General features: G+C 45.4%; 2 protein-coding genes across 2 annotated transcripts; one reads left to right on the plus strand and one right to left on the minus strand.

The window, feature by feature from the left end:
• Positions 1 to 27,780: 27,780 nt before the first annotated feature.
• Positions 27,781 to 36,601, plus strand: APCDD1L (APC down-regulated 1 like). The gene is made up of 5 exons (XM_055543322.1): positions 27,781 to 27,824; positions 28,227 to 28,396; positions 28,919 to 29,057; positions 31,384 to 31,936; positions 35,539 to 36,601. The coding sequence occupies exons 1-5, from the start codon at positions 27,781 to 27,783 to the stop codon at positions 36,301 to 36,303; spliced, it is 1,671 nt and encodes a 556-aa protein (XP_055399297.1). The 3' UTR covers positions 36,304 to 36,601.
• A 16,586-nt stretch (positions 36,602 to 53,187) lies between these two features.
• On the minus strand, positions 53,188 to 100,273 carry VAPB (VAMP associated protein B and C). The gene is made up of 6 exons (XM_055544615.1): positions 100,061 to 100,273; positions 75,430 to 75,582; positions 62,435 to 62,538; positions 58,723 to 58,803; positions 56,723 to 56,899; positions 53,188 to 54,391 (listed from the first exon to the last, which is right to left on the minus strand). Exons 1-6 carry the CDS (start codon positions 100,116 to 100,118, stop codon positions 54,233 to 54,235), a joined length of 732 nt encoding a protein of 243 aa, XP_055400590.1. The 5' UTR covers positions 100,119 to 100,273; the 3' UTR covers positions 53,188 to 54,232.
• Between the last annotated feature and the right edge of the window lie 24,410 nt (positions 100,274 to 124,683).

Raw genomic sequence — 124,683 nt, forward strand, 5'->3', positions numbered from 1 at the left:
AAAGGTCTAGAAAGACAGGCAGATTGATAGTAATGGTCTGCTGGGAAAGGAAGGAGGTTGAAGGCTGATTAAAGGGAATTCTGCTGCCCTGCCTTATTTCTTCGTAATGCCAATACACTAACAGGGGGTAGATAGAGTCCTGCCTCCACCAGCCCCTCAGGCAGGGGCCCCTGTTATGGGTTGAAACATGCGCCCCACCCTACCCCCAAAATTCGTATGATGAAGTCCTAACCCCCAGAACTCCGTAATGTGCCCTTCTTTTTGGAAAGGGTCTTTACAGAGTGATGGCATTAAAGTGGGGTCATGGGAAGGGGGACTGTAATTCAAAATGACTGACGTCCTCATTAAGAGGGGAACCAATGTGAGGACAAGGGGAGGGAGTCGTCTGCAAGCCCAGGAGAGAAGCCTCAGAGGGAACCCCCCCTGCCACACCTCCACCTGGGACAGCTGGTCTCCAGAGGGAGGGAGAATCCATTTCTGTTGTTTAAGCCCCCAGTATGGGGGGCTGGGTGATGCTACCCTGGGACCTAATAGAGTGAGGCATGGGAGTGGGCGGGGGTCCAGCATCCTCCTCCATGAAGTGGGGCATCAAGATTGCCCCAAGTTGGACAACAGGCCCAGCCCCCACCCAAGCAGCTCTCACGCCGGCGCCCCCTCCCCAGTCCCTGTCTGCAGTCTGCACAGGAAGCCAGGAAATTTTGGAGGGATTGGGACCATCGCATCTCACCCACCTGGCCCCACACGGTAACCACGTTCCCCTATTCTGTCCTCGAAAGGCCCACTGAGACCTTAGCACTGCTGGCCAGGCGTCCCACGTCCCCACCAAGATCCTATGACCCCCCTCAGCTGGGTCCCCACACGGGCCCCTCCTCTTCTCCAGGGCATCCAGGCCTCCGTGGGGCTTCTCGTAGGCGTGCCCTGCCCTACGCCCTGCCTCCCCCTCCTCCCCCTCCTCCTCCTGCCTCCCCCTCTCCCCCTGCCTGCTTCCTGGCCCCCTGCCGGCCCACCCAGCCTCCCTCACTCTGACACCCCTCCCTTCTCTCTGGATATCCCTCTTCAGTCATTTCACAGGCTTCTATCCCTCAAACCAGTGCTGGCCAATGGAAATTAGATGCTGGCCACATATGTAATTTTTGGCTGCCACATATTGCACGTGAATCCTAGTTCCTTGACCAGGGGTGGAACCCATGTCCCCTGAAGTGGAAGTGGAGTCTTAACCACTGGACTGCCAGGGAAGTCCCCATATGTGTAATTTTAAATTTTCTAGTAGCCACACTTTTAAAAGGAAAAAAGAATAAAATGAAATTGTATAATTATATAGTTTGATTCAGTGACTCGATGGACATGAGTATGAACAAGCTCCAGGAGTTGGTTATGGACAGAGAAGCCTGGCTTGTTGCAGTCCATGGCGTCACAAAGAATTGGACACAACTGAACTGAACTCATAGTTTGATTCATATTTAAAGACATTCTTACTTAACCCAAGATGTCCAAAATACTATCATTGCCACACACAACCAATATTTTAAAATTATTGAGAGTTGGCATTATTTTTAAAATAATGTGCGATAATATTCAAATTTTGGGGCATAAAATTTCCATCAGAAATCATCATATATTTAAGCTTTATAAAATTTATTGTTGAAAAGGAGAGGCACATGCTTACCCAAGTTGTTCCAAAGCTTAAAAGTGTTCTAATAACTGAACTGAATTTTAGTTTTGAAATATAAGCTACAATCATATTTCTCATAAAAGGGGCATTAGATAAAACTGGAGAAAATCTGAATAAAGTATGTATGGACTTTAGTTAATAATGATGCCCCAAGATTGATTATGTAATCGTAGTAAGTGTGGGCTTCCTAGGTGGCTCAGTGGTAAAGAATCCGCCTGGCAATGCAGGAGATGCAGGTTCGATCACTGAATGGGGAAGATCCCCTGGAGAAGAAAATGGCAACCCACTCCAGTGTTCTTGCCTAGGAAATCCCATGGACAGAGGAGCCTGGCGGCTACAGTCCATGGGGTCACAAAGGGCCGGACGTGACTTAGTGACTGCAGCACAATGAGAACACGCACTGCACTCACATAAAATGCTGTTAACAGCAGAATTGGGGCTAGTGTAGATGAGGACTCTGTACTTTCTTCCCAGCTTTTCTGCAATCTGAAACTCTCCCTATACTCTCTCCTGCAGCCTCGATCCCCAGAGGGGTCCCTGTGAGCAGGTCTGAGTTCAGACCTAGCAATGAAAGTGAAAGTTGCTCAGTCGTGTCTGACTCTTTGCGACCCCATGGACTGTACGGTCCATGGAATTCTCCAGGCCAGAATACTGGAGTGGGTATAGCCTTTCCCTTCACCAGGGGATCTTCCCAATCCAGGGACTGAACCCAGGTCTCCTGTGTTTCAGGTGGATTCTTTACGAGCTGAGTCACAAGGGAAGACCTTACACGCTTGCAAATTCACACAGTGACTTTTGTTTTTCGTATAGTTTGGCTTGCCTACCTTTTTTTGTTCCACTCAAAGTAGATCAGAATCTTATTAACATCTCCTCAGTGCCACTCATAAGAAGCCCTTTCCCCTTTCCCTAGCCCCTGATCGCAGACATAGCCTCACCCATCCCTGCCTGGTGCCAGGAAGACCCCCGAGGGGTCCCCTGCTCCCCCACCCCTCTCTCCACTGCGGGCCCATGCTCCCTCAGTTGCTTCTGCCTGAAGCACCTCCAGGGCTCCTTTGCCTCCAATATGGCCCCACCTGCCCAAACCAGCCTGCTCCACCCAGGCAGTCTCTGTGCCCTGTGGGCCCCACTCTCCCTGCAGGCAGAGCAGCAGCTGCAGCAGCTTTCTGTCCTCCCCTTGCCCATTTCCAGCTCAGCCCATCCTCAGGGCCTTTGCACATGCTGTTCCCTTAGCTTGCACTTTCTTTCCACATATCATTTCCCCAAACTCCCCTGGACCCCCAGCCAGGGAGCCCTCCTAGCTAGCTTTCCCCTTCACCCCCTCAAACCCATCCTCAGCATTTGTTGTGATATTTCATCCCTGAGATTATGTAAACACTATCTGTCCCCACTCACCCAGCACAGCACCCAGCATCCCACCCCCACCCTCCACTCTGGGGACCCACCTCCCTGCCCCACCGCACACTGTTGATTTATCTGGGATCTGGCTCCCAGGTGGGGCTGTGAACCCCTCCAGGGCACAATGGGTTTTATTCTTCTTCGAGTCTCTCCCACACCTGACCCAGTGTTTGGTGTAGATTATTGCTAAGTAAAAGCTGTAATTACATACACTAAAATTTCTTTTCAGGATTCAGAAAATCAACCTGAACTCATTAACCTCGGGGGTAGCAGGACTGAATAGAAATGCCCCCTTGCCCTCCTCTGCTCATAAAAATATTCATAAAGCATGAGCATGGCCGCAGCCCACCTCGTGGCAAGCCCTGTGCTCAGCTCTCCACCGCCCGAGCTCTGCGCTCTGTCCATGTCTACTAAAGGCCTGCTTCCTTATCTGCCTTCTTAGTGTGTCCTCGGGGGGCTCAGGACTTTCTCTTCTTATAAGGGGGCTAATCCCATCCTGGGGGCTCCACCCTCATGACCTCATCTAAAATGAATGTCCCCAAAGGTCCCCACCTCCAAATGCCATTGCACTGGGGGGCAGGGCTTCAGCTTATGTATTTGAGGCAGGCACAAACATTGTCATAGTACTGGGTGTGATAACAAAAAAAAAATTGACAGTAAATCAGTGTGTGATGTGCCAAGTGCTGGGAGAAACTAAGAGAAAGGAATTGGACGCAGAGGCTGGGTTTTGAAGGACTCGGAAATGGGAAGGATTTTAAATAGGTATTCGCTCACAAATATGTTTTTATGACATAATGTTTGATAATTATTAGTGCAAAAAATAAAAATAGAGCTTCCCTGGTGGCTCAGATGGTAAAGATTCTGCCTGCATGCACGAGATCCAGGTTTGATTCCTGGGTTGGGAAGATCTGCTGGAGAAGGGAATGGCAAGCCACTCCAGTATTCTTGCCTGGAGAATTCCATGGACAGAGGAGCTTTGTGGCCCACAGCCCATGGGGTCACAGATAGACACCTGTGAGCCCATCTCTTACACCAAGAACCAGAACTTTACTAGTATCTCTATCCTTGTATATTTCTTTCCTTCCTGAATTTTGTGTTTTCTGTCCCTTGCTTTTTTCAGGGTGTATGTACCCTGAATGTAAGTTTGTTACATGTGTTGCTTGTTCTTGAGCTGAATAAGTTATTACGTGCTGTGCATGGTCTTCTGCACTTTGGTCACTCCCCATTAGGTCTCTAAGTTGTGTGTGCATGCTGTTCTACGTGGCTGCCTGTCATGCTTTTTCACTGCTGTGTTATATTCCAATATGTAAAACAGTCTAGATTATCTTTCTCTTCTTCAGTCTATTACATCTGTTTTCAGTTTTAGGCTATTACAAGCAAGGCTCTTGTAGACATTCTTGTACTTGTCACGAGGTACACATGTGCAAGAGTTATAAAATCAGAGTCGTGATCTGTTAATGCATCAGGAAGCCACACTTGAGGACCCTGATCTGTGTGTTTTCTTAAAGGTTTTGTTTTGTTGCTGCTGTTTTTAGAGAAATACTGATTTTAATTCAACATAATAAAGCAAACTCTAGGCATCATTTTTCAACCTAAAAATTGACAAAACTTTTGAAACAAGGGAAAATTTCCTCCATACTTGATACATGGCTCCAGTTTACCAAAAGAAAAATGATGAAAATGCTAAAACATGAAAAGAGAATCCTAAGATTTTTTAAGTATATGAAAAAACTCCCACAAAACCTGTCAACATTGTTCTACAAAACAGCACCAGTAAGAAAGGCATGGCTGTCTCATGGTAAGAACCAATATTGTTTCCTAAACCCCCCGGTTCTGTAATTTGCATGTGTGAATGCTGCTTGCTGATGTAAAATGGATTTCTGACTGTGAGCACCAGTAAACATTTGTAAAGCCCACTGGTCTCACATTGCAAACTTTCATGATGCTCATGTATGGGAGTGGTTTTATACAACACCAGGGTTCCCACTAATTTTTACCTACACTTGCTATTTGTGGAATTCCTGATTTTTGCTCATCTCTTGAGCATAAAATGTTACCTCATTGGGCCTTAATTTCCATGGCCCTGACAGTTAACGGGCTGGAATATCTCTACCGAGCTTTATTTAACATTCTGTTTTCTCTTCTGTAAGATCCTGGCTTGTGTCTTGCACCTATTTGTCTATTGGGTTGTCTTTTCCTTAAGATCTGTGGGACTTCTTCATGTTCTGCACATCAGTCCTTTGCTGGTTCTCGGTGTGGCGGGTGTCCCCTCCTAGTTGGTGGTCTTCCTTTTCACTCCCTTATTTGAGTAACGGGAGTTCCTCACTTTAATGTATTTATTCGCTTGTCTTTCAGTGTAACACTTTTTGCATCTTGTTTGAGAAATCCTTCCCTACCCTGAAGTCATAAAGATATTCTTCCATATTTTCTTCTGAGAGTTTCAGTACTTTGCAGTTTTCATTTGGCCTTCCCTGGTGGCTCAATAGCAAAGAATCCACCTGCAGTGCAGGAGACATGGGTTCAGTCTCTGGTTTGGGAAGATCCCTTGGAGATGGAAATGGCAACCCACTCCAGTATTCTTGCCTGGAGAATCCCATGGGCAGAGGAGCCTGGTGGGCTACAATCTACGGGGTGGCAAAAGAGTCAGATGTGACTTAGCGACTATACAGTAACAACAATTTACATTTAAGTTTTTTATCCATTGTAAGTTGATTTGGGGGCTTGGTGTGAGGAAAGGGAAGAATTTCTTTTTATTTTCCATGTGGATAACCAAAGGCTATGTATTGAATAGCCTTCATCCTTGCTGATCAGCAGTCCTGTCCCTTATCAATCTTCTGAATTTCATGAGTCAGTATCTGAGGGATCTATTGTATTCTTTTGGTTAATTTGTTTATCTCTTCACAGAATGTTCAATGCTACAATTAGTCTAGTTTTCCATAAATCTTGGTCTCTAATACAACACACCCCCATTTCTTGTTTTTCTTCAATTTCTGACACCTTAGCTCTTTCATATAAATTTTATAACCATCTCGTCAATATCCTAAAATAATAAAATAATATAGAATCACCTATTGGGATTCTGATCTGAATCCATTGTATCTATGGATCAGTTTTCAGAGAACAGGCATCTCAATATTTCCTACCCATGAATATATATCATTTCTATCTTCTTTAATATCTATCAATGTGTTTTTATAATTTTCTCCAAATATGTCTTGCATATCTTTATGAGACATAGTCCTAGGTACCTTATACTTCTTATTACTATTATAAATGGTATCTGCCCCCTCCATCTCTTTCTTGCTGTTATAGAATACAATCAATTTTTTTACATTGATTTATTTTATCCAGCGATCTTGCTAAACACTCTTGCTGTTTCCCATCATTTTTCTGCAGATTTTGACTTCTATTCTAAGATAATCATATCATCCACAAATAGTGACCATGTTATTTCTTATTTAACCCTTAAATCTTTTATTTCTTTTTTTATCCTACTGCTAGGACCTTCAGTAAATGTTGAGAGTAAGTGACATCCACTGTGATGTCATCTCATTTCGGATCCCAGCTGGCCAGTATTTTACTATTCAGTTCAGTTCAGTTCAGTCGCTCAGTTGTGTCCGACTCTTTGCAACCCCATGGATTGCAGCACACCAGGCTTTCCTGTCCATCACCAACTCTCGGAGCTTGCTTACTATTAAGAGATATTGGGTAATGCCCTTAATCAGCATAAGGATACCTTTTGATAAGGATTTTTTTTTAATTGTGAAGGGGTGTGGAATTTTATCAAAAGTTTTCCTGCATCTGTAAAGAAAGCTGAGTCCCGAAGAGTTGATGCTTTTGAACTGTGGTTTTGGAGAAGACTCTTGAGAGTCCCTTGGACAGCAAGGAGATCCAACTAGTCCATCCTAAAGGAAATCAGTCCTGAATATTCATTGAAAGGACTGATGCTGAAGCTGAAACTCCAATACTTTGGCCACCTGATGCGAAGAACTGACTCATTTGAAAAGACCTGATGGTGGGAAAGATTGAAGGTGGGAGGAGAAGGGGATGACAGAGGATGAGATGGTTGGATGGCATCACCGATTCAATGGACATGAGTTTGAGTAAGTTCCAGGGGTTGGTGATGGACAGGGAGGCCTGGTGTGCTGCAGTCCATGGGGTCTTAAAGAGTTGGACATGACAGAGTGACTGAACTGAACTGACTTTCCTGCATCTATGAGTCATATCACGTGGTGTTTCTGATCATATAGGAACGTGGTGAATGACATTTATAGATTTTTCTAACATTAAACACATTGCGATCGACCCCAACATGGACACAATGCATGATCTTCTTATATACTATGTATTTCAGTTGCTCATTTTTAAAAAAATATTTATTTGTCTATTTTTCCGCCTCAGGTCTTAGTTGCGTGGGATCTTTTCTGGTGGCACGTGGGCTTGGTTGCCTCTGCAGCCTCTGGGATCTTAGTTCCCTGATCAGGGATTGAACCCACATCACCTGCATTGTACGACAGATTCTTAAGCACTGGGCCACCAGGGAAGTCCCTTGCTAATAGTTAATTTAGGACTTTTGCAACCAGGTCCATCAATGAGGTTGTCCTGTAACTTTCCTTTTTCACATCATTCTTAATTTCCCTTTCTCACACTTTCCTCAAAAGGTTTCAGGGTTTCTCTCTCCTGAGTGTCCTTTCCAAAACCGGGAGGAGAAGCAGGACCCCAGGAGAAGCAAGACCCCACATGTCTTCATGTGGACATCAGTTTTTGCAGACATTGGAACTGTAAGCTATGTGAACGTAGGAGACAGTCTCCTCCTTTTCTTTTCCTGGTCGGTCCTTTTACCCCCAACTACCTTCCATCCCTGCCTCTTGCTGTAAAGTGTTGCAGTGACCATGGGCACTCAGGCATCAGCTTAAGGAGAAAGTTGAGCTGGAGATTCTTTTACTTAGTGAGATGTGTCCATGTGTCTCAAAGCCACTCCCCTGTGTAGTCATAGCTGGCTGAGCATGTAGGGGGGCTGGCTTCCAAGAAGACGTGCCTCTCACTGGACTCCCTTCCCACTGTGAGGACATGAAGGCATGTGTAAATTTGTCCTCTAGCATCAGAAGTTCAAGGGTGGAGGAGAGACAAGGCGTGAGCCGCCCAGAGCTGGGGCGAGGCTAGGAAATGTTGCTTCACATCTCCTAGCCTGTAGGTGAAAGCAGCTTAACAGAGGTTAGGGTTTTCCAAAATTTGATGACAACCTGGAAAATATTTGCTATCATAAGGAGCTGTGAAGCTAAAAAGAAACATTTCTAAACTATCAATAGCCAAAAATACACTCAACCAACAAAAGCAAAAGAAAGACTGAAAGGCCTTTCCACTCTTCCCATAAAGAATGAAAATACAAAGTCTTTGTCATATAAAGAGGGAATCAAAGCCTGTACAACCCAGAAGATGCAGGAAGAAACTGCTGTAGAAGATTCAAGTCATTGATTAGTGAAAATAGTATGTTCTGGGTTTTATAATGTGTGTTCAGTTCAGTTCAGTTCAGTCACTCAGTCGTGTCCGACTCTTTGCGACCCCATGAATTGCAGCATGCCAGGCCTCCCTGTCCATCACCAACTCCCAGAGTTTACTCAAACTCATGTCCATCGAGTTGCTGATGCCATCCAGCCATCTCATCCTCTGTCATCCCCTTCTCCTTCTGCCCCCAATCCCTCCCAGCATCAGGGTCTTTTCCAATGAGTCAACTCTTCACATGAGGTGGCCAAAGTATTGGAGTTTCAGCTTTAGCATCAGTCCTTCCAATGAACACCCAAGGACTGATCTCCTTTAGAATGGACTGGTTGGATCTCCTTGCAGTCCAAGGGACTCTCAAGAGTCTTCTCCAACACCACAGTTCAAAAGCATCAATTCTTCAGCGCTCAGCTTTCTTCACAGTCCAACTCTCACATCCATACATGACCACTGGAAAAACCATAGCCTTGACTAGACGGACCTTTGTTGACAAAGTAATGTCTCTGCTTTTGAATATGCTATCTAGGTTGGTCATAACTTTCCTTCCAAGGAGTAAGCATCTTTTAATTTCATGGCTACAATCACCATCTGCAGTGACTTTGGAGCCCCCCAAAATAAAATCTGACACTGTTTACACTGTTTCCCCATCTATTTCCCATGAAGTGATGGGACCAGATGCCATAATCTTAGTTTAACATTTGTCAACTGTATAAAATTTGTAATCTCATATGATTTTTTTCTCATTTTCAATCAATATGTACTTTTATGCCAATTTTGAATTTTTGTATAAATTTGCAGCCCTTTTCTTTGGAGGGTCTTATAAATTGAATAAACTTCAGGCTCCACAAAACCTGGAACTGCCCTGTGTGCACAAAGGACCACAGAGGAGCTCGGGGCTGCCCTTTCCTCCTGCTCTTTGCAGGAGATTATGTAACATCAGAATGATCTGCTTCTTTAGCCTTTAGTGGAACTCTTTTGTACAAACACCCTAGCCTGGATCTTTTGTTTATTTGGGGGATGGTGGTAAATTACTGTTCAATTTCTCAGTTATAGAACTACCCCTGTATATATACCAGTATGTATAAATACTAGATCATGGACTTTTTTTAATGAGGTATAGATGATTTATATTGTTGTTGGATCAGAAGCTTCTTTTCAATATTGCTGCAGGATCTGTAGTTATGTCCCCTTTCCACTCCCAGTATTATTAATTTCCCTCTCATCTCTCCCCACCCAGCCACTATGCTGCTCTTTCTTTGTTTTTCTGATCAGTCTTACCAGAGATGATTCCCATTTATAAAGGATTTTAGAGAATGAACTTGAGCCTTGTTGATTGTCTTTCAAAGCTTTGTTTTCTACTTTATCAATGTCTGCTTTCTTTTTTATTATGATTATCTCTTTCCTTTATCTTTCTTTGGGCTTACCCTACTTTTCATGTTCTACCTTTTTCAGTTGGATAAGTATCTTTAACTTGCAGACTTTGTTCTTTTAAGTATAAGCCTATAAGCTTACTTTGAAGACTTGCTTTCTCCACATATGAAATGTGTTTTTATAGGGACTATTTTCTCTTTTTTCTCAGTTCTAAGCTCTATTTCTTTATTTTATCTGTATTTCTTAATTGATGTCTGACTGTTTTAAGTATTTTAAATTTACAAACACAGATTTTTTTAATTGTTTTTATTTCTGATTCTTATTTTATTTCGGTTATAGAAGTGTCACCTGTATGATACCAGTCCTTTGAATTTGTTGAGACATTCTGTGGCCTCGTATGGGTCAGCTTCTGTAAATGTTCCATGTGTGCTCAAAAAGAAAAAAAAGAAGGTGCATTCTCTAATTGTTTGGCACAGTAATAATGTGTATATACATTTAAACAATACATACACACGTGCACAGGTACATGTATATGTGTACTGTACACACATCTGTATAAAATGAATCATGTTTGTTGTGTCTTTTTAAGTCTTGTGTATCATTATATTACTACTCTTATCTGCCAGACCTATACACAATTCAAAGAGCTGTGCTAAAATCTTTCATTAAGATGACAGATTTTTCACTGTCTCCCTATATCGGTAGCAATTTTTGCTTTGTGGATTTTGATGCCATTTTATAGTCATATCTTCCTGGAAGATTGGATCTTTTATGGATTGATCACTATCCTTAATAATGCTTTTTCTAGTAATCCTATTTTATCTGATATCAGTTTCCTTTTATTTTGTATTTGGTAAGGACTTTCAATCCTGTTACTTTCAACCTTTCTGTGTCTTTACACGTCAAGTATATAAATAACATAAAGCAGGAGTTTTAAACATCCAATTTAATAGTGTCTGTTAACAGGTTAGTAAATGAGATTTGTTTTATCATGTTTAGTTTTCAAAATTGTGCTTTTTATTTTTATTTTTTCCTATTTTCTTGTTTTTTTTTTAAACAAGGGTTGTAGTTTTTTTTTTAATAAGGTTGGGTTCTATTTATACCATTTTTTCTTTCTTCAAATTTAGAAGTTATATAATACTATTTATTATTTTAGTGGCTACTTCTGAAATTATAGCATCTTAATATCTTAATCTTTTTCCTGATAGTACAAGGAATTTAGAACATTAACCTGATCATTTCTCCTCCAAATTACATGCTACTGTTTTCCAGTAATTTTGTTGATGTCCTTTTTTTAACCCTACAAAATTACAGATCATCAGTTTATTCAGTTTTTTTTTTTAGATTTACAACATTTTCAAGTTCTTTGTTCATTATATCTTCTTAAAAATCAGACCTTCCTTCATCATAAATTCCTTTGCATAGAAGATCGTTTCATACAGTCATAAACATTCTTAGTATTGTTTATCTGAAAGTGTCTTTGTTTCATCCTTAATCTTGAAAGGTTGTTTGGCAGGGTCCAAAAAAGATCTTCACAACCAAGATAATTACAATGGTGTGATCACTCACCTAGAGCCAGACATCCTGGAATGTGAAGCCAAGTGGGCCTTAGAAAGCATCACTACAAACAAAGCTAGTGGAGGTGATGGAATTCCAGTTGAGCTATTTCCAATCCTGGAAGATGATGCTGTGAAAGTGCTGCACTCAATATGCCAGCAAATTTGGAAAACTCAGCAGTGGCCACAGGACTGGAAAAGGTCAGTTTTCATTCCAATCCCAAAGAAAAGCAATGCCAAAGAATGCTCAAACTACCGCACAATTGCACTCATCTCACACACTAGTAAAGTAATGCTCAAAATTCTCCAAGCCAGGCTTCAGCAATACGTGAACCGTGAACTTCCTGATGTTCAAGCTGGTTTTAGAAAAGGCAGAGGAACCAGAGATCAAATTGCCAACATCCGCTTGATCATGGAAAAAGCAAGAGAGTTCCAGAAAAACATCTATTTCTGCTTTATTGACTATGCCAAAGCCTTTGACTGTGTGGATCACAATCAACTGTGGAAAATTCTGAAAGAGATGGGAATACCAGACCACCTGACCTGCCTCTTGAGAAACCTATATGCAGGTCAGGAAGCAACAGTTAGAACTGGACATGGAACAACAGACTGGTTCCAAATAGGAAAAGGCTGTATATTGTCACCTTGCTTATTTAACTTCTATGCAGAGTACATCATGAGAAATGATGGGCCGGAAGAAGCACAAGCTGGATTCAAGATTGCTGGGAGAAATATCAATAACCTCAGATATGCAGATGACACCACCCTTATGGCAGAAAGTGAAGAGGAACTAAAATCCTCTTGATGAAAGTGAAAGAGGAGAGTGAAAAGTTGGCTTAAAGCTCAACATTCAGAAAACTAAGATCATGGCATCTGGTCCCATCACTTCATGGGAAATAGATGGGGAAACAGTGGAAACAGTGTCAGATTTTATTTTTTGGGGCTCCAAAATCACTGCAGATGGTGATTGCAGCCATGAAATTAAAAGATGCTTACTCCTTGGAAGGAAAGTTATGACCAACCTAGATAGCATATTCAAAAGCAGAGACATTACTGTGCCAACAAAGGTCCGTCTAGTCAAGGCTATGGTTTTTCCATTGGTCATGTATGGATGTGAGAGTTGGACTGTGAAGAAAGCTGAGCGCTGAAGAATTGATGCTTTTGAACTGTGGTGTTGGAGAAGACTCTTGAGAGTCCCTTGGACTGCAAGGAGATCCAACCAGTCCATTCTAAAGGAGATCAGTCCTTGGGTGTTCATTGGAAGGACTGATGCTAAAGCTGAAACTCCAATACTTTGGCCACCTCATGTGAAGAGTTGACTCATTGGAAAAGACCCTGATGCTGGGAGGGATTGGGGGCAGAAGGAGAAGGGGATGACAGAGGATGAGATGGCTGGATGGCATCACTGACTCGATGGACAAGAGTTTGGGTGAACTCTGGGAGTTGGTGATGGACAGGGAAGCCTGGCATGCTGCAATTCATGGGGTCGCAAAGAGTCAGACACGACTGAGCAACTGAACTGAACTGAAACAAAAAAATCCAGATTGATGGCTCTTTTCTTCTTCTCTTCAGTGTTCTGCAGATTCAATTGTTGATTTATTTTTATTAATCCGGCTTAGTATTCACTGTCCTTCTGGGTACCAATGATTTGGTTCTTTTATCACTTCTAGAAAATATTGAGACATTTTTTCCTTCACCTATTGCTTGTTCTATAACTTTCTTTTCTCTCCTTCCAGGAGATATTATTTAGGCTTTCTCATTATAGCTGCTATGTCTATTAAAGCCTTTTAAAGTTTTTAGCCCACTCTCTTTCCTGAATTTTGGGTAATTTCTTTGCATCTATTTTCCAGTCCACTAATTCCTTTTCCAACAGCATCTAATCTACCCCATGATCTAAGTACTAAGTTTTTATACCAACAAGTACATTATTTTATTTCTTAAAGTTCCATTTGATTCTTTTTTGAATCCGTTCGGTCATTTCTATAGGTTCATGTCTGTTGTTCGTTTTTTTAATTCCATATTTTACTTCATTAAATATTTCATACATACTTTTATTATGTGATAGTAACTCCAATATCTGAAACTCTTGGTATGTTAGCCTTTTCTTTCTGCTAACTCTTACTCCATAGTGGGTTGTTTACTATGTATTTGGTGATCTTTAACTGGGACATCATGGAAAATTTTGGGACCTAAAATGATCATGCTTTCCACAGGAGAATATTCATATTTACTTCTCCTAAGTGTCAAGGGGCACCAGCAACCCTGTAAAGTCCTGGTTCCCTGCCCCTCAATGCTGACTTTGGCTTCTGCCCTCAGTAGAGTCTCCACAGGTCCCACTTCCGCTCATTCAGGGGACCAGAGAACTCAGAGGCTTCCCTGCAATTCAGGTGAGAAATGATGGCTTTACCCAGAGTGGTGGTAATAAAAATAATCATAAGGGTATGAATCCAAGTTAGTGGAGTAACTGCTTATTAACCTGTGCCCCTTTATTTAGCAGTATTTTATAATCACACACAAAAATATGTGTTTGGCCATAAGCTTTCATTAGCCTCTAATTTCTCTTCCATTGTTCATATGTTAGATTTGCAAAAAGTGAAAAGTCTGATAATATCCAGTGTGGTCAAATGTGTAAGGACATGGATACTTTCATATACCACTGATGGAAGGTAAATTGAAATGGCATTTTTAAAGGGCAATTTGGTCAAATCCCATCAACATGTTAAATGCACATACAAATTTCTTTGTTAGGAATTTCTCTAAAAGACATCCATAAAATTTATACCAAGATATATTAAAAGGATGTCCAACATGTTGTTGTATGTTTAAAAAAATTGACCACAATCTAAATAACTATCTGCAGAGGATTGGTTAACTAAATCAAGATTCATCTATATAATGGAAAACTGTTTTGTTTTTTCCACAAAGAGAGAAGGCTAAGATGGAAAGATAGCCCCAATAATCTAAGTGTAGAAAGCAAAATGCAGAACGATGTGTATAGGAAGATTGCATTCATAAAAAAAATTTAACAGCCAAATAAAAAAAACATTTACATTTATATGCAGAGATTGGCGTGAATGCATTTTCTGGGAGGATGCACAAGAAACCGTTAAAATGATTCACTTTGGAGGGAGCAACAAGGGCTTCAGGGTGGAAAGCAACTTTCGCTTTTCATTTTACATCTTTTTTATACATTTTGAAAATTCCGCTGCAAGCCACATATTGTTTTGTTTGAAGAGTTTAGCCTGTTTTTATTGGACTCTTCTTGATTAGGGCATCACTTTCCCTGGTTATTACCTCTTCTGTTTGTGCCATTTCATTATTTCCTCAGATTCTTCCTTCAAAGACTGCCTTCAAAGTCTCTCCAGTCCTAAAAGGCCAGCCTTCCTCAAAGATTTCCAAAATCCATTATTAATTTAAAAATATAGATTCCATATAATATACATAGTATGGTCCTATTTTTTTCATATATATATATATGAAAAATATGTATATATATGAAAACATATATATATATATATATATATATATATATATATAAATGTTTCCCTGATAGCTCAGTTGATAAAGAATCCACCTGCAATGCAGGAGACCCTGGTTCAATTCCTGAGTCAAGACAATCCGCTGGAGAAGGAATAGGCTACCCACTCCAGTATTCTTGGGCTTCCCTTGTGGCTCAGGTGGTAAAGAATCTGCCTGTAATTCAGGAGACCTGGGTTCGATCCCCAGATTGGGAAAATTCCCTGGAGAAGGGAAAGGATACCCACTCCAGTATTCTGGCCTGGAGAATTCCATGGACTGTATAGTCCATGGGGTCCCAAAGAGTTGGACACGATTTAGTGACTTTCATTTTCACTTCACTTTCATATATATATTTTGAATATGCATACATGTGTGTGAAAAGAAAAGTCTACGAAGATTTAGGACATGGAAGCAACCTAGATGTCCATCAGCAGATGAATGGATAAGAAAGCTATGGTACATATACACAATGGAGTATTACTCAGCCATTAAAAAGAATACATTTGAATCAGTTCTAATGAGGTGGATGAAACTGGAGCCTATTATACAGAGTGAAGTAAGCCAGAAAGAAAAACACCAATACAGTATACTAATGCATATATATGGAATTTAGAAAGATGGTAACAATAACCCTGTGTACGAGACAGCAAAATAGACACTGATGTATAGAACAGTCTAATGGACTCTGTGGGAGAGGGAAAGGGTGGAAAGATTTGGGAGAATGGCGTTGAAACATGTATAATATCATGTATGAAATGAGTCGCCAGTCCAGGTTCGATGCACGATACTAGATGCCTGGGGCTGGTGCACTGGGACGACCCAGAGGGATGGTATGGGGAGGGAGGCAGGAGGAGGGTTCAGGATGGGGAACACATGTATACCTGTGGCGGATTCATTTCGATATTTGGCAAAACCAATACAATATTGTAAAGTTTAAAAATAAAATAAAATTAAAAAAAAAAAGAAAAATGTATTGTGCGCCTGCCATGGGCCAGATATTGTGGTAGAGGATCAAAGGGGACCAGGGTCCCTGTGCTCAGCTCTCTTGACAACCCAGACTCTAGAATTCAGGGAGTCACCTGTGTACCAGCAGGGTAATGGCAGTGTGCTCTGTGTGAGGTGATGTGGGTGAGCTTGTACATCACCTTCATGCTTTTATGTATCTTCTGATTTATTTATCTATTTATTTTTTGCCCTGTGTATGGCATGGAAGAACTTATATAAAAATAATAATTAAGCCATAAAACGCAATCTATCTATCCCTTTGGTCTTGTCTCTCTTCTCCAAACCCCTACACTCGTCAGTGCAATCACTGAGACATTGATGCTAAAGCTTGTTTTGTATCTGGATATCAAATGTAAGTGGGTGTCTCGTGTTGTATCTGCCACCTTACTCACACACAACCTGCTCCCAGCGCTTCTCCATCTCCGGCAGGGATGGGTGGGGGTGGGGGCTCCTTGGCCCCTGCCTGCCCCTTCCAGCAGGGCGGCTTGCCCTGGGACTCTGCCTCTGGCTAACTTGACCTCTGTCCTCAGCCCATGTATGTGCTGTGGACAGGTGTGTGGCCAAGCCAGCTCCTCATGACTGGCTCTTCCTGGATGCCCTGTTGGCTCCTCAAATGACACACGCCCAAAATGGAACTCTCCCCAGGCCCCCTTCTCAGGAATGGACTCCCAGACCCCAGTTTCCCGGCTGAGAACCCACACAGACACACTCCCTCCTCCCTGTCTTCACCCCACATCTCAGCCACCCTGGCACCTCCTCCTGAGAACCCCTCTTCCCCAGCCTCACCTTCATGCTGGGATTTGAGGTGGTCTCCCACGGGTCACTGTGAGCCGCCCCACCACCACTGCATACACTCAACCATCCTGACCACAAGCCCACAGAGCCTTAGCTCTTCGGTCCCCAGCCGCTGTCACTGTGAGCCACCAAGAGCAGTTGGCCACATCTGATTCTCCTGTCCTATAATAGGGTCAACCTTTCTCTCCAAATCAACTAACTCATTTTCACTTATTTTAAAAATTAATCTATCCTTGTATGCTTTAGCCTTGTGCTAACAAAATTCCAGGCTGGATGTGTCAGTTATCGAGCTGAATCAAAATAAGACAGGTAGACTTCAAAGGTAAACTGTCCATCACCTACCCCTGTGCCACCCAGGTGGGCACAGTGCCCTTGGGAAAGCATGCCTTTCAGAATGCCCACTGGCTCTCCTCCTGCCCCCGCGAGGCTTCCTCACTCCCCCAGGGTGAGGGCGGGCAATCCTCCATGCAGCTCCTGCTGCTCCCTGCCTCTCCCTCTCCTGCCTGCTGGCTCCGGCTCAGCTCCGTGTGCTCTCTGCTGCTCTCTGCTTGGGGACTAATGACTTCCTGTTCAGCCGGCTTGCTTTTCACACCTCCCCACCCCTCCAGCCTCTGCCCAGGGCCCATTACGGCCCTCTCCACCCATCAAGCCGCTCCTGCTTCAAGACTCTCAAGGAGCACAGAGGCGGCAAGGCTCCTCTTGGCAGACCGGACCAGAACACCCACCTCTGTCTCCCGGGTGCAAAACATCAGGCCGTGTGCCCCCTTGTCAAAGCACCTTTGCTATCCCATGGCCGGGCACTTGGTAGGTGCAATGTGGAGCAGAGACCTGGGCCTGTGTGTGAACTTGGAAGGACCGTGGGGTTTGCATGGAACACAGTTGGTTTGGATTTGGGGCCTTTCCACCCACCGACTCGTGTGACAGAAGTTAGACACTCTCAGACACTCCTTTTTGGAACCTCTGTTTCCTCGTATGTGGAATGCGGGCAACCCCAAGACCTACCCCAAAGGCTTGCTGTGAGGACCCGACAGATAAGTAAACGTGGGTTCTGCAGTCTCTAGAGCTACAGGAAACCTGTGTCTTGTCAGTATGGTAACTAGGCGCCCAAAATTTAATCCACTGTGGTCACACAGTTAGCCTCACTGTGTCCCCTGAGTGAGCTGCGAGCTCCCTCCCCGGGATGCCTCCCTGGGATGCGAACCCTTGATCCAGGGTGGCAAGGGAAGGTGAGAATTACAAGCCTGTTTACTTAACATTTAGGAAGCCAGAGCATTTCCTGCGCCTTGCCTGCAACGCTTAAGCCAATATTTACATCCTTGGGATTCTATTTGTATGGTAATTTAAAAACAGGGTTCGGACTTACAGCTCACCTTTCTCCTGAAACTCCAAAAGCACATTAATTTTCTAGACAGTAAAATAATGCAGTAATTAAATATTACCATTTCTTTAAAAAAAATAAAATCTGGTAATGCCTAACAAAATGGGTTTTTCAAAACATGATGTAGGTTTCCCTACAAAACTACACTCCTGGGAAATTCCTGATTTTGAATGTATGGAAGAGACCATGAACTCCATCTCAACACAATGTAAGAAAAATTGACTTGTTAAATTGCAATAATTTTCTTGCATTTAAAATCTTCATGCTTCCCAGCGTGGCTGACCCAAAGGCCCTCCCATGTGCGTCTTTGGGGAAAGGCCGAGAGGAGCTGGGATGGTTTGTTTGTTTATGAAGCTTCCCGGACCCCTTTCTCACGGTTCCAAATTGGAGCGTTTGCTCTGCCTTGCAAACTTCTTCCAAAGGAGGCCAAGCTTGGTGACCCCGTGACCGTCGCCCTTGGGTCTCCAAATGCGTTCTTGGTAGGAGTGGAGCCCAAGATTCCCCCACGTGTAAGAAGGCATGGGCCCCGGAGCCGGCCTTCCAAGGGCTCCTCCACCAGCGCCAAGGTGGGCGGAGAGAGCCCCTGGCCCTCGGCTGAACGCCAAGGCTGGAGGAGACGGTGCTGGGTTTCAACCGAGGCCGCCCAACCGCCCCAACCAAAGTTCAAGAGGGCCCCCTTGTGGACACTTCCAAGAACAGCCCCGTACGTGGTGTACTTCCCCAACGCCGGGGGCTGCGACCCGGGACCCCCCCACACCTCCGGACCGCTCTCAGACCCAAAGGCACTCAAGAGGCGACCAACAGTCTCCAATCCTCTCTCCTCGAAACCTAAGTATTTCCGTGAAACAAGAGGACTCTTGGCCCCTCCAGGCAAGACCTGGTGGACAACCAAGCTTCCCAAGGTGCCTCCCCAAGGTCCCTTCTGAGCCTCTTTGCGGGAGTCTCCACGGCGAGGACACAACATCTTCTTTCTTACTGAACGTGTCAAAGCCTTGTGATTGCCTTGCCAAATTCCTGTCCTATAGAACAATGGAACCTTCAGTCTTCTGCCAGGAGAGCGAACAAGGATGCAATGCAACTGGAGACTTCTAGACACACGTTCTGTTTCGCAAACACGGACTTGTAACTACAGCCCTCAGGGCAGCACTAGAATGCTCGGTGGGACCCAGGCAGGTTCAGAAGCCAGCAGAGATCTCACACTCCAGCACAGCACCCCACCCCCACGCCACTTGTTACTCCCCTCAAAGCACAGGGCTGGTATCTGTGGAGAGTATCGACCAAATTTGTTATCTGCTGCATGCATGCCCAGTCATGTCCGACTCTATGTGACCCCATAGACTGTAGCCTGCCAGGCTCCTCTATCCCTGGGATTCTCCAGGCAAGATCACCGAATTGCCATTTCTTCCTCCAGGGGATCTTCCCAAGCCAGGGATGGGATTCACATCTCTTATGTCTCCTGCATTGGCAGGTGGGTTCTTTACCATTATCGGCACCTGGGAAGACCCTTATCTCCCCACTGCAGTCACCCAGCGGTGGCTGGGACAACCCCACCCCAGAGGCTCTGGGCCAAATGTCAGGCGTTCTCCTCCTGGGGTCGTCAGCCGCTCTTCCCTGAGAGAAGGCAGGTGCTGGTGAGGCTGAAGCAGGAAATTTGGTATAAATTATGAATATCTACAGGGCCAACGTGCAGATCTGGGAACACAGACACTCAAGTTGAGCTCAGGAGGACATGTGTCCAGGACACCAGAACATCTGGGTGAAAAGGGAAAAGCTCCCATGAATCACCCGGACGCCTCGGCTGCTTGGAAGCAGCTGGACCTTGGCTGGGAATTCCTAGTTTTCATCCGGGTGGAAGACCCGGCCAGAGAGAGGAGTGATTAGCATTATCATGGGGCTCAGGGAGTTTTGATGGGAACGGTTTTAGTACTGGAACATTCCTAAGCAAACAAACAAATTAAAAAAAAAAAAAAAAACCTGGCTGATGAGCCAGGCCTGGTGGGCCAGACTCTGTCTCCCAAATCCCCCCTTCCCTTCCCATCCCATAAGCCCTGCATTTTCTCTCCGCTTAGCAGGAAACGCTCAACACAGGCCTTGGGGAGAGATCTACGTGGTCAGCCAGTCCCCTCAACAACATGTTTTCAATTTTGGAAACACAAGCATAATAAAACAGTCGCCTTCTCCAAGCAGCACCTATAATGTCCACCTTTTCCACCAATCCCTTGGTCCAGCCCACGCTGGAACTTTCATGGAAAACAGGTGAGACAGTGACAAACCAAGCTACGTTCCTTCCACAGCTTTTCAACACACTGACATCTGAGTCTGAGGCCCTCCTGCATCTCAGAAGCTCAGAATCTGTTTTCCTAGGCACGCGGTCCCTCCAGAATTTCTGCTCCCTCAGGAGGGACCGTGTCCTGAGGGAGCAGAAAGTTGCTCGCTCAGGACAATTTTGAACTCTCCAAACTCACCATGCAAAGGCAGGCACACTTGTCAGTCCCGGGAAGCTGCAGGGCTGGGGAAGCAGAGTGCCCTTTTTCTAGAGCATGCCATTTCTGAGTTTCCCAAGAATACAAAGTCTGTCCTGTCCAATCCCTCCCCCGCAACGCCCCTTCCCTCTGGCCTTGAAGGCAAAGACCCTCGGATCAGATGGATAATGAGATTCAATTACAGCCAAATGAGGGCCATATGAGGGGTTTGAGGGCTGGCCGTCCACACCAGAGGGGGAAGTTTAGGCTCCTTAGAATTCAAAGTTTGTGTTCATATTTCTGTGACTTGCTGGTACCGTCACCGCATGTCAATCTGTGACCTTCTCAGGGGAGTTTAAACGGAAACCCTGCGTGGCTTTTGTGCCGTGGCCGCCTTGCAAAGCACGTCTTCTGCTGTAGCAACGCGGTGACGGCTGCCATCTCAACAGCCGGATTCCGAAGCTTGTTGGCCAAACGTCCCCTGTGTGCCGTTGCACACCAGCATTTCTCAGAGTGTAAAGGGCGGCCGCCTCTAATCAAGAGAGGTTATTTTGGGGTGGGGATTTTTATTGAAAACGTGTGTAAGCTTCCAAGTACAGACATTCTAGGTGCATTACCTCAAGCTCAGGATTTTGAAATAAACCAGAGGGTTTCAGATTTTTTTTTTAAGCAAGAGAACACTTTTTTCAAAGCAGATCTTAATTAGCCTCCCAGGACATAAACCAGAGCAAAGGGTGGGGGGCCTTCGTGGGCTGAAAAAGGCCGGGGTCCCACTTACTGGGTCTCCCCTTCTCTCCTGAAAAAACATCTCTGGTTTTTGGAAACCAGCTTGAAAACCTCTGATACAGTGAAATCTGATGCAGACATCTCTGTACTATCCAGTACAGAAGGGCCCCTGAACCCCTGAAATGTGACCCGTCTAAACTGAGCTGTGCTGGAATGTATATGCACACCCGACTTCGAAGACTTGTGTTTGAAAGAGCGTATAAAATATCTCACCGCTAGTTTTCGTATTTATACATGTTGAATTTATTACAGACACTATTGGGTCTGGATAAAATATTGTTAAAATTAATTGCACCTGCTACTGTTTGGCTTTTTATAATGTGTGACTCACAGTATGTGTCTATTGAGCAGTGCTGTGGAGCCAGGCTGGAGCCTGCCCTGGGATGAAGAACCATATCAGGGTCCTAGTTTTGCGGGGCAGGCCCCAAGGATCAAAAAGGCTTTAAAGCCAAGGAGCTAGCATCAGGTGCTTATGCCAGATTTGACCCATCCTCAAAACTCTCAGCAGGACTTGAGGCTAGACTTAAATCTCCCTTTGACTACTTCTCTTTCCTTTCTCCCTGCTTGGATAAACCAGGGTTCCCTTCCTGCTGGGAACTCCCTTACTTATTATCCTTCTACCCTCAGCCAGATTCTTAGAGATCCCAACAGCTGCAAGCCTTCTTTTTCTTCACTTCCATTTCAAGCCTGACCCTATTAGCCACACACATGATGGAAATCACCAGCCAATTTTTGGGAGGGGAAGCCCCAAGGGATGGGCGAAGTGTCAACAAGGAATTTATGGGCATTGATCTCATGGAGCATGAGTCATTCATTCATCCATTCAACTAAAAGCAGCGACCACGACTAGCATTTACTGAGTGCTAACTATGTGAAGGCATTGTCCTAAGTGGTGTCCATGTCTTGACACAACAGATCGTTAGCATCCACTGGACACTGTCCTAAGGGGCTGGGGAGTCGGCAGGGAACAAGAGAGATAAGGGCCTGTCCTCATGGAAAGGAGGGAGAAAGAAAAGAGGAAATAAAGGACGAAAAGAAAGAAAGAGGAGAGGGAGGGAGGGCAGGAGGAGAAAGAGAGAAAGAAAAGAGGGAGGGAGAAGGAAGGAAAAAGAAAAGAGAGACTTGGGGTGCCTAGAGTGATGCCTCACTAGCAGTGAGCACCCAGCACCCAGATCTTGGTTTCTAAATACCATTCTCCAATAAAAGGAACCAGGACACCTTGGAGAAATATGGACATAATAAGCCTAGAAGATCTAGTGCCAAAAAGTGAGGACATGCTAAAACAAATAAATAACAAATGCATTTAGAAAGGACCCAGGAAGTAAGTCGATAGTGCTCCTGAGGGCCACAGGGATAATTTGAGCTACAGACTAAATAATGATAGCAATGGATTGTAACCTGTAAAACAAATATCGCTGAGTTCACACTAATACAAATAATAATAAAATAAAGAGATAAGCAGGGAGAAGAGAGCATGCTTCTTTATAGCACAATCCCAGTTAATAGATTCAGAAAGAAGGGTGGAACTAGCAAATGACCATTTGGAAAACACCACAGTTATAACTTGTAAGTAAGAATCATCTCTGGTCATCAATAGATGCTAAAATTAGCAGGGGGAGTATAATGGCAAACAAGATATTTGCATGATCTCTAAGTATATCCCCATAAGATAATTATTAATTACAAAGAGGAAAATAGTCGTTTAGCAGATGCCTCCTTAAGTGAGTGGTCAAAGTTAATATCACCAGTGCTTCCTCAAGCAATGCACTGAGAAGGGCACAAAATCACTTCTTTGGGGTTTGGGCCCAAACCATGTAAACTGAATGTAATCATGAAGAAATATCCAAAAATCCTAAATTGAAGAACACACTTCAAAATAACTTGCCAGTACTCTTTAAAAGTGTCAAGTTTATGAAAAACAAAGACTCAAGAAGCATTTCTGATTGAAGGACTAAAAAGAGACATCACTGCGGACTGTGACTGCAGCCATGAAATTAAAAGACACTTGCTCCTTAGAAGACAAGCTATGACAAACCTAGACAGCATCTTAGAAAGCAGAGACATCACTTTGCTGACAAAGGTCCAAGTAGTCAAAGCTATGATTTTTCCCTGAGTCATGTACAGAAGTGAGATGTGAACCATAAAGAAAGTTGAGGGCTGAAGAATTGATGCTTTCAAACTGTGGTGCTGGAGAAGACTCTTGAGAGTCCCCTGGACAACAAGGAGATCAAACCAGTCAATCTTAAAGGAAATCAACTCTGCATATTCATTGGAGGGACTGAGGCTGAAGCCGAAGCTCCAATACTTTGGTCACCTGATGCGAAAAGATGACTCGTTAGAAAAGACCCTTATCCTGGGCAAGATTGAAGGCAAAAGGAGAAGGGGGTGATAGAGGATCAGATGGTTAGATAGCATCACTGACTCAATGGACATGAATCTGAGTAAATTCCAGGAGATAGTGAAGGACAGGGAAGCCTGCTGTGCTGCAGTCCGTGGGGTCGCAAAAAGTTGGACATGACTGAGCGACTGAACAACAACAAAAAGATGTAACAACTAAATGTGATGTCTGATCCTGCATTGGATTCTGAACCAGAAAGGAAACATTACTGGGACAACTGGTAATATCTGCATAGAATTTGTAGGTTAGGTCATAACATGGGATCAATGTTAATTTCTTGGTTTTGACCATTGTACTATGTCTGTGCAAGATGGTAACCTTTGGGGAAATCAGGGCTAGTAGAGCTCTTTCTACTGCTTCAGCAATATTTTTGTAAGGTATGAAATGATCTCAACTTGAAAAGTCAAAAAATAAAAGTAAATTAACAACAGTAAGCAGGTAAGTAATTGAGAGAGGTGATGAGTGCTGTACAGGTGAGAAGAGAGGTAGAAAAGAGCAAAAGGGAAGGTTTGATGTCAGCCTGCCAGGAATTCCAAATATGCTGAGGCCGCAGCAAGCAGAGAGCACCCAGCTCAAAACAGAGGGAGGGTGCTCTGGCCAAGAAATAGCTCTGCAATGGCCCCGAGGCAGGAGAGTCTTTGCTGCTCATCCCCAGGAACACACAGTGGAGAAGTATGGTGGGAGCTTATGGATGGCCTTGGAAGACAGCCAATTTTGAAGGGCCCTGGAGATCCTAAGGAAAAGCATGGAATGCTACTTCAAGTGTATTAGGAAGTTTTTGGCCATTGTGTAAATTTCCTTTGAGACACTTATGATTCTTTGAAATTACAGTCCGTAGTGGGTCTCCTTGATTAATGCCAGCCTCCCCGAGAGAACAGGAACTCTGGTCATCACGTGCTCCCTTACAAAGCATGTAACAGCCATGCAAAGTTCATGGTAGGGGAAGGGAGAGAGAAGAAAATAGACAAAGGTTATGGTCTTGGGAGGCCTGGGTGGCTTGGTATGGGCTGTGAATTGAATTATGTCCCTAAAAAGATGGTACCAGTAAATGTGACCTTATTTGGAAACAAGGTCTCTGCTGATGTAGATGCAGTCGTACTGGATAAGGGTGGACCCGAACCCAGTGACTGATGTCTTTATAAGAGAGGAGAGGGAGGTTTGGCTACAAAGACGTAGACACACAGAGAAAAGACAGCCATGTGAAGACAGGGAAAGAGTAAAATGATACACTTACAAGCCATGGATGCCCTGGGCCCCCAGAAGCTGGAAGAGGCAAGAAGGACCCTCTCTTGGAGCCTCCAGAGAGAGGCAGCCCTGCCCATACCTTGATTTCAGACTTCTGGTCTCCAGACTGTGAAAGAATAAAGTCCTGCCATTTTCAGTCCTGTAGTTTGCTGTCCTTGGTCATGAAGGCTCCAGAATGCACAGCCATGGGGGGAAGAGAGGCGATAAACTTGGCCTCTGCCATTCTGTGCACCCCTTCAGGCTACTGACCACATCTACATATTAAATAGTTGCTTATTAAATATCATTTAATTTTAAAAAAAATCCAATGCAGACCAAACCCCTTTTAAAACTCAGTCTTATCTTTGTGGGCTGTGAAACCTGATTTTGCTACAGTAACAGCCGCTGCTTTTTAACACCCTCTAAAATCGATGTATAACCACTGGAATAAGAAATACTCACCACTGCACCTAAAATCACCTGGCACACCTCCCAGAACCTCGGAACAAGCCAATTAGGATGGAAAAAAAAAGCGAGTGTTTTTCTTTTGCTTTTTGCCCCCAACAGAAAGATATCTGAAGACCTGATATTTCTCCATCTGCTCTGGCTACGAACCACACGCCTTCTCTCCCCCGCCCCCTCCCCTATTGATCCAGACCCACGCTTTTCATGATCTTTGAAGAAAACAGGACAGTGCACCTGGGTGTAAACCAGCTCCCAAGACTCCATTTTTCATCTGGAAAATGAAGATAATCACGTCCACCTAACAGAAGTGTTGTGAACAGCAGATAAGAAAAGGGCACATATTTTTTATTTTACGAAATACCCCCGAATAGGCCAGTCCACCGAGACAGAAAGCAGATTAGTGGCTGCAAGGGTTTGAGAGGAGAGAGGCGTGGAGAGTGACTGCTAATGTGTGCAGGGCTTCCTTTTGGGGTGAGGAAAAGATTCTGCAACTCGACAGAGCTGATGTTTGCATGACCTGGTGAACATCTTAAATGCCACTGAATTTTAATCGTATGCTTTAAAGTGGTTAAAATGGTAATGTTTATGTTAGGTGTATTTACTATTTTATTTGTTAATTGAATATGAAGCACCTGCCTGGGGTAGCCAACTCTCCATCCTCTGAACCTCAGTTTCCTTGTCTGCAAAATGGGGGCACAGACGGAACCTGGGCCATAGGAGGTCTTGCAGATGGTCCATAGGAATGGCTGGCACACGTAAGCACTCCATCAGGGTGCCGACCGGCTGCCTCCTGGGTGCTTATGGGGTGAGACCACCTCTTGAGACCACAAAGTACTGGTGCTCAAGACAGGCTCCGAAGTTGTCTTCTCCCCTAAGGCCCCAGGCAGGCTCCACATGATGTCTGCGGTGCAGCCCACTGCTGGCATTCTGACTCACAATCGTACAACGGGCTGGAGCACATCAGATCTGAAACCCCAGTAGTCTGGTCTGAGCAATTGGACGCTCCGGATTTCATTCTGCAGGTAATTTCAACGACACGATCTAATTTCAAATGTCCTGCTCTTATGAGTGCAAAAGCAGCATAATTTTTAATTAGTGGGTAAACAGTAAATAATGGATGGCGGCAAGTGGACACCACTGTTAATTAAAAATCCATGGTTGATAAAAATCAATTTGGCCCACGCATTTAACTCCGTCTATCAGGTCCCTGAGAAAAGTCATGCAAGCCAGCCCATGGCACCATCTGCTTTCCACTGTGGTTTCCTGAGCCCAGACTTTTCTAGGGGAGAAGAGAGGGAGAGAGAGAAAAGAAAATCTATAAGCAGCCTCCAAAGCTGGGACTGGAAGCATTTCACGAGTTCATTTCTCATCGGTTGGTTTCATTTTTTGTAACCTTGAAGTTGAAGCTCCAGCCAGGAGGCAGTATCACGCTCCACTCTGAGTTTTTTACCAAGAAGGGCTCCATTTTGTGTTTTGTGTGTACATGTTCTGAATACGGTGAGATTCCACCATGTCTCATCATCTCCTGAATTAATTAAATCCCAAATTTTCGCAGAAAAACAGGACAAACTAAAAGACACTTAGTGGGAAGATGGTATCTTGAGGATTCATGTCAAAATACAAAACGTTTTTGGTGTCCAAAAAAAAAAAACTAAAATTTTTTTTTTAAGTTAAAAAAAAAAAAATACCATGTTGTGAAAGCAACGTCTTCTTGGGAGCTCAAGAAGAAGGTGTGAAGCGTGGATACCCTGGCGTGTGTATTTCAGCTCCAGACTCCCAATCAGCCTTGTTGGGCGTTTGGCCCAACTCAGGCGCCTCAGCGTCCTGGCTCTGGTCTCCAAAAGACTAGATGTGCCCGAGTGAGCACAGACCTACTCTTTCAAGACTCTCCTTGCATGGAGTTACTCTGAGGAGTGGCCCTGACAGCCCTTGGGGCAATCCAAGTGCCCCCTGTCCCTGGGGACACCACAGCGCTGGTGCACCAGCTGTCTGTCTCCATCTGTCTTATTTGGCTGATTGAAGTCCATAAATCAGGTGTAGGACACAGCAGGAACATACAAGGATCCAGGGCTGCAGCAGCATTTTCACTCATTCATTCCTTCAACCCCTTCCCCTGCCTGTGATTCAAAAGGAGCCACAGTTAAGCTGACAGGCCAGAGCCCACGGCCTGGCTCCAAGCCTGGCTCCATCCCCTGGGGCAGGCCAGGCCCGGGGCCAGCTGAGCCCAGTTCACTGAGCCCTTGGCTCTGCCCGTCATGGGAAGTCGAGACGAACACCGTTCCCTAGGGTCATCGCGATGGTGAGCTAACGTGTAAAAATATTTATAAAATAACAGAATACAGATGTCCAGAGCCGGCACCCAGCTAACAGGGGCTGCTGTTGCCTCGTGTCGTCACCATCAGCGTCATTCCAGCTTTCTCAGCCAGTCCCACGGGAACCCAAGAGTCTCCCAGGGAGACCCCAGACCTCCAGGAAAGTGAGGAATCCATTCTGGCAGGCCAAGGGGGAGCAGAGAGCTTGGGGGCCCCAGAAGACTGCTGCGAAGGGGCAAGGAGGGGACCCCAAGCCTCCTGGCCAGAGCACCTTTCCTGAACCTGGTGTGGTGTAGGGGGAAACACCCTAGGAAGGCTGGCGATGGTGTGGGGCCAGCGGGTTGCAGCGGCTATAACATTTGGACCCTGTTTCACCACCAACCTTACAGCCTCCCGCATCTGGGCCACATCAAGCTCGCCTCTCTGAGTGGGGATGACAGTTTCCAGGGCAATTGCTGCTCTTTAGCAGATGAAGGCCCTGGTGCTCTCACCTCCGGGCCGCTCCTAGAAGTGAAGATCTGGCCAGGCCTGTCTGGTCTCCACCAGATGATCATATCTGGTAGGGGAGGGAGGGGTCCCTGGAGAGGGTGGGGGGCCCTCTTCCATGAGGCCTCTGAGTCCCCCACCCCCAATGCCCCTCTGTTGGCCTCGTGCTTCAGCCCGGGTCCTACCACACACATCCTGAGCATCACTGTGTACCCCAGTGCCTTCCTGGTCCACCCATGGGGGGATGGACAATGCCTGGGCCTGGCACCACCAAGAGACCACGAAGGGAGTGGCCTCGAGGGGCAGGTGCAGGTCTGGCTGCTCCAGGGGGCAGAGGTCAAGCTGAACCTGGGCTCGTAGGGGAGAGGATGGCAGTCCCACTGTCCAGCTCCTCTGTCTGGGTCCTGGCTGCCTCCTGCCTCTGGTGCAGGGCCTTTCCACAGCCGCCCAGTGGCACTTGGCCACAGGAGGAGGTGCAGGTGGGCGCAGACTCTTGCCTAGCTCTCTGCTGCCCCCTGAGCCAGGAGGGGGGTGCCAGTCAGCTAGAGAACTAGGGTGTACCCAGATCGCTGACCTGGGTCTGTCTGCTTTGCAGCCCGCACTGCAGAGGCAGCTGGGATGGCAGGGGCGGGCCATCTGCACTGGGAACCACGCTGCCAGCAGCCCCTGCCCAACAGAGCCCTGGTTACTGCGCTGCTGCCCCCACGCCTGGACGGGCCCTGGATCTCCACTGGGTAAGACCCGAGGGTCATACTGAGCACAGGCCCCTGGGCCGGGAGACCTCACCCTGAACCTCCGTGTTCACATCTGTGAAATGGGCACAATTCATCCGGTTGTCCAGAGGCTGCCCAGGCATGGGCTTGCTTGTCACCCTCCCCAGAGTGAGCCTAGGAGGCCAGAAGGAGCCATCCACCCAATTCTCCCTTTCGCCTGATAGTCTCACCTGACGTTTCCGAGGCCCAACTGCTGCTCTGAGGGGTGGGCTTAGCATTCTGCCCTCACTGGTGGGGCAGCCAGGAGAGTCCTCCCCACTAGGGTCAGAGAGAAGGCAGGCAGCGTTCTCACCCACCATCCCCTTGGGCCAGTCCCACTCTGGGGTCAAGGACTGGACTTTGCACGTCCTCCATGCACCTCCTGAGGTCAGGGGGAAATTCCACTGCCAAACATCTGCTAGCAGCTCCCTGGGGTGGGTGGGGACTTGAGATCTGCAAAGTTGCTCTGGATGCATTCCCAGGCTCTGCCCCCACCTTCCACAGGCCAGGTGGGATTCAGGCATCACTGGCCAGGGTCACTGTGAGACAGAACATGGGGAGGAAGGGGGCTGGCTGCAGGCTGTTCTTGCCCTGGGAAAATAGCATTCCAGATAGTTCTAGAAGCTTCTAGTATTTTCTTCCTAGAAAGTCCTCCATTGTACCCTTCAGATAGGGTCTGCTGCTTTCTGGGAGCAGCATAGGGAAGGACCCAGAGTCTGAGAACCACAAGGACATCTACCTTCCCTTGGGCAAATCTCCCCACACTGGGGTGTGAATCACTTCTCTCTGTGTTTAACTACCACCTGTACTGATTCTTACAGGTGGTAGTTCTTCTTACGATTCTTCTTAAGAAGAATCTTTACGATTTCCTTACGATTCTTCTTCAAACCAACTTGCTTTTGTTGGTGTAAATATATTCATGTATTTTGACAGTCTTATTGAGGGATAATTGGTACACTGTACACATTTACAGTACTGTGATTATGTTTCAAAGGAAGTGTCATATCACTATGGATATGGAGAGCTGAGCCACTTGCCATAAATAGGAGGTAACCCTAAAAAGAAAGTCTGAAAACGAAACAACATCATTAAGTTCTCACCCGAGTCTCTCACTGCCTGCCTAAGGCCCCGACTCTGTTTGCTTTGGGAGAAAGGGGACGTTGGTATTAAAGACATAGGATAGAAAGAAAAGGCTGGTGAGAACATGTTTCTCCTGCTCCAGCAGCCCCAGTATGAAAAATACTGAGAAAATAACAGTCCAGGTACTGTCTGTTTGTGGGGGGACTCATCCACCGTCCACCCCAACTGAGCCCCCACAGGAAAGTCCCAGATGCTCCCTGACCCCAGCCCAGGGTGTGACAGGGTCCAGGAGTCCTGTTTTCATCACTAGCAGAATAAGGCCTGAGGACCAGGGCTGGCTTTGTAAATAAAACTTTACTGGCACACAACCACTCCCATTACATACAGTACTGTCTCTGGCCACTTTGGCTCCAAGACCACAATCTTGAGTAACTGCAACAAAGATCACCTGGCCACAAAGACAAAATAGTTATAGTCTGACCCTCTCCATGAAAAGTGTGCTGACCCCCCCAGTTTAGATCAACAAGTCTGTCACAGACTTGGATGAAACCTGGTTTGGGGTGGGGGGTGCAGTGGTGGTCAGCTTGGCAAATGGGGAGACAATGTAAGTGCTCATCATTCATGAGTCACTCAGTGAGGACCAGGGTTGGGGGATCCAGTGTGTGCCTGGTCCTGGAGCAGGTACCAGGAATCCACTGGGGAGAGAACAGGCAGGACCCTGCCTCCTGGAGTTCAGAGCACAGGGTTCCCCACACAAAGCAAAGGAGCCCCCATTTCTTAAACACCTCCCAGGTGCCGTCACTGTGCTGGTTGCTTCCTGGGAGCCCGGCCTGTGGATCTGATGCCTGAGTCCAGAGGAAGAAGCTGGGCATCATCCCGGGTCACACTTCTCATGAAGGACTGAAATGGAATTTGAACCAGGGGCCTCTGGCTGCAAAGCCTGTGTGTTTCCTGGACCAATGGGGATCTCTGGGGGACCCAGGCCAGAAAGCGGGGAGATGTCGGCTGAAAAAGGTGCTTAGGACCGAATGGAAGGAAAGCTTCTGTTGAGACCATAAGGCAAGAGGGGAAGGCCCCCAGCATGCAGGGTGGAACTGAGGGCAGCTGGGGGAACTGAGCCTGCAGGCCTGAGAGGAAGGCTGAGGGAGGTGGAGCCCGGAGCCGCCCTGGGCTTCACCATGCACGAGCCCAGCTCACTGCCCTGCACCCTTCTCCCTCTGCCCCGCAGCTGCGAGGTGCGTCCGGGACCCGAGTTCCTCACCCGCTCCTATACTTTCTACCCCAACCGCCTGTTTCGCGCCTACCAGTTCTTCTACCGGGACCCCTCGTGCAGCGAGCCCACCCACTCGCTGCTCATCAAGGGCAGGGTACGCCTGCGCCGGGCCTCCTGGGTCACCCGCGGCGCCACGGAGGCCGACTACCATCTGCACAAGGTGGGCGTCGTCTTCCACAGCCGCCGCGCCCTGCTTGACGTGGCCAGGCGCCTGGACCACAGTAAGGCGGGCCGGGACTGCGCGCACCGCCTGCCCCCGGCGCGGGCCTGGCTGCCCGGGGCCCTGTACGAGCTGCTGGGCGCCGGGGCTGAGCGTGACTGCGCGGCCGCCCTGGGCTTCACCATGCACGAGCTCAGCCTGGTGCGCGTGCAGCGCCGCTTGCAGCCCGAGCCCCGGGCCGCGCCTCGCCTGGTGGAGGAGCTCTACCTGGGGGACATCCACACCGAGCGGGCCGAGCGGCGGCACTACCGGCCCACCGGCTACCAGCGTCCGCTGCAGAGCGCCCTGGTGAGTCTGGGGCCCAGGGACGGTGAGTTCTGAGAGCCTGTGGGGCCTCTCCCTGCCTGGAGCTCTCTTTCCCCGCGACTCCAACCCCACACTGGTCTGCCAGCCTCAGGACCTTTGCACATGCTCTTTCCTCTGCTTGAGGCCTTTCCTCAGGTCTGGAGAGGACTGGCTTTTTCCAGCAGGAACTCCTGGGTTGCCTTCTTGAGTCTGGCCCTCCTGGACTCTGGAGGGTTCTTTCCTGCCCCTGCTGGGATGGTGCAGGTCCCTGTCTCTCAGGTCTCTGCTCAGCTGTCCCCTCCCATCCCCACTCTGCACACACTCAGGGCTGCACTGTATTTGCAGTTGACTGCCTTGCCCCAGCAGCACTGGATCCTCTGCAAGGGGGAAGCCCCCTGTCCCTCTGTGTCCCCACCCAGAGCCCAGGGGCTGGCACACTTGCTGGGCCCATAAACGTTGCTGTATGAACTGGGGGGTTGGGGGGCACTGAAGCCACAGGGCTACAGGGCTTTGCTGCCCGCTCTCACAATTAGAATTTTTAATTCTTTTGAGTTTACATTGAGGTTAGTAAAAATGAAGTCAAGGTTAGGATGCTGGGTTAAGAATGTCTGTAAGAGATACCCAAGGGATATTTTTCAAAAGTGAAAATCGTTCAGGTATCCTTATCAGGTGTTCTTTGAACCCACAGGCAACCCTCACACATTCAGCGTGTATTGAGTGCCTGCTGTATACTAGACACTTAAGGAAGTAAATCAAATGAGGCTAAGCATCCACTGTGTATTGGGGGGCGGGGGGTGGCGGGAGGCAGGGGCACCCTCTGCTCTCTCTCCTTCTCCCTCTTCCCTCCTCCCAACTCAGGATCTGGGAGGAAGCACAATAAGAAGTTCTCGCAATCAGAAAATTAGCCCGAGTTCTTTTCATGACCTCGAAACAATTCTCTGTTTGCCAGCCAATGTTCCAGGCTGCTCTGATGTCCATCCTTCTCAGAGCGGAGCAAGTGCTGGTGGTGGGGTGGTTACTGGCACCCATCACCTCATTAGGAGGGCAGTCTGCTCAAGACACAGAGAGGAAGGACCCCAAGGTGCAGAGGATGACACAGTCCCTGGGGCCACACACTCTTGCCCTTCTGTTGCCTGACCACCCAGGGTACCCATGCAATCTGCAGCGTGATTGCTAAGCAGGACACACGTGCATGGGAGCCTGGGCCGGCAGGCCAGATGTGCAGACATTAAATTAAATATCTTCTCACCAACTGCCCCCCCTCCCCATAGAAAAAGAAAAAGGAAGATAATTTCAAAGATGGATACACTGCAGATAGACTCCCAAGTAACGAATTAGTCATTACCTTAAGCTCTCTGGGTCCCAAGCCTTGCCCACAACCCAAACCAGATGGTAAATATGAACATTTTTAGAAGTTAATTTAAAGCCAATTTGATCCCCAAATTCATTGCCTGGATATAGAGTCCTAATCGACCAAAATCATCTAAGCCTGGTGTCACCTCTAGGGGTTAATTAGAAACTGTTCTGTGTTGTTGGTATAACTTTATGTAACAGGCTTAAATCAGAAGGCGTTTGGCTTGCACACAAGTGTGAATTCTGCTGGCCAGGGTCTTGTGTATTAACACACGCAACTCCAGACCTGTGCACAGTGATGCCCGGGAAGGCTTTTTGAGGGAGATGGGTATTTCCTTCCACCCTCTTCCAGAGCACCAGAGAAGGAAATGCTTTCTCTCTCCCTCTCTCAGCTTCCAGTCGTGCTTGTTCTCCATTTGTTTCTGCCATTGCAGAAGACTGGTTGCCCCAGATCATCAGCCAGCCTCCCCAGATAGCCTGTATGCAGAAGATATCTTTTGAGGGAGAAAGGCAGCCCAGAGATTATTTTGATATAATACATTATGTCCTATCAATACACATTAGTGTAACAACAATTGGAATGTGGGTTAAAATGCCTAAATTAGAGGAGACTCTTATCAGCCAGCACTCCAATTACCAGCACTCCAGCTAACTACCCAGCTTTCTTGCTTCTTTGTTACAAACATTTCTGTAGCCATTTATTTAGCATTGCCAAGTGCCTTCAGGTCCTCTGGGTCAAAATCCCCCAAAACAAAAAGAATATCATTTTCTATATGATAGAAGTAGAATTCTGGGCAAGTGTAGGTTCATCATAGAAATAAATAAGAAGAGCTTATAATGTAGCAATCCAAAATAGAAAAAAAAAAAAAAGTTCTCACTCATCCAATATTTCCTTTCTAAATCAGAACTCCCAAATGCCCCTTGTTTGGCATGAGACTCACCCAGCGGCAATCTGTGGAAATATGTTTTTTTTTTGTTTGTTTTTTTTTTGGCAAGAAAAAAAAAATTGGATCTGTTTTCCCAGCTGGACCCTCAAGAAGCATTTCCCTTCCTGGCCCTGTTGTACGCCCTTGGCCCTGAGTCCCCTTCTGGAGCAGCTAAAGCTAGAGATGCTTGCTTTGACAAGAGGCTGTTCCAGGACATTTACCTTTCAGAATGATGCTCTCAACTAAATTCTGGGCAGCAGCTCCCTTTAAAAAAAAAAAGAAGTCAGTATCTTGTTTCTTCTTGGCCTGGACTGAGCTTTTTCACTCCAAAAGCAGACTGACTCCTCCCACGCAGTTTGGTTCAGCATCTGCTTCCTGTTGACGTGTTTTACTGTAAACCCAACTCATGAGAATTTATAAGGCAGAGGCAACTGTAAATAAGGCCAAAGCGAGAGGAAAACAAACCCACAGCCTCAGACAACTGAGGACCATGCCCTCACCTAACAGTGCAGCGGGGACTGGGTTTCCAGTTCTAAACAACACAGGAATGAACATCTTTGTGTCTCATCACTTCGCCAACTTTTCAGCCACACCTCAGCACAGACCCTCAACAAGCGGGTCTGGGAGCATGAGAATTTTAGTGGCTCTAAAGTAACAGCGCGTGGAATGCGCTCAGCACAGCTCTTGGCCCTTAGGAAGCACCTAACAAAGAATGAGTTGGGAGTGAAGGGAGTAACTACAGGCAAGAAGGATAGTAAATGTTAATGGTCAAATTTTAGGACCAAGCAGGCCAGGTATGGGAAAGGATACCTCCTTTCAAATCCCAGGATATAAGTTCCATCTCTCCTTCCTTCCTTCACCCAATACACTTGCTGTGAACAGAACCTTGCTCGGCTGGGGGTGGAACAGCCAGGGAGAGACGGTCTGGCTCTCTGGACCTCACTGTCCAATGAAGGGGTAGGGGCGGAGAGAAGAGGGAAGAGGGGATGGTGCATCTCTGAGGGCCACCATCCAAGGCGAGGTCAGAAGAGGTCTCTCTGAGGCCGGTCTCTGAGCTGAGACTTAGAGGTTGGGAAGAGGGCAGTCAGGCCACGTGTTGGGGCGGAGGGGAAGGTGGGATCCAGGTGAAAGCAGCAGCAGGTGCAAAGGCCTAGAGGATGGAGGAGCTGACAGAGGTTCAAGAAGAGTAAAGTGACCATGGGGCTGGAGGCAGGAATGAAGGAAGTGATGGGTGCGGGGGGTGGGTGGGATAACGAGCCAGCCCACTCCAGGCACACCCTGGCACCCCACCTCTGACGTCACCCCCTTCCCCTTTGTCTCTGCCAGCACCATGCCCACCCCTGTCCAGCCTGCAGCCTCATCGCCCGCTCTGACGAGCACCACCCACCCATGCTGCCCCCTCAGGCGGCCCTGCCTCTGCGCCTGGGTGGCCGCTGGGTCAGCCCCGGGTGCGAGGTACGCCCCGCCGTGCTCTTCCTCACCAGGCTCTTCACCTTCCATGGTCACAACCGATCCTGGGAAGGATATTACCACCACTTCTCAGACCCCACCTGCCGGCAGCCCACCTTCACTGTCTATGCGGCCGGCCGCTATACCAAGGGCACACCATCCGTCAAGGTTCGAGGTGGCACTGAGCTGGTGTTCCAGGTCACAAGGGCCCGCGTCACCCCCATGGACCGGGTCACCACGGCCATGCTCAACTTCTCTGAACCGAGCAGCTGCGGGGGCCCAGGAGCTTGGGCCCTGGGAGCTGAGCGTGACATCACTGCCACCAATGGGTGCCTGCCACTGGGCATCAGGCTGCCCCATGTGGAGTATGAGCTGTTCAGGATGGAGCGGGACCCCCTTGGGCAAAGCCTGCTCTTCATTGGACAAAGGCCCACTGACGGTTCGAGTCCCGACACTCCGGAGAAGCGGCCCACCTCCTATCAAGCACCCCTGGTGCTCTGTGACAGCGTGACCTGGGGCTTCTCCCCACAGCACAGGGCTCGGCTGCAGACGCCTGTCCGCGGTGGGACACCATGTCCCCACGTGGCCCCTCTCCCCGTCCTACTCCTGGTCCTCAGGCCAGCCTTCCTCCAGTGGTTGTGAAATAGGTATATACTTCCAGCTGGTGCCTCAGGACACTCGTCTGGCCTGTGGACTCCCTCCTGGCCATAGACTCCTACACCCATGGCTGTCCTGGACAGTGATACAGCCTGGCTGCGTCAGCTCAGCACCTGCAGGGTCTGCCCCACTGCCAGCAACTTAAGTCACGACCACAGACTCAGGCCTGGCAGCAAAGTCACCTGCTCCGAGTTTCTCCATGCTCACTCTGATTTTCCTGGGTAGTCCGAGGAGTGGACTACGCCCATCTCCCTGCCCGATGGCGCCTCAGTTCTCTCCTGGAGCCCCAGGATTCAGTGAACTGGGAACACGGTTCTCTGCGTGCATGCTGCCACAGTTCTCCTGAGTCTGTGGGTTGCTGTTTAAAGATTATTAATTTGCATTTAGCAATACCAACTCAAAACCAAGCCATGAATTAAAGATGCTGCTTCGGGCTTTCAGCACAGCTCAGCTCGCCGGCAGGGGCTCGTCTCTCTTTGGGGGCAACTCGGCTTTCTTGAGTTGTGACTGCTGGCGTTTGTCTGCACCCGCCTGTGCTTCTGCGAGTCAGGCCTCAAGCTGTCAACAGCATGTGCAGAGAAATTGAGCCCTCCTGGGCCAGGGAGCAAATCAAGGCGGCCCCATCTGAGCCTAGAAGCTCGGCCTCCCTTGCCCACCCCGTACGCCAGCGCGTGGAGCTAGTGGCCGGGGCCAGGTCTTTGGAGGAAAGCAGTGTTTCCAGCCTTTGGAAAGTAATTAATACTAATGACAGCGGTAACACTAACGTGCTCTGTAATTAGGCCTGCACTGGCATCCTCTGTTTTCAAGATTCCCTGTGCTTAGCTGACAAGGAGGGAGAGAAACCTCTGGTGCATCTCTGGGACCATCCGAGGGTCACTGGCCTGCCCAGCAGTGTCTGGAGGATGAGTTGGAGAGCCACGCCGTGCCCAGCCTGCCCGCTGCAGTGCTGCTGTGCCCATGCTCTCAGTTCAGAGGGAGCTGTCATCACGGTGGGGACAGGCTGTGCCTCTCCAGGGACCCTGCCTGTGTTCCCAGGGCCTCGTCTGTACACCGCGAAATTAACTGGCCTCCTGGTGGGCTCAAGGGTTTCCGGGATGCTGTGCTGATGAGTCACACCCTCCTTCCTCTGCCTGAATCCTAGAATCCTATCTATCTATGGCTCTTATCGCAGATCTTGAACAATTGTCTGTGAGGCTAATGATGCTTTCAGAGGGAGGCCCTTGTCCTCTGTTCAACAGTGTGGTGTTCAATCAGTCCGCTGAAATTGCTAACTTATCTACCCATTCTTCTTTATAAAAAAAAAAAACAAAAAACCACCAAGTTAATATTCTCTATAGGTCTCAGAGAGCTATGAGTGTTCCTGGCATATTTACCAAAGTACAAGAAATAATTAGATTATTTACAGTCTCAGACTGCATCACGGTGGGGGTTGTATGTGTCTATGTTCCTGGTGGGGATGAGGGTGGGTGGCGGGAACATGTCCACGGCTGAGCAAGTCTTGTATCCGAGGCTTGAGGCAGCCATACTGCCATTTATCATCAAATTTGAATCTTTTAATAAAATTAAACAGCCTGAAAAATGTTCCTGCTGGTTATTAAAGTGAACCAAGGGGATTATGGTTCTAAAGAAAGGAAGTGAAGTATCTTGTGGAGAACATGTGAAAGAGAATAAAACCAGTGGAGGTGAACCCTGGCTCTCTCTGTGTTGCTCCTTCAGTTCACACCACTGCCCTGTGCTAATTAAAGCTCTCCAGGGGCTTGCAGCACACACAGAATAAAATCCCAGGTCTGGACATACCACTGGCTGCCCTGGCTGCCCTGGGTGTGCTTCTGTCTCCTGACCACACCAAGCTGTTTCCTGCCCCAGGACCTTTGCACGTGTCATTGTTGCCGCCTGGTGCCTCCTCCCCCAGATCACAGAGATGTGACTCCTTTCATTCACATCTCAGACTGCGTGCCACCTCCTTGGGGAAGCCACATGAATATTCCACCCCCCATCCCCAAGGCAGCCTCCGTTTCCTGCTCTCCTCTCTATCCACCCCATCACTCTGCTTTATGTTCCTTATAATGCTTGCTGATCACTGTCAGATTTATCCATGTTTATTCTCTGCCTCGAGGGAAGGACTGAGTCAGTCACCGGGATCTTTTCCAACTGGTACAGCCATACCTGGTGCTCAGTAGCACCGGGATGAATATGGTTGGGTGAACCAAGGCTAGTGATCGCAGTTAACCTTCACCAGCAAAGAAGGCACTGCCACATGCCTGGTGAGGCAACCCATGAGGGGGGCACCCCACAGTGTAGGGTGGGACTTCTGCAACTAGCAGAGAGAATCCAGGCTTGGAGGAGAGAGGGATCAGCCCCAGGCCCCCACAGCTGAGCCCCAAGAGCCTGAGTGCAGAACTTCTGACTCAGGGCGTCCTACTGGGGCACTGGTTCCTGGCAGGGGTGGGAGTCATGACTGTGTTTGAAGAAAGCAGTTCAGGGCTGCTTTGGAGGACGTGACTGAGCCTCCCCTAATTAGGAAGCCTATGCTGAGGAAGAGAGAAGGTTCCTGGCCCCAGGGACGAGATGGAAGCATCCTCCCATCCTGGGCTTCCTGGTTCTGGAACATTCGATGTGTGTGTGCTAAGTTGCTTCAGTCGTGTCTGACACTTTGCGACCCTGGGGACCATAGCCCATCAGGCTCCTCTGTCCATGGGATTCTCCAGGCAAGAATACTGGAGTGGGTTGCCATGCTCTCCTCCAGGGGATCTTCCTGACCCAGGGATCCAATCCACATCTGCGTTGGCAGATGGGTTCTTTACCATTAGCATCACCTGGGAAGCCCACTCATTGCTGACAGAAAGTTCCAGGCTCTTTTCTCCAGGGCAAGAAGCCAAGCTTCCCAGACTCTGGGCTCCAGTGAGGGGTGGGTTTTGACCCAGAGGACTGAGGGGACTCTTCCAGGGCTGGGGACCCACCTTATCATTATGTCTGGACCTTCCACAGAGAACTCAAGATAGCTTTAATCAGAAGAGGGGAAAGTAAAGCCAACAGTTCTCATTCAAAACAAAACAAAATTAATGTTCTCCATTGTATGTTCAGTCACGTTTAAAAAAAAAAAACCTGTGCAGTTTATAATTTCATAGCACAGGCTCCCAGGAGGGTAAATGAGCTTTTTTCTTTTTTAATAAAAAGTTTAAATTGTCTACAGCTCTCAGAGGCCTATTAACTAACAGATGCTGATTATCAACAGAAGTTATTTCTTTGCTTTCTCTAAATGAATGTGCTCAGTCTCCCAGCGGTGCAGCTGGCCTGAGCCACGCAGCTCAAGGTGACGCAGTGGCTCTGGTCCCTGGGGCCCGTGACGCAGCCGGGAGCGGGGAGGGGCAGAGCCTCCGGCCGCAGGGAGGGACTAGCATCAGTGCCAGCCCGGCCTGGACTCCCTCCCAGCCATTAGTGGAGCCGGCTGGGGAGGGGCTGCTCTGCTCAAAGAGGGTCACCTGGGCAGCAGTGTGAGACCCCCAGTCTGTTCCTTAAGGCCTTAAGTGACAGACAGCCTTTGCCTTGTCACACATAACCACCATCACACGGACGTGAGCCCGGGAGTCAATTACCTGCCAATATTCCCTAGGACTCAACTTTTCAGATTTGAGGCTGGCCCTCCTGTGACCCCCGGATTCCCCTGAGACCCCTTTGGCCACCTCCATCCTCCATCAGCCCCAGCCAGCTGCCCCCCTGCTGTCCTGAATGTGGTCCCTCTCAGGTTCTTTGCCTCTGATCCCCCCTCTGCCTGAAGCATTCTGCTCACTTCACCCCACTGTGTCACTGCCCACCAGGACATCCTTTTTATCCCACCACAGCGATTTTCAGGATCTCAAATACCCTATTTGTTGGTTTCCTTCTCTCTTGTCAGCCTCTCTCCTCTAGGGGCTTCCCTGGTGGCTCAGATGGTAAGGAATCCACCTGCAATGCAGGAGACCCAGGTTCAATCCCTGGGTTGGGAAGAGCCCCTGAAGAAGGGAATGGCAACCCACTCCAGTGTTCTTGCCTGGAGAATTCCATGGACAGAGGAGCCTGGCGGGCTACAGTCCACAGGATCGCAAAGAGTTGGACACGGCTGAGTGACTGACACTACTACTCTCTCCTCTAGAGGATGAGTTCCTTGACAGCCGACCCTTGTCTGTCTGGTTCCCCACTGTCCCCCTGGGTGTGAAACAGAGCCTGGCACAGAGTAGGGGCTCAATAAACACTGGTTAAATGAAGAAATGCTCTGAGAACTGCCTGGAAGTGCTCTGCATTCAAGCATCAAGAATAACCACATTCCTTAAATACCAGCTTGGAATTTTGTTTTTTTTTTAATAAGATGAACAAAGCAGAACTCTGTGAACTTGAAGATACCTATTTTCTACTAGCCAGACTCTCTCTAGGAAGGACATTAGGTACAACTGCTGTCCCAGGAGAGGGGGTCACAGCACGCAACACAGGATCCCCTGAGAATCCACCTCAGGTTTCTCATACTTAAGAGAGGTCACGGAGCCTGAGGACACCCTCAGCCTCACACATGCACCTTAGACTTCATGTTCTTGCTGCTCCGGTTCCCCCACGAGCAAAATGAGCTGAAACCTGATAATAATTCCTGGAGCCACCCATCTGCAACAGGAAAGACCATAACTGGCAAGTGATTCAAGAGGAATCAACAACATAGTCTAAGAAGAATGGCTTTAAACTAGGAAACTTGGTGAGGTTGGGTCTTTTCTCAGTGATGTCACATTTATTTCCTAAAGGCTATTAATTAATAATGTACTACTCTTCCTCCTACATCTGGTATTTTTTTTAATACCTTAGGAGAAAATAAATTAAACAAAAAACTTAGGTGGTTTATTGCTTGTGTTAAAATCAGCCATGTCTGCTTAATAAGACCTATAAATATTGACTTAGCACCCACCATGAAGGTCTGCCAAGCTTCTGGCTAAAGTGGCCAGGTAGAACACATGCTTTTCCCTCTACTTTCTTCCGAAATCCCAGTAAATGTCAGGAAAAGAATAAAACAGCACAAAATCACACAGATAAAAAAGGGAAAGAGACAACAGCCAACAAGAGGAAAATTCTGGGATCTGGAACACGGATGGGCCCCTTTCTGTTGTAGGCTACGAGAAAGTCAAAGAAAAGAGCTGGCGGGTTGGCTGAGAGGTGGAGCTCAGAGGTGTGTCCACTGTGCCCTGAAGGCTAAGGAATTGGTGGGCCAAGGCAACTCAGAAGCAGGACAGCAGTAGGGCTGAAAACTGGAGGACCATTTTCAAGTCTATAAAAGGAGTTTTGCCCCCCAGGTCCTGTCCCTAACCCCTCTAACAACTAGCAGTTTAATCAGAGTATCTTTGGACGTGGAAACTATTTAGGGCAAGGACAAGGTATAAGCTAAAAATGAAGTGAAACATGAAACAGTGAAGCTGTACATTCTCTTCCTTGTTAAGGGATGATGGCCAGACTTCTGCTGCCAGGCAGGAGACTGTAAGATTCCTCTTTAGAGAATGAGCCCCAGCTAAACCAACTACAGGTACTGACGGCTAGAAATTGCGCAACGAGGTATCTGTTAGGTCCCTAATGAGTTAGCTTTCATTGAAACCCACTGTTCAACAAATCCCACCTTCACCCATGCACCTTGCCATCAGCTTTTTAGTGCTTCACTAAAAATACCTGCTTCCCTGGTGGCTCAGTGGTAAAGAATCCACCTGCCAATTCAGGAGACACGGGTTTGATCCCTTGGTAGGGAAGATCCCCTGAAGAAGGAAACGACAACTCACTTTGGTATTCTTGCCTGGGAAATCCCATGGACAAAGGAGTCTGGTGGGCTACAGTCCATGGGGTCACAAAAGAGTCAGACGTGACTTAGCAACTAAACAACAAAAATAAATACCTAAGGATGGTCAAGAATCACCAGGCATTTGAGAAAACCTCCAAAATGGTAGAGACACAAACCTAGTCCAAAGCAAGCAGTAGGTAGTAGATAATGCAGGGGATAGACCCATAACAAAGATTATACTTTCCTCAGTGAAAAGAATGTTAACCTTTTAAAGACCACCACCATTTTTTAGTCTCTCTTATAGAACAACAAAACAGAAGCTTCTAGAACAACAGCAAAAGAACTATAATATCCTCAATGAAAAGAAAGCAGCATATACATCTAGCAACAGCAGCTGGCCATAAACAAATAAGAATAACTGGAAAAGAAAGAAGTCTTGAAAATGATAAATACATTAACAGAAAAAAAAAATCAAAAGAACATTGGAGATTAAAGAATTTCCACAGAAGTAGAAAAAGGATCACACATTAAAACGGCCTCTGACCTCTTATGGGCAGCACTGGAAACTGGCAATCAGTGAACGATGCTTCAGAATCCTCTAAATGATTCCCAACCTTGATTACTATACCCACTACAACTATCAACCAAGTAGGAGGGCAGAATGGAGCACTTCCAGAAATGCGAAATTCTCAGAAAAATGATCTCACCCTTACTTCTCCATTAGAAATCTGCTAAAGGATACATGCTGCCACGTTCTTCAGCAGGTAGTAAAACAAGAAGGAGAAAGCAAGAGACCCAGAAAACAAGAAACCCACCCAGAAAAGAACAAAGGAAGCTCCCAAGATGAAAGGGAAGAAAGGGCCCTCCTGGGATGAGAGCTGGGCAGCAGGCCTAGAGATATCAGTCCAGAGAATAGCAAGGGATGCAGAGGTCCCAGGAGGGAGCTTTCTAATAAAACACACACACATAAAAATCACAGGCTACCCAATATGCGAAAGTACTAAAGAGAGTTATACTTCTGTCAGAGTTGGAGGCTGAATTCATTACAGATACATAGGAGACTAAGCAAACAAAACACTAAGATGCAGTTATTCTGGGGGAGGGGGGAAAGGTCCTGGATACATACACTCGTAGAACATACAAGGCAGAGCTGTGAAGGATATTTTCCTTGGAAGTGAAGCTATGACAAACCTAGACAGCATATTAAAAAGCAGAGACATCACTTTACCAACAAAGGTCTGTCTAATCAAAGCCATAGTTTCACCAGTAGTCATGTACAGATGTGAGAGCTGAACCATAAAGAAGGCTGAGCACTAGAGAATCGATGCTTTCGAATTGTGTTACTGGAGGAGACTCTTGAGAATCCCTTGGACAGCAAGGAGATCAAACTAGTCAATCCTAAAGGAAATCAACCCTGAATATTCCCTGGAAGGACTGATGCTGAAGCTGAAGCTCCAATACTTTGGCCACCTGATGCAAAGAGCTGACTCATTAAAAAAGACCCTGATGCTGGGAAAGATTGAGGGCAAGAGGAGAAGGGGGCAACAGAGGATAAGATAGTTAGATGGCATCGTTAACACAATGGACATGAGTTTGAGCACACTCCGGGAGATAGTGAAGGACAGGGAAGCCTGGTGTGCTGCAGTCCATGGGGTCACAACTTAGCAACTGAACAACAACCACCATGCATAAGGGTACTTGCATAGCCAGTATGATGGCATGACACGCAGAGAGGGACAGGAGAGGAGACTGTGCTGCAGACAGGGGTGGGGAGAAAGGTTATTGGAGCTAAACCCTTATCTTCCTTAGAAGGAAATCAAGAAATAGTATCTAGACATGAAAAATCAAGAAAAAAGCAGCACATGCACACTATTCAGAAATATAGAGGTTAATTACCAGAAGAAATTAGTGCTAAAAACAGCTGCCTCTAGGCAATGGAAGCCAGGAGTGATGAGGGTCTGCTGGTTTTCATTATGAGCCTGTTAGAACTATTTGGCTGTTAATACTATTAAATGAAATGCTCGGGTTAAAAAACAAAATTAAAAATACCACAAGGCCAAATCCAATGACAGAACCTAGAATGTCCCTTCAAATTGCTTTTAATCCAATAAAGGGACAGAGAACTGGGGGCAGCGGTGGTGGGCTTGGGAAGGTGCCTTAGAGCCGACAGTCTCAGCCAATGTCTGTAAACCTCGCTTGTCCTCAATGTCTGAGACTTAGGGGAAATACTGAGGGTATGATGGGGCCACCGGCTTCCCAGGTGGCACTAGTGGTAAAGAACCCACCTGCCAATGCAGGAGACATAAGAGATGCAGTTTGATCCCTGGGTCAGGAAGATCCCCTGGAGAAGGGCATGGCAACCGACTCCAGTGTTTTTGCCTAGAGAATCCTGTGGACAGAGGAGCCTGGTGGGCTATAGTCCACAGGGCTGCAAAGAGTCAGACATGACTGAAACAACTTATCACACACATGACAGGGACACGGGGACTGGATGGCTATCCTTTGATGACCTTATCATTCCTAATGGAGTTTGGAGTCACGTTTATAACTGGCGATGTGACTGCAAGGAGAGTCTTAAAATACGACAGTGGGCCTTGGTTTGATTTTAAAGAGTCCTGCCCCCATTCACATTTTCCTAACATTTTTGAAGAAGCATAAAGGTACATTTTTCCAGAAGTCCATAACACTCATTTTGTGTTTCTCCAGTTTTGCTATTTCTTTGCTTCTTTGAAGTGACCTTAGTGGTCAAATATTGCTAAGAAAACAGAACTTCAACTTGAAAAAAAAAAAGGTCAAGACTCTGGGTATGATTTCCGAGGGCATTCCGTGTCTGATGCAGCGCGTCACTCCCATTTAGGACCTGGCAGGTTCTTAGGGAGCAGATTTGTCTTCTAAGCACTGACGAAAGTTAATGGCAAATTGGTGTGGTTACTTCTTCAGTACAGCACCTTCTCTTGTTTAAAAAGGCCTCACCTAGAGATTGTCATACTGAGGTGAAGTCACTCAGAGGAGAAATATGACATCCCTTATATGTGGAATCTCAAAAGAAATAATACAAATGAACTTATTTACAAAACAGAAAGAGACTCACAGACTTAGAGAAGGAACCTATAGTTGCCATGGGGGGAAGGGATAGTTAGGGAATTTGGGATGCACGTGTATACACTGCTATATTTAAAATGGATAACCAACAAGGACCTACGGTGCAGCCCAGGGAACGCTGCCCTGTGTTGTGACAGGCTGGATGGGAGTGGAGTTTAGGGGAGAATGGGTAGACGTATATGCATGCCCGAGTCACTCTACTGTGCACCTGAAGCTATCACCACATTGTTAATTGGCTACACTCCAATACAAAATGAAAAGCTTAAAAAAAAAAAAAAAAAGCTTCCATTTCACAGCTGGGATTTTAACCCTGTATGGATTACCACCATTTTCAGTACCGTTTATATGAGGAAGCTTCGCCCCGGACTAGGAGGCTGAAACGCATCCTCTTAGAACGCCACAGTCAAAGAACCCCAGGAATGTGATGTGTGATGTTCAGACCAGTGCAGTAGTGAGGCTGCTGATTCGGGTCAACAGTCCAAGCTCCGTTTGTTGGCCACACAGGGTGATTTCCTCTCCCACCCAGTCCACTTCTGTACTCTTTGCAGCAAGTGATTTTCCTGTTAGTGAAATCACGTAGATTCGTATTTGCACATTTATAAATGTGTCCTCAGCATCTTCATTTTTGTCATTCTGTCATCAGCCCCTTGTGGGGTGTGCCTTTCAATGTCACTGCTGATCCTTTACCCCATGAAAAGCTGCTCAACCTCACACACAGAAATCCCAAATTAAAACTCGGAAACCAAGTGCATGCTTCTGATGAGCAAAGATCAAAACGGTGGGCGAGGCAAGATGCTGGTGAAGGAACAGGAGGAAAGGAGGCAGTTCTGGGGCCACATGCCCCCATGTCCTCCGTAAGATGTGGAGTCACAGGGTCAAATTTTACACGCAGGAGTCCTTTCCCGTGGGGCTTCCCAAGTGGCACAGAGGTACAAGAATCTGCCTGCCAATGCATGAGATGCTGGAGATGCGGGTTCTATCCCTGGGTCAGGAAGATTCCCTGCAGGAGGAAATGGCAACCTACTCCAGTATTCTTCCCTGGAGAATCCCATGCACAGAGGAGCCTGGCAGGCTACAGTCCATAGGGTCACAGAGTGGGATACAACTAAGTGACTACGCATGCACACAACGCCCTTTCCCAGGTCTCTTTCAGGAACTCTCTCCTGATATTCCAGCTCACTTACAGGGGCATTTGCTGCAGCTGTGTTTGCAGCAGTGAGACTAGAAATGACTTAGGTGCACCTCTCAGAGGGCTGGTTGAGAAAAATCACCCAGGGGAGACCCACGGAGCCATTCAGATATGTGTGGCCACGAAATGATCTCTAAGACGCACTATAAAGTAGCGCTCAGAACAGGGAGGGGAGTGTGTGCTGCTGCTTGTGTGTAAGAAAACACAAGGGCTCTGCACACACAGGAGCACACAGAGGGCCTCTCTGGGGAGAGCTGAACAGGAAATGGGGTGTGGGGAGCCTGTGGAGAAGGGAAGCGGGTTTCGGACTGGAGGACACTGAAGAGGAGCTGTCTACCCTTCGCTCTTGCATGAAGCCTTACCGTTTGCATGTGTTCAGTGCAGTTCAGTTCAGTCGCTCAGTCGTGTCCGACTCTTTGCGACCCCATGAATTGCAGCACGCCAGGCCTCCCTGTCCATCACCAACTCTGGAGTTCATGCAAACCCACGTCCATCGAGTCGGTGATGCCATCCAGCCATCTCATCCTCTGTCGTCCCCTTTTCCTCCTGTCCCCAATCCCTCCCTTTCCAGTGAGTCAACTCTTCACATGAGGTGGCCAAAGTACTGGAGTTTCAGTACTTTTGAAACTTTGCATGTGTAACTTCCTCCAAAGAGGTCAAAATGTTCTCATTAATATTTTTACATGAAAACACAGGAAGATGGAGACTATCTGCCACCGCTTAAAAGACCAACACCACCCCAGTGTGCAGGCTTGGAGAAGTTTACACCAGTGAGTAATCAGTAAGTCAACAACAAACTCCTCCCCTGACAGGGAAACACAGGGCTGCAGGCCTGGTCCCCATGCTGAAGCTCTCTGGGCAAAAAGTTTCCTCATCAGTAAAATGAGAAGTTTGACCTAAGTCATTCTGTAAGGCTGTTTTTGGGCACAAAATATCTGATTGTTCATTTAAACCAATTTTGTGTTCCCAAGGAACAGTAAGAAAGCTAGTGATGGGCTCTAGTATCTGGTCTAAAGCGTGGCTAAATGCTCTTAGGCCATCCATTCCAAATAATTTTACACTGAAGCATCCTTCAAATACATTCAGAGCACAGAATTTATTGAACATAACACGGAGACGGCTAGTACGGAAAGTTCACGCCTCGGCAGGGCAGGTTTCATCAGGCTGACATGGAACATGTGAGAACATGCTGTGAATGGCTCCTTTGATCTGGACACTGAGGAAACCCACCCCCTTCCCTTTGGGAGGTGGAAAATCAGCCATGAAACCACGCATTTATTACATATCAGATAATCAACACATACCATGGTAAAAGAGTCCTCTCCTACACCAACTTTTTAAATGCACTCCACGTCAAAACGGGTCATACAACTTAAAATACATAAAAATGATGAAAATGAAAGCATTCTAAGACATGTCTTAGAATACTCAATCCCCAAAATGTTAACATATATCGAAGTCAGGATAAAAACCCTCATCACAAACTGCAGAGATCTTTGTTTTTCAAGACAGGGAGTGAGATATAAGCTATGGAAAGAACAGCATGTGTTACTGAAACTACTTCTTTTCACAAAGAGAGAGGAGGTGAAGAGAACATTTAAATAAAAATAGATCATTTTGAGTTTCTTATAAGAAGTTCCAAATGGCAGGAGCTTATAAATTGTGTTTTTATAAGGAAACGCTAGTAAGAGAAATGAGAACCAAATGCATTTTGCGTTTTTCTCTCTACGTAGAAGAGTGAGTCAGTTCACTGAGGCTGCTTACGAATGAAAAACACAAAAAGACAATCATTCCTGTTGAGTAGTTTCTCAGCATCTCATTCAGGCTCTGACACTGAGAAGGTAAACTGACCGATGTTTGCTGAATGAGGGGTGGTGAAGAGCAAGCAGCAGTTCTTGTGCACATGGTGTCAATGGGACAGACAATAAACTCTGACCTTTAAATCCAAAGAAAATTATCAATGGAAAAAAAAGGATATTTTTAAATGAATGCTGCACTAGAGGCTCACAGATGAGTTTAGTTTACTTCTAAAATACAAAGGAAAGATGGCAGTGCAGGCACCCAGTTCATAAAAAGAACCAGACCTTTCTGTATTACGTGGAAAAATGTCGAGTCGATGTGGGAAACACACACGCTAATTTATTATCTTAAATCACAAAAACTATGCATTCTTGTTAGCACTAAGCCTTAATGAAATCGTGTTAAGATATCTGATTTGTCTCCCTTAGTCGGCAGTTGCTGAAGGGCAATGAACAGATAATGTAACCTTTTCTGTTCTCGCCAGACTTGTTGGGCGTCAGTCAAACAAAACCCTCTGGGGCTAGAGCCACACCTGCGGAAGCCAGGGCCAAGCTCCCTTGGCTCGGGACACAGGGGTGGGCAGGACAGGAAGCCAGCACCTGTCCTGCCCCCACATCCCTGAGCCCGAGGATTAAACACACATCCACCCTGCGGTATGACAGAGTAACTGTAAAAGGGCATTGTCACAGGATCAATGTTTTCTGGTTTAAAAATAAACATCAGTATTTATTCAGCAGCAGCAGACTATTCATATTACCCCACCATACTGTTTTATTCAACTGACATCTTTTAATCAAAGCAATCCATATCATGGCAACATTCCCAGGTATCATAATTCCAAGTATTTATGGCAAGTGAGATGATAATAGCTTTATTTCTGTTGCGAGTTCTTTCTTTCTTCCCTCCTGATTGGGTTTTCTAATGAGTTATTTCCATTAAGAACACCTAAAATCATTATAGTCATTGAGACGACTGCTCACCCACCTCTACCAGCGTCACTTTTAACTATTACACACAACTGTTTATGTGTGTTCATGTCTTCTAAGTTTTCCAAAATACCTCTGTAAGGACAATAAAAGTGAAATCTTTGCTTTTCATGGTGGGGTTACAGTGAACAGAGGGAGGTCGGGTCTGCCGACTTGGGGGTGGGGGACCTTGTGCACCCTGACGTTCCTGGAGGCCGAGTTTCATGTGCACCAGGTATGCTGCTGACGAAGATTCAGACGCAGGAGGAAGTGGGTTAGTGAATTTATCTTGCTGGGGGTGCACTTCCACAGCCTCCCCGGCCTGCCTGTCAGCTGATGCGCTTTAGTGGGGTCTGCTGTGGCGGCCCCCCCTTCGGTGATTTCCCGGAGGGGTCTGGGACCAGCGGCTGTGTGGCTGTAAGCCCCAGCAGGCCCCTTCTGTGATGCCGGTTTTTAATGCTGGTTTTTGCTTCACGTTTCACTTACAAGTTATGTAAAGCCTCCACAGAAGGCCTCATCATCACCTTGTGAGACAGACTAGTCATTTTCTTTCTCAAGCCCCCAAATTCATTCCCCAGGAGCATCACGCAGCAATCTTCAGGCAATGAGAAAATGGAAAATGCATGTTTCTTCACTGTCTGAAGTGTCTTTAGTTTCCAAAAGAAAAATAAAGCAGCATCTGAATGAGAGTCGTGACTCCGTTTGCTTTGTATGTAAAACCAACTGCAGAAGGGATGAAGGCAAACACAGACGAGGTGTCTGAAGGGCCCACGTTGCCGAGATGGGCCCCCGCTAATTCACCGAGGCCTTTCTTACCACCCCTCTGAGGGGTTTTTGAAGCTGAAACAGTGTCTTAGAGACTTAGGCCCTCGCAGGAGGCTTCCCAGAGACTAACTTCGTTCCAAACTAGAGGTTCTAAGAAGTTGTCCCATTTAACCTCCTGGAGGCTTCATTTCCTCTTGGGCAAAACAGAACCCTTGCTCCCCAATGTATCACAGTTGTCATGAGGATTGAGTCAATGAAGGAGCACAGAGGAAATGCTCTGCACGGGGTGGCGAGGGCATCCTAACAACAGCGACTTTCCTTGCAAGGTTACTATCAGAGAAGCTCTGAAGAAGGCTTTTAAAAAACAAGAGTTTTCTCCAAATCCAACTAGGCTGGGAACTCTGAGGGATCCCACTTCTCATGGGGCACAGGGGGTCCCGAGTACCTTTTCTGGTCTTGTGGGACCTGCTCGCCCAGCTGGAGTCATCACTCCAACAGTGTGGCGGACCTCCTGAACACAACCCCATTCCTGCTCACATCTCAGCACCAGGGACTGCCACCCAAGGTTCACTGAGCAAGGTCTCCAGAAAGGGAACTCTGGCGAGTGAATGACTTACTTAGGGCTCCTCCTGCTCCAGCCCCACAGCCTCAACAGGAAGGGGCCATGAAACAAGCTGCTCCCGCCCCAGGGCCCCAGCGAGACGCGAATCAGTGAACTGCCATCACTCACAGGGGGTGCAGTGGCCTCTCCACCTGCCAGTGCTGATGTTACTCAAGTGTTCAAGGTGACTTTCAAGTCCACATCCACCTCTCTCGGTATTTTTTTTACCAACAATTTCACAAACTGTAAACAAAAACTTGTAAATGAGCCAGTTCTTTAGAAAAGGAACTGAAAATGATAAACGGCATTCTATATTGGCGTGGATCCTGAGTTTGCAAATATATTTTTGTGTGCAAAAAAAAAATAGACACCATTTGAAAAATGTTAAGCTACTTACATATGGTATATATGCTACACACACACAGCTTGTTTGCAAATTAATTTGAAAGGCTATTTAGCTGTGAGCTATCACTGCCTTCAGTTATATCTGACTCAACACAGCCTGCGAGTCCAATAGCGATACTTTCCAATAGCAATTCTCTTCCTGGGATTCATTTGAAAGCGTTTAGGTTTTCACGGATCACTGGAGGTTCTTCATTTTTTCCCCCTTCTGTGTTATATAGGTATAAGCTGTCTCTCTAGGCATAAACTGTCCACTGGTAAAAATCAATTTTGATTTTATCAGTATTTATTACTGCTGCTGCCAGCAGTTTAGAAGACTAGAGAGAAGGAAAACATGCAAACTAGGAGGGAAAAAAAAAAAAAATTAAAGCCAGGTCCTCATGCCTACAAACAACACAGCCTGCTGATTTTTAAGAGGTATTCCCTATGGTGCCAAGGGAGCCTAAATTATCAATTATCAATCAATAAAAATTTATAGGACTCTTTTACTGCTTGTAATCTCTTTTGTATCTGTGAGCTCGGGGGTGGGTATTTCTAAACCAGGGAGGGTACTGCCCTCACAGGTGCCTATGAGCAGTAACTAGGGCTGCAGGCACTGGAGCAGCCTGACTGTGCCCGCCCAGCCTCCCTTCCCAGCCGACACTCCAACCAGCTTCAACCTAGCTTGTTCCAAGCCAGTTTATTCCAATGACTTGACTCTCACCAGCTCAGGACAGAATAGTCTACGGGCAGGACCACCATCTACCTGCCTCACCCTCAATTTCCAGAAAAGACACCCAAAATCTGCACACTCTTCCAGGCTCAAGATCTTGAGTGTCCCTGGCTCTTAAAATAATGAACCAGAGCGGTAGCTGACCACGGTCAATGACATGAGGTCCGGTCTTCCCATCACTACCTTCTCTCCCTGGTGGGGGTTCCCTTCTTCCACTCAATCAGAAAGTTCAACAAACTAACAGGTGTTCACCAAGTCCTAACCCCTAAAACAGCCAAGAGGTTTAATAAGATGACTAGTTAGAAGAGACAACCTTGGATTTTAAATTTTGATTTTTAGGTACACACAAATAGCCCACATCCTCTGAGACGTGGATTTCCTTTTTCTAGATGTACACAAAATACCAAGTCATTTTCAAATATCTGAATCACAGGCGCCCCAGGCACTCTTTTTGAGAACTTAAGACACTTGATACAGGCACCAGCAAATCTGTCTCATGGGCCAGATTCCAGCAGCTGTTCTTGTGAATAAAGTTTTACTGGCACACACGGCAACCTCCTTGAAGGAAAAGTCTTCCGACTCCTGATCTAAGGAAATGGGACTGCACTACACCCACAGGCACTACTTGCGCGTGCTCAGTCACATCCAACTCTTTGAGACCCCATGGACTGTAGCCAGCCAGGCTCCTCTGTCCATGGGATTCTCCAAGCAAGAAATTGGAGTGGGTAGCCATTTCCTCCTCCAGGGGATCTCCCTGACCCAAGGACTGAACCCGCATCTCTGGCGGCTTCCTGCATTGGCAGGTAGGCTCTTTACCGCTGAGACACCTGGGAAGTCCCAGGCATGATGTGAGGCCCTCCGAAGCACTGCCCTTTCAAGGCCAGGAGGTGCAGCAGGTTTATCACACAAAGATTAACCTGCTGCAACTGCTACACTTAACAGAAGCTGGCAGAATGCACACACTTCCCTGCTCAGTCTTCTCACCCCTTTTCTTAAGTATCTGGATCCACACGGAATGGACACTGGAGACTAACTTATAACTGCTGGCAGGGATTCCACAGCTTCATGCAACGGGTCTGTGGTTGGGAACTAGGTCTGTTCAATGTTCACCAAGAGTGCTCAGCATGTAAACATATGTATTTCTCATCCATAGGGTCATTTTTCTTTTTAGGTAGGGGTCATTTTTAAATCAACCTCCCAATGACAAAATAATAATGATAAAAATAGTAAGTACCCCCAACCCACTTAGCAAAAGTGACAAAATGACAAAAGATCTCTTAATTTGGGGGCTTTATTTTTTTTTTTTTCTTTTTAAGATGCTACATAGTCAAACAGAATTGGATTGGTCTTTTACGGCATAAAATTAATTCACAGTCAAGCTCTCCATCACTACTTGACGGCTCATCCAAAGTTCCTCTCGAAGCCCCTCCCGCACCACCCCCCACGCCCCGGCCCCGCCTAGCTGGCTCCCTCTCCCCGGCCCTCTGCTGCCTGCCTCTCTCGCCCTGATTCCAAGTCCGGGCTGCCTGGGAAGGTCAGGACCACACTGGGGCATGGGTGCTGAGTGTGGGTGGTGCTGAGGAGCAGAGAAAGACAGCACAGGGACCGGCTACCCTATCCCCCAGACAGTGGCCTCGAGCTGACCGCCGCCACTGAGAGTCCTCTCCCCACGGTGCCTATTACTTATCTACACAGAAAACATTTCCTGGCAGTTGTTCTCCAACGTTCCCACGAGCACACCTCCGTGTGTGTGTGCGCGCGTGCATGCGTGCACACAGCCCTGAACCTTTGGCAGCAACGCCAGCTTCACTCCATGGTGTTAGGTAGCACAGGTGGGTTTTAGGCCACAGAATTAATTATAATCTTGTGACAGAAGACATGAGATGAAATACATTATATAAGTTAAATATGCATTAAACATCTCTGAATAATAATTCAATCTCACTACATGAACCAATAGTTATCTAGCTTGGTCCCTTGAAGAGAACAGCATTCAATGACTTTGACTTCCAGAGCGTCGGGTCAATCAGCAACACACACTCCCCACTGCTGCTGAGCACAGCCGATGCTGCCACAGCGCCGTTCTTGGTGCCCTCAGGCCCTGCTCATCAGTCCCCAGGAACTGATGGCCGGGGTGGGCGTGGAGAGGCTGCCCGCAGTGAGTGAGTGGCACGGGGAAGGACATCGACAGGGTGGGCTCCAGCTTCCCAGAGGCCAGCACCAACAGACAGGGAAGAGTGTCATGTTTGCAGAGAGGAAATCCAGCAACGTGGACCAAGGCTATGGACGCTTAAAATGACATTTACAACATGCCATTACCATTTAATCATGGTTTCCCTTGTCATTAATAAGGTTCACTCTTTGCCCCAATCATTTACTATGCATTTTAAACTTTCTAAAAGATTGTTATATTATGTTCTATTTGTGTGTGTGTGTGCATGTGTGCACGCAGGCGCACACAAGCAGGGAGGGGTAATTTAAAGGCAAGACCTGTGAGATGTCATCATACATTAATTTCTCTTTACACATGGTTATGATAAATTTAAATCCCACACTATGGCGGACCCATCAATCCAATCCCCGGCTCGCATGCTGCCTACAAGGCGATCTTCCCTATGATCACGCCAACGATGAAGAAGAGGACGACGAGCGCCAGCAGCCGGGTGCTCAGGCCCTCCTCCTTCCCAGCCACGGCTGACGCGGGAGCGGGGCTGTTGCTCTGTGCTGTCTTCCTCATCCGAAGGCCATCTTCCTCCTGGGGAGCAAAGACACATTTCAAAGACAGTCCAAGGCACCAGAAGCGGAAGGCAGCTGTACAGCTTAGCAGAGGTTTGGAGGGGGGGGGGGTGCAGGGAGTTACGCCCAGACTCCATCACACGATATGGTCCCCACCTCCTCATTTTGCAAATGGAGAAACAGCCTACAGAGAAAAGACTGGCTTGAGGTCCCTCTTCCTCCATGCATCCACCACAGTCTGCTGGTCCCTTTGTCTAAGGCAGGGCACTAATGTGGTTCTCTGAGATTTATAGAAAAAAGTTCTTCACAGAAAAGAATCCCAAGAAATGACCAAGTAGGGGACCTGGATGCTTTTAAATGTAGAGCTCCATGGTTGATACTTGGTGAGTTACATGGAGACTGCTGGACTGAAAATGGGATGTCTGTAATATCAAAGTATAACTGAACTGCATAACACATCTCAAATATTTTCTACTTAATGCATGGAATTTCTACCAAAGAAGAAACAATCTTTTTCCTACATATGAAGATAACTTGGCCACATTTTCCCCACCTACACAGACCTGTGAGAATTGACACTTTTCCTTTCTTCACAATCCCAAATAGGGCACGCATCAAGGCCTTCCTGTTCTAATTACCCTCAATCCATCCCTGACACCCTCCACAACAGCTGCACTTTCTTTTCTTCTCCTTCAGTTCGTTCACACTCATCAAGTGTCTGATAGATCTGACGACAAGAGGCAGCCAGCCCCTTGAGCCCACCTCCCATGACACTCAAGGCCACGTCTGTGGGATTATCAGTATCTGTGGCTATGTCTCCCTGGCTACTCTGGGGCTTATCTTAAGGGCAGGGACCACCCATGTCTGTATCCCACAGTGCTGGGCACACAGGAGGGTCTTAGGAAATGTGTGGCCAAATGAAAGTATGAAAGAACACAAAACAAGAAATCCTTGTTTTGCAAGATAAAGAATCTTCTAATGTCAAGACTGGTCTGATAATATTTTAAAGACACTTTGCTTGTGGGGTATGGCCAATATTGCTGTGTGCTGATAAATGACTGGTGCTATTCGATTAACTTCAAAAAAAAAAAAAAAAAATGGGCACAGCAAAATACAGCATTTATTTTATTGGGTTTATATAGAAGCTATTTCCACCTATTTATCACTTTAAATGGCACAGAAGAGAAATACATTCAAGAAGAAGCTTTAGGCGTATCTTAGACTTTTAGCCAAAAGTAGAGTGTCAGCTTCATAATTTACTCCATACTAACAGCAGTCACTGAATGAGGCAAATCATGATTACTGCAGAGAAAGACGAGGATGCCACTTCCTAAACCCCGCTGGCCCTGCTGTGTCTCCTACCTCATCAGAGTAAGAGAAGGAAGAGTCACCTGCAGTGAATTTATGGTGTGTACCTGGTGCTATGCAGTCAGAGAGTGACAATCTATGGTGGCTGGGGACATGATCAAGATGAAAAGAACAGATCGGCCTCAAGACTTAAGCTGCAACAAAAGATCCTACAATCAGATGTTCAGAAACACTCTCTTTAATCCTGTGTATGAAAGGCATACGTTCAACACTGGAAGGGGCCTTAACAGGGTTTTGCAAACACAGGCCAGAAGCCGCTGTGACGGACAAAGTTACACAGCGCGTCCAAGTCTGGCTGGTCACTTCCACACTACCGCAGGCCTCCAAAGCCAAGAGTAGCACACCTGCCTTGCTCCAGCACCAGTGCAACCTCACCCCCCAAGGCCAGGGCCACCCTCCAAAGCCAGGGCCACTCGCCAGGTCTAGGGCCACAAGCTGGAGCCCCTGGTTCTCTGTAATCTCCCCCATGGATGTGACAGCATCCCAGCTCCAGTCTCCTGACCATACTGATAGAGGATGAGACCCTACTGCTGGACCTATTTAGGATACTAAAAAATCAGAATGATGATTGCCTTGAAACAGAATACAGGTCAGTCTTTACTCTCTTCAAAAAGATTCTCATCCAATGGGGATGGAACAGGGGCTTGAAAATGTGAATTCAAGATAACCATTGTTGTTTTTTTAATTTCACTTTACACTAATGGATTTCTTGTTTGTCTGCTGTCTTTTTATGAGGGGACAAGAGTTTAAATAGTTGAAAAACTACTGCTCAAGGGACAATGGTTCTTAATTTGGGATGCATGTGGGCGTGTGTCCAAGGATTGTTTTGAGAACCTTAGGAAAGGTACAGAAACTTCAGCCTGGAGGAAAAACATGCAAATACAAGACAACTCCACAAATTCGGTGTTCAACCTCCTCACCCAAGACCATGGTAGCAAAGCCCCCATTTCCTGGAGACGATCAGGAAACAAACTGTCATTACCTTGAACTGCTTGTTCTCCTCCCGCAGCCTCTGGACTTCGCTCTGCAGCCTCTTACACTCTTCCATCACCTTCTTAACTTCAGTGTCATCCAAGGAGGAACTCAGAGCTTTAGACACCGTTGGTGTTTCTGTCTTTGATGCAGTTGTGGGTATAATTTTATTTATTTCTACATCATGCTGTTCAGAAATAAATGAAAGCCCAAGTGTCACCAACCACGTATTAAAGGACTTCTTCATGCAAAGTAAAGTAGTTCTCAGCAGACACCACCCAAGGTAGCGTTTCATCCAAACTGTACAATGTCACATTTACTTTTAAAACGGATCACTTTATCACCTAGTATCTTCATAATCTAAAACTGAGCTCCAGAAATTATGGATGAGGGCAAATATTGAAGTCTGGCTGAGACTAATACTTCAAAGAAAGAGAAAAGGGCCCGTGCGCACTGCACTATCAAATTCCTGCCATGAAAAATCAGCAGAGCATAGCTGTGCAAGCTCAGGAATCATCAACCACAAATTACCATCACTACAAAGACGCGAACATCCCCCAGACTGGCTGGGCGGGAGCAGACGGCCAGAGGGGACGTGACCCACAGGGTGATCTGTCTCCTGAACTTAGACAACTGCAGAGACGGGATGAAGGTGCAACAAATTCAGTGTCGATGGTATTTCAGCCTGGGGAGGCAATGTGTTCCTCACTTCCCCAGCCACGACTGTTCTGTGACCCCCTCTGGAGACCCACTGGGGATGAGTGAGTACATGGGGGCAGGGGAAGCACGGAAGCCCTCGGGGGTCCATGCGGCAAACGGAGAACAGTGAGCTCTACCCTTAGTCTCCCAGGGGAGAGGAGTGAGGCCCTGGCAGGCAAGACCTCAACACACAGAGCTAACCTCCAAGTGCACAGCTGGGGCCAGAATACAGTCCTCAACTATACACAACTAACAGAACATGCTGTGGCAAGAGGGAAGGGAAAAAGGAAAGACGACCACCACTCTTTCAAAGAAACGGGATAGTGATGGTGGTCAATTAGTGAGCCGGAAAAAAATGCTAAGTAGTTCTGACACAAAGCATCAGCATTCCTGGAGATCGTTATGGATAACGTTGAGAGCTTCAACATTTCTATTCCCACCACCAGCTATTAACAGCCAGGGTGGTTTAATATTCTGCATGGGTTTTAAACTGTGTTAACACAGTTTAAGTTTTTTGACTAGGGTGAAGGGAGGTCCATGCCAACCAGGCTCATGCTTTGGTTTCACAGAGAAAAGTGAGCCAGCAGCTGGGAGGGAGTCACTTCTTACCCTCAGTGCTCAGGCAGCAAAGGGGGTGATTCTCAACGGGAACTGACTCTGCCTCAGGAAGGGCATACCGGGCGACATCCGGAGACACTTCAGGTTGTCACGACCGGGGATGCTACTGGGGTGAGGTCAAGGGTGCCGCAGCACACCCTGCAAGGCACAGGACAGTCCCACAGCGAAGGGCTCCTGGCCCGAAAGTCGGCAGGGCTGAGGGTGAGAAATCCTCATCTAAAAGCACATTTTGACTGAAGAGAATCTGGGGTTCAAGAGGTAGACAGTTGGTGCTCAATGCAGACAGGGAAGCCTGCAGACAGCACTGAACAAGAGGAGCTGAGCGCTCACCACCGCCTGTTCATCAAGCACCAGGATAAATGGCAAATTATTCCGTTTTTGTCTTTCCCACTGTTAAATATTACAGCAACCTAGAACTTTGCCCAAGTCAAAGAAGCTCTTCGGACTTTATGACATTTCAACAGGTTGTGCTTTTCAAAGGCAAAAAAATGTTTCAATGAGTTCTTTCTGTGAATCTTCCAAAGGCAGATTTCACAAAGGCCCACTTATTTGTTGACTTCAGCTTATTTTTCTCTTCATACATCAGAAGAAGGAAAATAATTTGCCAACTTAAATCTTGGTTTTGCAGGAGATGGTATGCAAATAAGTATCAGCTTGCAACATTCAATTATTGTTAACTATAAACATACTTACTGGTTTATCATTTTCTGCTGGCAATTCAAACACACATCTAAGTTTTGAATCCATAAGGTCTTCCGGTTTTGCCTCCTTCCACTAAAACAATTTAAATTCAATAATCAGGATATTATAAAGCTGCTAGAAGAATGATTTTCTTCTTATAACTGACAATTTCAGAAAAATACGCTTAATGAGAAAGCCCTGATGTACATCAAATAAAGAACTTAAGTCTGCTGAGATTTCAATATTTTTAACGTGACAAGATTAAATACACCAGCTCCCCTGAATATTGATTATTCTTCACCAGCCCCAGTAATGCTGCCTGACTCCTCTGTGTCCACCAACGCTCCTTGTTGCCAGGCTGTGAAAAGCACACAGGACAGAGAAGACCACCACTGGACCCAGAGGAATCTTCTAGCCTGCATCTGGATGGCCTAAGGACATCTGGGCTCTCCTTAAGAAAATACAGCTTACTTCGCAGGGCATGTCTTTCTAAGCGGAAGCCCATACTACTTGGAGGTGCTTTTAGAACACTGCCAACTACCAGCAGGGCACGGGAATGGGAAGGCCACATTCTGTGACCCCTACTGTCTGGGCTGACCCCCACTCCCTCAGCCTGCTGGTAGGAACATGTTCCTGACTAAATCCATGTTCTGGGAGGAGGCACTCCTGGCTTACTGCTCCTCGTTTTGGCAGAGGAGAACAGGAATCCCAGATGTTCTGAGAATTATAGAGTAAACCAGCACAGCAAGAAGGTGATACAGCAAAGGAACGAATTCCCCCACCATGACCCCAGAACCATGCAGGAGGCAGAGAGCAACAGGTACCAAAAGTCAAAAATGGGAAATAATCTGTGTCAAGCAGAACAGGAACGCCCAAGTAAGCCATGGTGGGCACAGTCATGGAACAGTGTGCCATTCAAGGGATACTGAAGAGTGTTTAATTACATGGGGAAAATTCACAGGATATAAATGAAGAAACTGCAAGCAGTCTTTTAAGTCTGCTCCTCTGCGCGCACACACACACGTGTGCACAAATACATGCGCGTGTGTGTGCGTACCGTAAGACCACTCCTCTGCGTGCGCGCACACACGTGTGCACAGATACACGCATGTGTGTGCACGTACCATAAGACTGCTCCTCTGCGCGTACACACACATGCGCACAGATACATGCACGTGTGTGCGCGTACCGTAAGACCTTCGGGCAAGGGTCATCTCAGGGTGCTGGAAGTTGCCGTGTGAAAGCCTGCTGGCAGGCAGGCAGTCCAGTGATCTTCGAGGATCTGACTGCTCTGCGTATCACAGACCACCCCTTACCCACCGGGGCAGACGTGCTCTGCACTGGACAGAGGTGGCAGTCACCACCCTAACCACGTAATCAGACCTGGTGTCACCGAAGGAGGGACATGATGCACACAGGACACTACCTTGCAAAAACCCAAAAATACCGAACCTGAATTTAGTCACGAGGGAATCATCTGATAAAGCCAGAATGTGGGACATTCTACAAGGCACCTGGTCTGGACTGTAAACAGGATGAGTGTGCACTAGTAGAACACCAACGAAAGGCCATCTCTTGAACTAGGAAATGCTAATATGCGCTTCTCTCTTAAACACATTATTGAATTCATGTTAAGCCTCTTGGCCACGAGTGACAGGACACTCAACAGAACTGAGTCTATGAAAGAGCCTGCCCTTGCTACAATGCATTCAGGGATGGTGAAGTTTCATGAACAGTGCACCTTACAGTTAGGAAACAGCAAAAAATAAAGTTTAGGACAGAGAAGAAGCAAACGTGGCAAACTGTTAAAAGGTGAATCTTAGTAAAGGTTAGAAGAATAGGCACTACTGTTTTTTCAACTTTCAGTACATCAAAAATATGAAGAATAACATTTTAAAGTAAAGAAAAACCACCAGGCTCTCACTAACAGTGGTTGGGTCTAGTATAAACAAACTACAGGTCACATAGTTTTATTTTTGCTTGTTTGTATGTATCCCAGATTTCCAACAAAGTACATTTCATTTTTTAATTGTTATGAACATTATCACGAAAGAAAGTAAAATTCACTTTTATTGTACACTGAGGCCTGGCCTATAGCAGCACTCATATAAGACAGCTGCCAGACACTGCCTCGTGCTCTACACACAGCACATTTAGTCCCACAACAGCCCTGGGAACTAGGTTTTTTCCCCCGTTTTACACATGACCAAACCCTCAAGAAAGTTAATGAAAACTGCCCAAGGCCACAATGTTAGTAAAAGGCAGAGTCAGCTTCACACCCAAGACACCCAAGGCCATGCTCTTTTACCAAGCCATGCAGCGAAGCCAAACAGAACATATTCTTGGAGAGTCCACGTGGTGCATTTGCCATACATTTTTTTGATCACACAAGGTAACTTGAAGTGACACACCATGTTCCAGGAAGTGAAAGCAGTGAATGTACCCATAATTATTTCTATGAGAAGGAATGTTAACACAAAGCCTATGATCACTGGTCTCTGTGAAACCTCAAATGTCTCATTTACCCCTCACTTCCTGCCCAGGAGTTACACGGAGTTAAGCATGAAGGTGGTCAGCTATGCTTTTCTAAAACTCAAAGAAATGGCTGTGTGGTCACACAGGGGCCTGAAGGTAGGATGTGCATGAAACAGTACTTCAAATAAAACTCTGAAAGAGAAAAAAAAATAACATAGTGTGAATCCTAGCTAACTCGAATTTGTAGGCATTCCTCGGACAACGCCAGTCTCTAAGTTTCACTTGATGATCTGGAAAGTGGTGAAAATGTTGAGGCAGTCCTGCCCTTCTTTTCCAAACTGTGAGGACTAGACAGTCTGCCCTCCCTGGGCTGTGGATATTAGGGGTCTATCAGTATACTGAGACTCTCGCAGCACCAGGATGCCTGCTGATTGATTCATGTGTGTAAAAAGCTGGGGGTAGAACTGCCATTATAATCATCTTCTAGAAAAATCAATACAGGGGACTGGCTGTGGGGCTCTGTCCCCATGGCGACCAAAGTCCGTGGACGCTCAAGTCCTTCATAGAAGATGCTGCCGCTGCCAGCACTTCACACCCACAGAGCAGAACCCAAAGCAATGGAGGCCCAACTATAAGGTATCAACTACTTATTTTATGAAAATGAAGTCAACTTATTTTTACCAAAATGAAAAGATGGAGTTGAACACGTATTTAAGGGGAGGGGGGTGGAAAAATTGAAGGAATCTGGGGGTGGGGGCAGGGATACAACAATAAAAACACAAAGAATGGCACTTACTAGAACCAAGCAGGGTGAAAAAAGCCTAAAGGGTTGAAGGATATTTAGTATTCAACTCTCCCCCATCCCTCTAGATTCTGGGGGATCGGGAAGAAGAGGCAGAAAGCGTTTTCTAGAATAAAAATTGCCCTTATCTGTAGGGGGAGGGAAGGGGGTGAAGGTAGAGAATCCTTAGACCATTCAAGACACAACCCACCAGAACAAGGAACTGCTGAAGGAAACCAGAAAAGTCAGAAACCAGAAAAGTCAGAAGAGTGTTCTAAAAGTTACATAAAATGTTAAAATCAAAGTTCTAGAAACCCATAAAGGCAGTCAAAGTACAAACCTCCTGAAAAGCACCATTCCCCTTTAAAAATAATTTTGACATTTTTTGAAATGCATGCACCCACAATTCTGCACCTATTTTTTTTTTTTTTAATTACTGGAGAAAAAAAAAAAGCATTCAGTACTTACTACTGCTTCCATATCAGAAGTGTCAGTTGGAGCAAACATAGACTGAACCATAAACTTGTGTTTACTTTTCTCATTGGGATCATAATCGAAAGGCTGTAACATCACTGAGAAAGAAAATATTTCATTAGGAGGGTCAGAGCTTGGTTACCGGCAACCATTTGTTACATTAATACTTGCACTTTGGTGGTAAAGCAGTTCACCAGGATGTTCTTCTCTGAGCCTCATGAAGCCCCTGGTGAAGTAAGCACTTCAAGATGAGCAGCCTCTTCCCCACCCTGCGGGTCTCAGACCTGAGGTCATGGACATGAAGGGACCTGCCCGAGGTCAAACAGCAGGCAGTGGCAGAGCCGGGACCGGGGCTTAGGACCCAGGTCTTCAGACTCGCAGCCCCTGATCTGCCACCACGGCACACCTGACCCAACAACTGCCACAGGCCTTCCATCCAGGTCAACCAGATACAGACATCTGTACCTGTTCTGCTCAGGAAAGCACCCGCCAACGATCTCCTCAAGAACTAAGGACGGTCCACATCTGAGGAGCAGTTCAGGCGTCTCTCTGTGCTATTCTCCATGTCAAGATCGTCATGGTCACACTTCAAATACAATTTTGCCAAGGATGTTAGAGAATTTTTACAACCCACACCCTCACAGCATGGAGAAGACCCCATCAGCTTTCACAACCTTTCTCCCAAGAACCTAGAGGACTCTCCCTTGCAGGCTCCCCGGACCGAGCACATCCACAGAAGGAGGGGCTGTCCTATTCTGGCCAGCCTCCCCGGGACCTGCCACCCTACCCCGCTGAATGACGGCTGCTTTACAACATGAGGTTTCCTACAAGGCTTTGAGAAACCACACATCCAGTTGAGCTCCTTGAAACCTAACTTGCTCACACGCAGGGAAAGCCTGTTGTAGCCCTGATGAGTGACGAGCTCCCCAGGACCGAGCGTCCCCCTGGGGCCAGAAGCTGGGCTCTGCCCTTCAGCTTTACCATCACTTCAGTTAATCCTTCAGAGGCAGGGAGTGTTGCAGAAGGTATTGTGATGCTTACTTGCAGATGGAAAAACTGAGGCACAGAAAGATTAGCCCAATACCATGACGGAGCAGTCTGACTGGAGGGCCAACGTTCAGGGCCACCAGAGGGCTGGATCTCTGTGCTGGCCACTCACCAGTGTTTTCCTGCCTTTGAGTTCACTGAGAACTTCCTGGGTTCTTAAAGCCTCACAGTCATCCACCCCTGCAGCAAACAACCAGCCCTGCCCTAAGCCTGGCTTATAAAGGAATCCGGGACACAACAAAGGGAGGGACCTGCTCAAGGTCACCACTCTGGGAAGCAGCAAAACATGCTGTTCAGCACCCCTTTTGCCACACTGGATTCTCTGACACAGGTGGGGTCACATCCCCAGATCCCCCATCACGGATCTTACACGTGATGAGGAGGAGGAACACAAACATCCCTCTCTGTCTTGGAGGTGCACGGGTCCTTTCTCTCTTGGGGACAGAGAAAGTTTATCAATAAAATACATTCAATCTGAGGATCTGATATTCAAAGTGAAACCATCAGCAGAGAGAACAAAAGGTCATTTAAAACAGGCACAGGGCCACTCCACTTGAAATTTTATTCTTGCAGGTGTAAAGGCATGGCTCTATCCTGGAGAAGCAGTCCTTGCTGGTGGCCTGGGACCTGGAATGGAGACAAGTCTGCTGCTAGCATCACTGAGCTAGCAGGAGCTCTCCCGGAGCATTGCTACACACTGGGGCTTGACATTTAACCCCAGGGACAAATGGCCAGACTAGCAGGTCAACACCACAGACTTTTATTCTGAAAGCTGAATTTCCATTGCATTTTTTCCACCTCTAAGATTGCAGTAAAGATGTATGTGATAAAGAAGCCACTATCTTCACATGCACTGTGATCCTGCCTGGACAGGGAATGTCAGCTTTACTGGAGTTGGGTCACAGTCTTCCAACTACTATCAGATTAATGTTCATTTAAAAAAATTGAAGTGAATTAGGTTTTGAGAATTTCAGCTCTCACCTAGCTGTGGCAAAATCACGCTCTAGTATTTTTTTAGAATGGGAAAGAACTTAGTCTTAGACTGCATTTATATTTCAGTAGGGCACAGGTCTAGCAGAAACACTGTCTCATCCTTGAGGCTCTGCTTTCCCAGATGTGAATGGCTTCCAGTCCTCCACTATGGAGGCCTCTAAGGCTGAGCCAGGATTATCTGTAAAGATGCCCAGAAGATGAGAGCCATCAGAAGACACTGCTAATTCCCAGAGAAGTTGGCTCTTTAGCTTCAACAACACTGGGTCACACACAAAGAACAGCTGCATCCAGAGACCCTAAGACAACCCCACATAAGAGCTGTTTCCTCCCACTCTTTTCCCCTTTCCTCCAGGAGGTGCAAGCCAGAAAGAAGGGCATGTGGGTTGCAGGCTCATCCTACAGTAAACTGACTCTTCCTTTTCATCTCTCCATCTTGCACCATGCTCCTGTCCCCAGTGCCTTCACAATGTCCCAAGAGCAAAAGGAAAATAACTTTTACTGGCACCTAGTATGGACCAGGCACCAAATAAGGCATATTTTCCTTAGTTCTCCCATCAGTCTTCACAACAACCATAAAGATGGTCATGTCTTCCTTTTCTAGGTGAGAAGACAAGGCTTAGAAGGGCTAAGCAGTCTTGCTTGGGCCACATGGCCAGTATTAACTGATGGACCAGAACTCCACACTGGTTCTGTGTCCACAGTCTGACTTCCACGGCACAGGTTCTCAAAGCATTACTCGCAGACCCTGAGACATCTCCACCCCCACGTCAGGTGGTCCATAAAGTCAAAGCTGGTCCTTATGATACCAAGACATTACACGTCTTTTCCACTGCACTGCTACCCCCAGTAACGGTGGGCACAAAAGCAACAGTGGGTGAACCTGCTGGTGCCTAAGCGTGGACACCAGACGGCAGGCACTGCCATTCATGGGCAGTGTGTTTAAAAGGCCATCTCACTTAAGAATATCCTTGATGAAGCAATAAACATCACTTACTTCACTAAATCCCAACCTTGGACAGTGCATCTTGGCACTCTGCTCTATGAAAACACACATCAAGCATCTCTGCTGCCCTGGGAAAAGCACTTGTGTAACCATTCCGGGTTATGAGCTAAACTGGACACTTTCGCATGGAACCACTGACAGAAAACTATGGGCATTCACACCCAGGTATATGGCAGATATTTTCCTAAAAATGAATGAAGTGAACCGGTCACTGTAAGGAAAACAACTTGTAGCTGTTGTTGGTGATAAAATCCAGGCTTTCAAAAAACCTTAGAATCTTGGGAAACCTCTCTTGGCCACCAAGAGCTTCAGTTTCCCCAATGAGATCAGTAAGGAGAGTAACAAATGTACATTTTTGATACTGGATAATGAAATCTGTCGACAGCTGGAAGGTCTGTGTAGCTCAGGTGGCATAATACTACCAAAGCCACCAAGTGCAAGGGAAACCAAAGCATCTTGGTGAAACAAAGTTCAAACGGTTTGCTGGAACAGGGGCAGAGTCTACACTGTGCTGACGAACATGAAGAAAAGTGCTGCTCGACAAGTTCTGGCACAGCATCAAAGAAGAATACCTACAATTACAATACATATCAGTGGTAAAGGTAAAGATACAATACATATCATATTACCACTGATATGTATTGTAATTGTACGTATTTTACTTCATATACATTGTAATTGTATTTGTAATTGTATTGTATTGTACAATTGTACTGTAATTGTAGGTATTTTACTTCATATACATTCACCAAAACACACTGTAACAGAACGAAATGCAAAAGCAACTGAGAGAATCCAGAAATTAAGGAAATATGCAAAATGTATCAAATAATGCCATAATTTTTTGAAAAGTTATCTTTCACTAAAAAATGTGTGAATTGTATTTATTAAAATTGTTATGAAAGAATTAATACTTTTTAAATTTCTCAGTTTAATTTGCAATACAACAAATATTGATACAACCCACAAACCGAAAAAAAAAAAAAAAGCGTTTTTGGTCTTTAATTTCTAAGCATATACAAAAGGGGCCTTGAGACCAAAAGGTCTGAGTACCATTACTCTACATCAGGTGCCTCGCAGGCCCCTCCAGGAGGAAAATTATCTGGTTGCTAATTCAAGTGAAGGCACTGGTGGCTTCCTACAGTCCCCTCTTGGGAGAATGTGCCATTTAAAAGAGAAAGCAGTTCACACAAACCAAGTTTCCGCCCCACGTGCACACAGCTGCACACACACCTGTCCCTGAGAGGAGGAGACTAGGGCGCCCCATGCTCGGCTAACCAAACCACCTTGCTGCAGCGTGCTCCCCTCTGCAGGTGTCGCTGTCTGATACCCCTGTCACCCTCAGAACTCACAGATGTCATCAGCCCACCTCCAGGCCTAGAGTGCACTGCCCGCCAAGTTGCCGTGTGCAGAGTTAGAAGGACCTCACGAAGACAGAACTTACACGGAGACCTCCGAGCTCATGAGAACACAAGCACACAAAGAAGTGGGTACTGTGGCAACTAGCCCACCTTACAGGAGCACTGGAGACAGCAGAGGGGGCGGTCACATACCCTCTGTAAAAGGCACGGACTCAAAACACGGAAGCACAGATGCCCAGCTCACCCTAAGGCTGGAGAGGAGAAAACTTCCAACTGAGTGAAAACGATGACCACCGGTGAACTTCAGGAAGCTCAGGGTGTGAGATGGGTGCTTGGCCCCTCCCTCTCTGCAGCGACGCTCCCTCTGCCTAGAGCAGCAGGTGGAAAACAAGATGTTTGCCACCCACCAGCTCTTCTTTTCTGTGGGCTCCCCGATCAGCGATCAAGAGTGAGGAGGTCAGGTGGCACCCAGACTTCCTGAAACTTCATGAAGGCTCCTAGGCTTCAGCATCTGCATTGTGCTGCCCCCAACTCATGCCCCAAAGCCTGTATTTCTCAGCTGCTATCATCTCATGTCAAGTTCAATTTGCTAGACCCTACTAGCTGGGACTTTACGAGAACATGACAGAATAAACGTTAATCGTTTGTTCTTGCAGCTCCATACATGCAAATTGTGACAGAAATTATATACTTTTTTCCATGACAGGCTATAAAAGAGCTTCCCATTAACTTAATTTATTTCACTTGAATTCCAGAGACACTGATAAAATCCTCTTAAATGAACCATCTATCCTACTTTTTAAAATGTATCGCTGATACTACATTAAAAAGAGGCCCGTTACCAGGAGACGGCCTGGAGACCAGGTCACCACTCACCAGCATTAATGCTTTGTGATACACTGTCAGCTGAATGCAGGTTGCAAAAGTGGGATCCTGTTAGGAAAGGGCCTTCACAGTCATAAAACACTGGATCAATAAGATCGGACTTTCTTCAGAAGACATGCAGAATATACACTACTTAACACACACAAACGCACATACCTCGGAGAAATGACTTGATTAAATGCTGCATAAAAGCTTATGAGAACCCGAGCAAGTCACAGATCACTTTCATCTGCATTTAACGGCAACAGAGCACACGAACAAAAGCTTAACAAGGCACCTTGGCAACTGCTTTATTATTATTTTTTAATCTCAGAATTTTATCTTTAACATGCCTCTCTCCCGTTCACATGACCACCATCTCAGTACAGGCCTCCTCCAACATCCAGGTTTCTCCTCCCAGATCTCCCACCTCCTCCCAGTATCTCTCAGAGCCCCTGTAACCCACATATTCCATCTCCCCCAAGTACCCGGCTCACCAGCTTGATAGTCCTCAAACGAAAAAAAACTATTTCCCAAGTAAAAGACAATCAATCCATGTCCACAGCCTCGTTCTCTCAGTTTCCTGATATGATCCAACAATTGTTCACGCTGCTGGTCCAACAGGTGTGCACAGGGCGCCGGCCACGCCCACACCCCCAGGTGTTCTCCACGTCGCCTCTTACCACGTTGGCCTTAGGCGGCTGGCACATCCCTCGTGGTCCACCTGCCCTACTCACGTCTCAGTATGCCATACCTTCTCGGGCTTTCTCTGACTCTGAACCTTCTACTAGTCTGACTGTCACGAGGGGGTCTCCAACTTCAGCTTGCAGCAGACCTACCTGGAGTGCATGTTAGAACACAGGTGGCAGGGTCCCACCTCCAGTTTCTGATTGCACAAGTCTGGGGTGGGGTGACCTGTTCCCAGCTGTTGCTGCTGGTGGTCCAGGAACCACGCCCGGAGAAGGTGGGCTGAAAGCACCCCTGAAGGCCGTCTCACCCTCTCGTCCTTACTGGACTTACTGTCAGCGGACACCACCCATACAGAGCTCTCCCACAGGCTCACCTTTCCCACACTCACTTTTCATCTCCTGGTTTAAGACAATGGTTTCTAAACTTCTTTTTTTTTTGGAGGCCACAATTTGCTTTTTTTTTAATTTTTGGCCTCAGCATGTGGGATCTTAGTTCCCTGACCAAGGATTGAACCCACGTCCCCTGCAGTGGTAGGGCAGAGTCTTAACCACTAGACCACCAGGGAAGTCCCGGTTTCTAAACTTCTTATCACCACTGTCCTCTCACTATCTCTTTGCTTTTATGCCTCTGTCAAACTGTCGTCTACCAAACTGCATTTACAACGTCATAATGAAGTCACTGCTCCACTTTTTTGGAAACTGATCAGAGACAAACCAGAACTCTGCCAACAGCTTACCACAATGAGGTGACAGAATTCTAGCCTAAAGCAAAGGAATCAGACATTTTAGTTAGACTAGGTGCCCTTATCAGGAATAAATTTATCGTTTCCTTCAGGATGCTCAAAATGTTGAAAACAAGACTAATTTCCTGGACTTCTGCCTATTCAGGGACCCATGGATGGAACTATGAGTCTAGTGGGTAATTAATCTTATCTACTTATAAATTAGTTGACTCGGAATTGTCTTTGTGTTCTCTAAAGGATCTTCCGGTTCAGTATAGATCATTTTAGATAACATACTCTTCAGAGTCTGATTAACTTATTTGTGCAGTGTTTACAGTACAAATGTACCCCAATACTGCTGGAAATGAGGTGCATCATATACACGCCTAAGAACATGGCTCACTCACTCCCTTTCATAAATATCTTTTAAAATGCACATCTATTTTCAAAATTCCAATGCACTTTCCTATCTCCATTAATGCTTTCTAATGGAATCCCACATAGCCTTTCCTGAGTACTCTCATGTTCTGATTATCAACTCACATTACACCTGTCTTAATCTGAACCACATGCCAGGGCCACTGTGCAGGGAGAAAGGTTTGTCCTGAGGCTGGGGTTAATTTCAGACCCATTATCTCTCCCATACTTGTCCTCTGGAGTGTTCCTGTCCAGGCCTTCACTGTGGCCACCTCTCACAGCTCTTCCCTTTCATTCTGTGATGGGCTGGACATCAGAACAGGTTAACAAAGAGTCTAAAGTAAGGGTATAAACAGTAGAGTTAAGGTTAGAAGCCCAGGTGTATCAATGCGCAGGGAGCTGCCATCAATGACAGGAACATGACTTTTGGCTGCTCCCAAGTTGGGCTTGGTTTCTGCTCCTTGGCCACACTGTAAGAGCTGACATTACTTTGTCTAAGTGAGGTGGACTGAATGTACTTGGATAAACCCTCTTGACCATGATCTTTTAAAATGGAAAGAATAAGTAAACTGTGTTAAACTCATAAAAAGTGAAACATGGGATTCTTCTTAAGAAACTTAAAAATTATAGTAAACTTTTAAAGAAACCATTAAAAGCACGATTAAGCTAAATTTTTATTGGTAATCTACTCCCCCCTCTTTTTAAAAAACCCAGAATCTCAACTGGGGAAAAAGATTAAAGACATCTTGTAAGTACGACTCTGAGTTGTTCTTATCTGAGAGTAATAAGCCTGATTCATGAAAACCATCTATAACAAGGTTTCGCTTATCAGAGACTTCCAAAGCAGACGATCACACGAAGAATGATGCTGTTAAGATGCCTGAACCCCCCAAATACAGCTCCTGCTATCAGCACTTGACAGACGGATGCCTGACTTCCTTCTCTAAGGGCAGTGGGCTTAGACTCTGGTGCTAATCACCTAAAAGCTGCCGCCCAAGGTTGGCTGGTCCAGGGCAAGCGGGCCGCTCCACTAAACTGAGTCAGCAAAATCTTAGGAGGATTAATTATCAATTGCGATCCTACCCAATTACATTAATTGACCAGTGATTCCATCCAAAAAGAGCTGCTGATATTCATTCTCTGTCCTCAGGATTTTACTGGAAGAACTCTGTGCTTTAAATGTGATTGAAGTAAGTGCTGAAAAGGGCTATATGTCAGGAATGAACATTGTTCCTGAATTCTTTGAATTTAAAATACAGATTCAGACACCAGAAGATGTGTGTCTGTTTGTCTTCAATCCACTTTCGATTCCCAGGGTACACTTAGTAAAGTGTATCTGTACCTAAATACTGGTATCTTTACCGACTCTTTCCAAGGCCCACCCCGCCAAATAGATATTTTGCATTTCTAATTTGCTTGGTACATAGGCAACCAATGTGCATAATTGAACTGCAAATGGAAGCGCGCTTGCTACTTTAGTGAAATTAGAATTCAGTGAAGGTTATAAAAATATTAAACTTAATATCATATTACAGGAAGCGTAAGTATTTTTGATGGCCCATAATTTTACCACTTCACCTGCTGTATCTGCTGGCAAACATGGTTTGGAATATTAATGGAAAACTCCCTCATTATTAAACTACAGTATTAAAAAAAAAAAACCTACAACCACTAACAGCTTACCACAAAGACATTTTCAGAAATTATCTACCTTAAAAATATTTCCCCACCAGACAGTTCAGAAAACAGATTTAATTTTGTAAAGCTAGAACAAATGGAGAGACCCCCCACTGCTTCAAACAATTCATTAATTCAGAAAGTTCTATTTTCCATGCATTTAAAATCTCTGGGGGAAAAAATCCAATCTCCTCTTCTCCAATCTCCATTTAAGTGTGCCTATTTTGCTGAGGTCCAGATTTGAATAATTCAAAACCATCTCTAGTAGATGGTGTGTGTCAAGGAGCAAGGGGTCAAAACCATGGCATTCTGGGCCAATTAATGTAAACACAAAGCACCCAGCACCCTCCCACCCACTGCACTGCCTCATCCAGCAGACAAGACCCTGATGGGGCAATCAGAAAGAGAAGAAAGGAGGACCCACCCTTATCTAAAGGGCAAAGAGAAGGACTCACTCAGAGACTCGGGTGACTAGACCCCACAACAGCCCGCTGGGAAGTCCATAAGTTTCCAGCTATGGCACTTAAAGCTCAGTTCATACCAGTTTCCAATGGTAACTTCACCACCCGAGTTTATAACACAGGGATTTGTTCTGTTTAAGGACCCCAGTACGAGACAGAAAGTGCCACTTTCTGAAGAAAATAAAACAGGTCAGAGCCAAGACTTTTGACGCAGAATGTGAGGTCCCGAGGATCAGATTAAGCTGACGGCGGAGAACAGGTTCACAGGGTACATCTTGAAAGACATCAGACAGCTAGAACGTCTCAGTCCCCCATAAAAACCCGACCTGCAAGTCTTCAAAACCGCAGTCTCTCTGGCCAGCTCCAGATACCATCCTCCTCCTCTTCTTTCTCTCCCTGCTTGCTCCCCTTCTCTAAGAATGATTTATAACCTTTCCTAATAGCTATTAGGGTTTTCAGAAATGGGGAAAGAACAACTTCCCTGTACGGTATGTTGCGACGTTCTGTGTAGACAGGGCAACACTGCTAGTTATTTTCAGTTGACCTGATGACCTCCTTTTCATATGTGAAAACCTACTAGTGACTTTTCACTATAAACAAATGCATATTACATAAAGAAGAAAAACAAAAATTTCTTGAATTGGAATTAGAAAAATTCCATAAATTAGTTAAATGAATCACACTGATGTATTTCTAAAAGTGCAATTCAGATATGTACAACCCACCTTCAATAGAAACCAGCCAATCTTTGTCAAAGTTAGTGGAAGAAAATGCAACCCCAGTCTTGTACCACACTTCCAGTTAAAATTCTGCAGCACTAGTAAAACACTCTTTGACATGAGTACCATTCCCACCATCTTACAAATGAGAAAACTAGACCCTTCAGAGGTTAGTTTTGGCCAAAGACCAGCCAACAGGCTCAACAGCAAGGCTTGGGTTTCCTCTCAGGTTTCTGCACCCAGGTCTCCTCATCTCTGAGTAGAGTGGGTGCAATCCAGCTCAGCCACGTGTGCCCATGGAAGGGAAGCTGGCCTTGAACCCTCTGCACTGCCCCCTGCTGGCGTCCTCCTCCTCCTCCCGAGGAGAGGCCCTCAGCTGAAGCTCCACGTTCTCACCAGGACGCCATCACCTGGCTGTACTGTAAGAGAACCCTTGAAAAAGTACAATGCTTTCTGCCCCAAGACACGACCGTCTAATAAACAACACAGTGGCACCTCAGCACACAAAACCCCAGCAAGCGGAGGCTGGCCTCCGGTGCCGACAGGTGAAGCTGTCCCGGAAAGGCAACGGAATCAGGCTTCACCCAGGTGCACCTCAGCACTGAGGCCAACGCACACGAAATAAAAACAAAGGAGCCCTTTCTCACGTGTGAGCATAATCTTGTCTCATTAGAAGGAAGGCCTGCAAACACAAGGACATTTTGTTATTCAACTGCTTTTTTCCCCAAGTACATGATACTCTGAGAGCCAAGGTATTTTGTTTTATATTTATTTGTAAGCGGGGCCATCCCCTGACACTGCTGAGGCAGTTGTTTTGTTCAGCCACTATGTTGTACCCGACTCTGCAACCCCATGAACTGCAGCACGCCAGGCTTCCCTGTCCTTCACCATCTCCGGGAATTTGCTCAAATTCATGTCCACTGATGCCATCTGACCATCTCGTCCTCTGTCATCCAACCATCTCGTCCTCTGTCGTCCCCTTCTCCTCCTGCCCTCAATCTTTCCCAGCATCAGGGTCTTTTCCAATGAGTCAGCTCTTCACATCAGGCGGCCAACGTACTGGAGTTGCAGCATCAGTCCTTCCAGTGAATATTCAGGGTTGATTTCCTTTAAGATTGACTGGTGTGACCTCCTTGCTGAGGCAGTTGGTGTCACCAAAGAGCCACTGGATCAGGACAGACACCTGGCTTCCACTACCAGCTCTGCCATCATCACCACGTGCCTCTGCGTGATTACCCCACCCCCCACCCCCTGAACCTTTCCTTCTTGTCTGCAAAAGGAAGGCCACAACCACGAAATCTTGGTCTTCCTTAGCAGACAATCATAAATCAAAACAAATGCCCAGGGTTAGTTATTACTTTAAAAACCACATGGGGGAGGGGTGAATCTTTCTGAAAGAGATACACTTATGCTCACCCATTCATATTTAATATCAGAAGGCACACCTACACTGTACATCTCCCTGTTGAGACTATTTTATTCAGAAAACGATGTTGCTGCCCCAAATTTACTGTGAAAACTGGGTAAGTCTCATCTCCTGATAACCGTGCTTAAATATGTCATGGGCAACGAAATCAAGAGGTAAAAAAGAAGTCAACTTTAAAAAGAGAATAAAAAACATCAATTGCCCTTGATTTCAACAGAAAAATGCAAACCACATGAATCCAAGGAATGCTGAAATGCCAATATCCTGGGTCCCCCTCCCTGACCAGTGAGCTACAGTGCAGAAGGTTTGGGGACTAGAGCCAGACAAGCAGGATCTACATCTTGGTTTTGTCACAGGCCAGCTTTGTGAGCCTGTGGCCACCGGAGTCGTTCTGGTACAAGGGGGTAACAATGCATTCCACGCTGGGCAGATAACAGAAATCACATGAGATAATATGTGTGCAGACCCAGCACAGAGGAGATCCTCAACAAGTGTTGGCTCCCACCCTCCTGATTCCTCCTGGATAATACCTGATTCGAGAGTCCGAATCAGGTCTTGCAGCCGCAGAGAGAAACACGCAGGGGGACAGCCAGTGTGGGCACACCCTAATGAGAGAACCCAGAGGATGCAGGGAACAAGAGTCTACAGAAACCATGAGATAATGAAACACCTTATATCTTTCCAAAGAGGTGAGTCATTTTCTTTCAGGTGTCAAATGAATAGCCAAATGTATCACAATCAAAATCCATCAGGAAAAAAGTCAGCCATCTAGATACCCATTTCAAATGAGGAGTAGCTTCTAATGATGCCTCAGAGCCCTTGGTGACAGTCTCCTGATATTTGAAGGATTAACACACACTCCCCCAGAGCTCCTCCACAAATACAAAAGGCACTGCTGGATCCAGAAGTCCTAATGAGCTCAAAGTTTATTCCATTTCTAAAATACATTTAAACTCAAACCCATCGCTTACATCTCCTTAATTCTGAAATCCAATTCTCAGTTTGGGCACTCTACCAGCATCTTTTCAAAAGTTGGACTCTGGAAAATAAATGCACTCTCAGACAGAAGGGGGGAAAAAACCCATCAGACATGCACAAAACTTGCACCCTTGAATACATTCCAATTTCCTCAGCCTTCATCTCCCTTAGCTTTTCACAATCAGTAAAGTGCAGTTACCAATCATTGGAAATGACATGAGCTTAATGTCAGAAATCATTTAGCTTAAATAAGAAAATAACTCCATTTAGCTTTCTCCCACAAAGTAAAATTAAGTTTGTTTAGCCCTTTTTTTATTTATTGCCAAAGGGCAGATTTAATTTCAAGGGAGTGAAAACCCAACTCATTCTCAAGTAAAGTCTGATGTTAGCACTTTAATTTTGCTCTAACTATTGAGGCACAAAGGCTGTAAGCATTAAACTAAAGAGGCATTAATTATGAAAAAACAATAGGTGAGTGGGACCCACCGAGATTTTTAATCAGAGGGTAGGGAGCTGGGGGGAGATGCCTACCATCTTCCTTTGCTATACTGCAAACACAAGCTTGAAGAGATCCCACTGCCTCTAGGGAGCCCTTTTAGCCCATCCTTCAGGCCTTCATTCTCAGAACTTACCAGATACGTTAATCGAGGCCCCTGCATCAATGATCCCACTGTTGGGCCTCACGCAGTACCTACGTGGTGCCGTGGTCTTCACTTTAAAACACACATTTCGATCTGTCGGGTTGCCAAGCTTCAGGTTGGTGGTGACAACATCGGTGAAAGGACCTGCAGAATGAGACAGGGACTGGTTGGGGATCCCATGAGGACCACGCGGAGGAAAGACTGATTTATGGTACGGGGTCAGGACGGATGTGGAACGTGGCTGACCCATGATCATTTCATCATAACACACAGGAGAGATGGGCTGAGGCTGACGCACGAACAGTGACAGCTAAAATCCACCACGGTCTCGTCACACCACCAGGCACCTGGCCTAGTGAGTATTCCAGCAGACAGGGTCTCCCTGATACCTCACAACTTTACTGCCAGACAAGAACGCTGAGGCTTGGGAGAACGTACCACTTGCCTAAATTTTTCATGGTAGTTAGTGGTAGCGAGGGTCTGCAACCAGGCAGCCTGAGTCCAAGGCCAGCTCTTAACCTATGCGGAACACTGATTTCCACAGTGACCAGATGAAATCTAACAGAGAGAAGGTGAAGGACTAGACTTGGGTCCAAAATGATAATCAAAGGCAGAGTGCCGAAGGCAGCAGATGCAAGAAAGACTTCCAAGTGTTAGTGGTCTGCAAACATAACCCCCAGCACACACAATACAGTGATGCTACAGCAAGGTCAGAGTCCTGCGGGGCAGCCCACACCTACAACAGTGCGTTCGCTTTTAACTACCCAGGGTATTGGAAGACTGAAACAAAGCTCGGTGCCCTAAGGGTATTTTTTATTATTATTTATTCATTTTCTACTTTATTAGATTTTTTAATTAAAAAAGTAAAACATGCTTCTTAAAACAAGCCAAACAATAATAAAAGATGTATAAAGAGGAAGTTAATAAGCTTTCCCCTGTCCCTTGAGGTAACTAATATTAACACTGTGGGAGATCCATCCACATCATCTGTGCTTACACAAACTGTACATACATACATGAGTGTGTGTGTGGGGGGTAACAAAAATGGGATCATACTACTCACATTACTCTGAAACTTCTCTGAAACCTGACCCGTACGGTTTATAAAGGAGTCAGGTGGGAGGGTTGAACTATAATGTCTCTTAGGTCCTTTTCAACCCCTTTTCAAATTTACATCTTTTCACTGTGTACAGCAAAGGTGTCTTTGTGCATCTTCCAGGCAAGCTCTTTACTCCTATCTTTACGTTCACAGGGAATTCAGAGATGGGGTGGGGAGGTATATGTGCCCCTGTGCTTACAAACTAAGAAATACATAGTTGGTTCATCTGCTCCGTAAGAAGATCCGCAACACAGATATTTACATCTGTGCCTCGAACATTTTTCAGTGAGACTCTGAGCTTCTGAGGGCAAGAATGATACCGTACCAGTTATCACATCTCCGACACAGTGCCCGGCATCTAGTGAAGGGATGGGGGCAGGGGTTGAGAGATTGAGATTGACTGACTGAGAGTCCTTCACCAAGGAGGAAACTACCTCGTGGATTACCACCAGCAAAATTAGAATCTCAGGCTGCTTTCTCGCCTCTGGAGGTACTCTGGGTATGAAAAATCAATCTGATATGGGCTTAACAAATATAAATTAAGAAATCAATAACGGTGAAAAGAAAGAAAGGAAAAGAGACTCAATTCCAAAATAAAATAAACTACAGCCAGTTCTGCTAGAAAGCTTATTTTGAAAATGTGAATCTGTTTCAATGTGATTGATGTGCATATTAGGGGGACAATCTGAGCATAAAATGAATTTCACATTTGCTTATGTGTGATTTGTCTGCAAGAAACGCTAAATGATCACAGAAAACAACATCCAGCTGAACTGAATGGCAGAGAGATACAGAAAACACACAAGTGCACACATCTCCATCACTACCAGGTACGCGGGCTCACCCTGCGGCCCTCACAAACTGTCACCCTTCCAGCGACCGCTTCCACGGGTAAACGTCAGTTTTTCATGGTAAAGTATCATATTTATTACAGTATTTATCTATTTCTGAGCCATTTAATGTGTGCTAAACTGTGCTTCTGCTTATATTAGGTTCCCATCTTTATGTGTCTCTCTGACCAACAAAGCTTTTGAGTGTTACGCATCTAACCTTGTTCCTTCCTCTTAAGTCTTACGGTCTTTTGTGCTATTTTGTACAGGATGGCGATTTTTAGGAATGCATATATCATATTATAGCAGGAACTACCATACTACTGGATTATCTATAGTTTTGTAGTTACTTATACTAAAAGCTACTTCCATTCTTTGAGCAATGACACCTTCAAGAATGAAATGGCTAGGGAATTTCCCAGTGGTTCAGTGGTTAAGACTCCAGACTTTCACTGCAGAGGGTGATAGTTCAATCTCTGGTTGGGGAACTAAGACCCTACAAGCCACGTGGCGAGTAAAAAAAAAAAAGTGAAATGCCTAATAACAATTTCTCCATTTGCTTACCTTTCCCATAAGCCTTGCCTTTGACCCTCCAGCAGCCAAACTGGAAGCCACGAGAGGGGGGCATTCTCCAGGTCCAATTGTGGCCAGACGTGGGGTGTTCTGTCTCCCCTACTGACTCCACCACACAAAGCCTCTCCCTTCAAGCTACGTCACCCCCTTACTGAGGGTGGGCACCCTGTGGCTCCAGGGGATTTGCAGCTACAGTGAGGGAAAGCCAGGTGCTGACCATGCTTCATCCTTGGATCAAGTTGTTGGCCTCCAGGGAGAAACAGGACACTTGATGCTGAAGGCAGCACCTTTATGCGGGATTATCCAGGGCTCGACCCTTTTCTAATCCCCAACACAGGCAGTCTGGCTCAGAATGAAGATGGAGGAAGTTTTCTCCCAGTAAGTCTCTGCTTGAAATGGTATCACTTCAGCAATGGTAAAAAAAAAAAAAAAAAAACAAAAACAAAACCAAACACAACTCTGGTTTCCTGGAGTCAAAGAAAGCGATTAAACAAGCACACAAACATAGCTCAGACCTACACGGGCACGATCACCATGTACATACATTCTTTGGCCCTCACGTAAAAAGGGCCCACTACAAGAACTCCACATAAGCATAGCTCCAGCTCTAATGGCCCCACACTGCTTGGGGGAAAGGAGGAGAAAACAGATTTAAAAAATGTAGACATCTGAAAAAAGGTGAGCTTCCAAATACAAAGCCTACGGGGCAACAGTACTCTCACTGACAATTTGAATGTGATTCATAATCCACCAGGCCTTAAAGCTTTCTAGATACAAGCTGAAATCTGTTCATTTCAACAAAATTCTGCCTCAAGAACATGGAAGCATCTTCAGATCAGAATGCCAAGAATTCATAAGAGCCCACAAATCCACATACACCACCCCACCCCGCCAAAAAAACAGCATTTTCTAAGGTGGTTTGAAGTATACTAAGCAGAAAACAGGGATTTGGCGAGATTTCACTGTGATGAAATTAAGAACACTCGTTTCCAACTCAGTTTCTCCTGTCCCTTCCTCCTCCTGCTGCCTCATAAATCAGAGTCAGGGATAAATTTAAGTGCATTTATCCTTTGCAATGACCTTTTCTTCTAGGTAGTCCACAAAAATAAAGCAAATTTAACTGTGGACACTAATCTGCTTCTGGAAACTCCACTGGTTAACCTATTACACGGCAATCTAAATAATATTTTAACCTATATGATTCACTTAAAAGGTAGTCTAAACTATTAAAAAACAAACATTATTTGCAATAAATAAGCAGAATAAATAAATATCTCAGATTTCTCCCTAAACAAAAGTATTAGAGACTTCTTGGGCTTACATAGGCCTTTCTTTTTTTTTAATCTAGAGGAAACAGTACTAAAAATATAGGCAAGTGAACAACGTCACTGATAAAACAGCAAAGTCTAATGTGAAAAAATCAAGACATTCTGCAAAAACAGGCCAACCCTTCAACCCACACTCCGGACAATTCAAGAATTTTATTGAAAACAAATTCTATTTGATTTGAGTAATTACAGGAAATAAACTATGTTAGTGTTCTCCTTTACTCTTGTATTAATGAATTAGAATATACAAAAATCCCAATAAAAATGATGTAAAAGCTTGTGAGCATCATTCAGATTTTTACTAGTCACTTTCCTTTCATAAAACTGCCATTTCCATTAAAGCATTATGTAAAAATGGGATTTTACTATACCAACATGGGTGTTTATCTCCAATGAACTCAAACACTGCTTACGCAGTAGAGTCAATTTTACAAATGAAATATTCACAAACTAGACTTTCTTCTTTTAAGAGATGAAAAAATGATTTGGTATCTCTAGAACTGCAGCACACTCATTTAATCATTTTTCTTTCTAATCGTCTAGTCTTTCAGACAGTTATGCAGATATTTTAAGAACATCTAAAATGTGAAATAGGAGGTCCCCCAAAATGAAACAACATGAGTTTGAGAGAAATTAGGAATATTCCTTAGAGTCCTAATTTTTTTTCTTTTCAGCCATTTGAATAATGTTCTTTATGCCCTATATTATGCATATTCATCTGTGAAAATGCTTGTGAGTTTGATAGATGCTCATGAATAGCATTAACTAACTTGAATTCAAATTCCATAACATGCTTTAAAATGTATTAAGATAAAACTAAGCACAGTATAAACCATTTCCTCACTCAGGTTCAGCTTATTGTCATTTGAAAGTGTATATTTTAAGACACAAAGAACTAGAATTGTCCTGTCTTAGAAAGTAAATAATAGAATGTCAGCAGAAATATGCATAGCATTAAAAGTAAAAGCAGAAACAGTGAATCTTTCAGTCTTACTTACAGAAATGGAGTCTCATGATTATAAAGCTCTGGTTTTAAAGATCAAGGAAACAAAGTCACAAGCCAGCAAACTCCTCAACAGCATGACATCAGGCTTCAGGTAGTGGCAATTTCATTAAAAAAACGGCTGGATAAACGTGTCAATCAAGAAACACAAGAGCACTTTGTTGAAAAAACATTCCATTAAATCTTGAAAGATTTTACCAATATATGCATGGTTTAAGTACTTCCTTTCTGTGACCATTCACTCCAAGATCCATGGAAGAAAAGACTAACAAAACTCTTCCTTTCAGAAAGAGGAAACAACCATTTTCATAAAAGAATGACCTAAGCATTCAGGTCCCAATGACTTTTTTAAAGGTAACAGTGGAAACACCAAGTGAACTCAAAACTCAATCTTGACCTTACTTATCTTTGTAACTTTAAGCAGATCATATCACCCCACATGTAAAGCGCAAGACATAATTTAAGGGGTATTACTTTTACTTAGCAATTCAACTAGAAAATAAAGACAGACAGACAGACAGACACACACACACAATTATAAAACCTCTAGAAGATAACATAAGAAAATCCAGGTACCTTGGGTTTGACATGACTTTTCAAAAGATACAACATGGAAGGCACAATCCATGAAAGAAATAATTAATAAGCTGGACTTCATTAAAATTAAAAAGGTTTGCTCTGCAATGGATACTGTTAAGGAGAATGAGAAGACAAACAAGCCAAATACTAGGAGAAAATATCTGCAAAAGACATACTTAATAAAGAATTGTCACCCAAAATATATAAAGAACTCTTAAAATTCAACAATAAGAAAATGAACAACCGAACTTTTAAAAACAATGGGCAAAAGATCTGGACACCTCAGCAAAGAAGATATACAGAAGGAAAATAAGATCTACAGATAGAAAAAAATATAGAAATGAAAAGATGCTCAACATATGTCATTAAGAAACTGCCAATTAAAACAACACATGAGATACCAATACATACTTATCAGTGGCCAAAATGTAAAACACTTACAGCATCAAAGGCTGGCAAGGATGTAGAGCAACAGTTTTCATTCCTCACTGCTGCAAATTCAAACCTCTGGAAGACAGTGACTGTATTTAAAACACACACACACACAAACTCAATATACTCTCTTACTACACAATCCAGCAATCACACTCCTTGGTATTCACCCATGGGAGCAGAAAACCCACATGCACACAAAAACATGCACACAGATGTTGACAGCAACTTTATTTATACTGCCAAAACCTGAGAGTACCAAGATGTCCTTTAGCAGGTAAATAAGCTGTGGGACATAGAGACCATGGAGCATCATTTCACACTAAGATGAGCTATCACACCACGAAAATTCAGACCCAGATGAGTCTTAAACGCACATTACTCATTTAAGGAAGCCAATCTGAAAAGATTATACCCTACATAATTTCAATTATATAACATTCTGGAAAAGACAAAACTATGGAGATAGCAGTTTGCAGGGCTTATGAAGGAATGGAGGGATAAAGAGACCAAGTACAGAGGGTGGTCAGGGCAGTGAAACTATTCTGTGTGATACTACAATGGTGGATGAGTGTTATTACACATTTGTCAAAGCCCACGGGATGTACACCACCAAGGCTGAACCCCGACTTAGACCGTGGACTTTGGGTGACAAGGACATGTCAGTGCAGGTGTATCAGCTGTGGCAAATGCACCATTCTGGTGCTGGATGCCGACAGCGGAGAAAGCTGTGCATGTGTGGGGCCAGGCGCAACTCTGTGCTAAGTTTGCTGTGAACCTAAAACTGATCTTAAAAAATAAAGCTTTCCACCCTGCCAAAACAAAAAAGAAAAGAAGCACCCTCAACATCTCAGATATTAAGTATCACTGATTTTTAACAGACATTATGTAGATATAATTGAATAAAGATAAATGAACAAAGATGCTGCATTTTGCTTTTCCTTTTCTGGAGTCCATGAAAAATTCTGGTGTTGCAAATAAATATTCTTCCTATGTAATATGTCTCCTGATGTAGCTACGAGACTTTGAAACTCAAACTGTGTGTTACCAAGGAAGTTATATACCAATTTGATATATTATCTATCAGGTCTCAGCTTTCCAGATATAAAGTTAAGAGTTATTAGTTCCACACCAGTTTTTTTCACACTGCATAAAAAGAGCTATATTATTTTATACTCTTGCAAACACAATTGAGGTACATCATCTCTCTTTTCTTCAACCCTTCCAAAACACATGTTACCATATTTCACTTCAACTCTGAAAAGATTATCTTCTGGGAAGGTAATAATCTGTCTCCAGAAGCCTAGGACTCATGATGGATTTTGTTAAGACAATGAAATTATGTTTGAGGTTTCAATACAACAGACTCTGTGTATGGGAAAATACATTAAAATGGGGGAAATGGACACTCTAAAGTAAAAACTGGCTGGATATCTTACAGATGTCTTCAAAACTGATCCTTTGACAGTCTGTTTTCATCAAAGGTGTCCTACTGCCTCCTGCCTTCCCAACTTACCTGCAGTGCACCAGCCTTCTCATTATTCTTCTTGTTTAGGTTAGGCTTCCGCTTTCAGAATGTAAACTGCCTGAACAGAGAGACTTTTCTTGTTCACTCCTGATCACAGGTTTCCAGAGCATTTCCAGACGTAGCATGGATGCTCAATAAATGTGCTGGAAAATGAGTGAATGGCCATGCCACACTTCCATCTGTTTTAAACAAGGCTTTCACTCTTCCTGAATCCTCCCTCCTGGAGGCACCACCAGGCTCTGGGTGAATCAACACTGAGCTAGCTACTGCTCCCTCTGCAGGATTAGTCCCCTTTTCATCTTCTGCACAGGACTCAGAATCAACTTCACAGTTCACGTGTTCCTTTCCTGACTGCTTCCCACCTGGAGTGAACCTCCACACAATTCAGCACCGGACGTCCAAAGCCTAGAACCGCGCATACCACACACATAGTAATGGGCTCACTAAGTGTGTGCAGCCCGAATGGATACCAGGCTTCCTCAGAGGCAACCCAAGTCATTCTGACACGTTTCCTGTAAAAGAATGCCTTATCCGTAACTTCGCTCTGCAATCATGATATATTTGGGCTGACCATACACAGGTTGAAGGTACTATTAATAAAAATGGTCACTTGTGTCAATAAGGCTTTTGTCACTATTATTCTATGTTAATTTTGTTTAAAGTTGTCCCTCTAAAAAATGAAAAACAGATTTCCTAATAACAGATATCCAAAGAGGGTAAACTCTTAAATAACCATGAATTCAAGAGTAACAACACTGGGAGATTTTTTTTTTTAATCTATTTTCTTGATTTAAGTCTTAGCTCACACATTAATTCAATGTTTTACAAACAAAAATAAAGCTTTGCAATTAATGTGCCTTTACTGGCAGACACTGGATTTCAACATTTCAGCAGAAAGCCTTATTATATATCTCTGATTCTGAAAGTACCACAAATAAAAAGAACCCGACACACACACATAACTTTCCTAAAGAAATCTTAGAATGCAAAGTGTTCTAAATTAATAGAGCAACCAACCCACCTCATATCCCTGGGAGACAGCCAGCTATTGAGAAGCATCACACCCATTATTATAGCAAGAGAAATCAAAACCCAAGAATATTCACTAATGATCTAGACACTGGCTTGATTGAAAAAGACTATACCAACATTTAAGGCTGCTTATTCAACTCACTAGTTTCCTAGCTCCTCTGGAGCAAAAAGAAATAAAATTCAGTCTCCCATCAACTCCATGGGTGGGAAACTACCACATAAGGCACCCTGCTGTAGTGTAAGGACTCAGTGGATCAAAGTACTATGGAAGCTTAAGGACAGGATCAGGAAAGCTCCCTGCGAAAGACAAAAAGCTGGGCAGCAAGGAACAACCGCCTAACAAGTGGAAGGATATTTGGAGCTTATGTTAACAGACAAGCAAGAATTCAGAACATATAAAGAACTCTTATTAAGAACAAATGTGTCAAATTCTTATGAAAGAATTCTACACAACAACTGAAAAGAATGAAGTAGACCTGTATTTTAACAACGGATGGTCTTAAAAACATGGTAAGTGATACAAACACCATAATACCACATTAGGTACAACAAGAAAAAAAAAAAAAGGAAATAGTTCACACTAAATTCCTCTGAAAAGTAGAGAAGAGAGGAGCATGAACGGGCAGATGTGGAGGGCAGACATGTCTTCAAATTCTTGGTGAAGCTTATTCATTAAAGAAAAACTTCAAAACAAGTCTAAAAATTATTAACATTTAGTTATTTTGTATTTAGATGTTTATTACATGATCTGTATTTTTCTGTAATTGTATTTTTTCCACATGAAAAGAGCTATAGTTTATGTAAGATCCAGACAATATTCTGAGAGAATTTTCTTCTTGCCTAGAATGCTCTGTATATATAAAAATACTAGAATCCTGAACTGTGGAGTTTCTTGAAAACCTATATATATACACACACAGACATACACATCAATAGCCATTCTTATGTTATTTTTATAAAAATCAAGGTAATTATTTAAAACATGTTTAGAGTAGCAGTGGTCTCAATTCAAGACAAAAACCCAAACCCCAAATTCTTACAAAATCTATTGTAAAAACCTTGAAGACTATAATAAGCCTTTGCTGCTGCTGCTGCTGCTAAGTCACTTCAGTCGTGTCCGACTCTGTGTGACCCCATAGACGGCAGCCCACCAGGCTCCGCCGTCCCTGGGATTCTCCAGGCAAGAACGCAGGAGTGGGTTGCCATTTCCTTCTCCAATGCATGAAAGTGAAAAGTGAAAGTGAAGTCACTCAGTCGTGTCCGACTCTTAGTGACCCCATGGACTGCAGGCCTACCAGGCTCCTCAGTCCATGGGATTCTCCAGGCAAGAGTACTGGAGTGGGGTGCCATTGCCTTCTCCAATAATAAGCCTTTACGCACCTAGAAATAAGACTAGAAGCCTTTACACACCTAGAGATAAATTCTATGACTACTTTCGTTAATGCAACACCTCTTTTCTAAACAGAAAAATGGCAGAACGTTTATATAAGAGCTGAAGGTTGGTATATTCCATCAATACACAGCACTAAGACAGATTATGGTACACCAGTGAAGATTATTTTAAGGTGATGGCACACCTGTCTAGTGTGAATTGTTTAAAAAGATCTTAGACTCAATTTTTTTCAATGCAGAATCTTTTGTCCCACTGACTAACAAAACATCTAGTACTTTTTCTCTATTTAGAAGATAAAAATTTGTGATTTAGAGAGATCATGAAAATAAACAAAAAGGTAAGCAATACTCTACTGAATTAAAATTCTACTTAAATATGAGGGGCAAAACATGACATTTTCCCCACACAAAGCAGGAAGAATCAAGACAGAATTATGCCCAAATGAGAGAGACATGCGTGATTAGAGAGCAAGGGGTCCCAATTTCTCATGATCATGGTTGTGGCTGTAACTTGACTGAGTTATAAATTAACAGTTCAAGTCAAGTGCTGACAGTCGGTATCAGCGGAAGTAAAAACTTCCCCAAAATGTTCAACCTTTAATTGAGATGACAGACAGCATACAAACAGCCACCACACCAAAATCAACACATCCTAATTCACAGCAGACACACACAGGAGAGAAGCAAACGCACACTTAGCATTCTGCACCCCTATGGTCCAACGTGAATTTTCAATTTGTGAACAATGAGAAATAGCAGAATTCGGTTTATAAGTTAGTATGTAATCTGCTTTGGTTTCCTTTTCAAAAGAGAATCTAAGTGGCTACACCAGTGAAAAGAGATTATCAACCAGGTCAGCAGCTTCTTAAACAAATTCAACAAGAGGCCAGGGAAAAAGGCTATGAGACTTGGATGAAAAATATCTTCTATTTTCCTCCTTCTCTGCCTTTGGAAATCATATTCATTCTCCAAAGTTTTGCTCAAATGCGTTCTCTTTTGAAAAGGCTTACCTAATCTCTCAGTTGGAAAAAATTATTCCTTCCTATACTGTGTTCTAACAATAAGCTGATGATGACCAAATTTATATCCTGACCACTCTCCTCTGGTGTCCACTTGTGGCTGTAATAAGCATCTTAAGTTTATCATGGCCAAGCAGCAGAGCCCAATTCCCCTCACCCAAATACACTGCTTCCCATCTCAGGAAAAAGAAACCGCCATTCACCAAAAAGCTTGGGCCAAAAGCAGTTACCTTACTTCCCCTCCCATTCCACATTTAATCCTTCAGCCAGCTCTACCTTCAAAAGAGATTTGGAATCTGAGCACTTCTCATCCCATCCTCTTCATTGCCACCATGCTGGTCCAAGCCACAGTCTGTTGGCCTGGGTTAGGGACAACTTATGGATGATGTATGGGTGGACAGATTATTGGATAACTGTGTGGAGGGTGGATGGGTGGATGGATAATGGGTAAGTGTAGCAGCCTCATGGCTTCCACACACATCAACCACACATCTAAATAGCCTACTTTCCCCACATCAGCCATGGTCTTAAAGACTCTTCCTTAGAATCTTCCCTGGTTTTCCAGCTCAGAACAAAATCCAAAGTCCCTCCCATGGCCTGTCTACCGGGAAGGTGCCTCCTTCCTCTCTGAGCCCACCGCTCCTCTGCAGGCATAATGTCTCTGCTGCTCCTTGAACACACCAAGCTTATCGCCACCCTAGGGCCTTGCACTTGTCCTTTCCTCTCTCTTGAATGTTCTTCCCCCAAAATGTGTGCATAGATTGCACACTCATTTTACACAGGTCTCAGTTCCAATACTGTATTGCCTTCTCAGAAACTTGGCCTTCTCCGATTGCCCTCTTTATAACAGAACCCACTTCCAAACCCCTTTAAACTTCATCCACCATCCTCTCAACCCCATTTAGCACCTACCATTATCTCAAAGCATATTCTACATATTTCCCATCTCTTATTTAGTGCCCTTCTCCCCCACTAGAAGATGAGCTCCATAAGGCAAAGGTCTTGTCAGTTCTTTCATCTCAGTCTCTCAAGCATCCAGAACAATATTCAGCACAGCGCAGGCATTCAATGAGTAACTGATGACGGCACAGTCCAGGTACTGTGCTAGGTCCTCAAGCTCAGAGACGACACTGCTCTCCTGCCCAGAACCCTGAAGAGACAGGGTCAATACACTTGGACAGCCGTCCCAGGACCCAGCCAGAACTAAAGAACAAGAATCTCTGGGACTGAGGCTCTGGAATGATCTATCTTGAAAACAAAATTATCAAACAATAGTGATGTTAGTTAACACTTAACGGGTCTATTCTAAGCACTTTATATGCATCAACTCACTTAATCCTTCTAACATACCCAGAAGTGAAGAATTTGAGGCATGGAGACATTAAATATTTTATCCTCGATTTTCAGGTGGTAGATCCAGCAGTCACATCCAGGCAGTCTGGCCCCAGAATTCACACTCTCAACTGCTGTGTGGTACTCGACCTCTCACTGCACAGAACACCATGTGGAAGTTAACACGTAAAGTGTTGTATAAACACAGGAGGGTGCGGGGGCGGGGAGCTGAACACTGAGGGGAAATCCCAGAGTTTGAAAAGATGAAGGAACACACTTTCTGAGTTGAAGGAAAAGTGTTGGTGTGAGCACGGTGTGGGGTGATCAAAGCACAAGGGGGCCTTGGAAAAGGAGGCCACGTGGCTACAACAGGAGGGGTCTGAGCGGAGGGAGTGAAAGGAGAAATGGGGCAAGGGGCGATCACATCTGCTATGCTTTTTAACACCTTATAGTTTAAAAATAAGCTGTAAAACCTCATACCTATACAAGTCTGGCAGTGAGCTCTACAGGAGAAAATGAAAGGAAGAAAATTAAAAGTGACTCTAGGAATGCAGGTACGATGAAGGAAAATGGGCTTCCTCTTCTCTTCACGGGCTCTAAACAGTATCCACTGCCTCTGCCAGCCTCCGGGGGAACCCAGATGTAAGAAGAGACGTACTCACACAAGTCTGTGTGCGTCTGAGTGTTTGAAGATTTCAGGTGTTTAAAATGGAGAATAAAAGCTGCGACTGTTTTAAAAATAAAAAAAAGCATGGCCCAATTTGAAAGCCTGTGATGCTGGCCTAAGAATTCTGAACACTAACCTGTAGGGTTGAGGGAGCCAACAAACGTTTTCAAGTTTAGAAAAATAACTCTAACAAGTGTACGCAGGGTGGCCTGAAGGGTCAGGGAAGGAGAGAGTATATTAGAGCCAGAGGGGGCACATGGGGCAATAATCCTGCACTCAGGATATGGCAGTGGGGAGAAGCAGAAGCAAAGGGGTACAGGAGACACTGCTGAAGACAGTGATTGACAAGATGCGAGTGGGATGGGAAGAGGGGGCAGTGAAAGACGGGTTTAGGATTCCTGGCTTACCCACGTGGGTTCAGGGGCCACTCCCAAGATAGGGAAGGCACATTTGAGAGCGTAAGTCAGGAACACAGCGTGGAATACAGTGAGTCCTGATGTACTTTCATGACAACCAACAGGCAGGAATGTCCAGCAGGCAGAAAGCCTCGAGACCAAGATATGCTTGGAGATACAGACTTGGAAGTTTTCTGTGTAGCGGTGAGAGTTGAAAGGACTGTGAATGAGATAACATACAAAGAGTGCTTAAATGGAGAAGATGGAGAACAGAAGCTTGGGAAATGTCAACATCCAGTAACCATGATCAAGGGCTAGGGAGTTCACCAGAAAAGTCAAAGGTTAAAGTCACAAAGAGAAAATGGGTGAATTGAGAAGGGCTTCAGTGGAACATAAGGTATGAGAACTGAAAGGAAACTAGATGTAAACCACTCATTGAAATTCACTGCTTCCAAAAATTTAGTTGTGATGTAAGACTGGGCATTTGCTTAAGCAGGGGAAGATCTGGAGAAAGGTAGTTTCTTTTCAGGAAGGAGAAACTTAAGTATGTTTGTAGGCACTGAGAAAGCATCAAGCAGAACAGAAATCTGAGGCACCAGGAGGAGGCTGACTAATGGAGCGAGACACCACAGGGATGGAAAAGGGATGGAGAGAAGCACACTGCGTGAGAGGTGGTGTTGAGTCCCTGAAACAGGAGGGGAGGATGGTGGGAACATATGTTTGTAGAAGAGAAAGAAGTGACCAACCCTAGGTAGAATATCTTAATACTCAATGTCAGCTGCACACAGCAGCCTTGTTGATGGGTTCCACCATCCCTTTCCACAGAAAGCTGGTCTTTTTTTTTTTCCCTCTTTACCTTTCTCGACACTCTCAGACCTGGACATTGACTCCCTGGAATGTGCCAAGCGCTGTGCATCATGCTGAGCACTGGGATCAGGGGTAAAGAAAACCGTCCAGGAGGGCAAAGGCATTGCTGGTTAGTGGGGAAGGAAAGCAAGTAACCAAACACAGCTGACTGTGCAGGGGCACAGGCATGGTGTATGTGGACAGTGTCAGGAAAACGACCGCAAAGATGCGGAGGAGGGAGCAGTGGGACAGGCGGAGAGGCGAACGCAGGAGCTCCGGGACTGGGGGAAGCAAAGGCCAGAGCGCAGGCACGAGGCAGGTGGTGCCGGGGAGATCAAGGGCACAAATGGGCACAAACGATTTCCCAGGCGTTGTTAGAGAATGCAAATTTTATTCTTTTGGCAATGGGCGTACAAAAATTTAAGATTTTTAAGAAAGCAACAGAGAAGCTAAGATTGGCCCATTTGAAAGTGCCATCAGTATGGAGACAAGCCTAAGGACAGGAAGACCAGGTAAGAAACAATTACAGTCATCCACGGGAAAAGGAGGCAGTCACGGAGGGGACAAGAAGGAAAGGACAGACCTGAATACCGGGTTCAGAGTGTGAGCTGCTCGACTGTGTGCATGTGGATACCACTCAGGGAGGTACGTGTCAGAAAAGGAGGTCCAAAGGAAAAAGGAAAAGGGAGTGGGGAAGAAGACATTTTGGGGCGTGCGGCACGTAAAGTACCTGCAGCCCACGTCGGAGCTTGGGTCAGCCCTAGGATCACTCTAAACGCTGCAAGAAGCCAAAGGAACTGGCAGAAGAGACAGGGAGACTGGGTGGGGCGCTGAGAGGAGGAGAGAAGAGGAACAAGAGCCGGGGCTGGAAAACCTGCACCCCTCAGCACCATCCTCAGGGCTCCTTAAGGAGCAGGCGGAAACGGCCAGAGGAGGGGGAGAAAGCCAAAAGGTGGTGCGTGAGGAGGTGAAGGGAAGAGCTTCGAGTCCCGCGCCATCACAGAGGCCAAATGCTCCAAAGAGTACTGTACACGTGAGGTAAATAATAAAATAAAATAACAGATGTAGTAACGAGGCAGTGAAGTGCCCAGGTGACGACTCAGGAGTGAAGCTTGCTAGCACATACGCTCCTCCTGGAAGGAAGGAACGAGGAGAGCAAGCCCACCTGAGAACCTGAGAACACAGTTAACTCCTGTCTGAAAGTGGACAGGGAAATATTCAGATGTTTACTGAAGAGGACTAATTGCCAAAGTTGGGCATGTATGCCTAGAGTTAGGCACGTAAAAGAAAAAAAAATAAAATAAAATAATCTTATTGTGAAGGGCACTGAAGGCATAATTCATTTAAAAAAAAATTTTTTTTTAAAGAATAAAATAAAGAGACCCAGGTAAACTGACTGAGTTTTCTCTGGACTGCTCCAGATGACCTCTCCCGTCTTTTCCACTTCCGTCATTCTCTGGGCAAGACGAGAGGTTAACCAGGCAGGCACTGTAAACTGTCACCCCCCTGTGCCCAAAACTCCATGAGAAGTTCTGAATGACTGGACTCTCCAAGGAGTGATTCAGGACTTTGCTTCGTTCAATTAGTAAAGCAGTGTCTGACTTGTAAAAGGTCAAAAAGCACGACTTTGGATTTTCAGAGCAGTCCATCAAGATACATTAATATGCCAACAAATCAATTCAACCAAGAGAATGAGAATTCAAATAAGCCTCCACAAGGACAAACCTTTGGTTTTTCAGCAAATCCTTCTTTTTATTCTTTATGTATGCGTCTATTTCAAATGGTCAAGCCAAACACTGAAAAGATGACCTGGTCCAGGGCTATATCCCTTCTTTGGCGTTACTATGCAGAAGACAAGAACATATCCTATAGTTACTACCAGGGAAAACTACAGAAACAAAACCTATAGGGGCCTGCAGTCTACAGCATGGAAGACAAAGCCATCATAAATAAAGCACAAGTAGCAGATGCCATAAAACGTGCACAGGGTACCCGGTTTGTACAGTTTGAGGTGATGCAGAAAACACTGGAGCTGGATAAGAATATCCAAGAATACTCAGGAAAAGTTACTCAAATACAGTGAGCTTTTCAACAGGAACAAGAAGGCTCATTAATTAAAGATCTGACACCCCACTAGTGCAAAGCACTGGTCGGTACTAAGAGAAATACAAACCCCAGTTTCTGCCCTCAGGGGGCTTTCCATCTTTCTTCTTCAACTAAAACAAATTTTAATAGCATGTTCTCAAGACTGGAGCTGGAAGGAACTCCAAGCGGCCTTGGGGTCAAGCTTCCTCATCCAACAGGAGAGGGGATCAAAGCTGGCTGGGGATGGACAGCGGGGGCAGGAGCACAAGCCGCCCTTTGTAATACAAGCACACAAGCAAGTTCTGCATTCCGCCAAGTGCCAGTCCAGTTCCTCTCATCTCTGAAACGCAGAGGATGATAATCCTGGCTGTTTTCCTAGATCTGAAGTGCTGGTGATGGGGCTTGGAACATTTAGGACTCTAAAGGCTGGAGAGTGCTCAGACAGTGGAGAAGCACAGAAAACTGACCTAGGTACCCTTCCTTTCCTTCCCCTTTCCCCATTATACTATAAATGTTGAGTGATGTGACTAAAAGGCAAAACAGTACCCAATCAGCCTGCATTGTTTGTGATGACAAGCACTGAGGCAACAGAGGACATGTGAGGAGTGAGGTAGAAGGGAAGGTATGTGATAATATCAGCACGTAATTTTCAACATTAATATAAAAATGACACAATCAGAAGTCACTGAGTTAGGATGAAAAGTTCTTAGGGGAAACAGAATTAGTACAATTACTTTTTTTAAGTCAGTCACTCTAACACTCCAGAACAACACTGGAGTCTGCTTCATGGAAGCAGTGACAAGGAAGCCATTACTAGATTACAATGACAATTAAGCGCTTTTCCTTCATTTTTATATTTCATGTGTCTTTCAGGCTCTTTCTCCATTCCCCGGGTCCTATTTCCAGTCCTCCTTTCATCTTCCTAGCAACGTAATAAATAACAAAGTCCTGGGCCTTCCTCCTGAGCCACACTCCCACTCACTTTTTAAGAGGAGCAACACAGTCAATGGAATGATAAACAGGGGCTCTGCAGTCAGACAGATCTTGGTTCAAATCCACATCTAATTCATGTTACGAACCTGAGAATCCTAACTATCTTACTTTCTAGTCCTGTTTTAAGAATAACTGAGCACTTACTTGTAGAAGCCTGGACATTTTAGGGCCAGGACTCCTCTCCAGCCCCCACCCCAGGGCCTGGCCACAGGAAGCTTTTGGAATGTGGCAACCAGACCAGCCCCGAATCACAACCACGTTATATTCCATCAGACAAGAGGGGCTCCTCTGTCAGTGAAGAACACCTCAAAGCCTGAGCTGTGGAAAAAGAAACTCCAAACATTCCCAACTGGACAATCGTCTACTATGCACACAATCACCACACCCCTGCATATCTCATGATTCCTACGAGTGGCTGTCATCATTCAGGGAAGGAAGACTTCCCAAAGCACACCCCCTACAGAATGGAAGAGCACCTTCTAATATTCACTGTGAGTCAGTCTCTTGCAGCGTTTGAGAAATCGCTAGTCATCTCAGCCCCACCTGTAAGCTTTGCAGTAGCACCAATGAAGGTCACATTTCAGACATTCTTATCTTTTTTTATTATGTGCATAATATCACATATATTATTATGTATAGTAAAACATAAATCTTTATGTTGTTTAGTCATTAAGTTGTGTCCGACTCTTTTGCAACTCCGTGGACTGCAGCCTGCCAGGCTCCTTTATCCATGGGATTTCCCAAGCAAGAATACCAGAGTGGGTTGCCACCTCCCCCTCCAGTGACATTCCTATTCCTAATAAACACCCTTTTGAACTCTAAATTCCCACTTTACAGATCTGCAAAAACCTGTGATATCTCTACCTCACACAAGTTTCACCCTATCTTCCAAAGACTCCAGAGCAGATTTGCAGATTACTTGAAAGTTAGTGTGTTCTAAACATACAGAATCATTAAACACCAATGGTTTCTGTTACAAAAAAGAAAACAAGAAAATTCACAAGGTAAATCAAAGAATGCTTTGGAGTCATCTGTATGGACTTTTTAAAAGAAGAAAGAAATCCCTCCTAAAAATTCCACAAATAGTAACTTTTAATTATCTAATATTCTTAAGAAATTATCCTGACAGCTACTAAGACATCCGTAATGGTTAAAAATTCTCTGCCTTCCTCCCCCACCCTGTTCACGAGTTCCTTCCAGAGATGATGTGAAAGCAATGGGCTTTGCCGCTACACACCTGGGCTAAATCCCTGCACCACTTTTTACCCAGTGGCCCCATCCAGGGACAGGCCTCCTGACCACTGAGTAACTCATATCACAGAACTGTGCTACAGATTAAACAACAAGATAAAGAACCTAAAGCCTCTACCACTGTCCCCAGGCTTTGTGGACCACCTTCTGGAAATCAACCATTTCTCTTCTAGAAACATTCATTCTTCCCTTCCCTTTCCTCTCATATTGCGTAATGGATGGAAGCATCACTATGGCCATTGCTTTAAATTCCGGACCCAAGTAACTGCGGGGGAGTGGTGGTGTTAGTCTAGCACTTAGCCCCTTACAAATATGCCCTCTGTTCTGAGCTCAGTCAGTTTTCTGCTCCTCTCCACTCTCTGAGCATCTTTTAAAGACAGCCCAAGGAACTTGGTTCCTAAAGGTTATAAGCAATTCAAACCTAGATAAATGGCCCAGGGGGCCATTATACTGTCTTAAAGCGGTTCAGATGGCAAAGAATCTGCCTGCAATGCAGGAGACCTGGGTTCAAACCCTGAGTGAGGAAGTTCCCCTGGAGAAGGGAATTGCTACCCACTGCAGTATTCTTGCCTGGAGAACACCATGGACAGGAGGAGCCTGGTGGGCTACAGTCCATGGGATCGGACAAAGAGTCAGAAACGACTGAGCGACTAACACACACACAAAAAGCACAATCCAAAACACACAGCAGCTTCAACCTCAGTCTCCTCCAAAACATATATTTTCCAAGCCCCTCCCAGACAGGTTAAGGCTGAAGGACCTCATTGAAATGCCAACTGTATACTAATTCAAGCACATCAGTTATCTGTGTGAAGGTGTGCCCACATGGGCCTGTGCACAAACGCACAGGCACACACACACACACAACCAGAAGAAGCCTGATTGAAGACAATACTTGACAGATGAAAAGAAATGCTAACCTACTAGTCAGAAGGTAATAATAACCCCTCTGAAAGGATGAAGGAAACCTCTAGGAAAGTATTTCTATACCTTTAGAGTTTTGTGCCATCAATGCTAAAATATTATTAAAAGAAAGCACTACAAGATTTTTTCCCATGGGATGATGCCATTGTCTCAAGGATTTTTTTTTCCCCACGCCAGGGGCAGGGGGGCCGGGGGGAGAGGGGGGATCCAAAAACACATTACAGCATTGTTTCTAGACATCAATAGTTTTTGTTAAAACAACAGTTTAACATTTTGAAAAACAGATATTCAGATATTCTAGAGATACTATTTTGACACACTGGCATTTTAAAAAATAATCTTAAATTGACTGTTGAGTTCAGTAATTTTTCTTGCATAATGAAGCTCTTTAAACAACTCATGTTTTTGGAAAGCCAACAGCCTAAGTCTGTCAGGTAAAAACTTCAAAGAATGAGCCCATCCAGCAGGCAAGGGCCAAAGCAATCCTGGATATGCTATGCTGATGACAGCCTGAGAGGAGCCTAAAATGACAGAAAATGAGGGCACAAGCCCGCAAACCATAACACAACTTTGTTTTTAAAACAATCCCAGTGCAAAATAACTGTGCAGAAGGCTTTTATTTTACTAAAGACATTCGATGGCAACCTTGTCTTGACTAATGGAACTCAGCACTCTTTTTGTTCGTCTTTCTTGTGCTGAAAGCTGTGCTCATTTGTTTCAAATCATGGTCATCCTTCAGATGGCAAATTCTTCAAACACAAATGGGAGATCTATGAAGCAGTCTTGGAAATAATTCCTTATGTAAAAACTCAAGTTTCAGGTTCTAAAAATCAAGCCTAAGGGCCATGTGTGAGCATAACCAATATAGTTTATTCCCCTGATTCCTCCCCTAATTTCCAGCTACTTAGTGGTAATATTGCTGGGTCAAAGTTCTCATATTTTGCCTTCAGCACTGGAAGGAAAGATGCTATATAATTTTAATAAATAAAAGACAGTGTTAATAATGTTTAAGAGTTCATTTCTTTAATAAGCATCAATTCAGACTAATTATTTTAACAAATCCACACTTGCATGCAGACCTACCAGGTAATTATCAAGATAACCGTGTTCACATTGCAAGCACACACAACAAGGAACTATCACCATTTTCCAAATACAAGCACACAGCCAACAACTATCCATTTTTTCCTCAAGGAGTTAACTGTAAAGAAAAGAGTAAGTGAGTAAAAATAAGTTAACGTCTAATTCACATTTTTCTCCCAGGAACAAAAATTTAGGAATTAATAACACAATCTATGAAGACTTAAGTTTGACTAAAGGTTGGTAAGTTTAATGCCACTTGCTTCTGATGAGCAAGCTGGTTAATAATTAAATAAACGAACATAATCTATTCAGGATGGATTTAAACCACAACCATAAAGAATCTCAAGCACACTGCTGACATTTTGTTGTGCTGTAAAACACAGTCTGCTCTATGTGATCATGAAATGTTAAGGAAATCAGGGCTATGCTAAAACTAAAGAATTAATGCTGTAATTAGCATCTGAAAGATAATTACTGCATGCAACAGACTATATCCACAAGGTTTTCTATTTTTTTAGCTTCCTAAACAATCTTCAGCTACAAGTTAACTAAAGAGGGTGAAACTAAAGATTCTAAGCACTTTCCTCAGACAAAGAGAGGTCCCTAACCCACTGACCCAAGCTCCTCTTTCCTCCACAAAGTGGTAATCAACCACAACAATCCAGTGGATACATACTGACCAACAACAGGACTACCTGAGGTTTCCTGAAGGTCACTGGTTCAGTCGCAGAATCAAGCAAAGGTAAATGGGTCCACCGTGGATTTAAACCTTAACTAACCAGTTCCTGAGGACAGTTAACAGACCATTCTCATGTGACAGTATCATGAGATGGAGGAGGACACTAGGGTGTGAAGAAAGAGGAAGAGTCCTGGGCAATGACCAAGAAAATATACAGCATACTACTTAACTGTGGATGGAATCAATGGAAGGGGAGGGAGAGGAGAAAGAAAAGAGATACGAAATACCCTAAAAGTTGACTCTTTCACAAAACTCTCATTGAGCTGGGCAACAACTGGAACCTCAGAGAGAGAAAGTAAAGGATTTGGCCTTGAAGGAAGAACAACAGAAAAGAGTAACAATGCAAAGCACACTTTTCTCAGGTTTTAAAAGCCTTTAACTCTTTCAGAAGGGTGACTCCAATCCAAAGAGATCCTACTATTCCACCATGCCGAGTATCACAGCATTGCACTTCTTTTGGGAGGCCAGGAGGCCTTCTCCTTCTGACACTTAACCACAAAGCAGCTCAGCACTTTCTTTAAGACTGAACAAGGTCCTGTAAGGCTGTGTCCTCTTTTCTTCTGTAACATAGATCTTAACTTCAACATAATCACACAAAATGTCCAAGATGAAAAATAATCCAACATATACAACCATATACCATCTTAGGCTATGCTTAAAAGATGATTAGTTTTTTTCCTCTAGATGACAGACATTTAAATTATATCTTCTTATGTAAAGTTAGCTTACAAGTCTGATTCATCTACGTGAACTGTCTGAAGTCAGAATCATCATTCCAAGTAATCTGGAAGATACTAGTTAAATGAGCCAGTTCTCATCCTGAAATGAATGCTCTCTATACAGCAAAACAGGGTATTGAACCTCATTTCATGATTTTAGTGCTCAGTTTAAAACAAACCCACAAACAAATCATGAAAGTGGTTTATTGAAGACTGCATATGCCTTTTCTGAAGCCACATGCCAACAGCCCTCAACAATCTGATACCAGGACTTTTCCTGGATCACTTCCCCAGCAAACATATCCAGCAACTTTGGCCATCATTACTCTGGCCAACCCTAGGCTAAGAGATCACTCCTCTGTGCCACACCGTTCAGGTAAAGAAACTGAAATGATGAAACCAGTTGTGTAAAATACAACCAATCTCTGTACAATACTGCACATTTACGAAGCAGCTGAACAGCCATAATCTCAACCAAACTTTCTACAGGAAGCAAGGTAGATATGACGACCACTCCCATGGAGAAAAGAGTAATCCCAGGTTTTGGCGAGCAAAGTGGCCAGCCTAAGCTCAAACATCACTAAGTAAAAGAACTGAGACAAGAACTGAGGAGAGTGTATGTTCAAGAGTGGGGTTAAGGCTGAAGGGAGAGGTGGGGTTAATCAGGGAGAACTAGCTGAGGAGACACAACACAATCTGCATTTGGACACAGGCTGTGTCTGTTCACAAAGGCCTTGGAAGATAGGACTCTTGTCAACCAGCCAGCGCCTCGTGACTCCAACAAAGGCTCTGTGCCCTAGTCATTCAGATATACTAATGGCATCCCAAAGGAGCCCAATAGTCTCAGCCTTTGTGCCTCTGTACCTGCAATTTCCTCCAACTGACACACTCATCACTCCTTTCTCCCTGTCACCCACTTCCATCTGACCTTTGAACTCAGGTCAAATGACACGTTCTTCGGGTGCTGATCTTGGAGCAATCTGGATTGCCTTGTATCATGGCACTGTTCTGGCTTATTCTGTTGTCAGCTCTCTTCCCAAGAGCTAAGTTCTGGGGTGGGGGCTTGAAGGAGAATGGGAGCATCTATGTGATGTGACTCGTCTTCTCCTGTCACCTGTCACATGGAGCAGGCAATGGGTAAATGCCTGTGGACTCAAAGAATGGACGTGCCAACTTCTGGGAGGAGTTAAGCCAGGCTTCCAAGGTAGAGAATTTCAGACAACTCAAGTTGAAACCATCACCTTCCACATTCACTTGAGTTACCAGATTCCTCTCTCAGCCTGGCTCCTCTAGAAGGCCTGACCTTAAAGTACTGCCATGGAATTATAATCCACGTCACGGTTTTGTGGTCTGTGTTTGTTTGAACTGGAAAACCTTCCACTGTTTATACATTTGGAATCACTTCCAAATGTGACAACCTGAGATTGTTAACCTGGGAGGCAAAATGACAGCCACCACAGTGGAAGAATGCCCAGAGATCAAGAAAGCATAACTGTTAAAAGAGCGTGAGCTCTGGAATCTGGGTTCCAATGTGCCATTTGCCAACTGGGTGACTCTGGGTAAATTACTCACACTACCTCCTGCCTTAAAGTGGGGTGTGTGTAGCCAGCAGGCAAAGCAATGCCACAAACATCTACTGAGGAGCTGCTCTGGGCCAAGTGCTGGTGACACTGCAGTGACCTGGCCGTTCAAGGGAAACCATGCTTGCATCATGCCAACCTGTGTTAGTCCCTCCTGAAATACTCTGGAGTACTGGCTTGCCAACCTTCACTAGAAGCTAATCTTTAAGAAAGCAAGGGTCTTGTCTGTCTTGTCCATTCACCCCTCTCAAGTGCCAATCAAATGTCTGCTACACAGTCACTCAGTACATTTGGAAAGAAGGAACGGTCAAATCAGATGAAGACCTTCTTGTCCCCTAGCACTGTACTTTGGTGGAAAAAGTAGGGAATAATAACTAAAGATGAAGGCACACATTACAAGGGGCTTGGGCTCGCCACAAACATATAGGTGGCCCCCTGGGCTTCCTCGGACTCCAGTTCCAGGCTCTTCTGGGTGGGGAGGGGGAAGATCTGACAGCCCTCCCCCAACCCCATCCCACGGCTGCACAGGTGTGAGACACAGGCACAAGAAAGGCAGGAGAAGAAAAGTTGGGTCCCGTCCCGTTGGAACTTTTAAGGAGGTTCCTATCATTCACTTACTCCACAGGTACTTATCAGGGCCCTAAGGTGTGCGGGGGATAAAACGGAGACGTGACCAGGTCCTGTCCTCATGGAGCTTCCCTCCCAATGTGAAGCAGACACAGTACACAAGTGTGTAAAGTGGTCCTCACACGCAGGGCTAAGTTGCCGAGCTGCCAGGAGTGATGCTACAGGGGCGGCCGCAGGTGTCCCGGGCGGGGTGGCGGGTCGGCGCGGGCCTCCCGGGGAGGCGACCTCTGACCTAGGACCTGAGCCTTCCGGGGACAGGCGGTCGCCGGGGCCCACACTCTGGGCGGAGGCCGCAGACTGGACAGGAAGGGTCACAGCGGCAACTGTGCGAGGGTCTGGAGAGCGAGGCGAGGGAGGCTGTGGAGGAGCAGGCCCTGGACTCCCGCACTCGACCCTCGGGGCCGGGGAGGGGGCGCAGGCGGACTCGCCGTCGGACGGGGGCGGGGCGGGGGCCGCGGCCGGGGGGCCGACGTCACCGCCGCGCCGCCGGGCCCTCCGGAGCGCGGGAGGGAGCGCGGGGCGGCGGGCCCGGCCCGCGGCCGAAGATGGCGGGCCTCCGGGCTTACCTCGGAATTTGAGCTCGTGCTGCGGCTCGAGGCTCAGGACCTGCTCCACCTTCGCCATGTTCCTCGGCGGCGGGGCAGCTCGGGCGGGGAGACCCCTAAGAGGTCACCTGGGGCGGGACGCGTGAATGCTGCGCCCCCTTTAAATTTGGAAAGGGGGGGCCTGCCGGGGCGCGGGCGGGGGTCGCCTATGGGTTGCGCGCGGGGGGGGGGGGGGGGGACGGCCTACGCGGTGCAGGCGCAGGGGCGGAGGGCGAGGGTGAGGCCGCGGTGCCCAGCGAGCGTACGACACGCACGCACGCACGGACGCGCCGACGCACGCACGCACACACGCTGCAAGCCGGCCGCCTTAACCCGGCGCGCGCTCGGGGACGGCGGGGAGCAGAGCGCGCGAGCCCCTGCCGAGCAGTGCGCAGGCGCGGCGGTGGCCGTGGGGGCGGGGCTGCCGGGAGGCAGGGGGCGGGGCGTCGCGCAAGTCCCGGGGAGGGGAGGGTACGGGACACCCAGAATTGAGGACCATCATCCTGAAGTTTATGTATTTAGGCAGGGCGCATGGGAGGCAGACTTTGTGTTAAGTGCTTTAGTCAATAATTAATAAAAATGAACTTCCACTTCTCCTTGCTAATGTGCCAGGCACTTAGAGATTTTGAATAATAATGAAAGTACGATTTATTCTTATAAACATGATGTTTGTGAGTGAATGATGTGTGTTAGACACGGTGATGTGTGGTAAGCAATAAATATAAATGTAGTAAGCTACCAATTATTGCTTGCTTATTTTGTGCCACTCTGCTGAACGCTTCACATAACAACAGCATCGATTATAATAAAGAAAAGCTACTCTACTTTAAATGTTTACTATGTAACAAGCAGTGTGCTGAATCTTGTACTGCTAAATGCAACAAATATTTAGAAATACAATGATCAGAAAAACTGACCTGGTTCCTACTTCTCACTAGAGGCGATAGATGAGACAGCCTTTGAATAAATAACCACCCACACAAACAAATACACTTTTAAAAATTACTGAGAACCTATATCCATTTGGTTTTAAAGTGAACACTCTACCTCATTATCTCATTATTGACATTTAAACTTTACTTCATTATGTAGTGTGTACTACCTGAAATATGTGTTATTAATATTTTCCTTGTCATATATAAATGAAAATAGCAAATAGCTAACATTGACTCTACATGACAGACATACAGGTATTCTTTGTATGTTCTTCGCACTTTCCAATTTGAAATTTTTCGTAATTTAAAAAAAAATTTTTTTTTAAAGATAATCTTTGTCTTTTGACTACAGCATTTGGTCCATTTATACTTATTATATTGATGATATATATGGCTATATTTCTACCATCTTATTTTGTGCCTTCTGTTGGTCACATTTGTTTTTTTCTTTTTCCTTTCTGCATTTTTAGAGCTGATTTTTTTTCTCATTCCACTTTTCTTCCTCTTATATACTCTATGCTGTTTCAGTGATTACTCTTTACTTTGCTCCCTGAAAATAAAAGGACTTAAGTGTACTTTTAATAGCCCATCCTCTAAATTATATGCCTTAATTATACTATATTTTAAGTTTAATCTTTTCCTTTTTCACCCTGTGAGCCATTACTAAGTTATTTTATACAGTCAATATTAATTTAGACTCAACCACACAGTTCTTTGCTCATCTTTTCTTCCTGCATCTCAGAATTTACAATCAGGATCACTTTCCTTATGCCTGAATCTTTAAATTCTGTTTCAGTAAGTTTGTTGGAGCAAATGCTGTTGGATTTTGTTCTTCTAAAATTGACTTTATTTTTCTCCTGTTCTTGCAAGATATTTTGGCTGGTTTACTAGAGGACAATAGTTTTCTCTCAGAGCTGTAGGATGCCACCACTGACTTCCAGCTCCCATTGTTACTGCTGAGGTTTCAGATGACAATCTCCTCTTTATTACTTCAGAAATGTTCTGTTTCTTCCCATTGTCCTGGGGTTCTGCAGTTTTATCGCAATGTATCTTCTAATTTATTTGTCTTAGCTCATTCAAGCTGCTTTAGCAAAGTACCATATAGACTGGATGGCTTACATAACAACATTTATTTCTCACAGTTCTGGGACCTGAAATTTCAAGACTGAAGCACCAGCACATTCTATGCCAGGCCGAGAGCCCACTTTCTGGTTCATAGTCAGCTGTTTTCCTGCTCCCTGGAGTCATTTTTATAAGGGCACTAATCCTATTCATGAGGTTTCCCCACATGTGACCTTATCACCCCCAAAGACCCCATCTCCTAATACTGTCATTCAGGAATTGGATTTTGGCATATGAATTTTGGGGAGGATACAAATGCTTAGTCTGTAGCATTTATCCTGTTTGAATACTCAAGAGTTTCTGAATTTGCTGACTGGAATCTTTCATCATTCTGGAAAATTCTCAGCATTTTGAAATTTTTAAAAATTGTTGTAAAATACACATATGATTTACCATCTTAATCATTTTAAGTGTACAGTTCAATAATATTGAATACACTTACACTGTTGTGCAACCATGACCACTATCCATCTCCATAACTCTTTCATATTGCAACTCCATCCCCAATAAATAACACCCTCTCTTTATTAAAAAAAAAATTATTTATTTGGCTGCATTGGGGCTTAGTTACAGCACACATGTGAAACCTAGTTCCCTGACCAGGGATCAAACCCAGGTCCCCTGCTCCCGTGCAGTCTTAGCCACTGGATCATCCGAGAAGTCCTAATAGTTATCTCTTTTAAATGTTACCTTAGCTCCATCCTCTCACTCTTTTCTCCTAGATATCTGACTAGTAGTTTATTCAACCTAGATTTTTCAAGCTGTAGGTTGTTTCCCAAAGGTGACTTATAAAATCAATTTAGTAGGTTGTTACCAGCACTGAGAGAGAAAATGAACAGAAAATATCAGAGTGTATTATATATTTTCATGAAAATTTTGTTTCATTGTGTTCATTAACAACATGCTGCTGCTGCTAAGTCACTTCAGTCGTGTCTGACTCTGTGCGACCCCATAGACAGCAGCCCACCAGGCTCCCCCGTCCCTGGGATTCTCCAGGCAAGAACGCTGGAGTGGGTTGCCATTTCCTTCTCCAATGCATGAAAGTGAAAAGTGAAAGTGAAGTCACTCAGTCGTGTCCGACTCTTTGCAACCCCACGGATTGCAGCCCACCAGGCTCCTCCGCCCATGGGATTTTCCAGGCAAGAGTACTGGAGTGGGGTGCCATTGCCTACATAAAACTGTAGTGAGTTACAAATAAAACCCTTTTATTAGACTTTCTCACACCATTCTCCCTGTCTCCTTGCCTCTCTGTCAGGGCTTCATCTCTCATCTCTGTATCCCATATTGTGGGTATGTCTTCAGATCTTTCAGTCCGTAATTGTCCCTGAGGCTGCAGATAAACCTATTCCAGGACTTTTTCATTTCAGTTATTTTTTTAAGCCTCTAAGTTCTATTTGGGCTTCCCCAGTTGCTCAGTTCCTTTACACAACAAAGGATCACACGGGCAGGTCTCTAACATTGGCTCCAGCCACGCCCCACCCCACTGAGGGGTTTTGGTGTTGGCCTCCACTGCTGTCACTTTAGGCAGAGGCAGTGGCCAGGTCATCTTGATGGGGGTAAGTCCATATTCTTGGGCCCATGCAGAGCTTCTACACCTGCCTCCATGGGCACTTTAAAATAAACTCAGCATGTAAGCAATGGCTGAGGGGCCCAGAATGAGTCACCCTGTCCACTGGATTATTACTGAGTCACTGATGCCCTTGGTGGGCATTCACAAGGGACACTGAACACCTTCACATTGTGCCCATCCTAGGGGGCATCCCCATAACCCTTCCCACACTTCCTTCTCATGAAATTCAATTCTGCTGTATCTGTTCCTAGCCGCCCACTACCGACGGGTCAGTGTACATCTGTGCTTCTGGTCGTCTCTCAGCCAGATAATCATCTGAATGGACGTCTTGAGATTCTGGAAAATCAATGGATTCTCTTTATGTTGTAATTCTGCAACCTGACCAATTAAGTTTGGGGTAAGTGTGCATGCTAAGTTACTTCAATTGTGTTCAACTCTTTGCGACCCCATGGACTGTAGCCTGCCAGGCTCCTCTGTCCATGGGATTCTCCAGGCAAGAATACTGGAGTGGATTGCCATGCTTTCCTCCAGGGGATCTTCCCAACCCACGGATCAAACATGAGTCTCTTATATCTCCTGCATTGGCAGGCAGGTTCTTTAACACTTGTGCCACCTGGGAAGAACCAATTTGGGGTATGGTTTTCAGCACGGTCAAAAACCTATAGCTGCAAGAAAGAAAGGATTATTTCAGGGCTCCATGGAATCCCTCTGGCTTTCCCATTGGGACTTAACTGAATGTTTAGAGAGCTTGTCATTTTCTTTCCATGATAGCTCCAGGGAACTCAGACACAGCTACTACCCCACAGTCCCGGGATCATCACTGCGACATCAGGGCAGTGGCCACAGGACTCTCCCGGGTCCTTGTGGTTGTGGGTGCTACGTCACCCTCAGAGGCAGATGCGAAGGCAAGTAGTAGGTGCCACTGCATATACTTGGAGATTACTTGTAACCCATGCTCAATGCTAAACTGACTCTCTGGAGTAAAAGTAACTCTGAGCTATAGTTTTTGCAGATTTCTGTGGTGCGAACACTCACCCCGTGACTAATTTTAAGCGACCTGGAGGTCATTGCTGAACACAGAATTAAAAGAAGAGTGCGCCATTGGCTCCTGCGAGCTAGACTGAGCCCAGCACACCCCTGCCTCTATTCCATGCCCTGTGGACACCTCAGTCAGGCATGAGGATGTGGACTGGTCAGACTGCATCCTGTCTTTGAGGGTCCATCTCCTGGGACCACTCTTGCTACTACCAGTCCAGGTCCAGCCAGGAAACAGAAGTTACACCAGTTATTTGGACAAAGATAACTTAGCATGAAGAAATGGTTAATGGGGTGATGGGGAACTGTAAAAGCAAGAAGACGAAGACACCAAGGTGTCTTGTGGGTAGGGGAGCAGGGGGGGCCAAGAGACACAGGCAAGATATTGGGTCATTAGGACCCAGGAGCTCAGAAGAGGGGCTTCATTCAGGTAAGAGCAGAATTCTTCTTCCTCTTTTTTAATACTTAATTATTTGGCCATGCTGGGTCATAGTTGTAGCACGTGAAATCTTAAATGCTGCGTGTGGGATCTAGTTGCCTGACCAGGGATCGAACCTAGGTCCCACCCCTGCACTGGAGTTCAGAGTCTCAGCCACTGGACCGCCACAGATGTCCCAGATAGGAGCAGATTTCTGAGCAAGGGGTGCAGACTGGCCAGTGCCCAGGCCCCTGAGGGGATGCAGTGAGGCTGCCTCTGGGCTAACCCCCCCAAAAGCTGCAGACTGCTGCCAAGGTGAAGGGTGGCTGCTCAGACAACACTGAGAGCAGACGGGAGGAGCAAGACCCCCTTCTTAGTCCTTGGGTCTCCCCCAGTTGCCTAAACTGAGGAAAGTACCTGAGGAGAAAGAAGTAGAGGGAGCCGCAGCCCCCGCACCTCAGAGCAGACAGCAGAGGGTTGATGTAGAGACCAGGGGAAACGGATTCCTAATGCCCACACCCTCTATGGCTTCTTTAAACACTGAAGGCACACTTCTGTTTCCAGCCTACTCAGTTGCTGAAGTGTGTGCCATTTCGAATTACAGTTCCTGCTGGCTCAGGGCGCCCCGTTTCCTTGTGTGTTTTATGATCTTTCAACCTATTTAGGGGAATTCTTTGAGGCCTGGTGTTGCCATCACCTATCACCACTAGCTAGTCACTCCAAAATTCAGGGCTTCAGACATCGACAGTTCACATCGTTGGTCTCCCTCAAGGGCATCGGGGTTGCCTGGGCTGTTGTGGGGCAACAGGAGGAGAGTGGCTAGAGCCAGGCAGGGAGTTTAGGTGCCCCCAGCCCCTGAGGGCACCCTCATTTCCAACATCAACAGCTAAGACTCTGCTCTCCCAATGCAGAGAGCCCTGGTTCAATCTCTGATCAGGGAACTCAGATAAGAAGAGGTGCTCCTAAAACCACCCTCCAGTGTGACAATTCAATAAGAGGACTCACAGAACTCATGGAATTGCTATACTCATGGTTATGGTTTATTACAGGCAAAGGATGCAGATTCACAACAGACAAGGGAAGAAGCACATGGGGAAGACGATTCTAAACACGGAGCTCCCATCACCCTCTCCCTGTGGAGTTGGGATGTATCACTCTTCAAAGTCAGTGTGTGACAGTGTTCCCAGAGGATCACCACCCTCCTCCTTGCAACTTTTTGGTAACTCCAAATCTATTTTAAATTTAAAAGTCTATTTCAAATATTTTTATTGGATTCTCAACCTTCTAAATTGGCATGCTTGGTAGGCTGCAGTCCATGGGGTCGCAAAAAGTCGGACATGACTGAGCGACTTCACTTTCACTTTTCACTTTCCTGCTTTGGAGAAGGAAATGGGAACCCACTCCAGTGTTCTTGCCTGGAGAATCCCAGGGACGGGGGAGCCTGGTGGGCTGCCGTCTATGGGGTCGCACAGAGTCGGACACGACTGAAGTGACTTAGCAGCAGCAGCACAATCGGTTATTGTTACTCTCTGGCATTCAAATTCTGTGATAACTAGGATGCAGGCAGGGGGCTGAACCACACTGAATGGATAAGAAAGCTGTGGTACATATACACGATGGAATATTACTCAGCTATTAAAAAGAATGCATTTGAATCAGTTCTAATAAGGTGGATGAAACTGGAGCCTATTATATAGAGCTAAGTAAGTCAGAAAGAAAAACACCAATACAGTATATTAATGCATATATATATTGAATTTAGAAAGATGGTAATGATGACCCTATATGTGAGACAGCAAAATAGACATAGATGTAAAGAACAGACTTTTGGACTTTGTAGGAGAAGGCAAGGGTGGGATGATTTGAGAAAATAGCACTGAAACATGTATATTATCATATGTGAAATAGATTGCCAGTCCAGGTTCGATGCATAATACAGGGTGCTAAGGGCTGGTGCACTGGGATGACCCTGAGGGGTGGGATGGGGAGGGAGGGGGAGGGAGGGTCAGGATGGGGAACACATGTACACCCATGGCTGATTCATGTCAATGTATGGCAAAAACCACTACAATATTGTAAAGTAGCCTCCAATTAAAATAAATTGTTTAAAAATTAAAATTAAAAAAAAAGAAAAGAAGAAATGGGTGGCTTTGTGGAATTGGTGTCTCACCCCTTTTCTTGCTTCAGAAATGCTCCTGGTTGTCCAAATCCCACCCATCCTCCCTGGCATCACTCACTCATTCATTCTCTTTCTCATGCATTCACTCATCCAAGTGGCATTTCCTAAGGACCTGCTGCGTCAGCATCCCACAGTGGATGGATTTAACCCTGGGTCAAAGGACCTTATTGTCTGGTGAGGGGAGTTAAAAAACAACAACAACAACAAAAACCCACCAAAATTGTTACAATCTGTGATAAACACTAAAATGATGAGAAGAAAGCTACTAAGAGAGACTTCCCCGATGGTCTAATGGCTAAGACTCTGCACTCCCAATGCAGAGAGCCCTGGTTCAATCTCTGATCAGGGAACTAGGATCCTACATGCAGCAACTAAGAGCTTGCTGCTGTTGCTAAGTCGCTTCAGTCGTATCTGACTCTGTGTGACCCCATAGATGGCAGCCCACCAGGCTCCACCGTCCCTGGGATTCTCCAGGCAAGAACACTGGAGTGGGTTGTCATTTCCTTCTCCAATGCATGAAAGTGAAAAGTGAAAGTGAAGTCGCGCAGTTGTGTCCGACTCCCAGCGACCCCATGGACTGCAGCCTACCAGGCTCCTCTGTCCATTGGATTTTCCAGGCAAGAGTACTGGAGAGGGGTGCCATTGCCTTCTCCAGACAAACAAATAAATAAATATTTAAAAAAGAAAGCTACCAAGAGACAATGAACTTTACTCTGGGGGCTGGAAGAAAACTTAAAAGCTCTTATGGTATTAGAGAATAATCTTGGAAAAATAGAAAGATCTCGCCAGACAGAAAAGAGAAGGAAGAGTTCTCCAAGTGGAGGAAAAGCAAATGCAAAGGCCCCAGGGCACATGCCTGCTGGGGCTGATCTGGAGGAAAGGCAAGGAGGAATAATACTTTCTCAGGGGACCTCTCTGGAGATCCAGTGGTTAAGATGCTATGCTTCCAAAGCAAGGAGCATGGTTTCGATCCCTGGTCGGGAAGCTAAGATCCAACATCACACAGCACAGCCAAAAAATAAGTAAGTAAAAAATTTTAAAACTTATAATATTTTCTCACATTTATTTAGCTCCTGCTCTGTGTCAGGCAGTAGATTAGCATATGTTTTCATTTCCTATGGTTCTGTAACAAATGACCCACAAAAGTTCTGGAGGTTGAAAGTCTGAAATTTGCTCTTACGAGGCTAAAATCCATCTGCGTTCTGTGGTCTGCAGGCTCCTTGCCGTTTCTAGCTCCTGGAGCTTGGCCATAGACCTTGGCTCCATGCTCCTTCCTTCATCTACAAAGCCGGCAAAATAGCATCTTTGATCTTAATCTCCCTTGGACCTCTAATTCCATCATATCAAGTGTATAACTGTGGGCCAGATACTGCACCAAGGGCTTTGTTTATGTTATCTAATTTAATCCTCCCATGTCGAGAGGATCATTTATTCCCACTTTACAGATGAGGAGACCAAGGCTCTGAGAAGTGTACCAGGATGGCCCAGGGGTGATGGGCCTTCTGTTGTGCTATACAGTCTAGCTGTCATGGTTGGATGCCCTTGGTTGTCCTAGAGGACATTCTATTCAGATGAGTAACATCACCAAACGCAGTGGTTCTTTGTGTGCATGTGTTCTGTTAGTTTGCGTTGTTAAATTTTTTTTATTTTTTTTAAATGTATTGTGTTTGCTTGTTTTTAAATTGAAGGATAGTTGATTTACAATGTTTCAGGTGTACAGCAAAGTGATTCAGTTATACATATCAAATGTACTGTTTTTCAGAAATAGATCCACAGACATAGAAAACAAATTTATGGTTACCAAGGGGGCAAGGAGGGAGGGATAAATTAGGAGTTTGGCATTAACATATACACGTTGTTGTTTAGTTGCTAAATTGTGTCCAATTTTTGCTGACCCCATGGACTATAGCCTGCAAGGCTCCTCTGTCCATTGGATTTCCCAGGCAAGAATACTGGAGTGGGTTGCTATTTCCTTCCCCAGGGGATCTTCCTGACTCAAAGATCGAACCCGAATCTCCTGCACTGGCAAGCACAATTCTTTACCACTGAGTCACCAGGGAAGCCCCAACGTATAGACGTTCAGTTCGGTTCAGTCGTTCAGTCATGTCTGCCTCTTTTCGACCCCATGGACTGCAGTACACCAGGCCTCCCTGTCCATCACCAACTCCTGGAGTTTACTCAAACTCATGCCCATTGAGTCGGAGATGCCATCCAACCATCTCTCCTCTGTCGTCCCCTTCTCCTCCCACCTTCGATCTTTCCCAGCATCAGGGTCTTTTCCAATGAGTCAGCTCTTCGCATCAGGTGGCCAAAGTATTGGAGTTTCAGCTTCAACATCAGTCCTTCCAATGAATATTCAGGACTGATTTCCTTTAGGATGGATCTCCTTGCAGTCCAAGGGACTTTCAAGAGTCTTCTCCAACACCACAGTTCAAAAGCATCAATTCTTCAGTGCTCAGCTTTCTTTACAGCCCAATTTTCACACCCATACATGACTACTGGAAAAACCATAGCCTTGACTAGACAGACCTTTGAGGCAAAGTAATGTCTCTGCTTTTTAATATGCTGTTTAGGTTGATCATAACTTTTCTTCCAAGGAGTAAGCATCTTTTAATTTCATGGCTGCAGTCACCATCTACAGTGATTTTGGAGACCCCTCAAAATACAGTCTGCCACTGTTTCCACTGTTTCTCCATCTATTTGCCATGAAGTGATGGGGCTGGATGCCATGATCTTTGTTTTCTGAATGTTGAGCTTTAAGCCAACTTTTTCACTCTCCTCTTTCACTTTCATCAAGAGACTCTTTAGTTATTCTTCTCTTTCTGCCATAAGGGTAGTGTCATCTGCATATCTGAGGTTATTGATTACTATACATAAAATAGATAACTAATAAAGACCTACTGTATAACACAGGGAACTATACTCAGTAATAACCTATGAGGGAAAAGAATCTGAAAAAGAATATATTTATGTATGCTGCTAAGTCACTTCAGTCGTGTCTGACTCTGTGTGACCCCATAGACGGCAGCCCACCAGGCTCCCCCGTCCCTGGGATTCTCTAGGCAAGAACACTGGAGTGGGGTGCCATTTCCTTCTCCAATATATTTATGTATACATACACATATATATCTGGAGAAGGCGATGGCACCCCACTCCAGTACTCTTGCCTGGAAAATCCCATGGATGGAGGAGCCTGGTGGGCTGCAGTCCATGGGGTCGCTAGGAGTCAGACACGACTGAGCGACTTCACTTTCACTTTTCACTTTCATGCATTGGAGAAGGAAATGGCAACCCACTCCAGTGTTCTTGCCTGGAGAATCCCAGGGACAGAGGAGCCTGGTGGGCTGCCATCTATGGGGTCACACAGAGTCGGACACGACTGAAGTGACTTAGCATAGCATACATATAACTGAATCCCTTTTCTTTACATCTGAAAGTAACACAACATTGTAAGTCTACTATAGTTCAATAAAAAACAAAATAAATAAATAAACAAAACCATTCCAATAATCAGTTCACTCCCTCAGTCATGTCCGACTCTTTGTGACCCCATGGACTGCAGCACGCCAGGCCTCCCTATCCATCACCAGCTCCTGGAACTTGCTCAAACTCATGGCCATCGAGTTGATGATGCCATCCAGCCATCTCATCTCCTCCTGCTTTCAATCTTTCTGACTATTCCAGTAGTCAGAAAGCCTTAAAAATAAACAAAATGTTTAAAACAAAAAATAAAATGTATTATTTTAAAATAAACTCTTAATCTTGCAACCATTTTAGACTTACAGAGGAGTTACACAGTGGTCTGGAGGGTTTCTTCTACTTCTTACCCAGTTTTCCCCGTGTTATCATTTTACACAGCTGCGGTGGCAACATTGGAACGTTATCACTGTAAACTCCAGACTGTTTTCGGATGTCACCAGTGTTTCCACAAATGTCCTTTTTCTTTTCCCAGATCCAGTCCAGGATACCACATGGCATTTAATCAGTTTGCTTTCCACAGAGGTGCCCTGGAAGCTGACTGGGGGACAGATTGATGTCAACAACAACCGTAGCCTCTGAGAACCAAGTGCCACGTGCCTGGCACCATCCTGAGAAGCACGTGGGTTTCTCTATGCTCTCACAATGATGACAGGTGAAATCACTTCCTCCGGCTTGAGGCTGAGAAAACCAAGGCACAGGGAAGTTCAGACACTCACCCAAGAGGAGTGAGAAATCGGAGATGGAGGATGAAGACCTGGATGAAAGGGACCATGGGGTGGGGGAGGGGTGCATGTCTCAGAAGTGGGGGTCGTGGTGAGGGTTGGAGGTGACCGCAGAATACCAGTGGCCCTTCCCCAGGCCCCTGCAGTGGCTCTTCCTGCTCCTGCAGTGGTCTTCCCAGGGCCACCTGACATCGCCATTGTCATCCGATAACTTCCTGACCACCTGCTGTATGTCGGGCACCTTGCTAAGTCCAGGGCACACTTGGAGACAGGTGCATACAGGTGAAAAGGAACCTCCGGGGGGTGGTATGAAGAAAACATGGCTAGAAGGCTGTTCCATGAGGTTTCTGGGACGCCAGCTCGTCAGTCAGGCTTTTTCTTCCCAGCACTTTGGCGACGTGCAATCACTTATTTATCTGTGGCCTGTCTCCCCACTCGGAGAAGGCAATGGCAACCCACTTCAGTACTCTTGCCCGGAAAATCCCATGGACGGAGAAGCCTGGTAGGCTGCAGTCTATGGGGTCGCGAAGAGTCGACACGACTGAGCGACTTCACTTTAACTTTTCACTTTCATGCATTGGAGAAGGAAATGGCGACCCACCACTGTTCTCGCCTGGAGAATCCCAGGGACGGGGGAGCCTGGTGGGCTGCCGTCTATGGGGTCGCAGAGTCGGACATGACTGAAGCGACTTAGCAGCAGTCTCCCCACTAAGACACGAGTTTCATGAATGATCCATCCCTGATTTGAGCTTCTAGCAAAAGCTTAAAGCAATCCGTAGAGGGATGAGTGGAGGAAAGAAGGAAGGAATGGAGAAAGGCAGGGCGAAAGGGAGAGAGAGAGGAAGATCCAGGGTCACCAGGTGTTGAAGTTTCAGAACTAGCTCATACAGGGTTGTTGTTTGGTTGCTAAGTCATGTCCAAATCTTTTGCAACCCATGGACTGTAGCCCACCAGGTTCCTCTGTCCATGGGATTTCCCATGCAAGAATACTAGAGTAAGTTGTCATTTCCTTCTCCAGGGGATCTTCCTGACCCAGGGATTGAACCCATGTCTCCTGCATTGGCAGGCGGGTTCTTTACCATTGACCCACCAGGGAAGCCCAGCTCATACACAGGACTTGTTAAAACTCATGCAGACTGAGCACCTCCAAACTGGCCTGGATGGAGGTAGGGGTCATACTCAGAGTTGCCCCACATCTTTGCAAACAGGAGTGCAGTTGTATGGCCTAACCCTTATCCAAAGAAGTGGACCCTCCAGGCTCAGGCAGGAGGATTCAGGAGGGGCTGTCTGCTCAGGGAATGGGGTGGTTGTTGGGAGGTGCAGAGGAAGGAAACCAAGGTTTTTCTCCCTTTGCCCCCATAAGCAAACTCGCCCCGCCACCCCGAACTCCCTTGGTCTCTCATTCCTAACTGGGAGCAATCAAAGAGGAGATGGATTCATGGTCCCCATCTCTGTGCCTGGCACATAAAAGGTGCTCGTTACATGTTTGATGAATGAATAAAATAATGTAATTAAAAATTTGAAGGGAGGTGGGGGAGAAAGTCTTTTCCATCCTTAGGCCATGTCCCCAAGCACCCAGAAGGCCACATTTGCATACAAATAATTGATATTCTAATTACAAATCATTTGTATTGATTTATTAACAGATCCCCAAACGATTTCTAGAAGATAATTAGATTCCAAGCTCCTTAGGGGTTAGGAAGGCATATTTACTCGCTGCTCCCCCTGGGCCGTGCGAGGAGCGGAGCTACCTGATAAATGTTTGATGAGGACAGGAATAAGCCTGGTCTTCTTGTGGGGAGAGGCAATAGCCACCCCACAGACAATTTCCAGTGTGTCTGGGGTTCTGTGGCGGGGGAAAGACGGTGCATCCACTTGTATGTGTGTGTTCGTGTGTATGTGTGCACGCTTAAAATGTGCAAAGCTTGCTAGTCTCGAAGCCCCAGTGATTTTTCACTGTGTATGCAGCTTTCCCTCCGGAGTCCTCGCCAGGGGGTGGCAGGGGGCTGGGGGTGTTACACCTTCCTCATCATCTCTATGGGCCTCTCCCCAAGACACCCCAAATAAATAACATTAGTACATTAAGAAAAAAAAAGCAACTAGCGAAGTAAGGCATCAATAGAAAACTTGACAGTTTTCATTGGTCTGATTAAAAACTCTGCTTGCTTTCTGAATGCAGTTTCGAGTCCCCCACCTCTACTGTCTTGCTGAGCCATTGGCCACTCCCCAGGGTCCTCTGAGAACAGAAACTGTGCTGCAGCCCCGGATGCCAGGCTCAGAAGAGGATGAGTTCCTGCAGCCTGACCACCCCCCCACCCCAGAACGTGGTGGCAAAGCCAGTGGAGCAGGGGCCCCAAAGGGAGGATCGAGGGAGGCAGAGGTGATGGGGTGGAGGTGTTTGAGATTTGGCTTCTCCATTTTCATGTTCCTGCGATAGCTCCCAGGAATCCTTAGGGCCGTGGATTCTCAAGTGACTGTCATGACTCTGCGTTTTTATCTGCGGGAAAAAAACAAAACAAGTGATTGCAATATGTAAAGCAAATGCAGTGTTCTCAGGAAATCTGAATGGTTGCCATAAACACCATCATTTCACGCTGGGAAAGGTGTGATCCTATCTGGGGCAGTGGAGCCTGCTACCTAGGCCAGACCCCAGTTGAGCAGCTCTGAGAGGTGCTAGGTGTGTGACCTCTGGCAGGTTCCTAAGCTGTGGGCAATGCCCTCCAGCCAATGCTCCGAGAACACAGCTGTAAAGGAATGCATGCATGAGTGCTCAGTCATGCCTGACCCTTTGTAACTCCATGGACTGAAGCCCACCATGCTCTTCTGTCCATTGAATTTTCCAGGCAAGACTACTGGAGTGGCTTGCCATTGCCTCCTGCAGGGAATGTTCTTGACCCAGAGATTGAACCTGTGTCTCCTGTGTTTCCTGCATTAAAGGTAGATTCTTTACTGCTGAGGCACCTGGGAGGCCACTGTAGAGGAATGAGGTGGGGTTATTACTCTCTGTGGCAGGGAGGAGGGAGCTTGCAGAACACCTGAAGGACTGGAGGAAGTAGGGTTTCGCTCGGGGTTAGATGCCACCTGGCATGCTACAGTCCATGGGGTTGCAGAGTCATACGCGACTGAGTGACTGAACAACAAAAAAGATGCTGCCAGTAAGGGGTGATTCCATGATCTGGTGGGGATCCACAGGGGGCAGACCAGAGCCAGCCTCCAAGTATGAGCAACTGGCAAAGCAGCAGCCTGCCCACCACTCAGGTTAGCTGCGAGAGGTCAGTTTGGGTGGGGTTAGACAGTTTTCTTGTCTGGGCTTAGAATGATGACTGGAGTAGATTCTTGTTATTGTCTGGACTCTCTCTGGTCAGGGAGTGGCCTGTGTGATGCTGGTGTCCTGTGGAATTCTGCTCAATAAGAGAGAGAGCATCAGGACCCACTGGGAGTGCCTGGCCAGTTCCTGGCCACCACGAGTGGCTTTTCCTTCCCTGTCCATGCCCCATCTGTAAGGTGTGTGCATGATCAGTTGATCAGTCGCTCAGGCGTGTCTGACTCTTATGAGCCTGCCAGGCTCCTCTGTTCATGGAATTCTTCAGTCAAGAATTCTGGAGTGGGTTGCCATTCCCTTCTCCAGGGGATCTTCCTGACACAGGAATCAAATCTGCGTTGATTTGAACACAGGGCCTTCTGCTTTGCATGTGGATTCTTTACCATCTGAGCCAATCTGTAAGGTGGGGTACAGTCAGTTTCTCTTGCTAAGGTTTGGGGAGGATGCAATGAATCAGTGCCAGGAAAGTCCTTAGTGCCCTGTGCTGGGCACATGGTAAATCCTCAATGAAGTATATCTATGACCACGAGAGTGGCATTTCAGAGCTCCCCTGGTCTCTTGTGTTACATCTGGGAGGCTTGTATGCTGTGTGGGGTTGGGAACAGTGATGTTCCTGAAGATTTTAGTTATTTCAGGGCGGGTTTGTTTTTTGGTAATTTGTAAAGGAAATGAGCAAATACGTCTCACTCCAAGTACAGCATATCCAGGAAACAGCATGAAAAACCGGCTCTTCACGATCAGTGTGTAACTTGGTGAAGACATCCCCTATTCACCCATCTTTTATTCAACACAAGCAAGCTATTCTTTATTCACAACAATTAGAAAAGGGGGCATGTAGTAAATGCCTTCTGTTATTTCCTCCCATGGGAAAGGTATCAGAAAGAACCAGCTTTATCTCTTAGAAGATTAATTCCCTCATGGGGTCCTCATGTATTTGTGTTGTGATAACGCATGGTGTGTGATAGGGGTCATAAAACCTTGTGATTTTTCATCTACTTATTCCTCCCTGTCCAAGATGTAGGGCTTTGCAGTGGCAGGAAAGTTTTAACATTGGACGATATTAGTAACAAATGATGATGGATCAACCTCTGAAAGCTGGTACCTGGGAGGGCAGGGAGTGGCATTTATCTTGCTGTGGCCGTGGGCATCAGAGCCTTTGGGCACAGCCACTTTGTCATTTCAGCTGTTCTTGTCCACTTCCATCTCCTCTGTGCTCCCTCCTCACAGCCTCAAAGCTCTCTGGTCCAAACCCTTCTCATTCTGTGCCGTTCTCCGGAGACTGGGGCTATAAGACCGCTTCTTTTTTTTTCATTTTACTTTGCCATTAAGTCCTTGCCTTTGCTTCATTTTGTGTTAGTGTGTGTACTCAGAGGCATGTGTGGGTGTGTATTTTTATTTAAACTACAGCATTATGAAAAGCAAAGACAAATTTTTATATTTTTTAGGCTGTAATATAGAAACAAGCAAAGAGTCCCTAAAGGGACCATGGTGGAAAAAAAGCAGGCACTGACCCTGTGTGGTTTTGTAACAGGCTATCAGATGCCAGAGCTAATAATAGAATTTGTATGTTTATTGTTGATGCAATTAATAATATTGATTTATGGAGCTTGAGTGCTTGCCATCATTAGCTATTCACAGTAGCCCCATGAAGTTGGCATCACTATCATTTAGCAAATAAAATCACACGCTGCCTTGCAGAGGAGGTAGCCAGAGCTGAAGCAGTCACTGAGTTGGCAAAATACTAAATGTCTTCGGTTGGCCTTGGAACCCCCTTCGAAACACGAGCCCTGAGTCATTCATCTCAGAGAACAGCTCAAGGAAACGTAATCTTATTCCATGTCTTGAAATGCTCTCTTCGAGATTACTGGATCCCGAAGCCTGCACATCATTTTAATCCAGTTGATGCCAAAGAGTCTTTCCAGGTTGGTCTTTCCTTCAAGGTGGCCCGAGGTTTCTTTTTTTTGGGGGGGGTGGTGGTAATGTGATATACACAACAATCGTCACCATATTCGTACCATAAGAGGCTGTCCTTTCAGCACCTTGAGGTCATTAACAGGCCATCTATAAAAACTGCCACTTGGCTGCCCACGTTCCCATCTCCTGTTACATTCAGAAGCAGATTTGTCTGGCGAGGAGTAATTTAAGACCAGGGAAAAGAAAACCCACAGAGACTCTACTTCTTTAATATGGGGCTATCACAGTGGAAATATCAAACATAAAAATAAAATTAAAAAAATTCAAATACCCTCATTGTTCAGCCACCAAGTCATGTCTGACTCTTTGCAACCCCATGGGCTGTAGCACTCCAGGCCTCCCTGTCCTTCACCATCTCCTGGAGTTTGCCCAAGTTCACGCCCATTGAATCAGCAATGCCATCCAACCGTCTCATCCTCTGTCACCCCCTTCTCCTTCTGCCCTCAGTCTTTCCCAGCATCAGGGTCTTTTCCAATGAGTCAGCTCTTTGCATCAGGTGGCCAAAGTACTGGACCTTCAGCTTCAGCATCAGTGCTCCCAGTGAATATTCAGTGTGGGTTTCCTTTAGGATTGACTGGTTCGATCTCCTTGCTGTCTCAGGAACTCTCAAGAGTCTTCTTAGGGGGATCTTTTATGATGGCTCCAGGTATTCGTAGCTGGTAATTCAGGCAGGCCTTCTATTGCCTTGCTGGTAAACAGCACCCAGGTCATTGCCATCACATCTGCTTATTTTTTCCTTTTCCATTTTTCCAAAAAATTACGATGTGTTCTCATTTATATGCAGAGAAAGAGGTGACCTGACCAGGTTGCTGGAGTGGGTGATTGAAATTCCAATGTTGATGATGGTATATCGTGGGCACAGATTTTGTGCCCAAATACTGAGCATTATCCTCACATTTTCATTCACGACCCTACAATTTTCTTCTTAAAAGTGACCTTTCTCTAATGGAGTGGAGCCTTGGTAGCTTTCCCATTATGTTTTCCATATATTTTATTTAACAGAGGCCTGAAGGTAATAATATTCTACACTGAGTCTTAATAAAGAGAATTCTGACCCTCTTGTCCTGTTTCCCACCTCTTTAACAGTGATACCTGTGGTTGGGTCAGCATGACGCACACATCTTAAAAGGTGATCTCTGCATCCTTACAGTTTCCTGGAAGATGCTGAGGGGTTATACTGAAAATAAAAAACCTGAGTGACCGGAGGTCTGATTAAAATTATTAACACAGTGATTCATTTTGACAAGGTGTTGGCTGTAAAGTCTTTCTTTTTTCCCCTTCTCCCTTACAAGGGCTTCCCTGGTAGCTTAGTTGGTAAAGAATCTGCCTGCAATGCAGGAGACCCCGGTTGGATTCCTGGGTCAGGAAGATCCACTGGAGAAGGGATAGGCTACCCACTCCAGTATTCTTGGGCTTCCCTTGTGGCTCAGCTGGTAAAGAATCCGCCTGCGATGTGGGAGACCTGGGTTCGATCCCTGGGTTGGGAAGATCCCCTGGAGAAGGGAAAGGCTACCCACTCCAGTATTCTGACCTGGAGAATTCTACGGACTGTATAGTCCATGGGGTCGCAAAGAATCAGACATGACTGAGTGACTTTCACTTTACTCCCTTTCAAGCTCCAGCAGTGGTCTCTCAGAAACAGTATAAAAAGAAGTGGTTGTTTAATATTCCTGGTAAATTCTAGAAGCCTGGTGATGCTGTACTTTTCAACCAAGACTGACATTTCCAGTGGAGAATCATGTTTTTGGCTAGTGTTATTATAAGCCAAACAAATGAAAAGTTTTAAAGGTTTTGCACTTTAGATTTATAATTTACCATCTTAATGGAAATGTAGTTCTAAAGTTTTAGTGGGAAAAGAAAAATCTGCAATAAACATTAAAATTGCTTAGAAACCTGGGTCTGTGATTTAGTTCCTATATGTTCTAAGGCAATAGCCAGTTGCTTGTGGAAAAATAAAGCACAGTTGCTTCGTGCATGTGCTCAAAACATCCTTGTTTCGGGTGGGTGCTCATTTGCTGCTTCCCCTTTGGCACGGAGTCTTCTCTTTCTTGGCATCTATAAATGAGACTGGCTTGCATAAGGGTACTATTTTGACAGGTTAACAGCCTAATATGCGGGCTTCCCAGGTGGTGCTAGTGGTAAAGAACCTGCCTCCTAATGCAGGAGACTTGAGACGTGGGTTTGATCCCTAGATTGGGACGATGCCCTGGAGGAGGAAATGGCAACCCATTCCAGTATTCTTGCCTGGAAAATCCCGTGGACAAAGGAGGTTGGCGGGCTACAGACCATAGGGTATAAACATGTACATGTGTGTAATTTGTTTTATATAGTCATACGCTATACATCCTGCTATTTTTCACTCAGCAATACACAGCTTTCCACGTTAATTTGTATGTGACAGTTTATTCCTTTCTGCTCCTTTTCCAGAAACTATGTATAAGGCTGCAAAGACTATTCTATTGTTTGTGTGAATTCTTCTGCAGTATCTCCAGGGGGTGGTGCCTTTAGATGAGGACTGAGGGGTGGGGCATTCTCCTCTAAGAGGCTGGATTGTGTATCCTTTTCACCAACAAGCCAAACACTAGTTCACCAGCTTAGATGTGCATTAGTGTAGTTTAATCCTCTGTAATTTGTTAATTTGCTACTTGTATTTTTTTGTGAATTGTTTTCTTATGTTATGGGTCCTTTCATTTCCCTTTTTGAGGGTGGTTCTTTCTGTATCCTGGACACTCTTCGTTCACTACAGACAGTAATTCATTCTCTCACATATGCAGCAAGCATTACCCCACCAGGTTCTGGTTCCCCTTTCAACTCCGTCTATTGTCTGTTCTGGTGTATCTGAACAGACTAAGGACCTGTGAGTCGAGCCTGGGTCTGGGGCTCCCCACACATGCAGCTCTAGCTGTGGGTGTAGTATCACCTGCAGCGCTGGAGGATGTGGACTAAAGAACACACATTGAATGGGAAAATGCAAATTCCACTGTAAGATACCACTACTCCCCTGCCAGAATGGCTAAAGTGGAAAAGAACATACCAAGTGTTGGCAAGGATGCTGAGCAACTGGAGCTTCCTGTATGTCTCAAAAAATTGGAAGAAATGAAAAAACCCAAACTAATGACAAACAGCTATTTTAACTGAAACAGATGAAGATGATCAGGGAGATGAATTTTCAAACAAATTATATGCGAGGACATACTCTTTGTTAACACTGTGCTGAATGCCAGTTATACGAGCCATCTCCCCCACAACAGTCAAGTGTGCTTGGCTCCCGTTCACCTTCTCATTTTACGGATGCCACAAAACTCAGAGAGGGTAAGAACTTTGTCTAAGGCCACATAGCCCAGGAAGGGCTAAGTTGAAGCACAAAGTCCAGTCTGTCCATCTGCAGGCTTCTCTGCTCTCTCAGGTTCCCTCAGGTGAACACATCTGCTGTCAACACAAACACAGCATGAAGCCAACTCTGCTTCTATCTCAGAGGGAGGTCAGAGAGAAAACCAGTGTGCGAAGCTGCGCTTCTGTGGGCACGGCATGGCACTGAGGACATCCAGGCTGAAGTCCACTCTGAATGGCAGTGCTGGCATCTTTGATGAAACCAACCGGATATCAGAAGATGGTATAAAACTTTTTGCTCATGAACCTGAGTTAGTGAGAAAACAGTGTTCCCTCAAAATGCTTGCTGGAGGCTTTGCGGGCCTGCCTCCAGCAAGGTTCCCCCATCTGAACCCTGGAAGGACATGGACAGGAAGGAGGAGGTGACTAAGGGAGAGATGCTGGGAGCTGGGTTGATGGATACAAATACCACGCTGCTCACCAGACACCACAGCTACCAAAGTTCTGGTATTTCAGTTTTCAAAAATCATTTTTAAATGACTTCAGGAGATTTAGTTAAGAAAAACACGTGATGAAGGACTGGAATGATGCTAAAAAACTGTAACTCCAGTACTTTGGCCATCTCATGCAAAGAGTTGACTCACTGGAAGGAGACTCTGATGCTGGGAGGGATTGGGGGCAGGAGGAGAAGGGGATGACAGAGGATGAGATGGCTGGATAGCATCACCGACTCAATGGACGTGAGTCTGAGTGAACTCTAGGAGTTGGTGATGGACAGGGAGGCCTGGCGTGCTGCGATTCATGGGGTCGCAAACAGTCAGACACGACTGAGCGACTGAACTGAACTGAAATGAACTGAAGGACTTCCCTGGTGGTTCAGTGGTTAAGACTTTGTGCTTCCATAATGGGTGTGATCCCTGGCCGGGGAACTAAAGTCACACATGCCCCAAGACACAGTCCAAAAAAAAGGAAAAAGAAAAATGTGTGATGAAGACTATCACAAAGAGAAACCAGTTGAAGGGCAAATATGTTATCTGTAAACATAGCACTTTATTAACAAAATGTTTACACTCGCCTTACAATACAACAAATTTTGTAGTGACTTAGCATGTTATACCCTATAAAAGTTTAGTATAGAATATTCAAGCTGAAACAATACAGTTTAGAAGTATGCCAAATCAACCACCATTTGCAAATGATCTACTACCAGCCTAAACATAAAAAGAAAAATCTTACAACAAAAATCAAAAGATCAAGTTTTCTTTCGTCAGCATCTACAAACAATACAGACACCGTATGGTTTATATATAGACTTAGGTCCAGCCCAAGGTTATGACTGCAAAAATAAAGTCTTCCAACATTCATACAAGCTTGGCAAACCATCATTACAATATTTCATCACAGGTAGTCAAGCAACGCATCATGCAGGGGAGCCATGGCTATGAATCTGGGCTGCTTATAGTGCAACAAGGCGGTCTAAACTGTAAGCAACTTGATTTTTTTTTTTTTTTTTCTCATAATAGACACTATTAGAAAAAGGCACAAATATCTTACTCCTTGCATCAGGTCTTGAAAAGGCATGACATTCTTAGAAGAAATAAGAATTGCTGGTACATCGGCTTAGCTTAATTTTTTAAAATGTCTAGGCTCATCTATCTCCATATCTCTTTTCAAGACTTTAGGCTTAGGGTTTTCCAAAAGTTTAACAAATGTTCTAGTACAAACTAAGTGATAGTTCTGACACTTAACCTGCCTTGTTGCCAGTGGTCGAAAACATTCTGTGACGTGGTCATATTGCCACTGTAAACCAGTACCGCCCATCTCCTCTCTGGAAATACTGGACTTCTGCCCCTAAATTAGTCTGTGTGTTGTCTGACATCACTGGTTGCCTCTTGCTTTTTCCCCCCACCGTGGGACAAGGTGGGCAAATCTCATTGCTGTGACCAAGTAAGGCAGTACAGGAGGGCACGTCGCACACACTGAGGTGGTGGCGGGTGCCCTGCGTCTTTAAGGGAGAGCCCGCAGCAAAAAGCGAAGGAGAAATAAGGCAAGAATCACGGCCTCGATCACAAGGAGGTCAAGATGCCAACTCTTGAGAAGATCAGAAGCGTGATGGACCATTGTGTGAGTGACTCGTAACGTGGGATGATGGAGAGACTGAGCTGCTGGAGGAGAGTGAAAGAAAGAAATCTTTCCCAGGGCCATAAAACTGTCTACATGACACAACAAATGGTTTAAAAACAGAGGCACCCATCGGTGGCTCTGAACAACCAGATGCTGGTAACTCTCCCCATGCTGGATTGACCTGTCTGACATTACGTGCATAATCCACATTAAGAAAAAGTGTCCTAAACTGTGTAATAACCTCATGGGCAAAGTAAGTGGAGGTATACAAATTTAAGCCCTGCTTTCAAGGTTTTTCCAGTGGGGCGGTGTGTGTGTGTCAAACTGACAATTCAAGTATAAATTTCATGAAAAAATTAGTAATTAATTAAGTGTTAAGCTCCAATGTGAAATCATGGGCTGCTGGGTGCTGACTATTTCTGAAGTAGGAGGGGGAGTGTTGCCTGCAGCCCTGACCTGCCCCACGGCAGCTGGGTGCTCAGTGTGGGCTCTAGCCTTGCCTTGTAGAAGAAGGGGTGGTGGGCTTGTCTCTGTGACCTGAAAGGTGGGTGCCGCCTGAACAATTTCAATTCTGAGTGAAGATTACTGGCTCTGTGTGTGAAATGCTGTTTTAAAGATGGATTTCTTCTTTAGTATTGCATTAAACCATTCGCTTCCGGAAACACGAAGAAGTTCCCAAATCAAGAAGTTGCATCAAACCAGTGTGTTTTGTTCTTTTGCAGGATTAACTAGATGATTAAGGTCTACACTTTAAAACTGCCAACTTAGAGAAGGCGCTTTCAAAAAACAATCAGTACTATCTGAGGATTTTCCATTAATTAGCTGAATTCTTGGCAATTGAATTCCCGCTCATGGAAAGCTACCCAGAATTTTATTTGTTTCCATTATGAAGCATTTTGATGAGGCACTGGACTCCAGGACCATCCACACTGATGTGAAAATGAACTGGCAATGAATTAAAAAAAAAAATTCGGTTAAATTTGTTAAGATTCCATGGTTTTAACTCTAGTATCTACTGATGAAAAATTCTAATCTTGCTATCTACCTAAAATGTTTAAGGTAATAAAAGGAAAAGATGGAAGATTCCAGATTTTTCTTTTTATTAAACTTCTGAATCCTTTTGTTTGGAAGCCACACATATTCTAACCTATCTGGAATTGATTATGCTCTAAGAGGAAAGAACACAGACATTAGTTATTTCTGATGGTACAGACCAAAAATTAAAGTTGATCTATGACACTGGAAGTCCTTCTAGATTTGGAGGGTAAATCATTTTCCTTATATGCTATGAGAATCCTGAAGGACAAACTGAGAAATAAGGAGATTCTTGGTTCTATTTATTCCCTTTCTTCATTATGTCTAATGAAAGTTCATCATAACAGGTCACTCACTTATCATTCTCTTGGACTGAAAAAGTGGAAGCTCCTGAAAAATGTAACACCTTCCTAATTTTTTTTTTGAACTTTCATTTGCACATAAAACAGAACAAATGCCCCAGAATTTCACTAATGTTTCTTGCAAATCGGATGATCATATTGCCTGGATTTCTGTTACTGGAAGTTGAGACAAGTAACCTTGCTGTCAAGAGAAATGGGCAGAGGTCATTTCTTTTAGTTCAAGGTCAGCCAAATTCTATCCCCACTTCCCTCTGCTAAAACCATACAGCATCATGTTTATCTCCTGGATAATTCTGTTGCTTGGACTGTTTTTTAATCACAGTACCATAGGAGTTAGAACACATCTCCTAAATATTACTCTGAATCATTGAAATGTTTTTGATGGACCACGTGTAAGTGAGAGCAGGTCTATAGTCACTGGCCGACCCCTGAAGGTACATCCTGTTTCTTCTTTTAAAAAATACTAACTTTAAACAGGGAGACGATCTCCTGCAAACAAACAAGTCATGCTGCTGGTCCCTTTACAACAAATTTAAATAAGGAAGGATTTTCACAGGTTTCCACTCTCCAGCTTATCACTGTCATTTGACTTTCATTACGGAGATGGGGGAGAACATGTGCAGCCTAATGAGTTGAGAGGGGAAAGGCAGCCTGAATCTGTGAGCTGCCATTACCCCCAGACGTTCTACAGCGGGTCCCTGGTTAGATGAGAGTGAAAGGAATTCCAGTGACTTTTCCCTCGAAGGAAAAGTTTCCTCACTGCTTATACAGGTTCTTGCAGAGACATCTGAACGTATGGGGGGTCTCGTCTGTCACATATATAACATGCTGTACACGTTATTTCTTACACACTAAGGGGCCATGAATCATGTTCTCAGCGTGTTCTGGAAAAAAAAAAAAGAGTGAAAAGATGCTTATAAGAATTTATATAACCTCTTTTGAAACGTACTCTCAGACCATAAAGGATGCATTTAACAGTGAACAAATGCCTTTTCAA

This window comes from Bubalus kerabau, chromosome 13 (assembly GCF_029407905.1).
Source record: "Bubalus kerabau isolate K-KA32 ecotype Philippines breed swamp buffalo chromosome 13, PCC_UOA_SB_1v2, whole genome shotgun sequence".
Lineage (NCBI taxonomy): Eukaryota > Metazoa > Chordata > Mammalia > Artiodactyla > Bovidae > Bubalus > Bubalus kerabau.

Excerpts from the sequence above, each read along its gene's own strand:
- APCDD1L (XM_055543322.1), top strand. The coding sequence starts at position 27,781 with ATGGGAAGTCGAGACGAACACCGTTCCCTAGGGTCATCGCGATG. Across the intron at positions 29,058-31,383 it reads GGGCCCTGGATCTCCACTGG|CTGCGAGGTGCGTCCGGGAC; the intron begins GTAAGACCCGAG and ends TCTGCCCCGCAG. Across the intron at positions 31,937-35,538 it reads GTCCGCTGCAGAGCGCCCTG|CACCATGCCCACCCCTGTCC; the intron begins GTGAGTCTGGGG and ends TGTCTCTGCCAG.
- VAPB (XM_055544615.1), bottom strand. The coding sequence starts at position 100,118 with ATGGCGAAGGTGGAGCAGGTCCTGAGCCTCGAGCCGCAGCACGAGCTC. Across the intron at positions 75,583-100,060 it reads GCACGAGCTCAAATTCCGAG|GTCCTTTCACCGATGTTGTC; the intron begins GTAAGCCCGGAG and ends CTCATTCTGCAG. Across the intron at positions 56,900-58,722 it reads CAGCAGAAAATGATAAACCA|CATGATGTAGAAATAAATAA; the intron begins GTAAGTATGTTT and ends ATTTCTGAACAG.